Source organism: Brassica napus, chromosome A5, assembly GCF_020379485.1.
Source record: "Brassica napus cultivar Da-Ae chromosome A5, Da-Ae, whole genome shotgun sequence".
Lineage (NCBI taxonomy): Eukaryota > Viridiplantae > Streptophyta > Magnoliopsida > Brassicales > Brassicaceae > Brassica > Brassica napus.
In genome coordinates, this window is record NC_063438.1 from 28,685,083 (window position 1) to 28,817,473 (window position 132,391).

The window sequence follows — 132,391 nt, forward strand, 5'->3', positions numbered from 1 at the left end:
GAGAATAGTTTTTTATCGTGGTTTAGTCTACCAATTTTGGAAAATTATGAAGTTTTACTAAATACATGACAAAAAAAAAAAGATCTCATGAACCAGGAAGAGAGTTATAATATAAATTAATAAAAATGAAGATGGTGTTTAGAAAATTTAAAACAACACTAAAGATCATAGGTTCAGTATATAGAACTTACCGAAAAACCAATATTTTCGTAGGGGTTAACCCATAGATTTTGAGAAAAATTCAAAATATGAAAAATTTTTTTAATGCATATTTTCAACCTTATGTAACATATGATGAAGGTCAAAGAGGTTTGTAACCTTTGTTGTCTCCGTTTCTCTTGAGAATAGCGATTTTATCGTGGTTAGTCCACCAATTTTGGAAGAATTATGAAGTTTTATTAAAGGAAAATTGTTACGCAGCTACACAGACTATGTAGCATCACATGGCCAACCATCCAGAGTAAACAAATGTATTGAAACCTACACGAAGTATATGTCGCACATAACGACATGTGATGATTAGCAAAAAATTATGTGTTTAACATCACAAACCCACTTAACCTCGTCGGAACCTGGTTAATCTCTTCGGAACAGTAAAACCGAACCCGATTTACCCGGTTTTTAAAAAAACCCGACCCACCCTTAATTAACCATAAACCCGACCCAGATTTAACCTAAATCTAGCCCAATTCTGCAATTTAGAAGCCCATTAAAATGAGAAAGAAGAAATCGAATCAAGAACTCAACTTTCCCCGTTCTTCGAATCGTGAGAGAGAGAGAACGAACAAGTGCAAAAGAAGTGGATTTTGTGGCTAAATTCGCAAGAGAAGAGTGAATCGGTGAAGAATCAAGTCGAGATGAGGTATTTCTTTGAATTTAAATGGTTGATTTCTGGGTTTGCAATATGTCGGATTTGAGATTCTAAAGTATCTTTGTTCTTTCTGATGTAGTGTCTCGGTGAAAGTGAAATGCTTTCACTCTGGTCGGTTTAAAGATGAAGGTGGATTGTGTTATGTAGATGGAACCGTCGACGAGTTCGAGTTGGATGCGGATTCTCTTTTCACGAACTTGGTAATGAAGATGTTTGAGAAAAGGATAGTGATTGGGAAGTTGTGGTTCAAGCTACCATTCCATGAGTTGGAAGATAGGAAACCTTTATTTGAAAATGTCGAAGCCAATAAGAAGAGAATGGAATCTTCAGCGCGTTGGTACAAGGAGCTCGACATCTATGTAGAGAGAGATAGGGTTGTTCTAGCTGAAGAAGGTAGCACGAATGTTGGAGTTCAAGAAAGGGTTATGAACGTTGAACCAGAAGAAGAGGGTCTGCATGATAGAGCTGAAAAACAGTGTGAGAAGCTCTGTGAAAAGCTGGCTGAAAAGAATTCTGAGACGGGTTTGATGTTTGATGAAGATGAAGATGAGGCGTTAGACACTTTGTATGATCCTCTTGCAGACGACTCGGATGATGAGAAGTGTTCAGAAGATGCCTTGTCAGAATCTTCAGAATCGAATGATGAGGCGGAAGTTGTTGAAGAGGATATAGTAGACATCGACAATGTGAACTATGAGGAACAGATACCAGACGAAGATGAGGTGTACCCTGCTACAGACGATTCATCTGGTGATGAAGAAGAACAAGCTGAGAGATTAGTGCAAGGGGTTTACCGGATGGAGTGTTCAGCTTGAGACAGCTCTTCAGCAGTGGGTCAGAATTTAAGAAGAATGTCATAAGATACATCCTGAAGACTGGGCGTAATGTGATATTTGATAGATGGGAAAAGACTAAGCTTGGTGCAAAGTGTGGTGAAAAGAATTGTGGATGGAGGATATATTGCTCTGTTGAAGAACCTATCGGCAAATGGATGGTTAAGGTATATGAAGATGAGCATCAATGTCATCCTGTGGGGCGGTGCAAGCTTATCAAGAGCCCTGTTGTTGCTGATTTGTTTCTTGAAGATATAAGGCGAGATCCAGAGATGAGTGCACCGGAGATCAAAGATGAAATGAAAAGGAGATACAACATTATCATCTCGCCTGCTCAGTCACAAGTTGCTAGAAGACTGATTTTCGATAAGTTGCAAGCTGAAACTGATGAACAATTTGCAAGACTTAGAGACTACGAGCATGAAATCAAGAGGACCAACAAAAACACTACTGTGGAGATCAACACAACTCGTAGAGAAGATGGAAGTGAAGCATTTTCACAAATGTACTTATGCTTTGCGGCTCTAAAGACTTCATGGAAGCAACACTGCAGACCAGTTATTGGTTTGGACGGTACGTTTTTGAAGCACTCAATGCAGGGAATGATATTAACTGCTATTGGAAGGGATCCTAATACCAGATATACCCGATAGCGTGGGCTGTAGTTTCTTCTGAAAATAATGATAATTGGGAGTGGTTTATCCACAAAGTCAAGGTCGACTTGGACTTGGGTGAAGGCGATGAGATCACAATAATATCTGATATGCACAGAAGTTTGATCCACGGTGTTGCTACTGAGTTGCCAAAGGCAGAGCATCGGGCTTGTGCAAGACATATCTACGCCAATCTGAAGAAACTGCACAAGTCAGACACACTGAAGCCAATGTTTTGGAGGGTCGCAAGCAGCTACAATGAAGCTGATTTCAAGCAAAATTTAGCTGCATTTAGAGAGTTTGACCCCTTGGCATGTGATGAGCTCCTTAAGAGAGACCACCGGACTTGGTGTAGGGCGTTTTTTAGGATTGGTTGCTGTTGTGCAGACACACACAACAACTTGACAGAGTCCTTTAATAGGACTCTAAAGGTGGCACGGAAGAAACCTTTTGTCCAGATGTTAGAGCTGATAAGGAGAGATGCAATGCAAAGGATTGCCAACCGCTTTGAACTAGCTCGTAAGGAACCTGCAAGGCATACTAAGAAAGCAAGAAAGGAGGTTGAGAAGTCGTGTGATGAAGCTCAACACTGTCGTTCTGTCTCTAGCACTGGTGGGAGGTATGAGGTTGTTGAGGGAACTAATGGATACTCGGTGAAATTGCACAAGAGGACATGTGCGTGTAGAAAGTGGGATCTAACTGGGATTCCATGTCGTCATGCTGTGTGTGCGATCAGGGAGAACACAGGCTTGGTTGAAGACTACATATCTGATTACTACACGACCGAGAAATGGAGAGAGACTTATCGAAGAGATTTGAAGCCGGTCAATGGACCAAAATTTTGGGTTGAGTGTGGAGGAGGACGCATTGTTGGACCACCTTACAAACGTCCTCCAGGAAGACCTAAGGGAAAAGCTAGGATCAAAGGAGTACATGAGTCACCCTCAAAAAAGAGGGTTGGTCGCAAAGGAAGGGTACCACACTGTGGTATTTGCAGTGAGAAAGGTCATAACTCAAGGACATGCCCCACTGAGGTATGATCTTATTTTCTTAAGTGTGTTTTATGCTGATTATGTCTGCGCTTATTGAGTTTTTCTTTGTCTTTCGACAGTCTCCGGAGACCAGGGAAAAACGAAGACGGCTAAGTAAGCAATGTGAAGAAGATGCTGAAGAAGCAGCTGCAAGGAATGGTCAAGATGAAGCAAACGATGAAGCTCAGGAAACAGCTGAAATGGAAGCTGATTTGGCAGCTCAAATGGAAGATCAAGTAGAAGTTGAGTTTATTTCTTCTACTGCACCTCAGCCAAGCCAACCAAGCCAAGGAAACCAAGCACCACAACGAAACCTCAGAAGAAGCAGTCGCTTGGCAGCTTTGCTTTTCGGTTGAAGGGAGGTTTATCCTTTTTTTGAAAAACAATTTACATGTGGTAACATGTTCTCGGGTACCTTATTAGGATTGTTTTACATGTTTTAACATGTCCTCGGAAAGCTTCTTTTTTCATGTTCTATCATGTTAACGATGATGTAATGTTTAAACTTCAACTATGTATTCCATTTTGAACTGGTTTATCTACTTCTAGTTTATGATTATAGTTTGTCATTCTAAGCTTCTTATAAATGTAAAACATCTCAATACTAGCCTAAAATATCATCACATTACACATTCATCATTCATTACATAACCAGTTTTTTTTAGAAACATAAGACTCATTCATCACATAACTAGTCTTTAGAAAGGAAAAGAAACAGAAGACTCAACACTCTTAATCACTAACAATACAACACAGTTTCAGAAACTTATTCTTCCAACCAAGGTTGGGGTTCAAACGTTTCATCTCATCTTCACTTCCATTTGATTTTGCAGCCTCTTTCTTCTCCAATTCCATAGAAAGTTCCAAATTTCTATTTCTCAGTTCATTGATCACTCTTCTTTTCTCTCTAATTTCATCTCTAGCTTCAATCAACGCTCTTTTTGGCCACCCAGTGACTTCTCCTTCATCGAACCATTCAAAGAATTTGCAGTGTTCATTGCCCATTTCCTATACCCAAATACATACAAGATGTACTCACTCCAAAAAAAATAGTAACCAATTGTGAGCAGAAGAATTGTGTACCTTATACAGTTCACAACCAAAAAATTTTCGCCCAGGATTCTTATTTGTCCACGCAGTGAAAATCTTGGCGGGCAACCCACAGTCACACATTCTTCTGCCTCCAATAGATCTGCTCCGCCTAAAACTCGAAGATTCAGCGTTGTAAGTCATCGTCTCACACTCTCGGGTCTTCGTCTTCCTCTTGTAACTCAGTAGCCTCTGTTTCTTTTTTTCTTGTTGAGAGAAGGAGATAAAGGTCTGAGAGACCAGATTTTAGATTTAGGTTAAATCTGGGTCGGGTTTATGGTTAATTAAGGGTGGGTCGGGTTTTTTTAAAAACCGGGTAAATCGGGTTCGGTTTTATTGTTCCGAAGAGATTAACCGGGTTCCGACGAGGTTAAGTGGGTTTGTGATGTTAAACACATAATTTTTTGCTAATCATCACATGTCGTTATGTGCGACATATACTTCGTGTAGGTTTCGATACATTTGTTTACTCTGGATGGTTGGCCATGTGATGCTGCATAGTCTGTGTAGCTGCGTAACAATTTTCCTTTATTAAATTACATGACAAAAAATTAAAACGATGCTCATGAACCATGAAAGAGAGCTTAATATACATTAATAAAAATAAAGAATGTGTTTAGAAAATTTAAAACAACACTAAAGATCATAGGTTTCAGTATATAGAGAATTTACCCAAAAAACTCAATATTTTCGTAAGGGTTAACCCATAGATTTTGAGAAAATTTCAAAATTTTTGAAAATATTTTTTTAATGCATATTTTCATCCTTCTGTAACATATGATGAAGGTCAAAGAGGTTTGTAACTTTTTTTTGTCTCCGTTTCTCTTGAGAATAGTGATTTTATCGTGGTTAGTCTACCAATTTTGGAAGAATTATGAAGTTTTACTAAATTACATGACAAAAAATTAAAACGATGCTCATGAACCATGAAAGAGAGTTTAATATAAATTAATAAAAATGAAGAATGTGTTTAGAAAATTTAAAACAACACTAAAGATCATAGGTTTCAGTATATAGAGAATTTACCGAAAAACTCAATATTTTCGTAGGGGTTAACCCATAGATTTTGAGAAAAATTCAAAAATATGAAAATATTTTTTTAATGCATATTTTCATCCTTATGTAACATATGATGAAGGTCAAAGAGGTTTGTAACCTTGTCTCCGTTTCTCTTGAGAATAGCGATTTTATCGTGGTTAGTCCACTAATTTTGGAAGACAAATATGTATTAAAACAGTATTGTCAGATTTTTTGAACCTCTTTAAACTTCATCATATTTTATTACAACAAACGTTCCAAACTTCTTTAAACTTCATCATATTTTATTACATGATTCAAATATGTATTAAAACAGTATTGTCAAATTTTTTGATTTTTTCTCAAAATCTATGTGTACCACCTACGAAAATAGTGAGTTTTCGGTAAATGCTCTATATATGAAGCCTATAATCATTAATTTTGTTTTAAAATTAAAAACCACATTATACCTTTGTATTAATGTATGATAAACTTCTTTTCATGCTACATGGACAACGTTATAATTTTTTATCCATTAATTTAGCAAAACTACAAATACTCCCTAAATCATTAGACTAACCACTATAAAATTGCTATTCCCTAGAGAAATGGAGACAACAAAGGTTACAAATCTCTTTGAACTTTATCATATTTTATTACATGATTCCAATATGTATTAAAACAATATTTTCAATTTTTTTGATTTTTTTCAAAATCTATGTGTTAACCCCTACGAAAATAGTGAGTTTTCGGTAAATGCTCTAGCCTATAATCATTTTATTCGTTTTAAAATTTATAACCACATTATACATTTGTATTAATGTATGATAAACTTCTTTTCATGGTACATGGACATCGTTCTAATTTTTTATCCATTAAATTAGCAAAACTGCAAATACTCCCTAAATCATTGGACTAACCACTATAAAATTGCTATTCCCTAGAGAAACGGGGACAAAAAAGGTTCCAAACTTCTTTGACCTTCATCATATGTTATTACATGATTCAACTATGCATTAAAACAGTATTGTCAAATTTTTTGAATTTTTCTCAAAATCTATGTGTACCCCCTACGAAAATAGTGAGTATTCGGTAAATGCTCTATATATGAAGCCTATAATCTTTAAATTTTTTTAAAAATTTATGTATTAATTTATGATAAACTCCTTTTCATGTTACATGGACATCGTTCTAATTTTTTATCCATTAATTTAGTAAAACTGCAAATACTCTCTAAATCATTGGACTAACCACTATAAAATTGCTATTCCCTAGAGAAACAGAGACAACAAAGGTTCCAAACCGCTTTGAACTTCATCATATGTTATTACATGATTCAACTATGCATTAAAAAAGTATTGTCAAATTTTTTGAATTTTTCTCAAAATTTATGTGTACCCCCCTACGAAAATAGTGAGTTTTCGGTAAATGCTCTATATATGAAGCCTATAATCATTAAATTCGTTTTAAAATCTATAACCACATTATACATTTTTATTAATTTATGATAAACTCCTTTTCATGGGACATGGACATCGTTCTAATTTTTTATCAATTAATTTAGCAAAACTGAAATACTCCCTAAATCATTGGACTAACCACTATAAAATTGATATTTCCTAGAGAAACGGAGACAACAAAGGTTCAAAACCTCTTTGAACTTCATCATTTTTTATTACATGATTCAAATATGTATTAAAACAGTATTGTCAGATTTTTGAATTTTTCTCAAAATCTATGTGTTAACCCCTAAGAAAATAGTGAGTTTACGGTAAATGCTCTATATATGAAGCCTATAATCTTTAAATTTGTTTTACAATTTAAAACCACATTATACCTTTGTATTAGAGTATGATAAACTTCTTTTCATGGTACATGGACATCGTTCTAATTTTTATCCATTAATTTAGCAAAACTGCAAATACTCCCTAAATCATTGGACTAACCACTATAAAATTGCTATTCCCTAGAGAAACGGAGACAACAAAGGTTCCAAAACTCTTTGAACTTCATCATATTTTATTACATGATTCAAATATGTATTAAAACAGTATTGTCAGATTTTTTGAATTTTTCTCAAAATCTATGTGTACCCCCCTACGAAAATAGTGAGATTACGGTAAATGCTCTATATATGAAGCCTATAATCTTTAAATTTGTTTTAAAATTTAAAACCACATTATACTTCTTTTCATGGTACATGGACATCGTTCTAATTTTTTTTCCATTAATTTAGCAAAACTGCAAATACTCCCTAAATCATTGGAATAACCATTGTAAAATTGCTATTCCCTAGAGAAACGGAGAGAACAAAGGTTCCAAACCTCTTTGAACTTCATCATATATTATTACATGATTCATATATGTATTAAAACAGTATTGTCAATTTTTTTGAATTTTTCTCAAAATCTATGTGTACCCCCCTACGAAAATAGTGAGTTTTCGGTAAATGCTCTATATATGAAGCCTATAATCTTTAAATTTGTTTTAAATTTTAAAACCGCATTATACCTTTGTATTAATGTATGATAAACTTATTTTCATGGTACATGGACATCGTTCTAATTTTTTATCAATTAATTTAGCAAAACTGTAAATACTCCCTAAATCATTGGACTAACCACTATAAAATTGATATTCCCTAGAGAAACGGAGACAACAAAGGTTCCAAACCTCTTTGAACTTCATCATATATTATTACATGATTCAAATATGTATTAAAACAGTATTGTCAAATTTTTTGAATTTTTCTCAAAATCTATGTGTAACCCCCTACGAAAATAGTGAGTTTTCGGTAAATGCTCTATATATGAAGCCTATAATCTTTAAATTTGCTGTAAAATTTAATACCACATTATACCTTTGTATTAATGTATGATAAACTTCTTTTCATGGTACATGGACATCGTTCTAATTTTTTATTCATTAATTTAGCAAAACTGTAAATATTCCCTAAATCATTGGACTAACCACTATAAAATTGCTATTCCGTACAGAAACGAAGACAACAAAGGTTCCAAACCTCTTTGAACTTCATCATATGTTATTACATGATTCAAGTATGTATTAAAACAGTATTGTTTAATTTTTTGAATTTTTCTCAAAATCTATGTGTACCCCCCTACGAAAATAGTGAGTTTTCGGTAAATGCTCTATATATGAAGCCTATAATCTTTAAATTTGTTTTAAAATTTAAAACCACATTATACCTTTGTATTAATGTATGATAAACTTCTTTTCATGGTACATGGACATCGTTCTAATTTTTTATCCATTAATTTAGCAAAACTGTAAATACTCCCTAAATCATTGGACTAACCACTATAAAATTGCTATTCCTTAGAGAAACGGAGACAACAAAGGTTCCAAACCTCTTTGAACTTCATCATATTTTATTACATGATTCAAATATGAATTAAAACAGTATTGTCAAGTTTTTTGAATTTTTCTCAAAATCTATGTGTACCCTCCTACGAAAATAGTGAGTTTTCGGTAAATGCTCTATATATGAAGCCTATAATCTTTTAATTCGTTTTAAAATTTATACCACATTATACATTTGTATTAATTTATGACAAACTTCTTTTCATGGGACATGGACATCGTTCTAATTTTTTTTCAATTAATTTAGCAAAACTGAAATACTCTCTAAATCATTGGACTAACCACTATAAAAATGCTATTCCCTAGAGAAACAGAGACAACAAAGGTTCCAAACCTCTTTGAACTTCATCATATGTTATTACATGATTCAAATATGTATTAAAACAGTATTCTCAAATTTTTTGAATTTTTCTCAAAATCTATGTGTACCCCCCTACGAAAATAGTGAGTTTTCGGTAAATGCTCTATATATGAAGCCTATAATCTTTAAATTTGTTTTAAAATTTAAAACCACATTATACCTTTGTATTAATGTATGATAAACTTCTTTTCATGGTACATGGACATCGTTCTAATTTTTTATCCATTAATTTAGCAAAACTGCAAATACTCCCTAAATCATTGGACTAACCACTATAAAATTGCTATTCCCTAGAGAAACGGAGACAACAAAGGTTCCAAACCTCTTTGAACTTCATCATATGTTATTACATGATTCAAATATGTATTAAAACAGTATTTTCAATTTTTTGATTTTTTCAAAATCTATGTGTACCCCTACGAAAATAGTGAGTTTTCGGTAAATGCTCTATATATGAAGCCTATAATCTTTAAATTTGTTTTAAAATTTAAAACCACATTATACCTTTGTATTAATGTATGATAAACTTCTTTTCATGGTACATGGACATCGTTCTAATTTTTTATCCATTAATTTAGCAAAACTGCAAATACTCCCTAAATCATTGGACTAACCACTATAAAATTGCTATTCCCTAGAGAAACGGAGACAACAAAGGTTCCAAACCTCTTTGAACTTCATCATATGTTATTACATGATTCAACTATGCATTAAAACAGTATTGTCAAATTTTTTGAATTTTTTTCAAAATCTATGTGTACCCCCTACGAAAATAGTGAGTTTTCGGTAAATGCTCTATATATGAAGCCTATAATCTTTTAATTCGTTTTAAAATTTATAACCACATTATACATTTGTATTAATTTATGATAAACTCCTTTTCATGGTACATGGACATCGTTCTAATTTTTTATCAATTAATTTAGCAAAACTGTAAATACTCCCTAAATCATTGGACTAACCACTATAAAATTGCTATTCCTTAGAGAAACGGAGACAACAAAGGTTCCAAACCTCTTTGAACTTCATCATATTTTATTACATGATTCAAATATGTATTAAAACAGTATTGTCAAATTTTTTGAATTTTCTCAAAATCTATGTGTACCCCCCTACGAAAATAGTGAGTTTTCGGTAAATGCTCTATATATGAAGCCTATAATCTTTAAATTTGTTTTAAAATTTAAAACCACATTATACCTTTGTATTAATGTATGATAAACTTCTTTTCATGGTACATGGACATCGTTCTAATTTTTTATCCATTAATTTAGCAAAACTGCAAATACTCCCTAAATCATTGGACTAACCACTATAAAATTGCTATTCCCTAGAGAAACGGAGACAACAAAGGTTCCAAACCTCTTTGAACTTCATCATATGTTATTACATGATTCAAATATGTATTAAAACAGTATTTTCAATTTTTTGATTTTTTTCAAAATCTATGTGTTACCCCCTACGAAAATAGTGAGTTTTCGGTAAATGCTCTATATATGAAGCCTATAATCTTTAAATTTGTTTTAAAATTTAAAACCACATTATACCTTTGTATTAATGTATGATAAACTTCTTTTCATGGTACATGGACATCGTTCTAATTTTTTATCCATTAATTTAGCAAAACTGCAAATACTCCCTAAATCATTGGACTAACCACTATAAAATTGCTATTCCCTAGAGAAACGGAGACAACAAAGGTTCCAAACCTCTTTGAACTTCATCATATGTTATTACATGATTCAACTATGTATTAAAACAGTATTGTCAAATTTTTTGAATTTTTCTCAAAATCTATGTGTACCCCCTACGAAAATAGTGAGTTTTCGGTAAATGCTCTATATATGAAGCCTATAATCTTTTAATTCGTTTTAAAATTTATAACAACATTATACATTTGTATTAATTTATGATAAACTCCTTTTCATGGTACATGGACATCGTTCTAATTTTTTATCAATTAATTTAGCAAAACTGTAAATACTCCCTAAATCATTGGACTAACCACTATAAAATTGCTATTCCTTAGAGAAACGGAGACAACAAAGGTTCCAAACCTCTTTGAACTTCATCATATTTTATTACATGATTCAAATACGTATTAAAACAGTATTGTCAAATTTTTTGATTTTTTCTTAAAATCTATGTATACCCTTACGAAAATAGTGAGTTTTCGGTAAATGCTCTATATATGAAGCCTATAATCTTTAAATTTGTTTTAAAATTTAAAACCACATTATACCTTTGTATTAATGTATGATAAACTTATTTTCATGGTACATGGACATCGTTCTAATTTTTTATCCATTAATTTAGCAAAACTGCAAATACTCCATATATCATTGGACTAACCACTATAAAATTGCTATTTCCTAGAGAAACGGAGACAAAAAAAGTTCCAAACCTCTTTGACCTTCATCATATGCTATTACATGATTCAACTATGCATTAAAACAGTATTGTCGAATTTTTTGAATTTTTCTCAAAATCTATGTGTACCCCCCCAACGAAAATAGTGAGTATTCGGTTAATGCTCTATATATGAAGCCTATAACCTTTAAATTTGTTTTAAAATTTAAAACCACATTATAACTTTGTATTCATGTATGATAAACTTCCTTTCATGGTACATGGACATCGTTCTAATTTTTTATCCATTAATTTTGCAAAACTGGAAATACTCCTTAAATCATTAGACTAACCACTATAAAATTGATATTCCCTAGAGAAACGTAGACAAAAAAGGTTCCAAACCTCTTTGAACTTCATCATATGTTATTACATGATTCAAATATGTATTAAAACAGTATTGTCAAATTTTTTGAATTTTTCTCAAAATCTATGTGTACCCCCCTACGAAAATAGTGAGTTTTCGGTAAATGCTCTATATATGAAGCCTATAATCTTTAAATTTGTTTTAAAATTTAAACCCACATTATACCTTTGTATTAATGTATGATAAACTTCTTTTAATGGTACATGGAATTCGTTCTAATTTTTTATCCATTAATTTAGCAAAACTGCAAATACTCCCTAAATCATTAGACTAACTACTATAAAATTGCTATTCCCTAGAGAAACGGAGACAACAAAGGTTCCAAACCTCTTTGAACTTCATCATATGTTATTACATGATTCAGCTATGCATTAAAACAATGTTGATAAATTTTTCGAACTTTTCTCAAAATCTATGTGTACCCCCCTACGAAAATAGTGAGTTTTCGGTAAATGCTCTATATATGAAGCCTATAATCTTTAAATTTGTTTTAAAATTTAAAACCACATTATACCTTTGTATTAATGTATGATAAACTTCTTTTCATGGTACATGGACATTGTTCTAATTTTTTATCCATTAATTTAGCAAAACTGCAAATACTCTCTAAATCATTGGACTAACCACTATAAAATTGCTATTCCCTAGAGAAACGGAGACAACAAAGGTTACAAACCTCTTTGAACTTCATCATATGTTATTCAACGATTCATATATGTATTAAAACAGTATTCTCAAATTTTTTGAATTTTTCTCAAAATCTATGTGTACCCCACCCCCTACAAAAATAGTGAATTTTTGGTAAATGCTCTATATATGAAGCCTATAATATTTAAATTTGTTTTAATATTTAAATTTGTTTTAATATTTAAAACCACATTATACCTTTGTATTAATGTATGATAAACTTCTTTTCATGGTACATGGACATCGTTCTAATTTTTTATCCATTAATTTAGCAAAACTGCAAATACTCCCTAAATCATTTGACTAACCACTATAAAATTGTTATTCCCTAGAGAAACGGAGACAACAAAGGTTCCAAACCTCTTTGAAATTCATCATATGTTATTACATGATTCAACTATGCATTAAAACAGTATTGTCAAATTTTTTGAATTTTTCTCAAAATCTATGTGTACCCCCCTACGAAAATAGTGAGTTTTCGGTAAATGATCTATATATGAAGCTTATAATCTTTTAATTCGTTTTAAAATTTATAACCACATTATACATTTGTATTAATTTATGATAAACTCCTTTTCATGGTACATGGAAATCGTTCTAATTTTTTATCAATTAATTTAGCAAAACTGCAAATACTCCCTAAATCATTAGACTAACCACTATAAAATTGCTATTACCTAGAGAAACGGAGACAACAAAGGTTCCAAACCTCTTTGAATTTCATCATATTTTATTACATGATTCAAATATGTATTAAACCAGTATTTTCAATTTTTTGAATTTTTCTCAAAATCTATGTGTACCCCCCTACGAAAATAGTGAGTTTTCGGTAAATGCTCTATATATGAAGCCTATAATCTTTTAATTCGTTTTAAAATTTATAACCACATTATACATTTGTATTAATTTTTGATAAACTCCTTTTCATGGTACATGGACATTGTTCTAATTTTTTATCAATTAATTTAGCAAAACTGTAAATACTACTTAAATCATTGGACTAACCACTATAAAATTGTTATTCCTTAGAGAAACGGAGACAACAAAGGTTCCAAACCTCTTTGAACGTCATCATAAATTATTACATGATTCAAATATGTATTAAAACAGTATTGTCAAATTATTTGAATTTTTCTCAAAATCTATGTGTACCCCCCTACGAAAATAGTGAGTTTTCGGTAAATGCTCTATATATGAAGCCTATAATCTTTAAATTTGTTTTAAAATTTAAAACCACATTATACCTTTGTATTAATGTATGATAAACTTCTTTTCATGGTACATGGACATCGTTCTAATTTTTTATCCATTAATTTAGCAAAACTGCAAATATTCCCTAAATCATTAGACTAACCACTATAAAATTGTTATTCTCTAGAGAAACGGAGACAACAAAGGTTTCAAACCTCTTTGAACTTCATCATATTTTATTACGTGATTCAAATATGTATTAAAACAATATTTTCAATTTTTTTGATTTTTTTCAAAATAGTGAGTTTTCGGTAAATGTTCTATATATGAAGCCTATAATCTTTAAATTTGTTTTAAAATTTAAAACTACACTATACATTTGTATTAATGTATGATAAACTTTTTTTCATAGTACATGGACATCGTTCTAATTTTTTATCCATTAATTTAGCAAAACTGCAAATACTCCCTAAATCATTGGACTAACCACTATAAAATTGCTATTCCCTAGAGAAACGGAGACAACAAAGGTTACAAACCTCTTTGAACTTCATCATATGTTATTACATGATTCAACTATGCTTTAAAACAGTGTTGTCAAATTTTTTGAATTTTTCTCAAAATCTATGTGTACCCACCCCCCTACGAAAATAGTGAGTTTTCGGTCAATGCTCTATATATGAAGCTTATAATATTTAAATTTGTTTTTAAATTTAAAACCACATTATACCTTTGTATTAATTTATGATAAACTCCTTTTCATGGTACATGGACATCGTTCTAATTTTTTATCAATTAATTTAGCAAAACTGTAAATACTCCCTAAATCATTGGACTAACCACTATAAAATTGTTATTCCTTAGAGAAACGGAGACAACAAAGGTTCCAAACCTCTTTGAACTTCATCATATTTTATTACATGATTCAAATATGTATTAAAACAGTATTGTCAAAAATTTTGAATTTTTCTCAAAATCTATGTGTACTCCCCCCCCCCCCCCCCCCCCCCCCCCCTCTACGAAAATAGTGAGTTTTCGGTAAATGTTCTATATATGAAGCCTATAATCTTTAAATTTGTTTTAAAATTTAAAACCACATTATACCTTTGTATTAATGTATGATAAACTTCTTTTCATAGTACATGGACATCGTTCTAATTTTTTATCCATTAATTTAGCAAAACTACAAATACTCCCTAAATCATTGGACTAACCACTATAAAATTGTTATTCCCTAGAGAAAGAGAGACAACAAATGTTCTAAACCTCTTTGAATTTCATCATATGTTATTACATGATTCAACTATGCATTAAACTAGTATTGTCAAATTTTTTGAATTTTTCTCAAAATTTATGTGTACCCCTTTACGAAAATAGTGAGTTTTCGGTAAATGTTATATATATGAAGCCTATAATCTTTTAATTTGTTTTAATATTTATAACCACATTATACATTTGTATTAATTTATGATAAACTCTTTTTCATGGGACATGAACATCGTTCTAATTTTTTATCAATTAATTTAGCAAAACTGTAAATACTCCCTAAATCATTGGACTAACCATTATAAAATTGCTATTCCCTAGAAAAACGGAGACAACAAAGGTTCCAAACCTCTTTGAACTTCATCATATGTTGTTAGCGTATTCAACTATGTATTGAAACAGTATTGTCAAAAATATGAATTTTTCTCAAAATCTATGTGTTAACCCCCTATGAAAATAGTGAGTTTTCGGTAAATGCTCTATATATTGAAGTCTATAATCTTTAAATTTGTTTTAAAATTTAAAACCACATTATACATTTGTATTAATGTATGATAAACTCTTTTTCGTAGTACATGGACATCGTTCTAACTTTTTATGAATTAACTTAGCAAAACTGCAAATACTTCCTAAATCATTGGACGTACCACTATAAAATCGATATTCTCTTGAGAAACGGAGACAACAAAGGTTCCAAGCCTCTTTGACCTTCATCATATGTTATTACATGTTTCAAGTATGTATTAAAACTGCATTGCCATATTTTTTTAGTTTTTCTCAAAATCTATATGTTGACCATACGAAAATAGTGAGTTTTCGGTAAACGCTATATATATTGAAGCCTATGATCTTTAGATTTGTTTTAAAATTTAAAAATACATTATACATTTGTATTAATGTATGTTAAACTTCTTTTCATAGTACATGTACATCGTTCTAATATTTTATCAATTAATTTAGCAAAACTACACATACTCTCTAAATTAGTAGACTAACCAATATAAAATCGTTTTTTTCTTGAGAAACGGGGACAACAAAAATTCAAAACTTCTTTGACCTTCATCGTAGTTATTGCAGGATTCAACTACATATATATTAAAACAGTATTGTTATATTTTTTTGATTATTCTCAAAATCTATGCGTTAAATACATTATTGGTCTCAAAGTTACAGAAAACTGCGGTAAAAGCCTTAGCTGGTGATATTGACTGATCTTTAACCTTCCTTTCCCTCTTCATCTTCAATATATATCATACTTCAAAAACGAAATGGAGTCTTGATTCTGGATTTTATGTACACTTTGTGAATCTCTGTTCCTTCTTCTAAGCCATGGCAGGTATGCTTGAGTCCCTGTTTAAGCAATTGAATCCCTCAACTCTTACAGCTGCCTGTTTAATCCCAAACTTCACTCGACCACAACCTCCTCCTTTGACACGAGATGAAGATGAAGATGGAGATGAGAGCGAGGGTGAGATAGGGTTGAGTTTGTCGTCTCCAAATCGCGCATCTTGAGCTAACGGGTTCGATGCTCTGCTCGGGGGAGAGCCGAGGAAAAATGGAGGTGATGAAGCTACTACAGCGGACAATGTCTCATCCTACAGAGAAAAGAGAACCATTAAGTTTAGATTACAAGCTACAAAAGAAGGACACATCCATCACTAATTCTTTTAAGAATATGACTAAAGATCAATCTATATACACAGCTACATAGCTACCAGTTGATTCAATGTGAAAAACAAAACAAGGAGAAGGTTCGTAAAACTCTTATGTACAGGGAAGAACAACAATCATAACTCAGACACAGGATTCTGTTGAAGTCATTCTAATTTATGGATAAACGTCTTGAAGCAACTATAATATAATCTAGCGTTTGGTGTTAATACAAAGAAACACAGACCAATGAAGAATGATACAAAACCAAAGAAAGGAAGACAAGTGACTGCTTGATACAACAGACACAAGGTTGAAGAAAGAGACAAACCTTTCTAAGAATGATGTCCAAAAGATCTGCCCCAGCTTTAGAATCACATACATCCGCTGCTCCTGATTGACTGTTAAACCCCAGAGCAAAGCAAAAAAAAAATCAGTATTTTTTTTTAGACAATACAATCTTTGTGGGCATATAACAACGAAAGAAAGAGTCTCTATAATACCTAAAGTGTAATAATCTAAACGGACGAAGAACGTTACTGGAGAGAATGCCAACGCGACGAGGCTTAGGACAAACAACAGAGGAATAGACAGGAACAACTCCTCCTCCTCTGGATTCGAAGGCGTTCTGCTTAAGGTTACAATGATTCATCTTAAAACCAGGGAAGAACGCCTAACCTGTTGCATCAATCAAAGACACAATCGAAGATCAGGAAAAACATTCGTTGCTTTTTATCATTTCAAAATTTAGAGAGAATTATTGCGTATAAAAAGGATGTTCAGACACAAAGAGAAGCCAGCGAATGCATAATGCATTGACCAGAAGAAACCAATTCCATAGAATAGAAAATATAAAGGTCAAAGAGCACAGACGTATTGACTGGGACTCAAAATTGAAAAAGACTTTGACAAGACCAAAGAAAAAAAAACGAACAAGATAAGAATTTAAAACTTTTAGATCAGCAACAAAACTTTGATCTGTCTGTCATTTACGCCATTAACGGAACTTGATAAAGCAGAGAGAGAGAGAAGTAAACCTTTAAGGATTTGTGACGAAACAGCGGCGATAAGGGTGAGCGCAAAGGAGTGAAATTAACAGAGTTGCTGTTAATGCACTTTATACGATATGATCACGACACTTGCGCAGGGGAACAAACAAAAGGTGTGAATGACGTCGTTTCGAAGATATACATATTGGGCTGCCTCCCAAAAACTAATATGTAAGGCCCATTTGTTAAAAACCTATTAACGGCCCAGTCACAGCATGAGCATAGAAACCCTTAAGATTTAAACCTTTGCTTCCACCAGATTCGTGTCGCCTCTTGAACACCGAAGCTCTGAAACCAAACCGTTAACCTTTGCACCACCTTCTAGGGTTCTTCGTCGTGATTATCTGGTACGCTTCAATGTACTACTCTACTTTTTCGAGTCTAACTGTAATCCATTTAGGGTCTGGTTAGTGTTACAAGTAGAGTGATCTGCTTAAAATACGTTATCTTTTGTAATCAATTGAGAAATGTAGCTCATTGTCACTAGTGAGCTAAGAGCTAGGATTGATCAAAGTGTAGCTTTTGCTTTATAGCTATCAATCAAAGTGTTGATTGGATTAATTTATTCTGTGTTCTGTTATAGAATCTGCAAAGATGTTCTCTGCTCAGAACAAGATCCACAAGGACAAGGGTGTTGCACCAACTGATTTCGAGCAAGAAGTTGCTCAGGTTCTCTCTTCATTCTTAATCTTGTGAATGTGTTTTGTTTGTTTTTAAATTTTTATTGGTTTGGTTATTGATTTTACATATTCACAGGCTTTCTTTGACTTGGAGAACACCAACCAGGAGTTGAAAAGTGACTTGAAAGATCTCTACATTAACCAAGCTGTGTAAGTGTTCATTTCTAGAGGCTGCAATGATCTTAACTTTGGCTGTGTAAGTGTTTATTCTTTTTTTTTCCGTTATGCGCAGTCAGATGGATTGTTCTGGCAACCGCAAGGCTATTGTGATCTACGTTCCCTTCAGATTGAGGAAAGCCTTCCGCAAGATCCATCCTCGTCTTGTCAGAGAGCTCGAGAAGAAGTTCAGTGGCAAAGATGTTATCTTTGTTGCCACCAGGAGAATCATGCGTCCCCCAAAGAAAGGCTCAGCTGTTCAGAGACCACGCAACAGGACTCTCACCTCCGTCCATGAAGCCATGCTTGAGGATGTCGCTTACCCTGCTGAGATTGTTGGAAAGCGTACCAGATACCGTGTTGATGGTACCAAGATCATGAAGGTAAAAAAAAGCTGATACATTTTGCTTTGTCTTTCATTGTCTGTTAAGCTCTTAGTTTAACATGTTTCTATTTTTTTGGCAGGTGTTTTTGGAGCCTAAGGAGAGGAACAACACTGAGTACAAGCTTGAGACAATGGTCGGTGTGTACAGGAAACTTACAGGGAGAGATGTTGTTTTCGAGTATCCAGTCCAAGAACTTTGAAGAGATGAATGTTCGTTTGATTCTTTGTTTTTTTGTCTGCTAGGGAGCTTTTGATTCTGTTTTGTTTCTGTGTACAAGTTACTTCAGTCTTCCTCAAAATCCTATTTAACAAAACATTTATTCAGTTCTTTGAGTATTAAAATTTCAGAATAATTTAGAATCTCACAAACAAATTGAATTTCTGGTCACATAAGTGCATGGACACAGTTTGTATATAATATTACAATAACTGAAGAAGAGCTTCACTGATAAAGTAGCTTGTGTGTAGTTCAACTATGGAGAATCCAAAAACCTACTGTTAATTCCTGCTCTGTACAGCTTCAAGTCAGCTGAAGACTTTAATTGAATCTCAGTATCTGCAGGCACAAACAGAACATCTCCCATGGAAACCTCATCTGCTGAAGCATCCGTAGACATTATTCCTTCGCCTTGGAGCACAAGCAGAAGAGAAGGGCCTGGAACAGAGGGAAACACGGTCGAGGCTCCACAGGGAAGATCACAGAGATCAACCTCAAACTCCTCGAAAGGCGGGAGGTATCTTGTGATGTATGGTCGAATCCTTGATCCCTTTAGGATCTCAGGAAAGCCCTGAAACCCAGAAATGACAACAACTCAGTAAAAGGTCTTGGTGTGTGCGTTGAGTTTGGTTTTTTAAGTTGAAAGGCTTACCAGTTTGTATGAGAGCATGGAACAAAGTGTTTGAATATCCAGAGGCTTGGAAGTGAGGCCAGCTCGTACTACGTTGTCTGAAGTGGCCATGACCTCAATGCACTCACCGAATAAGTAAGCATGTGGCTCGTTTGCACCAAGGTACAAGGCTTCACCAGGATTGAGCTTCACGTAGTTGAAGAAGAATGCAGAGATGACCCCAATGTCATCTGGATACTGCTTCTCAAGCTTCAAAACTAGCCGTTCCTTGTCTGTCAGATGGCGTTCCTGCAATAAATCCCACGGGAAGGATTTAGCCAGTTGTACTTCACAAGATAATTTGTAAGTGAAGGAATCAATAGAAGAAAAAAAAAGACCTGACTCTCCATATGCAGACGGTGTTTCAGTTTGGATACGATTTGCTTTGTTGTGTCGGGACCTGCAGACATTAGCAGGGTGAAGATAGTTCGGACAGCAGATTTGACTTTCTCCTCATCATGTTCACTGATGCAGAAGACTTGGTTTGCCTCTTCACTCCCAACAAGCTCTTCTATCTCCGGAATAGCACGAATCACACTCTTAAGCTCCTGCAATATTTTCACAAGAACAAACTTAAATCCTCCAGTTCTGAAAAATAAGCTATCACTCCTGGAGTTTTGGAAACTGAATAACTAAGATTCATAAAGCTACTCTCCAAAATCAATTTACTTCCTACATTTTGGTAACATGTTCATGTTTTGAGATATATATACAAACAAAAGGATGAAATCCTATACGAAACAAAAGCTTAGACAGTGAAAAGTTCTCAAAAATCACCTAAAGATCTCTTCATCAAATCTAATCTCAAACCTTAGGCTCCTATTTAGAACAGTATACTGTAGAGGAGGAGACGCTACAGTCTTGAGCCATAACTCATCTTCTTCCTTTTTTTGTCAGCCCATAACTCATCAAAACGAGTCTTATCACTAAAATTAGGACAGACCAAATAACATGTGCTATGCTACTGGGAAACTAAGTGGGCCATAGCAAAGCTGTAATGAAAAACAAATATAAATAGTGATAACTGAGCAATGATACCTGTAGAGGTATAAACCCACAAAGAGCCTCGAACTGAGTATAAGCCAATGCCATCTCAGGCTTGTGATTATCATCTTTATATAGATTAGGATGAGCTTTATGCAATTTCTTCGCCAAAACCTTATCCGGATGTGACTGAATCGACAAGGCCCTTCCCACCGACAACACCTAATCACATTTCACAATTCAGCAAACTCATAACAACAGTAGAGATTCAACTCAGTAAACTCAATTTTGCAAAATCCTAAAAAAGCAGAGATCTTTAACAATGTACCTTGAAGAGAAAGGGAAGATCGCAACCCCATTTCTCCAAAACCCTATCTCCAAGAGCCTCAGGGTTTTCAGCAATCCACGATCTAAGCGTCACGCCACCATCAGCATCATCATCCTCCAAGTAACTCGGACCTGACTCGTGAGTCCCCATCCAAAGCTCCGCGTAGGGACGCGTCGAATCGATTGGTTGATCCGAATTCGCCGCGTAGACTCTGTACACGAGTGAATCCGACCCGATTTTGCCCCAAGCGTAATCCTTCACGGAGCATCTCAACCGGCGGAGCCGCCGTCGTCGATCCGCTTCGCAACCGCCATTTGCCTTGACGACAGTAGCGATCTCCATTTTCAAAATTCGTCTCTCGGAGATAAGTTTATTCTCGAGTATAAATAAGCTTAAGCGCCAATGGCCATGGAAGAAGACTCAAAGTTCCTGAATCGTGGATTTTTAAAATTTATAAACAGAGGAGGGTATGATTGCGAATTTTCAAAAGTGTGGGGTCTAAATGGGGAATTAAATAGAAGTGTGGGGGTGAGATGTTTAGCTTGAGAAGGTGGAAAAGTGACAGATGGTTTATAGGAATCACGTGTTTTGCCGACGGATTGAACGTCGTCCGTGGTTTGTGGGCCGGTTGCTAGCTGTCCACGTGGACTGCACGATGACTCCTCACTCTCACGTTTTTGTAATAAACCGACAAATTATGTCTTTATAAATCCATAAAACAGCCAAAATATAATCATCAACCGGGGAAAAAAATCTAGCCGATTCGTTATCTCTCTTCTATTTATTAAAAAGATTCCATTTAAGCCAAGAAATCTTCACTTTAACCCAATATTATTATACATGATGATGTAAAGAAGACATTCACCAGCAAAAACATAAATCAAATCGATTTCAATAGATTCGTATTTTTCAAATCGTATATTCTATGCTTGTAGCTTTAAAGTTAAAAATTGAAGGAGAAGTAAGTGTGTTTGATAACTGAAACGATTTGGTTCTGGACTAGTTTGGGCTTTATAATTTGGGCCACTAGTTATTGCCCATTAGAATATGACGAGTCCCAGGCCTTTTAGTTCGTTCGGACCGCACGTGTGGGCACGATGAGGGTTTACGGACACTATGTAGAAGTACAAGGTTCAATTTATAAATTTAATAAACGTTGGGAAGAATTAAGCTATTTCGATATAATCAAAGTGGGCCAACACATTACAGCGCAACTGAGTGTGAAAGGTTTGGGCATGCATTAGTTCAGTTGACTTGTTCCACTTCAGGACAAGTTTAAGTTCCAAAAAAAACCACTTCGGCGAATCTTCTCTCGTCTTCATCGGCGTGGATCGCCAGTTTATCGGACGGGGAAATCAAAATGGCGGTGGACAGTGCGTATCTGATGCAGTTTGTGGACGAAACCTCGTTTTACAATCGCATTGTTCTGAGTCACCTCTTGCCGTCGAATCTGTGGGATCCATTACCGCATTTTCTCCAGACATGGCTCCGGAACTACCTCGCCGGAACACTACTCTACTTCATCTCAGGCTTTCTCTGGTGCTTTTACATCTATTACCTTAAACTTAACGTTTATCTCCCCAGAGGTGATTTTTAAGCTTCTTGAATTAGTTTCCTATGTTGATCTCGATCTTGAAGTTTAGTTATCGGTTCGATAAGGAATTTTCTTTTTGTGTCTCAAACTGTTAATATTATTAGACTTTAGCATCTGTCATGCTTTCATAATAAGTATGATTTTGATTTTACATGGGTTTGGTTTGGTAGTTCAAGTTCTAAGTTCTAACTCTAAGTCATGAAAACAACCTCGATTAGCTAATGTTTCAGTTTGTCTTTGTCTGAATATCTGGATGAAATTAGAACTCAGTTGTCATAATTACCTTGAAACTGATTAACTATATGTATCAATAGTTCTTTAGTTATGATGATGTCTCTCGGTGATAGACGAGACTCTTTAGCTCTGTGCTTGCGTTATATACGTTTACTCTCTATCTTTGGGCTTGCTATAAGTTCTTGGGTTATACATCACAGTATCTCCAGTTAGTTTGGTAGTTTCAGTGATTGTCTGCTTGAACTTCATTCGATATTAGGAATATGTGTTTTATTTGCTTAATGAATCTTTTTCTGTAGCAGAGTTTCTGTAATAAAATTACCTCACATTACCTCCAATCAAATTCTTGAGCAATTATACTTCACACTACCTCCAATTACATTGGTAGTTGCAGTGGTTGTATCTTGACTTCATCCGATATTAGGAATATGTGTTTGCTTGTTCTATGAAACTTATCCTGGAGAAGAATATAGCAGAGTTTCTGTGCTAAAATTTGTAGTTTTCCCTTTTAATCTTCTTCTAGAACTCTAGTGCTTTGTCTTAGTTTGAAATCTTTTATTTGTCATCAGATGCCATTCCTACAAGAAAGGCTATGCTTTTGCAAATATCTGTGGCAATGAAGGCGATGCCTTGGTACACTCTTCTTCCAACCGTCTCCGAGTACATGATCGAAAGTGGTTGGACCAAATGTTACTCCAGAATAGGCGAAGTCAGCTGGTTCCTCTACTTTGTTTCAATAGCTGTCTACCTTGTTCTAGTCGAGTTTGGTATTTACTGGATGCACAGAGAGCTTCATGACATTAAGCCTCTTTACAAATATCTCCATGCCACCCATCATATCTACAACAAGCAGAACACTCTCTCTCCCTTTGCCGGTAAAGTATATATTTTAATTTCTTAATACTTTAGTCATGCCAAAGATCAGTAGCATCCAGTTTCTTACCAGTTTTTGGTTTTGTTTCAGGGCTTGCGTTTCACCCACTAGACGGGATACTTCAGGCAGTACCGCATGTGGTAGCTCTGTTTATAGTGCCGATTCATTTCACAACTCATCTAGGTCTCTTGTTTATGGAAGCGATATGGACAGCGAACATCCATGACTGCATCCATGGTAACATCTGGCCTGTGATGGGTGCAGGGTACCATACGATACACCACACTACTTACAAGCATAACTATGGTCATTATACTATATGGATGGATTGGATGTTTGGTTCTCTTAGAGATCCTCTCTTACAAGAAGATGTCAACAAAGCAGAGTGAGAATGCTCGTTTGTGTTTTTGTTTGCTTGTTCAAAGTTTCAACCTTGTTAACTTATTGGTCTTCGTCATGTGAGTGTCTCTGACAAACTTTCCAGTTATTTTTGGTTTAGAGACAATGACTGCACATTTGGTGTTTAGTTTACATTCAGAGACAGCTCTTCATTCTTTACACTTGTAAGAAAGTTACTTTTAATCAAAAAACAAGAAAAGCACCAAAAGAGAATAATTAGAAGAAAAAGGAAACATTCAAAAGTTCAAAAAACATAACAGCTGAAGAAAATTACAGGCCTAAACTTGACATAATTGGAACCCAATCAGTGACCTAAACAGTATACATCAATGCATCAAAACGCGTGCTTTCTCTGTTTCATCCGCTATGGAACTATATAGATAGGGGATTACACCTTTGTCACTAACCCACGTTTTCGTCATCAGCATCAAAGCGACGAATCGATCAGCGTCAGGTAAAAACTCCTCCTTTTCTCTGCTTTTTTTTTTTACAGAAGACGAACAGAGTCCGGTAAATTTTGTTCTCCAGTTTCAGTTTTAAAAAATCTTTGGAATAAAGGTTGTTCCTTTGACATGTGTTTTTTGTTTTTGTTGTTGTGTAGACATATATAAGTATTTATATTTGCCAGTGCTGTGCTCCCACTTGTGTAGATTAGATTGTCCCCACAGAGTCACTGTGTATGGCTCCTTCAATTACTGCCAGTTCCTGTCTTCTTTTTTTTCTTCCTCCAGCTAGATCTTCTTTTTTATTTTTCCTCTTCTTCTTCTTCAGCTAACTACTTTCTGGGGCTTTTTTAACTCCTTCTACGATGCCTTTTCCTCGTTTTCTGAATTTTGGGGGGCTTTTTCAGGTTTGTTGTTTCTTGCCAATGATTTTTGGGAAAGGTTTTTAAATTGGTGGGTTTCTCACTTAAAATTGATGCCTTCCTTCAAATGTTAAATGTTTTTCACTCTGTGTGTTTAGGTGAATATCTCGTTATAGATTGTTAGGTTTGCAAGAGTCTCAATTAAACTTTCTAATTTGCAATAGTACTATCAAGTGAGTGAGTGAGTGAGTGAGTGACTCTTAGTTTCCAGATTCGATACTTAATCATGGTTTTGTTTAATCACTTGGCCTCAAGTTATAAATGATTCCTCTCTCTCTCTCTCATCTTTTCTCTTGTGGTTCTGTTTTTAGAGTTGTTTGTAGATAAGTGATATCATTTGGTGGATACTTTAGTTTCCAGCTTGAACATGGGGATTGTTATTGTAGTAAGTGGTCAACGTAGAAGAATTGATTTTTTTTGGCTGATCAGAAGAAAACCAGTTAGTTATGGTGGCAATGACTGACTTAGCAATTTATGCAGGCTGGTTTAGTGATGAGTTAGGTTGATTTTTAGACATTCATCACAGTATTGAGTACCGTTCGTAACTGCATGTGTGTAGCATACCAGTTAACAATATAAACTGACTCTCCAACCAAGTCCTCTTCTAGCATGTAGATATTTTTGTTTCAGTGGAGTTAAAGTGCACATGCTCAGGAAAGTTTAGGAATGTTTCTTGAATATTCGGGGTGTTTTTTTTTTGTCTTTCCCTTGCAAAACTTTTTACCGGGAAGAGTTTGTGATTCCTGGGATGATCTTAGGCTGTCACAAACCGGGGACCCGAGGTTTCAGGAACTGCTGATAATTGGGTCTCACCATCTGACATTCCACTCATAGAACCTTTTAGTAAAGAGGTACCTCTTATTGTATTTGTCTCTTGGTCTTGTCCATGTCAAACGTCCTTGTTGATGAATTTAATTCAAGACAACACTTCTCGTTAGGCAGCTCAGTTGTGGTAGACCGCTTAATTTTATGCTACAAGTAGATTTTCTATTGAATCCATGTTGCTATTTTTACACAACACACGTATCTTTATTGCTTACATTGTTTGTTATCCAAGCATATTATGCTATTAATGTCATATTTTTATGTCTCCGAGCAGCACAAGATGAGGGAAGCACAACTAGGCGCTCACACGGTGAGGTCCCATGGAATGACACTTGCAAGGACTCACATGCATGACTGGATCATACTCGTACTACTCGTTGTCCTCGAATGCATCCTCCTTATCATCCACCCGTTTTATCGCTTTGTCAGTAAAGATATGATGACTGATCTAAGCTTCCCTCTAAAGAGTAACACCGTACCAATCTGGTCTGTCCCGGTAAGTAACCTTCCATGAAACCCAATTTCTGACATTTTTCATAATAAAAACCATTTATTTCTTCTAAAATGTCAGGTCTATGCAATGCTGTTGCCATTGGTGATCTTCATAGCTATCTACTTCCGTAGAAGAGACGTATACGATCTTCACCACGCGGTGCTAGGTCTGTTATACTCTGTTCTGGTGACGGCAGTTCTTACTGATTCGATAAAGAACGCAGTTGGTAGACCACGCCCTGACTTCTTCTGGCGTTGTTTTCCTGATGGCAAAGCTGTAAGTGTTTTTTTTACTATTGTGTGTGTTTTTAGTTCATGTTCTGTCTCTTGAGTTTTGTTTTTTTGTTTTTGCTTCTCAGGTTTACGATAGCCTTGGAGATGTGATATGTCATGGTGATAAAAGTGTCATAAGGGAAGGGCACAAAAGCTTCCCAAGCGGACACACCTCTTGTAAGACAACACAAAGCCTAATGTTTATTATTTATTTTTTTCTTGAGAAATTTTTGACAAAAGATTGTTTGTTTTTTTTGGCTTTTGTTAGGGTCTTTTGCGGGTCTAGGATTCTTGTCGCTGTATTTATCAGGGAAGATTCAAGCGTTTGATGGTAAAGGCCACGTTGCGAAGCTATGCATTGTCATACTCCCTTTGCTAGTTGCAGCTCTTGTCGGTATTTCCCGTGTAGATGACTATTGGCATCACTGGCAAGACGTCTTTGCTGGAGGCTTGCTAGGTTTGCTTGTTTTCACTCTCTACACATACTTGTTTCCCTTTAAACATCATAGAAACTTATACCATCGTCTACAGGTCTCGTGGTGTCTACGTTCTGTTATCTTCAATTCTTTCCACCACCTTATCACACCGAAGGTAAACAAAAAGAATTGAGGATTCAATTTACAGGCTGCTTGTGAATTTATGATGAAATTTTTTGATATGTTTTTGAAGCGTGGGGGCCATATGCTTACTTCCAAGTGTTGGAGGCGGCAAGAGCGCAAGCGCAAGCAGCAGAGAATGGAGTGGCTCAGGGAGGTAACGGTGAAGAGGAAGACGGAGGGTTTATGGGTTTACATTTGGTGGATAATCCGAGTATGAGGAGAGAAGATGAAGATGTAGAAGCTGGTAGAGTGCCTAGAGGCTGAGATGTGAAGAGCCCCTGAAGCTGGTTTGGTCACTGCTTAGGACACTTTCTCTTGTTCTGTTCTGTAGATTCTTTGTTTGGTTTGGTTTGGTTCTAACTGGTTAGACCCCGGTTTATTAAATAATGTTTATTGATTTTCTCTTGCTCTGTTGGGATTAATTAAGCCGTTATATGTTGACTCGGATCCTAATCAAAGTTCAATACTCAAAACGTTCAAAGATATATTTACATCGAAATGATGTTTATTAATACAAAACGTTTCCTACAAAACAAAGAAATAAAATGTAGTTGTTTTTTTAAGAAAAATTAACAAGAAATGTTATTATATTGATAATCTCTAATAAAATATTGCATTATATGTTCTTTTTTTTAGAAACATCCTTGCAATTAGTTTTGTAACGTTTGATTTTCAGAGTTATTGGCATGTCAACACTTCGTGGCAAGTAAACATGAATAAGCCAACTTTCTTAATCAACCCGATTTGTTTGTTTATAAACGGCACGGCATGCATGCGTTACAGAACTTTATTTATGCCTGAAACGATCAGGTTAAGAGTATCTTAATTCTTAACCCAATCACAATCCATGCGTTTTTTTGTTTATTGTAACAATAAATTATTGTGCCTGCATTTAAATAGTAACGTGCATGCATTTGTATATGCCTAATTATTTTTAATTATGATTAACTTTATTATTGATTGTACGAAAGTGATACTAAATGAAACATTTAAACGTGAATGCAAGCGAAAATAAATGATATTTCACGTGATTTGTTTTTATCTTTGCATTAGTTTTCACTTAGTTATAAAATTGCATTGCTTTTATAGTCATCGAGTTAACGGTAAATGCTCTATTTGAAACATCAATAGAGACCTTAATAACTTAAGCACTAATGCATTATAACAGTATTTTTTTAACTTTGAAAAGTGCAAGAAATCTCATATCATTAATGTCGATTTTACTTGATATACATTATTTACAGCGGCAATATTGTACTGATAAACTTCTTATTGAATTACAATTACAAGCAAAAGAAATTGTCGGTTACGGTTAATTAATTATATAAATATATATTTATTTAGACAGCCCATGTTCATAATTTCTTTAATAATAAAAGACTGTTGGCATGTCACACATTGTTGTGTATTATTAAGCAAATAACCAGTGACATAATTTTCATGATTATTAGATAATAATACTTACTAATTAGTTACTATTATATCTAAGGATGCCATGTTTAACACATCTTTTGTCAACTCTCTATATATTTTAATTTTTTTGGTAAAATCAACTCTATATTTATTTATAAGATAGTCTCCTCTCCTCGCATCACACACATGCAAAAGAGAAAGAAAAAGAGTGTAGAGATCTAGAGAGAGATGACTATGACTCTTCCCTTGAATTCGACGAAGACGACGCCAATGAAGCAGAATCCGGTGGTGGCGGTATCTTCTTCGCCGTCTCTTTCCTTGGGTCCGAGTTTTCCTCGCCGTCTTCGAGTTTCATGCGTTGCCACAAGCCCTAGGTATGTTTTTTCAGATCTTTACTTCTTTTCAATGGTTAGTTTGGTGTGGTATATGTTTGACTCATTGGATTTTTTTTTCAAAAAATGGGATGAAAGATCGATGCTTAGTAATTCTATGAATGATATGTATATATATTGTCTACTTGGCTATTAATAATTAAATAAACAAAATTTTGGCATTTCATGTAATACTTAAATTCAAGAGATAGCTATAAATATTAAAACTATACCTCAAAATAAGTTTTTCCATAAACCCTCTTTACATGTATTAGAAATCTTACCGAGAAATAGCATGCATGTAGTTTGGTGAAGTCATTGTATTCCGAGAAATCGCATGCATGCAGTTTGGTAAGTCGGGGTTGAGTTTTTTTATGATTGGATTTGGATATTAAATGCTCGCAAACGAATATATGAGCTGTAATATATAGGACACAAGACCTGATCAAAATATAACAATGTTGTAACGATTTAAAATGTTATAGAAAAACAAGTGAACAAACACACAAGAAGACGTTTCGACCCATCAAAGAGGTACCAAACCAAATAACCCACACAATAACACAAGAGAAGCTTGAGATCTTCAAATCAATGGAGAATTGGGCACAAGAAAACTTACTGTCTTACCTCAAACCCGTCGAAACTTCATGGCAACCACAAGACCTTTTGCCTCAGACCAATGACGAAGACCAATTCTACGAGCAAGTGAAAGAGCTAAGAGATCGAACAAGAGAGATTCCCGACGATTACTTTGTAGTTCTTGTCGGAGATATGATCACCGAAGAAGCATTGCCAACTTATCAAACGACTTTGAATACACTCGACGGTGTCAAGGATGAGACCGGCGGGAGTTTGACGCCGTGGGCGGTTTGGGTTAGAGCGTGGACGGCAGAGGAAAACCGACACGGTGATTTGTTGAATAAGTATCTCTATCTATCTGGTCGTGTTGATATGCAACATGTTGAAAGAACTATTCAATATCTGATCGGATCTGGCATGGTACGTTTTGATCTCATACTATATCTATATGCATGGTCTTTTTTTATCAAAATGAAAATGATTTTCACTTAATTCATATCGAGCTGGTTAAATTTAAATAGTTTCTTTTCTAGTCAGAATCGGTTTCAGTTACAGGCAGTGTTTTGGAAACCAGACAGGTTGGACCGTGACTCGCTCTTTTAACCGGTTGCCGATTGTGCTAAAACTAAATTTTAGTTAAACCGATAAATCTAATAAAAAAACAGTCAAACTTGTTAAAACTGTGACCGGTTCAATGTTATAACCAGATTATCAATTTTTTTAAAGAATTCATAAAATTTTCTTATTGTTTTTTGATATATATTTAAATAATTTAATTTTCATTATATTTTATATTATTTTGAAGTTTTTATTTTATTTTCATATTATTTTTAGATTCTTACAATGATATAAAAAATTATTTATACATATATAAATAGTTACTTAACTTTAAATTAAATTAAATTAAATTTTAAACCCGGTTTGACCGACTATCTATAATGTCGAATCAATGTCGTCCGGTTTATTTCCACACGGTTTAAGTAAGGTTTGGCATTCAAATTCTGCAATAACATAAATTCTGAGCCCAAAATGTAAATTATACTTTTATGTGATCAAAACTTATAATTATACAATTGTTTTTCAGGACTCAAAATTTGAAAACAACCCTTACAATGGCTTCATTTACACGTCTTTCCAAGAGAGAGCGACTTTCATCTCCCACGCCAACACGGCGAAGCTAGCCACTACCTACGGCGACACCACTCTCGCCAAGATCTGCGGCACAATCGCAGCTGACGAGAAGCGGCACGAGACAGCTTACACACGGATCGTCGAGAAGCTCTTCGAGATCGATCCTGATGGGACCGTACAGGCTCTAGCGAGCATGATGAGGAAGCGAATCACGATGCCGGCTCATCTGATGCACGATGGTCGCGACGACAATCTGTTCGACCATTACGGTGCGGTGGCGCAACGAATAGGAGTTTATACGGCGATGGATTACGCCGGGATATTGGAGTTTTTGCTGCGGCGGTGGAAGGTGGAGAGCTTAGGAGTGGGTTTGACCGGCGAAGGAAGGAGAGCACAGGAGTATCTGTGTAGCTTGCCGCAGAGGATCACGAGGTTAGAGGAAAGGGCTAACGATAGAGTGAAACTTGGGTCGAGGCCTTCTGTTGCCTTCAGCTGGATCTACGGGAGAGAAGTCGGATTATAAGAGACAGTTAGCTAGAGAGTGTTGTGTTAGTGAAGTTATGTTAAGAGTGGCATGTTTGTAATAAAATGTAACCATAATAAACGAACTTAATGAAGAAAAATGTTGATATTGACTGTTAATAGAATGTTGCATTAGAGAAGATATGTCATGGAAATGTTTGATGTTGTTCACCTCAGACATAGTGGACAAATATATATAACAACTTAGCAACAAAATTGTAAATATTTCCTTAATAGATCTAGCTATGATCACGATTCTATTAAATTAATGTTCAAGCACACACACATAAAAGCAAGAAGCATCCCTAGTTTTTTTTTTTGTAACACAAACTTCATTAGCTAGAACTTAAATCCCCAAAGGGTACAAAACAGAGTTTTCAGAAAACAGAGCATGTTTTGCCAATACATCGGCCTCACTGTTCCTACTACGAGGAATCCAAATAAAAGAACAGAATTTAAAAGAAACATCACAATGGAGGATATCCGCAACTATTCCATACAGTTCCGGAGGTGCCGACTGCGGCTTGAGCGCTGCTACCAGTTGAGTAGAGTCAGACTCGAAGATAACCTGCTGGATTCCCAACTCTTTACACTTCATAATCGCAGCTCGAAGGGCCAAGCCCTCAGCACTAAGCGGAGATCTGACTGATCTCGATGCGGTTTCAAACTGAACCTTACTACCTGTATGCTTCATAACCCAGCCGAATCCTGCTGTATTCGAATCACCCCTCCACGCCGCATCGACCGCAACTACTGTAGTTCCTTCCGGTAGCCTCAGAGGAAGGGGTATTGCCTTCTTACGTGGTGTCACCTTTTCCTGGGCCAGGAACCATTCTCGGGCCATAACCACCGCCTTGGTAATAGTTTCTTCCGGGGTTGATGTCTTGTTATTGAAAATCAGGTTATTCCTGGCTATCCAGATCGCCCATAAAATCCATGGGACCAATGAGCCAGCTTGTAGGCCGACTGGGGGAAGTGAGACTACTCTACAAAGGTCGGGCCACAACTCTGCCAAATCTACCAATCCTCTAAGGTCAAAGCCTGTGCTAAGCGGAGCCAATTCCCAAACCTTCTTAGCAAAACCGCAATGAAGAAGAAGATGATTCGTAGATTCAATCTCATTGCATCTTTTGCAGTGTTGATCAACGTTAATATGGCGTGCCACCAGTCTCTCTCCTACTGCTAGAGCTCCTTGAAAGATCTTCCATAGGAAGAGCTTAACCTTTGGCGCCACTGGTAGCCTCCACACATCTCTATGCCAGTTACTCAGAGCTGAGTTAGCAAACTGGCCATCATCACATTCTTCCAGGGCGGCGTAGTAACCTGACTTAGTAGTGAAAGCGCCAGATTTTGTCTTCAGCCAAACCAGCTTATCCGGAGCCCCGGTAGAACTCGGTTTAATGAGCTTGATTCTCTTCTCATCAAAGGGGATCCATCGTTGAATAGCTTCGCTGTCCCATTCCCGCGTGTTTGGAATGAAAAGGTCTGACACTAGAAGGGATAAGTTGTCTTCATTTGCTGGTCCCATTGGTCGTTCCTGTTGGGTGAGACTCAGCCATGCATCGTCCCAAACTCTAACTGAAGCACCGTCACCAATCACCCAACCCGCATGCTTAAGCGCCAAATTTCTCCCTACCAGGATCCCATGCCACCCGTGAGAGACCGATGAAGCTTGTTGCACTGTAAGGAAGCTTTCCTCATGACAATATTTGCCAAACAAAACTCTACTGAGCAGGCAAGAGGGGTTATTGATGAGCCGCCAGCTAAGCTTGGCCAGGAAGGCATCATTAAAACATTCAAAGTCTCTCACCCCCAGTCCACCCAGAGATTTAGGTTGTTTCATTTTGTCCCACGACACCCAAGCCATCTTCTTATTCCCATCCGGTCCATCCCACCAAAAGCGGGTGAGGGCCGATTGGATTCTTCTAATCAGTGATGCAGGAAGCTTGAAGCATGTCATGGAGTATGAAGGAATGGGTGAGAGGACACTCTGTAGCATCGTTAACTTTCCAGCGGTAGAGAGTTTCCGATTAGCCCAGCTCTTTGCCTTTTGTTCAATTCTACTAACTATTGAGTTGAAGAGATCTTTCTTTTTGCGCCCAAAGTGCTCGGGGAGGCCGAGATACTTGCCAACTCCTCCCTCACCATGAATTTGCAATATGCCTGCAACCCTTTCTTTCAGCGCATCCGGAGTTAGCTTGGAGTAGGTTACCGAAGATTTTGCTACATTTATGGACTGGCCGGAAGCTGCTTCATATTTTTGCCAAATCTCCTTGAGGGCTAAACTGCTGGTCTCAGTTGCTCGAACGAAAAACATAGTATCGTCCGCAAAAAGTAGATGGTTTACTTGAGGACACCCTCGCGCAACCCGGATTCCTTTTAGACGACCATTTGCTTGGGCTTTGTTACATAGTCCCGAGAGAACTTCACTACACAATATGAAGATGTATGGTGAGAGTGGGTCTCCTTGCCGGATTCCCCTACTCGGTTTAACTCTTCCTCTAGGCGAGCCGTTGATGAGGAAGGCGTATGTAACTGAAGTCACGCAAGCCATGATCAAAGTAACCCATCGGCGATGAAACCCCAATCTCAGCAGAACCTGCTCAATAAAGTTCCACTCTAATCTATCATAGGCTTTGCTCATGTCGGTCTTGACCGCCATTGAGCATCTCTTCTCAGCGTCAGAAGTCTTCAGATAATGCAAAACCTCATGCGTGATTAAGACATTATCTGAGATGGCTCTACCGGCAACAAAAGCGGACTGGTTTTCTGAGACAATAGATGGAAGCAGTGGCTGCAGCCTCTTGGATAGCAGCTTAGAAATAATCTTGTAGTATACATTGCACAGGGCTATCGGTCGATAGTCAGCCACTGATTTCGGAGACTGTATCTTCGGTATCAATCGGATAAAGGTCTCATTTACTCTGTTCGGGAGAGAACCAGTAGCAAAGAACGCTTGTATCTCCTCCACAATTTCCTTTCCAATGGAATCCCAATTGGAATGGAAGAAACTAGCTGAGAACCCATCGGGTCCGGGCGCTTTGTCGGAGTGAATCGAGAAGACTGCATCCTTTATCTCTTGCGCCGTGGGGGGGCTAATCAGTTGCTCATTCTCAGGATCAGAGATAATTGGTTGGAGTGCTTCCTCGACTATTTCTCTGCTGTCTCCGAGGCCAGTAGTGAATAATGTCTGGAAATAATTCACTATAGCTTTGCTGATTTTGTCCTCCGTGTAAACCAACTCTCCTGAAGCATCCTCGAGAACAGAGAAGGCATTGATCCGCTTACGATTTCTGGTAATAGCATGAAAGAAGCCTGAGTTTCTATCTCCCAATCGGAGCCACAGTAAGCGACTTCTCTGTTTCCAATACTCTTCTTCTTTCCTGTAGGCTTCTTGCAGTTCAGAGGTGATTTTCTGGATGAGGTTTGTATCATTTGCCATGTCCGTTTCGGCTGCTTCCAGAGCCTCCTTCATCTTATCGATAGCAAGTCTACTGTTACGTTGTTGCTTCTTACTCCAGTAGGAGATTGCGCTTCGGGTAAGAGCTATACGCTGGGTGACAGACTTATTACGAGCTTCCCTCCACGTGGTTTTGATCAGTTCCTGAACTTCAGGGTTATCTCGCAGTCGTCGATCAAAACGAAAGACGCCCCTTCTCCGCTTCTTCTCAGGTTCGAAAATGGAGGCAATAGGTTTATGATCACTTCCTCCGTATGTAAGATACACGCTTCTGGCTGTAGGGAAGCGCTCTGCCCAATTGGAGTTGGCAGCAGCTCTATCAAGCCTACATCGGACCAAGTAATCACCTCGCTGCCCTCGCCAAGAGAGAGGATCCCCCGAGTACTGCAGATCATATAGGTCTCCTTCTGAGTAAAAGGTTCGAAGATCATTGTAGGAGCTTTCAGGTCTTTGAAGTCCCCCCTCTTTCTCAGTTTCATTTAAAATGTCATTGAAATCTCCTGTAATGAACCAGGGGGCATCTCTAGCATCTGATACTGATATCAAATATGTCCACAACTCGCGGCGCTTAATATAGTCAGTGTCAGCATACACAAACGAGGAGAAGAAGCTCTTGCCCTCATATTCCACTACCGTATCGATCAGGTTAGCATTTGCTTCAATGACTTCCACTTTTACTCTTTCCTTCCAGAGTAAAGCTAAACCTCCCGCACCATGCCCCATTGGGGAAACGATCTCAAAAAAATCAAAGCCTAGCTGCTCAAGTTTCTTCATTACAAACTCATTGGGATTTTTTGTTTCAGAGAGAAAGAGGATATCCGGATCAATATCACGCTTGATATCCTTCAGATGTTGGACCGTCGAGGGATTCCCTAACCCTCGAACGTTCCAACTTACAATTTTCAAGGACCGAGAGTTGACGGATTGTGAAAATCCATCTTCCTCTTGCGGGCTGGTGGAATGAGATTGCAGAGGGGTTGGTTATCTGAGCTTCGCGTTCCTGATCTTTGCGGTTCTTCCCTGCGAGAAGCTTTACCCACTGCCCCCGTACCACCGCTGCCACGGGCTGTACTCAGCTTTCTTCTAGCCAAAGGTGGTTTGGTCTGATGGGTCTTCCTCTTCTTTGAGCAGGAGCCCTGGAGCATTTTTGGACTACTCTGAATTCTTCTTGGCCCTGGTGGTCTACCAGGTTTGCGTTTTAAGATCGGTTCTGCCATCTCAGGTGGAGCAGTCTCTATCGAGGGCCCGAGCCGTTGGAGAGCCGGAACCCGGGGGCTTACAGTAGTTGGTTCCTCTAAAGGGGTCAACTCATGGCTAGCTAACTCCGCCAGGAGCATATTAGTAGCTGCTACCTCCACCTCCCCTTCTTCTTCTGCTAGTCTAAATCTCTCTTGACGCGCCGCTCTTTCGGTAGGATCAACACAATTGGTGTACTTTGTCATGACATCTCTAACTTCTTCCATAGCTCCCTCAAGGGCTTCGTGAGGGATTTGTTGCAGTAACTGAGGTGATCCCTCCTGAAGGGGAACCCCCCTAGCAGGAGTCTCATTTACACTCCTTGAAGAGCTTGATCTTTCCAGTCTTTGAGTTTCTCCCATAGCTTGTTGTTTCCTCTCTGTTCTTGGGCTGGCCTCCCTCTGCTCCTTAGAGTATAAATTTTCTTTATTGGGGGGGGGGGATTTTGGGGAGTTGCCCCTGATTACTTCTCTATACTCCATCTGCCTTTTCTTTGCTGTACCTCTAGAGAGGGGAGTCTCTCCTCTGTCCCTAGGTGCATCATAGCGGGATCTTTTGTAGGCTGGAGGTTCTCTGTGGTAACCACCACTTAGTCTATCTTTCAGGAAATCCCGAGGTCTTTTGTACGTCTGATGCGAAGTAGTGTCATGGGTGACATCTCTTCTTCTCTCGTAGTGTGGCGGGATATTTTGGGATCTAGAGGAGACCCTGTTGTTAGAGGTTTCCCTATCGCTCCCCATATGGTGGTTCACTGAGGATTGAATTGGTGATGGATCTTTTTCCGCAAGTTGGCGTGCTGCTTCCGCTCTCTTCTGAGCTTTGAGTTCCAGACAGTCTCTGAGTTCGTGATCCAGACGACCGCAGACAGTGCAATGTTTCTCTAGTTTTTCATAAACTAGAGTGGCCGTGACCTCTTCTTCCTCCGAGAATTCCACTACAGTTTGTTTGATGAGTGGGAGCCGACCATTGATGTGGACTTTCATTCGGAATACAAGAGACGTAATCTCCGCTGTATCATAGATTCCAATGTTTTCTCCAATGGTACGTATCGTCGCCTCTGTCCACAAATGGACAGGGATTCCTTGGACCTTAATCCAGAATGGTATTAAAGATGGGAAGTCTGGTGATGTAGTTGGCTGCCATCTCTCAAGGATAATCATCCATTTAGCATAGTGGAAAGGTCGCTGCTCCAAAACCGCTAAGAGATCTGACTCCAGAGCAAACTGAAATTGGAAAGACCTTGGCCAAGGTCCGAGCCCACTGGTTTCACCTCTGTCTTCCAATGTTCAGTGAAAAAAGGGATGAGAGACCAGACTTTCTGGACTGAAGGATTGGTGACTTTGCCTATGATGGTGAGAGTATGCTTCTTGAGTAAGGCAGAGTTATCCGACGCCGGAATCTTAACTCTGGCTGTTCGCGGGGCCTGGTAGGGTTCCAATTGTAAACCCTTACCCTTATCTACAGCTGGTAAGCGTCTATGAGCCATGGTTTCAGGTTTGTAGGATACTGTGAGTATTACTATCAGAACTAGTAGCCACCAGTAAGGGAGATAGTAACTGGGGAGAGCTTTCCTAATCTGCAGACAGCTTGAGGATTAGGGTCTTTCCTTCTTCATCAGTTAAGCCCTTCTAGCAGGCATGGGTAGCCGGAGAGGTGGACGGAGACGGTCCCTCCGACCATGTCGGGGGAGTGAACCCGGCGGAAAGGTCTGCACGCTCAAATGGAGAGTTGAAATATCCACTGGATATTTCCAAAAGCAGAAAGAATTTGAAAAAGATTTCTGGTTTGCAGGAAAAAGATACTAAACCCGGAAAGAAACCGCTAGATAAACCGAGATTGCTACAAAGGTCAACTTGCTATGGACCGTTCTTGGTAAGTGTGCCTGGGAGAGAAAGTTTCTCGCACACCATGGTCAAGAAGCATCCCTAGTTGTTTCAATAAAATGAGAAGAAAGATCAATGATATTTTCTCTAGTAAATTAAGCACAATTTTTCTCTATAGATATCGTTTTTGAGATAACCGACTATGCTTAGGTTATTTGTTTTTGCTACAAACTTAATAGTATTAAATGGGTTCCAATACTCGTTTTTGTTTTGTTTTAAGGGTTCCAAACTTCCAGTACTCGCTGTGAAGCCATACAAAACTTGAATCGTGATCGTAAGCTCAATGCTATACAAGAAGTGACATTCGAAAATGAATTATTGATAAATCGTCATTAATTAGATAAAATCAAATATCATGATAATATGACATAACAAAAACACGTGATAGGTTCCCTAAAATATCCTTTAAATGTAACAACTCGTCGGCAGTTCCACCGTACTTGGTTATCTTTACAACCTTCAAAGGACATGACAGAAGGAAAGAATATTCCGACAAGCAGACGTGTGGAGGTTGCTGAGAAGAAAGGCAACACATACTCATGGAATTTTCTCTTCCAGAAGAAGACTACAACAAACTGAAACTGATCATCTAGAAAGTGTCTTTTGATAATAAGCTCTGAAGTCTTGTCAGTAGTTGTGGTTCGTGTTTGTTTGTGCTCAGAAGACATTTTGTTGCCTTGTCAATGCTGGACTGAAGTACTCGATGCTGTAAAAAAGCGAAGTACAAAAGGCTGAAGTATCTTTTTCTTTTAATGAGTTGATGTATTGTGACATCGACACTCCTCTATATTCCAATAACTCTCTCGCCCATCGTATATCAACTCTCTGGACTCTAAAATGTTCCTCTTTGCCACCACGGCTATTCACCCTCTTAAGACATCATATCAAAATCCATCTATTTCACTATCTTTTGAAACATGCAAATTGGATTGTGAACATGTTTCTAAGACAGTATCAGACCACAGTCCTCTGCTGGCTAGATATAAGACTTTTCCCCCGAGCACCACCGAAGGGAAAGACACTTCAAGCTATGAATATACAACATATTTTGAAGTTCAACAAAATTTCGGAGATGTATATAAATAGTCAAAAGTAAATATGCAAAATAACTAAATAATACCCAAAACATCAGAAGTATTTTTAATATATATTGATTCTGCATCTAAATATTCAAACTAAACATGTGTTATGTTAAGTTATACAAAATTCAAATTTATGTATCTATATTATTAAAAGGGAAGCAGTCTTTAAAAATATACTTATAAAATGTTGTTGGACCGTTTCCTTTTTTTATTTTTTGGTATTCCTTATATATTATATGTTATCCCTATTTAATCTCACTTTGTTATCAGTAAAATAAATATTATTAATTGGACTTTGGACGTTTAACTTAAAAAGGATAATTTAACTTTTGTTACAGAAAAAAAAATTTAACCAAATTAACTTTAGACCCATTTTTTTTACAAAATCCCAAATTATGAAGACCATTTTATACATAAATACATATAAATGTAACATTATTTAAATTGTATGTATTTCTAATAATAAAATATCTGTCACAAACTGATTTTTTTTAAAAAAAAAATTGATAATAGTTTGATAGAAAATTAAAAAAGGAAAAAAAAATAATACTTGCTTCACTATTTTGGTAGATTGATAATTAATATATTTATAAATAAACTTAACAATATTTGTTAAAAGAAATTTCTTATACAAGTCAAATATATATTAATATATCAAAAATTTATAAAACAAAAAACAAATTATATTTTTCTCAGTGGGTTAATAACGGTCTTTTGATTTTCAGATACTTTTACTATATTCATTTTATTATATTCTATTCCACTATATATGAGTTACTAGATCTTACGGTTCGACCACAAGTCTGATTCGGATATGAAAACTCAATGAAAATATTGTACCGGACTGAAATAATAATAATAGAACAGCTTTTAAATATTTTAGATATCTAATAATAAATATAAATTCATTTAATATTTGAGTTTACGGTCACCAAAATAATAATAATAGAACATGTTATCAAATTTTGAAAAAATTTAAAAATTTAAAAATTATTTAAACATGTTATCCAAATCCAAACTAAACTCTCAAAGATATGAACTGACGCAAAACTAAAGTTATAAATACTCAGAGTTGGACTTGATGCTTTAATGCACTTTATAAGAAGATTATCATGACACTAAGCAGGGTGAACAACACAAAAGTATGCGTAAATGGTTTTAAAGATGCACATTGGGCTACCTAGGAAAACTAATTTTATAAGGCCCATTGGTTAAAACCTATTAACAGCCCAGTTAGGGTGATAAACATCATCAACCATGAGCACAAAAAGCTATTTAAACTCTTGGTTTGAAACCGCCTCATGAACACGAAGCTCTGTAAGCAAGCTGTAAAGTAAACCTTTCCACCACCAGCGTCAAGCGTTCTTCGTCGTCGTGATTATCTGGTACGCTTCAATGTGTTAACCTTCTGCGAATTTGTGGGACTGGCTTTGCTTTCCCGAGAAAGTATGTTTAGCTTTTAGTGAGAGCTGTAATCCATTTAGGGTGTGATCTGCTTAACATTTTTATGAATTTACCACAGGTGAGACCATATATCTACCCAAATCGAAGATCAAACCCTGATTAGCCGATCATGACGCTGAATTTGAGATCCGTAATTGCCCAGGTAGATCGATAATCTGGCTTTGAGTATTCCTTTATCTGATTTTTTTTTGCTTGATTGGGTCTGGACGCAGGCACATCGAAGTTGGAGATCGGTTGCGCCTCGCTGCAACTTCTCGTCATCTACTCGTGGTAAGATTCTCTGATTTTGATTGGACATAGATGGTTGGTGGTGGTGGGTTTAGATATGTTTGTATTTGGAATGTAGAGTCAAAAAACGGACAAGGAAAAAGAGCTGTGTGTACTATCTTCATAATTCGAGGTCTAGCAATGGGTGTGGGATATGTCATAGGTATTAATGATTATGAACGAGTTTATTCTCTGAAATTGAAATATCCCTCGAGTTACAGCTTCTTTGGTTTCTTTTTTGTTTTTTGTATTAAGGGGAGGTTTATTGGCACGATTGGGTCCAAGAGGTAAAAGCATAATCATTAAACATTATGTGAACGACAGTTGATTGCTAGTATTCATATTTGATCATCTTGTGTGTTTCAGAACCAGAGGAAGTATGATGAAAACATTGAATACTTTGAACGTTCCGAGAAGATGTGGGCTCAGTTTGCGGCGGAAGATCGACTGAGGTCACGAGCTGCTCTAATGTCTGATCGAAAGTACTAAACTATCTCTCCAAGATGTTTGTATAGAATAAGGAATAAACTATCTGTAACTTGCCTCTAGAAGAGGAAATGTTTTTGGTCAGGAATTGAGCCGTCTTTGGGATTATTCCACCTGTGGCTTCTAAAGCAATTGCTGGTCCAAACCAAATAGATTTTTTTTTCAGGACTCGGGCTATGACCCCGACAGTGTTCAATGCTTAGGAACGGGACATTTTTCGGATCGGTTCGGTTCGGATAATGTCGGGTTCAGATCGGGTTTCTATTTTTTTTTATAAAACCTGAAGTGAGACCATATTACAAATAACTCGGGTTTAAAACTCCCAAAAAACGAAAAAGATCCCGAAAACCCGAGTTAAATCCAGGAAAACCCAAAAACTATTAGGTTATTCGTGTAGTTTGGTTTTTTAAAGATATTTTTATTTATAAAGTATATTTTATATATATTAAAATTTAAAATAATTAATATCTTAAAATATTCAAAAAATATTCGGTTATCCATTCGGTCTTCAGTTCAGTCCAGTTCTGTTTTGGTTTTTTGTATTTAGAGATATAGAAAATCGTTCGGGGTTTTTTCTAATTTTTGAACCGGTTTTGGTCTTGGTTTTTTCAGTTCGGCTCGGTTCGGATTTTGGATAGTATGCCCATGAGTAATTTTAGCTTTACCCCTTTCGAGAGAGAAGAAGCAAAACCTAAATTCCTGATCATGCCGCCGAGTAATCTGAGAGCCGTCGTTGCGCAGATGTACCGGGGTGGGTCTCGCAACTTATCCTCATCGCCTCTTGGTAGTACGCATCAAATTTGTTTATGAGTCGGTTTCTGATTTATGAATATATATATATATATATATATAATATGTTTTTCGTTTGTGATCTCAGGAGAGGCTACGAGGGGTTTGAAGAGTAGAGATTCATCTTTGGTGCCAAGGAAGAAGAATCCTTCTGTTCTCCCATGGGTGGTGGCTGGTTATACAGTTAGCTTTGTTCGGAGTAATGCTTCGTATATCTTCTTTTTCATTACTTACAATACATACTTGTGATTGCTTCTTTTTCCATACCTCAGGTAGGATGAATTTACGTCGACGCCAGCGGATGTTGGATAAACAGATAGAATCAAACAATTTGCTACGTGAACAGGTAATTGTTTTTGTCCTTTATCTTTTTCGTTGTTTTGAGAGAAACTATTGGAGTTTGGTTATCTATTTTCTCTGTAGTCTAGATAAGTTTGTAACTTAGGAGTCAAGTTTAGAGCGTAGATACTCCTTCAGTCTCTCTGTTCGAGTTAATATATGTGTGAGATCTTCATTCATATCAAGCTATCAATACACAGAAATTTCCAGAGTCTCTCTGTTTCTCTTTAGAAAAACCACAAACGATACTTGCATATATATTCTTACATCTGTGTGTGTTTTTTTTTCAGGTGATGAAGGCGGATTCACTCTAATTCTATGCGGGGATTCTCTAATGAAATAAGATCTTGTGAGCAGTATGTGTTTTGGATGCTCATGTTGTCAAACCTTTATGTTTTTTTTTTTCTTTTTAATGGGTTTGTATTATTATTACATCAACACTCCTCTATTTTCAACAACTGATTTGTCTTTTCAGTGCCGGACTCTTCTATTTTCAACAACTGATTTGTCTTTTCAGTGCCGGTCATCAATAAACCTTGTTTTTGGTACTTTTTTTCTTTCTCTTCTTCGCCATTATAATCATGCTACAAAACTTGAGAACAAGAACAAGAAAAGCACACAATTGCTTCAGGTTCGACATTACAAGGAAAACGCCATAATAGCATAATAATAGTCTCCCATATATTATAAAAACCAAATTCATACAAAGCACGATAAACACAAACACACTTGCTTGACAAGGAGATTACCTCTACTTCTCAAGACCTTATTCATATTATATTAAGAAGCAAAAACAGAAAAGCTCAAAAGTAGTTTTGGATAATAAAAGTTCTGCTAGATACCCTCGTCCTTCTCGTCCTCGCTGCTGCAACTACTATTGTTGCTGCTCCACTCACACTTCAACGTAGACCTAGGCGACCCACAGTACTTGCCTAGCTTCTCAAACGTCTGATACATCACCGTCCCACTCTCTTCCCCCAAAGACTCAAACGTCCTCTCTCTGCATCCATAATCTTCCAAGTCCACACTGATCTCAGGCTTGTACGCGTTCACCCCAACGCTCGAGTGCACCGCCACAGAGAATTGCTTCGGCTCGAAGCAAGAGAGAACCCTCGTAACAAGCTGGCTCAGGTCCATAGTGTTGAAGTCATAACCCACAGCTTCAAAGCTAGCGTAGCTGAACCCATCCTCAGGGGTCACGTGGATAGTGGAGATCGCATCTCCTTCGATGGAGTTCATAGAGTAGCCACACGGCTCGAACTCAAAGTCGCAGATATGGGACTTAGGGAGGATCTTTCTGATTCCAGAGTTGTCAGTCATTGTTCCCGTCTCGCCGTTCTTGTAGAAGACAGAGGCTTTCTCCCTGTCTAGACCAGTCATGCACATCTCAAGCGTGTAAACATTATTGTTGCTAGAGGACTGGGAAGAGGAGGCAGCGTAGACATGCCATTTCTTAGTCTCGTCATCGTTACCCATCAAGTAGGCGACGCTGTTCAAGCCGAGCTTAGTAAAGTGACCATCGAGAACAGAGACTTCTTCAGAGAAGCTTCTGTGAGGAAAAGGCTGCCCCTCGGGGCAGAGGAAGGAGCCGCGAGTGTACTTAACAGATTTCACACTCAGAGAGAGCTCACCGGCGAGCTTGAGAAGCGGCGGGATGGAGAGGAGGAGCTTGGTGGTGCCGCAAGTCTTGATGATGACTTTGTAAGGGTAGACAAAGAAGCTTGACTCAGAGAGGACGTAAGAGTCCAAATGATCGTTGGAGAGAGAGGAAACGATCTCGCAGGCAGCGGGAGTGAGTATTTGGTCAAGCTGGGACCTGGTCAGAGCACGGAGACCAAGTCCCTTGGTATCTTGGAAGATGCTTGGCTCGAGGAAAGAGACCTCGAGGCGCTTCTCGTAGCCTTCGAAGCCGATTGCGGATAAGGCCATTGTAGGAGGAGAGAACGATTGGTTTGGGGAACCAAGCAGAAACGGAGCTTAGAAGAAAGTAAAATTGTAAACTGGAAAAATAAGGAAAAGCGATAACTAATATTAGGAGACTCGGTGCACGCTACAACTCAGGATGGCCTCTTAGCGCACTGCAAAGAAAGTAAAAAAAATGTTAAGAAACTTTAATGAATGAGGAAGAGTAGTAAAATGATGGGGAAGACGAAGGTTTACGTTGGAGTAGACAGAAGATTTGAATTTCTTGATTCCACCGTTGGGGCGAACGTCTTCAATGCTGTAACCGAGGGGAGCTTCGTAAAATAAGGAACTACTAGACGACGACTTTTTATTACCACCTTTCGATTCCATCATAAGCTCATTCACGCGTTCTGTCATTACAAGACCAAACAAAACCATATGTGTTAGGTAAAGAGTAACCACGCTCAACAGAGAAACTCATCAATGTTATTACAAGACTAAAAACATATGGTTAAATAAAGAGGAGGAACAGAGATTCAATGTTCAAAGTTTGTGTTTTTTTTTAATTTACGGATCTCGAATAAAACATGAGACGTTAAGCATATCGGTTAATCAGATGGCACATGATTGTAAAATGTTTCATCAGATCTACAACTATGATGAACCTCTAAGATTACGGCTAATCATTAAAATGTAAAAATTATGAAATTAGATCAAGCAATAACGAATATCAATATCAATCTCCATCAGAATTATCAATCGCTTATACAAAATCATATGATACTGTATAGATCAATTAAAAACTTACATATATTATATGAGTTAAGATAAAGATCACGAATTGCAAAATCCCTCCTTTCCAGATATCAAACGAAACCCTCAAAAACCTGAAATTCGAAACAATCGTTAAGAAAACAATTCCATCAAAACGAACAATCAGAGCTACGAAAGAGATATTAATTGAATGAAATAGATCTATAGATCAAAAGAGATCAAAAGCTCACCAGATCAAGATGATTCAGGAAACCGAAAGACTTTGAACAATAAAAACTCTTGAGACGATATCGAAGAGATAAAAAGAGAAAAGCCTAATTTGAGAGAAACGCTTGTGAATGATTTGGTAATAATGAGGCAATGAAGAAGCGTTTTCTGAAGAGACAAGGAGGACAGAGATCGTCCTTTATATAACGCCTGTCCTAAAGTTACGCGCCACGTGATTTACGATTTTACCCTTATAACTTAATAAGAAAGGTTTTCGCGTTAAAAATGCGTTAACCTCTCTCCTTGACCCTTTATTTTCAAACGATTTACTAAAATTACTAGTATTCTACCCCTACTTCGTAGGGGAAAATTAAATAATTAACTTATTATGTTAGAATGGTGAGTTTGCTATTCAGATAGCATTTAAACATAAATCACGGGAAGTATTATAAGATGTTATCATCATAACTCTTATTTATCTTTGCCAGAACAAAAATAAAAAAAAATATCAATATGAAAGAAACCAAACAGAATATGATGCTTCTTCATGTTCAAAAAGTCAGTAAAATACAGCATTTATACCTGTAATTCCATTTTTGGTGATAGACTTTCTGGGTAGTATTAGATTTTCTTCTCTTTTCCACATCAGTCAATCACTATTTATTTGCTTTGAAATACAATTCCGTTAAGAATGCAAAGCCTGAAACTAAATAATTTCAAAACTAAACAATACAAATCTTTCTGCTATATTTTTTACTCTGCCTTTTTCGAAAAAAAAATTCATATGAACGTACACACACCACCATTAATACCTGCAAAATCCAAATCTCTCCAAAATCACAGTACCAGTGTCAATCTCTTTCAGACGTCATTTTAAACTCCACCGCCACAATCCCTATCAATCTAAAAACTTGTCTATGCTGAACTTTAAGTATTAATCCAGGCGATGAAGGAACTGATCGAGATCAAAATTGAAATTTAGGAAAGAAGAAAAAAATTGTTGTTTTGCTTCTTTGATAATGGAGAAGATTGAGAAGAACAAAAGAAATAACAGAGCATAAGTTTGCAGACAAAAAATCGTATAAGAAAACAAACAGTTAGAGATCGTGATCAGTTAATTTGGAACGTGGACTGAAATATTCTGAAAATATTGCCGAAAATTAGGGATCAAAATATTTTTTGTTCTTGAATTAATTATTTTCTGGTTTTTCAAAAACATTTTCCATGTGTCAAAATCTGATTCGTTAGGCGACTTGCGCTTTAGTATATAAAGGATTACTTCTAAACCCCTTTTTAATATGTGGAAACGGTAGGTGCTTGACTACTTATTTGTTTTAAGGAAAAAAGTTTCTCAGCTACACCATGTTTAGTATAATATGGTTCAAACCATCCAGAGTTTAGAAATGTGTCGAAACCTACACGATGTATATGATAATACATGCCACATATACGACGTTAATAAAATCATGGTGCCAACATCATAACGAGGTTTAATTGATTTTAGCTTAAATAATTGGGGTCAGAACGTAATTTCTTAAAGTTAAACTCCAATTAACAAAACCCGACCTGATCCGTTCGATAAACCCGACCCACACTTAACCATTTTCCCCAAATCGATTTCATTAGGGTTCTAAACAAGAAAAAATTCGAAATTTCGAAAAGAGAGTGAGAGATTCGTCAGAGACAAAGAGAGATTGCAGAGACATAGAGAGAGATCGATTCAGTTTCGGCGACGAATCCGGATGTGGTAATTGAAGGTCTCACCAGGTGAGAAGATAATGGCGGGCGAAGATTTTGCCTTCTATCAACAGAAAATACCTGGTTACTATCTAGGAATCGGTATCAGAAACGAACAAGTCGGTTCTGTGCATTCGGTTCATTCACCTTATTTCTTCCTTGATGAAAATGTTCTTCCCATTGGATCTGCAGTGTTTGCTGCCTTAGCCGAGATGTATATACAAGACCATCAAAATCAAACCAAGTCTGGACAACGAAGAAGTCTTACGACCCATGGAAACTGAATCGATCTCTCTCTCTGTCTCTGCAATCTCTCTTTGTCTCTGACGAATCTCTCACTCTCTTTTCAAAATTCCCAATTTTTTTTCTTGTTTAGAACCCTAATGAAATCGATTTGGGGGAAATGGTTAAGTGTGGGTCGGGTTTATCGAACGGGTCGGGTCGGGTTTTGTTAATTGGAGTTTAACTTTAAGAAATTACGCTCTGACCCCAATTATTTAAGCTAAAATCAATTAAACCTCGTTATGATGTTGGCACCATATTTTTATTAACGTTGTATATGTGACATGTATTATCATATATTTCGTATAGGTTTCGACACATTTCTAAACTCTGGATGGTTTGCACCATATTATACTAAACATGGTGTAGCTGAGAAACTTTTTTCCTTGTTTTAAATTGCTTTTTTCCTGCTACCACTAGGATAATTATTTAATTCCTTAAACATTCTTTTTGGACATGCACTATATTTTTGGACAAATTATCTTTCGGCCGAGCAAAGATACGTGGACCGTTTGGGCGGATAGCTCGAGGTGAGCTGTCTGTCACGTAACTTGGGCTGACAGAATCAATTTCTATTATTTTTTCCTCTTACCTGCACCGCTAAATGACAAAACGACCCCTCCCGTGACTCACTCATGACTCAGGAGCCCATTTGTCAACAAAAGTACAACATAAAAATATAATTCTGTAAAAAGTAAATTCAATTAACATTTGACTTTTACGTAATTATTCTAGTCAAAAGTTAACCCAATCAACATAATTATGCGACAACTCTAGTCAAACATAATTAAAACTTTTTCTATGATGAGAGTTCTTTCTACAAACACAAGTCACTATCTATAAATGGCTGGACGGATCATATACCTTCTTTACCAAGATATTGCAAGAAAGGAATCAGAGCGTTTCTGATAAGAATTCCCCCCCCACCCTAATTTGACCAATACGATATAAAAAGAATATATTCTAACAAAAAAGATAAAGAATGAGTAAAGAACTGAAACTGTTGACAAGAAAAAAAAAGAAAAAGAAAACTCAAATCCTTGTGTATGGGTACAGGTTATTAGCCAAACTCGGTTTCTTATGGTTGAACCGGTTTGGCAATTGTCTTCTCATAATCCACTTCCAAACGCACATACATGGGATGAATAAATCATTTTTTTGCTACAACTGGTACTTACCTCACACAAGCAAGAATTAACAACATTAGTGTCTCCATTGTTCACTTAGTAGTTAGAAGTAAAGATAAAACTATCCATCAAGCTAATCATGTCCCCAAATCAGCCCATTTATATCCAATGGGCTATTGTGTCTTACTTTTCTATTGGATAGTCCAATAACCGCTAGAGTCGTCATAATATTTTTTTTTTTTCCGTCAAAATTGTTTGGAGCTTTTGCGAGCTCTTATCCTTTCAATTGAAACAGCAGCCAGCTTCAAGACGATAACTTTTTCCAATTCAATCTTCCCACAAGCATCACGTTACGCTTGGTGGGCTTTCGTAAGATTTCGGTTTTTATTTCAAATGTTTCGCCCGATGAACAACGCATGATTCAGCTTCCCAGGAACGAGATTCAATGGCTACTACTTTCAATGTTCTCTGTACACATACATGGGATGATCGGTTTCATCTTAAAGTAGCTAATCCTCCGGATAGATTCAGCAGAACAGAGTACTCGAGGATTAGTGCGCTTAACCTTAGTGTCGCTCGGACAAAGAATCTGTCGTTTAGTTGTCGGAGACTTGGTCGGTTTTCTTGTAATAGCGAGGTTAAACGTCTGGTGGTGAATGGTGAAAATGGTACGAGTAAAGGAACGAGAAGAAGAAGATTTTCTCTTAGGCTTCGACCTAGGCTACGTTTACTGAGCATGAGACTTGGCAGATTCGATCTCAGAGCGTCACTGGAAGACTTCAGATTGTTTTTGAGAAAGAACATCAAAAGAGTGATCTTATCTACTGGCGTGGCGGTTATCTTCGGACTCTGTTATCTGTTCTTGAGGCTAACAGCTGTTCCCTCTCCATCCATCGTTCCTTACTCAGACTTCGTAACGAATCTTCGAGGTGGTTCTGTCTCAAAGGTTTTGCTCGAAGAAGGTTCTCGTCGAATCTATTACAACACTGCTGAGGAGAACGTTGAGGTTGTTGAAGATGTTGACACTGAAGTAGCAGTTACGGGAGACGTTCGGCCAAAGATTCGAGCTTTGGCTCCTGTGTGGAAGTACGTGACGAGGAAAGTAGATCATGATGAGAAGTTTCTTCTTGGTTTGATGAGGGAGAAAGGGATTACTTATAGCTCAGCTCCTCAATCTGCGTTGAAGTCAATGAGAACCGTTTTGTTAACTATCATCACTCTATGGATTCCTTTAACTCCTCTTATGTGGCTTCTCTATCGGCAGCTCTCAGCATCCAGCAGCCCTGCGAAGAAACGACGGTCTAAAAATCCCACAGTTGGATTCGATGACGTGGAGGGAGTTGATTCTGCTAAAGACGAGCTCGTTGAGGTAATAATAAGATTCAGTTAATTCAACTTTCTAGGCTTAGTTTATGATGTTCTGTCTTGATTTTGTAGATAGTGTCATGTCTTCAAGGAAGTATAAACTACAAGAAGCTAGGAGCGAGACTACCTAGAGGCGTGCTTTTAGTCGGTCCACCAGGGACTGGTAAGACCTTGTTGGCTCGAGCCGTAGCCGGAGAGGCTGGAGTTCCCTTCTTCTCTGTTTCCGCTAGCGAGTTTGTTGAAATGTTTGTCGGAAGAGGCGCTGCGAGGATCAGAGATCTCTTCAGTGCAGCCAGGAAGAACTCGCCTTCCATTATATTCATCGACGAGCTCGATGCGGTTGGTGGGAAACGCGGTAGAAGTTTCAACGATGAACGTGACCAGACCCTAAACCAAGTAATGAATCAAACCTTTACAAACATTTTAATTAACTAGTTGCCATTTGCTGAGATGGTTTTTTCCCTTTTTGTAGTTGCTTACTGAGATGGATGGATTCGAGTCAGACATAAAAGTCATTGTAATCGCAGCAACCAACCGACCAGAAGCGTTAGACCCTGCTCTTTGTCGGCCAGGAAGATTCTCTAGAAAAGTTGTGGTTGCAGAACCGGACCAAGAAGGACGTAGGAAAATCTTGGCCGTACATTTGAGAGACGTTCCTCTAGAAGAAGATGCGTTTCTCATTTGTGATCTGGTTGCGTCTCTGACTCCCGGATTCGTAGGTGCTGATCTCGCCAATATCGTCAATGAAGCTGCATTGCTCGCTGCTCGTAGAGGTTAGCCTTTTGGTTCGTATAATATTGTTGCTTCCCGGGTGTGTTAAAAGAGATGATTGTTTTTTCAGGCGGGGAAGCTGTGGCAAGGGAGGATATAATGGAAGCTATAGAGAGGGCGAAGTATGGGATCAATGATAAGGAAGTGAAGACGAGGACGTTGGGAAATGAGCTCAGCAAGCTGTTCCCATGGATGCCTTCTTTGGCTGGGAGGAACGGACCTGATCAAGACGGTTTACAAGGACCCTTAGGTTATCGATCTCTTAGCTAAACCAAACCGGTTAGAGAGCAAATCCACTGATAAGAAGTCTCTTTGTATCTGAATTTTGTTGAAATGTACGTTTTTGTATGCGTTCCTATCTCTGTTTAGTGTTTACAAAGCGTTTTTGATTAAACAAGTCAAATACAAACCTATTATTTAACATAATGCTGTTAATACGTCGTCGTTTCGAGAACGTATTGTAAACATTTACATGACGTCGTCGTTTTCGAAGATTCCCCTATAAAAAGAGAAATGGACTAAACAAAAACCCAGAAAGGTCGTCGAGTCGAATCGAATCACTCCGGCGAGAATAACGATCGAATCGATGGCGGAAGGCGGCGATGATCCACAGCGATTGAAGAAGATTGCGGCGGCAGCTTACGAGTACGATAACGATTCTCGATGGGTGGATTACTGGTCTAATATCCTAATCCCTCCTCACATGGCTAGTCGCCCCGAGGTCGTCGAGCACTACAAGCGTAAATTCTACCAACGCTACGTGGTCCGTACTCTCTTTTACACTTTGAATTTGCGTTTACGGTCTTTGTAGTGTGAGTTCGAGTTTGATTAGTGTGAGCTACTTATTTTGGGAGAGGTTTTGTGAACTTTGAATCTTAGGGTTTAACGTGTGTTGCAGTTACTCGATTTAAAATTTAGATGTTCAATATTTTGAATGTATTTTTCTCGACTTGTTTGCTGAATATGGAGTGCTTTATACTGCTATGGTATTTTTTTTTTGTAGGATCCTGATCTTGTTGTGGAGCCTATGGCTAGTTCATCTTCTTCGTCGCAATCTGCAAGACCATCTGCATCTACCAATGCAAATGAACAAGCTCGTTCACGGAACTCTGGTGGACTTTTTTTTTTATTTTCTGATATAGTCAACTTTCAGTTTATGCTAATATGAGATGAGTTTACTGACTACACTCTTGTGTATCAGGATCTGTTCCGAGAACCACTGGGCCATCTGCTACTTCAGGTGTGAGTTCAGGGCGGTGGGATCAGCAGACTATTCAGTTTTCTGTCAATGCTTGGGTAATATTCTGTTTTCCCTATTGCAGTTTCTTGTTCTTGGTGCAACTGTGCAAGTGAAAATATTTTAATTTATCAGCATCACTCCTTATGCAGTGAACTCCAGACTTTTGTGTACCTTCTTCTTAAATCACAAGTGTACATTTTTATTAGACTTAGTTTTTATAAAAGGTTTAGCTTTTTATTAGGGCTCTGAGTTTTGGGATTACTTTTCCTTTCTGCTGTTGAATCCTTTACGTGGACATTTTATTAGATGTTGTGTAGTGTTCTGTCTTTTTGTTCTCATGTCTTGATGTGCTTGTTATACTCAGATATGAACTAATCAAGACTAAAGCATTTTTTCTGGTATACTTCACCTGGATATTTTTTCCGCGTCTTAGTCGTTTTCATCTTTCGCAGGTTTTCGTTATAGCTGTGCTGGCAGTGTTACCTCTAGTGCCAAAGAACCTCTCTAATAGGGCTTATCGTCTATCTTTCATGGGAACTGCATGCTCATCTCTTTATTCCTTGTACTCTCTTTATGGGGTAAACCATCTTACTACTCTCTAGGGACCAGTCATTCATTATCTTCTCTTTGTAAGCTTGACTTTTGTTATCTGCAGAGGCCAAGTGCATGGAATATGCAAGGGCTGCAAGTTTATTTCCAATCAATTATGGGAGCAAAGGATTTCATCTATTTCATATACTGCCTCACATTTGTCACTTCACATCTCTGTCTCAAGTGTAAGAGTTGATTGAGTTTTTTTTAAGGCTGCTTTTCTTCAAGCTATAGACATTTTAATGATTAGTCTTCTTATCGATTTGTTGCAGTTGCTCTGATTCCCATCTTGTGTCGAGCCCTTGAACAATTAGCCAAATTCTTGAGGCGTAACTTCGCTCGCTCCACCATATACAGGTAGCTTGCTTCCTACTGATCAGCAGGTTTGATTGTAGAACTCGGTTTCATTTGTGAATTCTTACTGATGCTTACCTCTTGCTCTGTGTCCTGTTTTTGTAATGATTATCAGAAAGTACTTGGAAGATCCTTGCGTGTGGGTGGAGTCAAACACAACTACTCTTAACATCCTCTCATCGCAGGCTGAGATAGCTATCGGCTTCCTTCTGATTATCTCTCTGCTCTCGTAAATTCCTTGGAACCCTTTGGAATAAATTGAGTTCATATTTGCAGATCTGGTTCGAACTGCATTTACTCGTTTTCACTCATCTGACCAAGGCTATCATTTTATTTACTGCAGATGGCAACGCAACATTATACAGACATTCATGTACTGGCAGGTACGTCTATTCAAATGTTTTTCTTGCTTTCCTTTTGGTTGGAGTCATCATATATCTCTATTGGCTCAACATCTCCAAGTAGAATTCATTGTTAAAACTTGATCAACGGACATATGAACATAAGCTTATAGCTACCCTTTTCATCATTATCTCCATGAGTTTGTTTTTTTTTGTTGGCAGCTATCGAAGCTAATGTATATGAGTGTTTTTTTTGTTGGCAGCTATTGAAGCTGATGTATCAAGCACCAGTAACAGCAGGATACCACCAGAGCACGTGGAGCAGAATCGGGAGGACGGTGAATCCCATTATCCAACGGTACGCTCCCTTCTTGAATACTCCGGTCACTGCCGTCCAGAGATGGTGGTTCAGGTGAAAAACCAACCGAAAAATGCAGAGGTGAAACCCCTTAAAACAAAAGAAGAAAAAGTTTCAGCTTTATTTTTCATTTCAACTTTCTGCGTAAAGTAGATTCTTCTCTTTTTGGGTTATGAAATATTATTGTTGCTAATGATTTTTTACTCTCTTCTGGTTGTTAATTTAGATATATGTGACTTAATTCCCTTTTGCATAGGTGATCATTTTAAGATTTATAATTTTCCTACAAATCATATATGGCTGTATAAAAAATCGGGTTTATAGTGTAAGCAAATTTGTAGATATCATTTTAAGGATAATAAAAGATATTGGAAAATATAGTATATGTGCTCATAATTGATTGGTTGTTTGTAAATTAGTCTTCTGTTCGTAAAAGGGAAAATCTAAAATATTGTATGTGAAGAGGAGAAAAAAGAATCCAATAATAGGGAACAAAAGAGATGTCATCATTGATTTGGATTTTTCTCATGGTTGGTGCTCGTGCCACCGCTAAGTTTACCCATCACGTTCTAAGATGTGGATCTCGCGGTTCCATGTGGCGTCCATACACAACTATGCCAAACTTACAAGTGTTGAGACATCAAACACACAAAATGATTACCCATTACGTTTACGTTAGCAGCTACCATTATTCTTATCGCAATTATTGTATCACAAGTTGCTTAATATCAGCTCCAAAGTATGGCTAATAAGATTAACAAATCCATAGCAAAATTAACAATGATATCTCTCACCAGAAAAAAATACAAAACAATTCACTAGGAAGTGATTAGAGTATTCCAATTAAAAATAGTCAATTAGGAAGATACGACGCCGTTTACAGGTATTGTATCTTTCCTCCTCGGTGACGAGGGAGCGCACATGCTTAAATAGCTTTTTCAAAAGTTTGAAATAATAAAGAAAAAACAGAACCTGGTCAATAATAAAAGGAAGCCAAGAAGGGGAGAGACAAACGAAGAGGAGAAACCAAACACGAGATCCAATATTTTTTCACGGCGGACATGCAATCATCTTCGGAGATTCACCATCATGAAAGATGCCGTCCAGTGTTTCCAACGGAGAATATTGGCCCAGCGGATTCCGACAAAGGAAAGGTTCGCCGTAGAGTGTTGAGGAAGTCATCGGCGCCTCAAATTTGCAGGCAGCAGTCGTTCGGTCGAGACATAGGCCATGCAGCGGCGGAAACGTATTTGATAACTCGTCTTAGCTTCGACCTTCTTGGTTATCTCGGGTACGTATTTCAATTTTCCCTCCCCAACTCTCATGGATATACATATAAGGTGGCGTCAGAGTACCTTGTGCGGCAGGGTATCGTTGACTTGTTCTTGTGATTGTAACTTGCTCGACAGGGAAATAAAATAAAATTCTGGAAGAGATTACAATTAGTCCCTGAATTTTTTAAAATTTATTAATGAGTTTTATGGTAATCTTGAGATGTAAGAAAGGTTCTGTTTTAATGGTTGAAAGTTTGATTCAGGGTAGGTTATCGGTGGATCACAAGATTACTTGCTCTTGCTTGTTATGCAATCCTCCTTATGCCTGGTTTTCTTCAAGGTGATCTTATCCTCTTTGCTGATGAATATTTATTATCAAGAAGCTGTTTATTCATTGTACACTAATAAACAAGCTTGTTTTGTTGGCTTCTGCAGTTGCATATCATTATTTTTTCTCACCCCAAGTTAGGAGGAGTATTGTATATGGTGATCAACCTAGGAATAGGTAACTGAGCCTGTGTAACCAGCATAATCTAGGCCTGCTACTCCCTTCACTTTCATATCACAAATGATTGATATGATCTCGATTGTTTTTGGCAGGCTGGATTTGTACATACCACCACCAACAAGTGCCGGCCTTAAGCCTGTTGTAGTTTTCGTGACTGGTGGAGCTTGGATTATCGGGTAATCCCACTCTCAATCATCTCTACTTAAATACGTTTTAGTATGTAATAATGCATACATTTTCTTCTTGGTTAACTTTAATAGAACAGTAGGTTCCCTGAAGCTACATCTTTTTTCTTTTAAAGATAATGTCTAAATTGGTAGTTTCATACTTGCATATCCTTTAGGTACAAAGCTTGGGGCTCTCTCTTGGGACTGCAGCTAGCAGAAAGGGATATCATTGTTGCATGTCTAGATTACAGGTAAGCAAATTAAATAATCCCTTAGCCGTTCTAATATAACTTTATCAACACATAAACCAAACATCTTTTGTCCAGAAACTTTCCTCAAGGAACAATTAGTGACATGGTAAGAGATGTTTCTCAAGGAATATCATTTGTATGCAATAACATCTCTGCATTTGGAGGCGATCCTAATAGGTACTTGTTGGTTATATTGGCTTCTCCATGTATTTCACAAGCTCTGGTGATTAAACCATGTCTGCTTGTTTGTGTAGAATATATTTGATGGGGCAATCAGCTGGTGCACATATCTCATCTTGTGCTCTCATTGAACAAGCCATTAAAGAATCAAGAGGAGAAAGAATCTCATGGAGTGCTTCTCAGATTAAAGCTTACTTCGGTTTATCTGGCGGGTAAAATATTACTTGACTAATTAACGTTACTCAGTTACCATGAAGCTTAGATTTGTTAACCATTTGCAAAACTTGGGACAGGTACAATCTCTTCAATATGGTCGAACACTTCCATAACAGAGGCCTGTATCGTTCTATTTTCCTTAGGTAATCCTGCTTAGGCACCATATGGTTAAATTATAAGTAAGACATTACTTATGGTTGTTCATTTGTTGATCAACTTTGCAGCATAATGGAGGGAGAAGAGTCATTTGCACAATACTCTCCTGGAATCAGATTGAAAGAGCCGAGAGTAAGAAAAGCTGCATCTCTCTTGACTCATATTGTGCTCTTTCATGGATCTGAAGATTACTCCATCCCATGTGAAGCAAGGTTAGATTACCCGTCTACGAATCTGGACAATATGCTAGTACTTCCTACTTAAAGTAGACAAATGTTTTTTTTTTTTGCGTTTTGTAGCAAAACTTTTGCAAAAGCTCTTCAAGGTGTTGAAGTTAAAACAGACCTAATTATCTACAATGGTAAAACTCACACAGATCTATTTCTTCAGGTAAGCAAAATACCACATAGTTCAGTGTACTTGTAAAACAAACATGTATATAACAACAAAGTAATGGGATTACCACTTCTTTTTTTTGCATTGCAAAGGATCCTTTGAGAGGAGGTAAAGACGAGCTGTTTGATCATATAGTCTCCATGATACACGCCAATGACAGTGACGGTTTGAGTAAAGATGCGGTTGCACCACCGAGAAGACGGCTTGTGCCTGAGATTTTGCTTAAACTGGCTGGTAAGGTCAGCCCTTTCTGAACATGAAGACTAATGTTCGATATGTTTGTTGTAACTTCTTGTTCTGTTTTGCCTTCTTCTTCTTCAATTTGTTTATTTATTTTACTAAAAGTATATGTAAAAAAACTTGCACATGTAAATATGATTTGAATTATAGCCTCTCTTTTTCTAAGCTACATCTTTTAACTCTGGACAACAAAACAATATGGATCCAAAAGAGTCGAAACTGAAGCAAGTTTACTACTCAGATGATCAGAATATCATATATTCAACCATGTACAGATTAATTCACACTGCCTTCTTCCTTTGCTTGCTTCTGCTCTGCAATATGGTGGCGAACTCTTAAAGATTTACTTCTCATATCCTCTATCATCATCTCCGTCTTATCCACAATCTGTTTTCGCAAGTGTACTTTCATGTATTCAAACCAGTCTCCAAGTGTCATCTTCTCTAAATCTACCTTCTCTACATTCTTGTCATTCCTTGATCCCTGCTCAGCCTTTCCTTCTTCCTCACACCCACCATCTGATGTCTCAATTACAGCTTCATTGCTCTTACAGTCTCCTTCCTCTTCAACTTCATCTTGTAAGTTCTCTGCCTCTCCATCTTCTCCTAATGTGCTCTTCCTTGACTCAATCTCAACCTGCTCTAACATCTTAGATGCCTCATCTACCTTATCACATGTTTCAATGCGACCTTTCTCATCTTCTTCAACATCCTCATTTCTAGATTCCATCTCTTCTACAACGCTCTTCTGCTCCGTTTTCTTCTTCTTTGCACGGCTTTTCTTCGCTTGGTTCAGAACCATCTCCAACTCCAGAAAAGAATCCCCACCAATCGCTTCCTTCTTGCTCCTCGTAGCCCTTGAAGGTCTTCTCTTCTCCTCTATAACAGTATCCTCACACTTTACATTCTCTTCCAACCCCAAACATTCGTTTCTCATCTGCCTACTGCTCCTTGTACCTCTCTTCATCTCTGAGATCTCCACTCCAATTCGAGTATCCTCAATCTCCAACTTGATTGGATTCAAATCAAAACTCTTAGCCTTAGAGTTGCCCTTCTTCTCCACTGGAACAGCTTCCTCCTCCTCCTTCATAACCGCTACTTTCTTTTCGTTCTTCCGAGGCCTACCAACCCTGCGAAGGCGCCTGTTATTCCTCCTCGGCCTCGGGGGAAGCTTATGCTCCTCCTCCTCCACCTGAGCATCAGTCTCAAAGTTCACTACAATGGAAGTACACTCACCTAGCTTGATCACGTCTCCGTGGCGGAGAATGACAGGAGTATCTGAATCGAGAGGTTCCGAGTTCAGTATTGTGCCGTTGGAGGATCCAAGGTCGTGGACTATCCAGTTCTCGGAATCGGATACGATTCGGAGGTGTTTCGTGGAGACTCCGGCGTCTTTAACGACGATTTCGTTGCCGCGAACGATTCGGCCGATACGGATAGTGGATCCGGGCTTGTACTCTAGAGATTCGCCGTCTCTTGGTCCCTGGACGAACGCGAGCTTCAACAATGGCGGAACCATCTTCTCTGTGAAGATTCAAACTGAATTTCAAAATTCGAATTTGTCAACGCTCGAGCGGATACGAAATGATAAAAATATCAAAACCACTCTCCAGCCCAGTGGGCTTCTTTCGTAGTAGCCCAATAGGCTTTACCGTTACCCGGGAAACTCGCGAATTTTTAGTTATGCATAGGACGACGTGTCACCTTATATGACGAAAAAAATAGACGGCCTTTTGTTAAATAGGCCACACAGTATTTCAAAAATTGAGAAAAGTCCAATTAAACCGAAGGTAACAATTAGAACCAAAATACTTGAAAAACTTTTGAAGTTATACAAATCATAACGTAATCCACAGTAATTTCACACATTGAGGAAACAACACATTCAGTGTGAAAAATATTATTGAAGGAGAGAAACAGAGAGTGAAACATCAATCATCACATGTTGGATTTGGATTGTCTTGCGATCTTGAACCACTCGGTGTGGAAAGAGCCTTCAACATCAGTCCTCTCATAAGTATGAGCACCAAAGTAATCTCTCTGAGCTTGCACAAGGTTCGCCGGCAGCCTCTCTCTCCTGTAAGAATCAAAGTACGCCAGACTCGCAGACATACCGGGAGTGCTAATCCCCGAGTTGATACTCAAGCAGACCACTCTCCTCCAAGCCGACTGCCTCTCGATGATCTCTTTCGCAAACTCGGGATCCACCAAGAGGTTAGCCAGCTCCGCGTTCCTGTCGTAAGCTTGCTTGATCCTGTCTAAAAAGATCGCTCTGATGATGCACCCTCCTTTCCAGATCCTCGCCAGCTCGCCTAGCTTAAGGCCCCACCCTTTCTCCATGCTCTTGGCGCGGATTAGGTTCATCCCTTGCGCGTAGCTGCAGATTTTCGACGCGTAGAGAGCCTTCCTCACGTCGTCGATGAGCTGCTTCTTGTCAACGGTTTGGTCGGTTAATACATCGCCAAAACCACCTTCTTTAAAGACCTTAGCGGCTTGCACACGCTCATCCTTTAGCCCGCTGAGGAACCTCGCGTCGAGAGAGGATTCAATGGTGGGAGAAGGAACAGAGAGCTCAGCTGCTTGCTGCACCGTCCATTTCCCGGTACCTTTCATTCCCGTTTTGTCCAAAACCTTTATGTAAAAATAGATTAGTCGGTTTAGTATGCTGAACCGACCGGTTTAATATTCTGTTATTGGTTTAATAGTTTGTTAACACTAGTTATCATTGTAATCAATACCTTGTCAACCAAATGCCCATCTCCCTTATCGTCCTTGATCCCGAAGATATCCGCTGTGATCTCCACCAAGAAACTCTCGAGCTCGCCTTTGTTCCACTCGGTGAATACACTATGAAGCTCCTCGTTCGTTAACTTACCAACGGATTTCAAGACATCATAAGCTTCTGCGATAAGCTGCATGTCACCGTACTCGATCCCGTTGTGAACCATTTTGACAAAGTTCCCAGAGCCGCCTTTGCCAATGTAAGTCACGCATGGACCACTGTCTCTAACCTGAGCCGCAACCTTGAGGAGAATGTCTTCGATGTTCTTGTACGCTTCAAAGGACCCTCCAGGCATCAGAGATGGGCCGTTACGAGCACCTTCTTCGCCGCCTGAGACTCCCATTCCTAGGTAGAGGAAGCCGTTCTCAGACACAGCTTTTTCTCTCCTCTCGGTGTTCTCGTACCACTCGTTGCCACCGTCGACGATGCAGTCACCTTTTTCGAGGTAAGCTGAGAGGGTCTTGATGGTCTGGTCGACGGGGGAACCGGCTTTAACGAGCATGATTATGACACGTGGTTTTTGAATGGAGTTGACGAAGGACTCAGGGTCGTGGAAGCCGTAGACGGGGAGGTTTCCTTCTTTCTTGGCTCGTTCGACGGTTTCGTCGACTTTGGAGGTTGTTCTGTTGTAGACTGAGATTGGGAAGCCTTTGGAAGCAATGTTGAGAGCTAGGTTCTGTCCCATCACGGCTAGTCCAGCTAAACCTATTCTTGTTGGTTGAACAGCCATTGTATCTATCCCACTTCTTCTTCTCTCTTGCTGTTATAAAAGAAACTCACAGATCTCAAATCTAGAACAAAGAAGACACGTTAATAGATAATTAAACCAATCGATTCAACCAGGGATCAAAAATATCTAACAGATAATGGATACATGCAATTACAAAATCAATCAACACGAAGAAGATTATTACAGATCCAGAATAAAAAATTACGACTAAGTTCGAATAACAGATTACTATATATAACCAACATATGATCTACAAAAATATTACAATGAGAAGATAAAGGGAGAGTGATCGGAGAAACAAACCTGTTTTATCCCGAAATTGATTTGAGTTTTTACTGGAAAGATCTAAAACACGTAAGAATTTCGGGGAGGCTGGTGATTTGTAAGGGAGATATATAGCAAATGAACGGGTCTGATTCGGACCAATTAGAAATTGAAGTATTGTCAAAGTTGGCCACTCTGCGTTAGGTGAGGAGAGGTGGGTTGGTGGTGGTCGTAGATCTTCTCTTCTATTGGATCGTAATGTATAAATCAAAAATATTTATTCTTTTCATACCTTGTTTATTTATATTTTTTTGTTAATTTGATCATTTCACATACCAATTTTCCACTAATTCTCTAAAGTAATTAAATCATCATGATTATTGAAAAAGTAACATCATATAATGTATTTTTTCTTAATTTGATCATTTTACATTACTTTTTTTTTTTTAAAACCGAAAAATCCAAAGTTTGATTTATTTGTTAACATTTCGTAAATACATCTTAAATTATATTATTTATGTGAAAGTCCCCTTAGTCAAGTGGTTTGACTAAATGTTCATTAATGCTTCTACACCATAAGGTCTGGATTTCGAATCCACGTGATAATAAAGTCGATTCATGACTACATTCTCTTCAATGAGTAAAACTAAGAATATTATGTAATTTGACAAAGACTTTACAAGATAAGGCTTGAAGTTTTGACATGATTCATATAATATAAATGAATATATACAACATGAATATTCATATCATATCATAGTTACTAACTAAAATATTAGTTGGGTCACTAATTAAAAATCAATTTCGATCTGTTTGTCATCTTTAAAAACCGAGTAAACCAAATCAGATCGATCACCTATGGAGTGATGTTGCTACTAACACCTTTAGCATGTTTAGTTTTTGGAGATTGTAGTAGTGGACGTATAGGACCATTGAAACATACCAAAAAAAATTGTGTAAGTGATTAAATGACATCTACGTAGAATTATTTTAACTCCCTCTTCAAAACTTAGAAACATACTAAACCTATTTTGCAAACAAGAAGATTTGTGATTTGTCATAGTGAAGACATGTTTTAAATTTGTGTGAGATTTATTTTAACACTCAATTCAATTTTGTTTAAGCATGGTTTATGATTGTATTTCCATCCTACATAATTTTAACACTCTATTCAAATATGGAGTGAGTGATTGTTATATTTAATAGGATCAATGAATCTATTAAAAATCTTAAAGCAATAAATACCAGAGGAACTGATCATTACATTTTTTTGTGAGCCCAATAATAATAGATTTTTTTTACAACTTAGCTATTAAAAACAAATGTAGTTTGTTTTGAATTGCTTCAATTCTGAAAATCATAATGACAATATTTGAAAACTCCAATTATTTAACATACTTTCTCATTTTCTATATAAAATAATTAGGAGGTATGATAAAGTAAACATTAAAGAGGTGGAAGACAAAAAGCTCTTAAGGAACACACAAAATATTTATACATTTGTTACTAATGGTACTACATTTGTGCATTATGTAAGAAGTGAACTACATTAAAAATTTTGGAAAATGAAAAAAGATTCATTAATTATACACATTTGTCAACAATTTGAAACTCCACATATATAAATTCCAATTTACAATGATACTATTATTTTGATCAGCTTCAAATGGCAATAAAGAACATATATTAAATTTTTTAGTGTATTTAACATTTTTCAAAGAAACAATGTACTCTTTAGAAATCGGGTCCAGCTGCATATCCTTGAGATTCATCTCCATGCGAAGCATCTCTGCAATTCTCCAATCCATCGCTATGAGGCAAAAAAATTGTATGAGTTTTGTGTACTCATCTCCTCTAGCTTTCACCCCAAACAAATATCTATCTTGAAAAAGCTTCAAGATCTTATTCAACTGCTCAGTCTTGAAATAGCCTTGGATGAGTGCTTGATGTGTCGGATAATAAAGCTTCTCATGCTTCTGTTTAGCTTCTGCGAGAATCTCTTGAGCTTGGTTCATAAGCTCTCGAGTAGCCTAACTGCTAATGACCATGGTGTATGTGTACACATCTTGTACACTGTGCTCTTCGTTTGCTTCAAAACCTCGCTGGCTCCATCAGGATCCCCATTTCTTGAATACACATACACAACCACATTAAAGACCTCATTTTCAGGAGAAGATCCTCTCGAAATCATTTCCTGAAGCAATACTTTGCTCTCTTCAGCCTTTTTCTTTCTGGCGAGAGCTTTGACGAAACAAAAGATAAACCGAGGAGGAATGATCAGCCCCTTATCCTTAGCTAAAGAGAAAAACCATAAAGTTAACTCCACTTCACCACTCTCAAGCATCCTCTCTATCGCCCTTTCAATAACCTCACTCTGTCAAGTAGGTGAAGCTTCTCCCACCTTGAAATTGATTCCACAGTTCCATCAAACTGAAGTTGGTAGAAAGGGTCTGGCGCTGGTTCTGCAGAGAAGAACCTCTTCGGGGAGAATCTGGATCCAACATCACCGGCACACAAACAAAACATGCTCCTCAAACCTCATAAACAAAATGTGATTCTAAAATCTCCTGTTCTGTTTTGCTCTTCAATCCATGATTACATTCTCATCAATGGGTAAACTAAGAATATAATGTAACTTGACAAAGACTTGCAAGATAAGGCTTTATAGTTACGTCATAATTCAGATCATATAAATGAATATTTACAACATGAACATTATCGCTATTGAGTTACTACTAACTGAAATTTAATTGGGTCACTAATTAAAATTGAATTTCAATCGGTTTGTCATCTTTAAAAACAAAGTAAACCAAATCGATCACCTATGGAGTGATGTTGCTACATGTATTGACGATCATAACTAGTTTCATTATATTAATTTGCTCTATAAATTTTTATCCAAAATAACCAAAACAAATCTATGAAAATAGTTTTAAGACCTTCTTTTTTTGAAAAAGGGCTAAATCTATGAAAATAATTATAGATGAGAAATAAGAAAAAATCACAGCAGATAGACAATTATAAAATGGGTAGAAACTCCTTAGTAATATACTAACACCTTGACATGTTCTAGTTTTTTTGGAGATGGTAATAGTGGTCATATATGACCATTTGTTGAGACATACAAAAAAAATCATGGAAGTGATTAAATGACATCTACGTAGAATTATTTCAACTATATCTTTAGAACTTGAAACATACTAAACCTATTTTGGAAACAATGAGATTTGTGATTTGTCATAGTAAAGACATGCTTTAAATTTATGTGGGATTTATTTTAACACTGATCAATTCAATTTTTATAAGCATGGTTTATGATTGGATTTCTATCCTATTCAATTTTGTCACTTAATTCAAATATGAAGTGAGTGGTTGTTATATTTAAGAGGATCAATGAATTTATTAAAGATCTTAAAGCAATAAATACCAGAGGAACTTACCATTACATTTTGGAAAGACTCGGAACTAATATATTTTCATTTTTAACAACTTCGCCATTAAAAACAAATCGAGTTTGTTTTGAATTCAATTCTGAAAATCGTAATGCCAATATTTGAAAACTCTAATTGCTTAACATACTTTCTCACTTTCTATATAAAATAACTGCGAGGTATGAGAAATTAAACATTAAAGTGATGGAAGAAAATATAAAGCTCTTAAGGAAACACAAAATTTTATATGGTAGTATACTTGTGCACTATGTACGAGGTGAACTACATTAAACATTTTGAAAATGAAAAGATTCATTAATTATACATATTTGGCAACAAATTCAAACTCCTTATACATATGAATTCCAATTTACAACGATACTATTATTTTCATCAGTTCACAATAGCAATAAAGAACAAATATTAAATTTTTACTGGATTTAACATTTTTCAGAGAAACAATGTACCTTCAGAATCACGAAATTAACAACTCTCGGATTCGACGCATGATCATGAATTTTCTGGGTAAGGTTTGCTCCTTCTCCTTCCTTGGTTTCGAAAGTCGAAAGTTTGGTTTCGAAAGTTGAAAGCTTCGTTTTGAAAGTCAAAAAGATAATAATTATATGGGCCTAAGTTGTAAACTGTTGACCCACTAGTCCGAGTTTTGTAAAATTTATCTGTTTGGTTTGGACTTAAAACTAATAAATCTCCCCACATTCATATTTGGCCCAATCTTTTGTTCGTTTTCTGATTTCTTATGCTATTTTTATGATTATCAAATTACTCCATCATCTCAATTTCTAATATATGGTGTTACGGGAAGATAGCGGTTCTCTTGGTGGGGCCTCTTGTCCAGGGCGGAGTCACCTTGACTGGATTGAAGCTGTGGAGCACACAGTGGCTCAGACCTGTGTGACGACGGAGACTCAGCGTTGAGGATAGTGGATCGGTTTGGAAGCTGATCTTCCATGGAGCTTTGGGTATGTTAGAAATAAAAGAATGAAGAATGTCTACAAACAAAAAAAAAGACAGGAGCCAATAGATGTTGAGAAAAAGAAGAAGATAGGAGCCAATAGACATGCGACACATACAATGTCCATATTAAGGTATGAGAGTTTTTTCTGCAACTTGTGAAGTAGAAAATGATGATAGCTACTTTAGTATTATTACTGTAGAAGCCAAATGTTAATCCCACTCTACGCGCCTCACCACTTAGACAACTTTATAATACTATTTCATTGGAATATATATACCAAAGTACCCATAACTACATTACACACATAAAGCATTTTGTAAAATCAAAATTTTGTTTGCAGTACGTAGTAGAGTTATGCTATATCGATGTTTCAAAATTTTCTATGAAGTTAGGCAATGTATGTAAACATAAAAGAGTGGAAACACAATATCTAATTATTATCTACGTAATAGACATGAATTATAAACTTCATTTCTCTTGATTAGCAGCAACTCATTACAAACAATGGCGTCTCTGTGACACGCGGGTAGAAAAGAGAGTGTGAGATTTTTTTTCACTTTTTTGTGAAAGAGGGAGGACAGAGAAAGAGTAAAGAAGTAGAGAGAGAGACACACCAGATACATCACCAAACCCTAATGTTCTCTCACCCTCACAAATATCTTATCTTTATAGCTTTTATAGATTTACAGAAGCTTCCTTCAGATTCACAATCTCATCAAACACACACAAACCATTTCAAAATGATCTAAAGAAGAAACAAGAACCCTTCTATACAATCAAATCATAACCAAACCAGAAAGCAAAAGTTTCCTCTTTTACTTTCTTCTTCTTGTTCTTGAGGAAACTAGGGTTTGATTTTATTCTCCAAAAGAAAACATCTTTCATCCAAAAAGAGCAAAACCCAACTCGTGTTTGTGTGTGTGTGTGTCTGAATATAGATAAACATTTACATATCCTAATAAGGTTACATATCAAAATGGGAAGGGGAAGAGTGGAGCTAAAGAGGATTGAGAACAAGATTAACAGACAAGTCACGTTTGCTAAGCGCAGGAACGGTTTGCTGAAAAAAGCTTATGAGCTTTCTGTTCTCTGCGATGCTGAGGTTTCTCTCATCGTCTTCTCCAACCGTGGCAAGCTCTACGAGTTCTGCAGCACCTCCAAGTACTTAATTATATACTCTCTTCTCTCTATCTTTCTATAAATGTGAAAATATTTTGATAGATCTGTGCTTATAATCTTCCATATTTTTAATCTTGTGTTGAAGTTTATCTTTCTAGATTATGTTGTGCTTTTGGTTCTTGATTACTTTTGACAAACTTGATTTTCAGTTTTTATATTTGATCTATAAGGTTTTGGTTAGTTCAGTTTTGAATGATTGAATTTTGAGATCTGATCTCTTCTCATGTCAATTTTTTGAGTAGATTCGAGATCTATAGGTTACAGAAGTGTCTTAATGATATGCTAATAATATATATCATTGTCTCTGCACAGATAAATATATGTTCCGTTAGAGATTATTAAAGTAGTTAAAGATTCACAGGTTTCAATAAAAATATAAAGATCCAACGTAGAATAATCTGTGGATCCATGCATTAACCAGTCTTACTTAACTTCATGCAGATATTTAAGCACCAAAGGAATTTAATTACATCTCTTTTCAATTATGCCAAAAGATCTTCTTCTTAACAATATTTAAAATATTTGCTAGTTTCTTATTTCAGCCACTAAATTAATAATTAATTAATAGTTTGTTCTTTATGCTTTGATCTTTCAGCATGCTCAAGACACTGGACAGGTACCAGAAGTGTAGCTACGGCTCAGTTGAAGTCAACAACAAACCGGCCAAAGAACTCGAGGTTTAAATCTCTACCATCACTTAATTAACTAATTTTATTTGATATAATAACTAACACTAAAGCTAGAGAGCTAGAGAGCTAGAGAACTTCAGAACTAAAGATTCTCAGACTGGAATAAAAATATATTTTTTAGTTAGAGAGTCCAACATTAACGTCTCTTTGCTTGGCATTTTTTCAGAATAGCTACAGAGAGTATTTAAAACTGAAAGGTAGATATGAAAATCTGCAACTTCAGCAGAGGTATGTATATGTATGCTCACATATAAACAACTTATCTATACATGTTATGTGTTTGAATTGATGAAAGTGTGTGTTTTGCTTCAGAAATCTACTTGGAGAGGATCTTGGACCTTTGAACTCAAAGGAGCTAGAGCAGCTTGAGCGTCAACTAGACGGCTCTCTGAAGCAAGTTCGCTGCATCAAGGTGATTTCATTACCCCATTGTATATATACAGAACATACTTTAATTGGTTTTGTTGCGTGAGAAAAATGTCTGAAAATGCTTGTTTCGTGTATATAGACACAGTATATGCTTGACCAGCTCACTGACCTCCAAGGCAAAGAGCATATGTTGCTTGAAGCCAATAGAGCTTTGTCAATTAAGGTAGGATGCTTGTCTCTCTAGTTTCTGATAGAATCTCAAGACATTTTATATAATCCACATTTATATGCGAGTTTGAATGTTACAAGTCTTTAACTACGTTATGTTGTACATTTTTTAGCTGGAAGACATGATCGGCATGAGGAGTCACCATGTAGGAGGGGCATGGGAAGGTGGTGATCAGCAAAATGTTGCCTATGGACATCATCAGACTCAACCTCAGGGACTATTCCAGTCTCTTGAATGTGATCCCACGTTGCAAATTGGGTAAAACCAAACAACTCTTACCTTTTTACACATTAACTTTTAGGTGGTAAACCATTAACCGTTTGATTAAAGCCTAACACTGTAGATTTGGTTTTAAAAACGCTTTGTTTGGTGTTAAGTTTCAGCTCTTGATAATGTCTAAGGAAGGAAAATCAATCCTGTAAAAACTTTTTTAAAATTTAAAGGCCTTGAGTTTCATATTCTGTAAAAATTAAAAAAGTGTTTCTATTGTAGATTGTTAAACTATGTTTTTGTGGTGATGAGAACAGGTATAACCATCCAGTGTGTTCAGAGCAAATGGCTGTAACAACCCAGGGTCCGAGCCAACCAGGAAACGGCTACATCCCTGGCTGGATGCTGTGAGTGATGCCTCTGATTTGATGATGAGAATAAGACGAATCTTTAAGCATTCAAGTGGATAGTTCTTGATGATGAAAATGAGATGGATTAAATTAGTATGGAATGTAATGAATTGTGTTTATGTATGCTGCATAAGACTTTTTTTATTTGTAGACATAAGTGGCTATACATAGCTGTGATAGCCATGAACATCTCTCTTCTGTTGCAGGAGATGTATGTGCCTTTTGAAACCTTGCTTATGTATAAACGGATTGTAACGTATGAAATGTTAACATTAGCCATGTCTTATCTGGTTAACCACTTTATCCCGTCTGTATAAAACAAAACGCGATTATATGCTAACAGGAACGACATAGACAGCTTGCAAAAGAGGCCAATAAACTCTCAAATTACAATGAGATTTCAACACTTGACAATGCCACAGAGATCCAGCTTTTATTTCCAAGTCTTAAGTGTACATAGTAGATCATTACAGTATCTGGATCTTGCTCAGACAGCACAGATAATAAAGTACTATGTCCTGAAAAGTAAAATGATACAGAGAGTTTTGCTGAAGAATGGACTTTATAGTTTACTACATATTTTCAATTGTTTAAATGATACATGATAAATAGCTTATAATCACTTCAAACAGTACTAAACTGTTCTAGAGTTTTGGGTTTGTGCTTTTTCAATATACTTCTTCCCCATCAGGATAGTCTTTATCAAGAAACTGCTCCCTGAAACACAACAATTCACATTGTAATTAGCTTTGAATGACTTGGATTCTTCCCAAGTTAAACCAAGTGTACTATATATGTAACAGAGAAGTTTGGTCCAAAAACACTATTACCTGAGTCTCTCACAGAGGCGGGCTAAAGCTTCGGAACCCATCCTGAATGCAACATCTTGAATCTCTGAAGCATTCGAGAGGTTCACACTATCTGCTAACTGAAACTCACATAGCTCCTTCAACGAGAACGCATCGGTTAAAACAGCTGAGTGACCACCTCCTGCTGCTAGCTTCCTCACTTGTCCCACACACCTGAAAACAACACAGTTTCCCCTTAATCTAACCGAAATTACCACAATGTCTGCATGACAAACAAACTTGTTTGAGCTAATACCAGTCCACAGGAGATGGGTACCAAGCATATGATGATTTCTCATTAGCTGCTTGGCCATAGCTATTGTATCCCCAACCACAGATCCGTCCCTCTCTCATATAAACCAGAGTGTGTGAATGTCCACAAGCAACAAGCCTGACATCGGTCGGGATGACTAGAACCGGGACGTTCCGCAGAAGCATTTCGCTTCCATTAGAGACAGAAAACAAGAAACCAGACTGAGGACCAAGGCCTAGCTGTCCCGCTTGGCCACCACCCCAAGCATAAAGCGCTCCTTCCAGAGATAAACCACAAGTGTGCACACCTCCACAAGCGACTTCTTTCATGGACACACCATCGAGACCAGCGACTCGCCTTGGTATCAACTCCTTGTCACCGGATTGAAGAGAAACATGGCCGAGTTGGCCCATGCTTCCTAGTCCCCAAGTGTAACTGCAACGAGAGAGATAAGTGAGTAAGATTAGCTGAAAGATAATTAATCAAAAGGGAGGGAGACTTGCATTTGCTTCCTCAAGCATTCCCCATCGGGTAGGATGGTGATGAGATAGATATCTCCTTTTCCAGAACCCTTGCAGAGAATTGGTATGTGAATAACCACAAAGTTTTCAAAGAGAAAAGGTCTTTTAGAAAACTTACACCTCGCCCGTTTCTGATACAGCAGCAGTATGGTATTCTCCACATGAGACTTGCGTTATCTTCACGAGCTCAGGTGCTTCGTCAAGGAACTTCGCATAAGCAGTTATCACACGAGGTGCTTGTAGTCCTTCACATGTGACTCCTCTACCAAGCTGCCCTTGTTCATTATAGCCTTATTTTCACAAAACACAAAAAATTAAAATCATAAATACCATAATTATACCACAAACAAGTTTATAACAATGTCTCAAAGCTTTCTTTACCCCAAGCTTGAAGAAGGCCATCTTCTGATAAGGCCACAACATGAGCTGTCCCACATGAAACTTGGCGAATTGCCTAAAACATGTTTATACACCAATGCTTATTAATCCTTGATTCTCCACAAGGAGAGAGAGTTGAGAGTACATACCGTGTTAGCAGGGAATGCCCCTGAGAATAACCGTGGCAGATTTGATCCCTATCATTCGAAGTTTTGAGAAATCAATAAGAGAATGGCACAACTTTAGTTTCAGACACATTAAATGAGAATAAACCTTTTGTTATATTACCTGGTTTTGTCCCCAAACCCAGAGTCTACTCTTTGAAAGAGTACCGTCATTGTCACGAGGCTCCGCAATAGCAGCAGTGCAGAAAGCTCCACAAGACACGAACTTCACAAACTCTGACTGCAACTGCTTCACTTTCTTTGGATGTTTCCTCCCAACCTCGGTTCCATCCCCAAGCTGACCATACTCATTGGCCCCTGAAACCATTAGACATCAAAATGTAAGAACCACCATGACTTGAGCAAAGTACACATTGCCTAAGATTCAACCACAAGATCCAAAGACTACAGAAAGGAAATAAATTTGTATCAAATAAAAACCCCAAGGTGCGTTTATGTGAAAATGAGAGACAGACCCCAAGTGAAGAGAGATCCGTCTGATGCAACAGCGGCTGTATGTTCCCGGCCACAGGAGATATCAAGCCACCGTGAATTGGCACCAGCAGGGCAGCCAAAAAGCTCAGGAGGAAGCTGTTTTGGGATACGCAAAAGACTCTCTTGCCCTTTCCTACCGGTTTGCCCGCTTTGATTGTATCCCCAGACGTAAATGGCGCTCTTCGTTGGGATACTCACAGGAGCAGCAACTTCGCCAATTATCTCTCCAATATCCATTTTTGAGACAAGACTCCTGTAACAAAATTGCATAAATTATTCCAAAAAGTCTCGAAATTTATGCGGTTTAATATGCATTAATAAACGAACTAAACTCTGATTATACAGAAATGAGCAGAAGCGATCACGAATCAAGCAAGTTTACGAAGACCCATCTTAGAGCTAATCATGAATTTTAAAAAGAAACGAACTTTCTCCAGTAACACGCAAAGGAGAACTTGATTCACAACAATTCAAAGGAAACTAATTTAAAAAAAAAAGAAAAATTAATAGAAGAGAGCATACCTCTAAGATGAAATGTTGAAACTTTGACAAAGAATCGAAGTTTCTGGACGTTTTTGTGTGTTCGGTTTGGGGGATGATGCCTAATGTGTGTAATAAAACGGAGGGAAGGAGAGAACCAATGAGGTTCGTTCGTTCATTGTCTCCGAGACATCGGGTTAAGGTTCTGAGAATTGTTTTCTTTATTAGCACCGTGAGTCCTTCATTTTACGAAATATTAACACAAGAGTCCCTAAACTTTCAATTGTTCTTCTTTTCCCCCAATTCACAAGACTGTATATCAGTAATTACGAAATATTAACACAAGAGTCCCTAAATATTAACATTGCTTCTTGTTTTGCATTTTTTTTGTGGCCATGTTTCATGGAGTTAGCATAAAGCTTAAAATGTTGCAGAGGTACATTTTCACCCTTCCTGCTTCATATATTTAACATTGTAAAATGACAATATTCACAAAAACCAACAAGCCAAATTTACACAACATCCCCTCTGCATTGCCTTGCCATCTTCTCCAGTTTCAGTTCAGATACAGAGGACACACAGATAGATGATCGATGATTGATGTTCACGGTGTTTCATTGAATTCCATCACCTGCACACAAGGACATTGGAAAACAAAATGGGACCTCTTTATAAGGAGACTTCTCTGTATGACTGTATCTATCACACATATTCCTCAGACAGATAAAACCAGAAGCAACCATGAAAGGAGCATAAGCTTCTAATCTCACCGACCATGCAATTTCAAAAGCATATATGTTCTGAGAGAGAGAGAGAGGTTACCTTGCCGCAGACAGGACAGTTTTCACTTCTCTCCATCCATTCATAAATGCAACCAAGGTGGAAATGGTGAGAGCATTTTGTTACAATCTTTGGGTTCTCTGATGTATATTCTGCCAAAGCCAAACAAGACATGATAAATGTTGAAGCCCGAAGCAACAAAGAAAGGAAAAACAACGAAACAAAAATAACCTTCAAGACAAGTTGGACATGCATCTTCATCTTCAGACAAAGGAAAATCCCATATGTTTCCAGACGCTGACTTTGATTTCATAATCCTAAGACTGGATTTACTAGAGTACTCTTCTTTGGGATCTTTCTCAGAGATAACCGATTTGTTGTTTGCCCATTTGCATCCGAAAGATTCGGAATCAGCATCGCTATCACTTCTCAGAGGCTCAGCTTCCTCGTGGGAGTGACTTGAACCCTTCTCACGCCTCGAGACGAGTGAACGGAAGTGCCTAGGATCAGCATCGTAAGGCAGAGGCCTTGGAGTAGAACGGAAGGCTTCAGAGAGAAAGTTATCGTGTGAAGAAGAGGAAGTTATCGATGGAGTGGTAGCTTGAACGGAAGATGGCAGAGCGCGTATTTCTCCTCTTCCGAACACCGAGCTATACTGCAAGTATTCAATATGGGATAAACTCGTGAGAGTAAACATATGAAAGCTATGAGCTGATAAAAAAGCAATGCGAGTGAGAACGTACCAGGTTAAGGAAGTTACGAGCAAGGCATCTTATGCAGGGACAGTTCCTATATACGGAGCTATTTGGATTCATGTACTCATCAATGTCTTGGACTCGAAAGCAAGACGAAACACATCCCATCTTCTCCTCCTCCTCCTCTCTATTTTCCTTACCCTCAAAAACAAAGATTGAAAGCTTCTATCTAAAGAAGTCTCGTTCACCAAACCATACGGTAAACAGTCTGCTTCATATCTCCAAGTTGCCTGCAATGATAAAATGGGGTTTGATTCCTTAATGATGTGATCAAGCACATTTAACTAAACCCATCTCAGTAAAACTTTAGTTTAGTTTGGATCTGAACTTCAAACAACTCACAGAACTAACTTTAAAGTGTAATGCAAAGCACATAAACTGATAAAACCCTATTTTAGGTAAATCTCCAAAAGCGAAAAGATAAAAACTTTGCTATAATAGAGAAACAGACAAAGCCCAATTGAGATAAGATACATAGAGAAGATGAAAACCCCAATATTGATTGCACTGAGCAAAGCAAACAGAGTGAATCACCGACAAAAATCAGCGAAATTTGATCAGAGAATTGATATCAGAAACGATCGGAGTCGAATTATCACAACCCATTTCCACTAATTATTGAAATGATCGCAAAATTGTGAAGAAAGAGCAAACCTTTTTGATCGAGGATTGAGCTGGACGGAGAGAAGAAGCAAATCACCCCCAAATCCAATTCAACCTTTTGATCGGGGCTCAGCGTAAAGAGAGAGCGATGAAAACAGATAACCGACGAAAGAGAGAGAGAGAGAACCAATAAGAAAGATTTAAAAATTTAAATATTAATTAAATACTGAGACTCATTAATTAATTTTTTTATTTCGCAATTTCCCAGGAAATTCAAAAAGTGGGAGACACTGGAGATGATGGGCGATGATGAATGATGCTTGTTGTTGTGAAAGTGGGTGAGAGAGCTTTGTTGAATGCCTATGGAAGCTTCAATAATAAAACAAAAAATACGACTCCATTAATTAAATAACACTGTGTTTAAATTAATGATAATCAAAGGACTTAATAAACTATATAAATATGATTAGATTATGTGTTAAAGTTCCAAGGTATTTGACCTTTTCGGGTTTAGACATTTTGGTTTCCAAAGCCTTTTTAGCTTCATATAAGGATCAAACAGGCCTCATATGAGCCCAGATACGTCGGCTTCGTTACACATGCCCAATTAAAAAGTTTATTATACTGGAAATTACTAATTAGAAATTAGTCATAATTTATAAAGTTTTATTTCCCAAAAACGAATAATAACTATACTTATCGACCGAATTAGATTTTAACTAAAGTATTAATCAATAATAATATTTTTCCTGTAAATAATAAGAAATGATTACGAAGAAGGAGCATCGTCTTCTCTACATAGTCCTCTCACACCGCCTTTGATTCTTAACTTATAAACCCTTTCTTCCTTCCCCTTTTGTGTAATCTCTCTAGAAACCTTTTTTCCTCATCGTCTCTCACTTTCCTTATTTCGCCTCGCCAGAGATGGCAGATGACTTGGCGAATCTCTGCCGATTTCTCTTCGACGAGACCGGCCTCACCTCGTCGACGTCGTCGTCAGATCTCTTTTCTCAACGCATACGCTCCGATGATTCGATCAAACGCGGCCTCCGTTACTTCTATATACTCCTCCGCTCCGGAATCGCTCCGATCGGCGCAGATGGTGACTCCTCCTCCGTCAAGCTGCGGTTCGAGACCTGGTCAGATTCGCAGCTTCAAGCTCTCGTTTCGATATCTCAGGCGATCCTTCTACTGTCGCGATCTCTATTAGGTAACTGAATAGCTTTGAATCGAATCGAGATTTACTTGCCGATTTGTTGATTATAACTGTTTTTTGTGTGTGTGTGTCTCAGTGGACCAAGTGGAACCGATAGTTCTGGGTGTTATCCAGGAGGTGATGGAGTTCTCTCTCAGCTTCTTGGAGAAGTCCAACTTTACTCAAAATGATCTGAAAATGGAGGTTTGTTTGTTTATTTTGTTTATATAATTGTGTTACCACTTACCAGGATTATTTACTTCAACTTGTGATATAGATTCGTCGTTAAAGGCTTAAAGCTTGATAGTTTCAGTATTGCACCGTAGGAATAAGTCACACAAACTCACTAGCATGTCTTCGTTTAACTTTTCTCATGAGGGGTATAGTGCGTTAAGTAATCTAAATCTCTCCAAATACTTGTTTTTGAATCAGATTAATATGGAAATGCTTTTGGAGATTGCTTCTTTTGATGGAAGTGAGAAGCAATATGATATATTGTCACCTGTCTCTCCTGCGGAAGCTGCAGAACTGTGGCCAACGTTTTCTCCCGAGAATGATAATTTGGAATTACATAGCCTTGTGAAATGTACTTTTCAAGGTAATGCTTGTTGATACCCATCCACTCAGTAATGTATTGTTATCTTGCTTCAGATTGATCTGATGATCTTAATACCTTTTGACCTATCAATCAGGGGGCAGGTGCTCAAATGAAGAGAAGCCAGTTGACCGGCTTCTTATTTCGCTGATGTCTGAATGCATTGAATCTGATGTCCAGACTCATTCAGTAGTCAAGCCCTCTTTTCAGCAAGACTACGGCAACCTGAATCCCCTGACTCGACACCTGGCTGTTGTTCACCTTGGCTGTGTTTGTCGTCTGATTATGGTCTGCAAAGAGCTTGTTCAACTGCCAAGTGTGTTAGATGAGAAGACCATTGATCATGCTTTCCTTGATAAGTTGTCCTTCTGCTTAAGAATTCTGAAGCTGCTTGGAAGACTTTCCAAAGATGTTCAAAGTATAGAAAACGACGGGACCTTGTTACAAGCGGTAGCTACATTCACAGATGCTTTGCCTAAGCTGTTTAGGGTTTTCTCCGACTTCACTACTCACACTTCTACAGAGGGTAATATTGAGGGTCTTTCTCTAGCGCTGGTGGAAGGATTTCTTAATCTTGTCCAGCTCATCTTTGGCAAGAGTAGTCTATTTCAAAATGTCCAGGCATGTGTATCAGCTTCTATTGTGAACAATCTAGATGCCTCAGTGTGGAGATATGATGTGTCCTCTTGTAATTTGATGCCTCCGATTGCTTACTTCCCTCGGTCTGTCATGTACACATTGAGACTCGTTCAAGATCTGAATAGACAAACATACCATATCCAAGATCTGAGGGTTTTAGAGTCAGAAGTCGACTGTGAAAATGCCAATTCCTCTGCTGATTCTGTTTATTTCCATCTGCGCCAGGAAAAGATCCCGTTGCTCAAAGGCTTCACGGTCGAGGATATAATGAGAGTGATATTTCCTTCCTCAAGTCAGTGGGTGGACAACTTGTTTCATCTTGTTTATTTCCTTCACCTTGAAGGGGTAAAATTACGACCAAAAGTGGAGAGAACATATTCTAGTTTGAGATCCAACAGTTTTGCTGAAGTTGAAAGCCAAATTTCTCATGATGATGAAGCCCTGTTTGGAAACTTGTTCTCTGAGGATCGCCGCTCTCTGTGTTCCATAGAACCAAACGATCATCCACCCGCTGCTGTCAACAGCAATTTACCACTGCAAGCTGTAAAGGAACTGTTGAACTTTCTTAGAGTGTGCATTTTCTGTAAAGAATGGGTTCCTAGGATATACGAAGATGGATGCAAAAAGCTTGATACATGTCACCTTGATATCCTGCTCAATATACTAGGCAGCAGTTTTGAAGACAAGGCCTCTGATGGTGGTGGTTGCATGCTCCAAGATGAAGGAAAACCTGGACATGTTGCCTTTGAGCTGTTACTCAATTTCTTAAGAGGTCGTGCTCTGTCTGATTCTCTTGAGTCCTACCTTTTTCAGAAAATCCTTGCTGTTGAAAATGGTGAGTTCGAGTATAACGATAAGACTCTGGCACTTTTGGCTCACACTCTCCTTTGTAGGCCGGGAGTGGCTGGGGCACAGTTGAGAGCCAAAGCTTATGGTGGTTTCGTTAGTTTTATTGCCGACAGAGCAAGAGTAATATGTGCTGAAGGTTCGAGTGTCAAGGAGTTGAACTCGTGTCTTCCCTCTGCTTTCCATATTGAGATTCTTCTTATGGCTTTCCATTTATCAGATGAAGCAGAAAAGGCCAATTTCTCAAATCTTATTGCCTCGTGTCTGCATAAAGTTGATACCCCGTCCGGAATATGTGATGGTCCTCAGTTGTCCTCTTGGGCGATGCTGATATCTAGGTTGTTAGTGCTGTTGCACCATATGTTGTTGCATCCAAACACTTGTCCAACATCATTAATGCTAGATCTGAGGTCTAAACTGAGGGAAGTTCGTAGCTCTGGCAGTAATTTACATGTAACCGTTGATCATCTGTCTTCTTGGGCGTCTCTTGTAGCAAGGGGATTAACTGATTCATGGGCTGAAGAGGAGTCAGTCAACCATCTGATGAGTCAAATGATCGACTTTTCCCCACATCCTCCTACATTTCAGATTGATGTGTCTGCTGCCAAGACCCTAAACTTGGATTACAGAGATCTGTCTGCAAGTTTGTCCAGAATATTGGGGTTGTGGAAGGGGAAAAAGGCTGGAAAAGTGGAAGACCTGATAGTGGAAAGATACATTTTCATACTTTCTTGGGATATTGCTCGTGTTAACTGTGCATTGGATAGTCAGCCTTCGTTGCATATGAATTACCAGAATGTGGACATATGTAGCACTGTGGATATGATCTACACCAGTCATTTGCTTGTAGGCGACTCCAACATCGTTGGTAAGAATATGAAGTTCAGAGACATTCTGATTGGTGTTTTAAATCAGCTCCATGCTGCACCTGAGAAGGCGGTTGAGGACTTGGGTTGGGATTTTATTCGTGAAGGATCTTGGCTCTCTCTTCTGTTATATTTCATCAATGGTGGCGTCTGGGGTTATTGCAAGAAAAATTCATGTTCAGAAATCGATCCTTTCTGGAGGGAGTGCACATCTATCGACGCCAAATATATTGCTACTGCCGAAGGCGTACTCTCCTGCTTGATGGAAACTGATGACTTTACAGAATTGCTGAAAATGCTTTCATCGTTGGCTAGCAAATATCTACAAGTGTATAGGAAAGCTTTCCTTGCAACTTTCAGTACTTGGACTCACCATGGCCACAGTTCGCCGTCTCTGCTACTTCTCAAGCATACTCTATTTGGTAAAAGTCTCCAAGCTGAATACGCGAAGATTGGTGACAATTCCCTTCATCTTCAATGCATTTCGTATCTGTCGAAACTGGATGCTCTGGGTGATGGAAGAGGTTCGGGTGTTTTATGGAAAGTGTTTTGGGAATTTATGGTACATGGTTTCCCCACTAGTCTTCAAACTTCCAGTGCGATTCTTCTGTCAAGTATTCTAAGCATAAGGTGCATTGTGCTGACAATAGATGGTTTGCTCAAGCTGCGCAAGTCAAAGGAAATTTTTGGGGCAGATTCTCATGTACTTCAACAGATACTTAACTCGATCATGGCTATTAAGTTTGATCAGGTATTCCAAAGCTTTCATGAGAAATGTGAGGATATCAATCAAAATATATGTGCCATGTTAGAGATTCCAGATTTTACGGAGTTGTTCCTGATGAAAGACATGGAGGGGTTCGTAAGAGATATCAACGCTGAGAAGATAGATAAAAGCAATGTGCTTGATGGGGTGATCACCCAGATTGTAGATGTTATGGACAGCCTAAGCAAGGATTCTTCGAAATCTGATATATTCAAATTTTATCTTGGTGTGGATTCAGTCTCTGAGCATACCATGGAATTCTATCGGTTGCAACGCGGAGATCTGTCTGTTTTTATCGACTCACTGGACTACTGTTCTTCGGAACTGGTAAACGTAAAAGTACTCAACTTCCTTGTTGATCTTTTGTCTGTGGCTATATCCCCCGATGTCAGGAGAAGAATACAGCAAAAATTTATTGACATGGATTTAACAACTCTGTCTGGGTGGCTGGAGCGAACACTGTTGGGTTCCGTCGTTGAGGAAAATGATGGTAAAAAGACTGCAAAAGGAAATTCTCTTCCTCTCAGAGAGGCAGCAATGAATTTTGTGAATTGTCTTGTGTCATCTGCTAACGACGTACAGACCACAGAATTACAGAATCATTTATTCGAGGCCATCCTGATCTCCCTTGAGACAGCATTTATCTCATTTGATAGCCACATGGCTATGTCATATTTTCATTTTGTTCTTCAACTTGCAAAGGAAGACAGCCTGATGAAAATGGTCTTAAAGAGAACCATAATGCTAATGGAGAAGCTTGCTGCCGATGAGAAGTTGCTTCCTGGTTTAAAGTTTCTTTTTGGTGTGATAGGCAGCTTGTTGAGTAACCGTTCTCCAAGCCCCGGAACGAGTTCTTGTGGAAAGTCCTTGGCGACCAATAAAAATACTGCAACTGGTCCTTTGGTCCCAAAACTTGCAGGAACAGCAAAAAAATCTGAAACATTGGCTCTCCCCCTGGATCAGGAAGGAAGCTCAATTTCACTTGAATGTGATGTCACTTCTGTTGATGAAGATGAAGATGATGGAACATCTGATGGTGAAGTGGCCAGCTTAGACAAGGAAGATGAAGAAGATGCCAACAGTGAGAGGTACCTTGCCTCAAAAGTCTGCACTTTCACTTCCAGTGGCAGTAATTTCATGGAGCAACACTGGTATTTTTGTTACACCTGCGACCTTACTGTGTCCAAAGGTTGCTGTTCTGTTTGCGCAAAAGTTTGCCACCGGGGTCACCGTGTTGTCTATTCACGATCAAGTCGGTTTTTCTGTGACTGCGGAGCCGGAGGTGTAAGGGGAAGCAGCTGCCAGTGTTTGAAGCCGCGGAAATTCAGTGGCATTGGTAGCGCTCCAGCTCTTGGTACAAATAATTTGCAGTCCTTTTTACCCTTGTCTGAGGATGTAGAACAGCTTGCAGAAAGCGATTCCGATGTGGACGAAGATAGTTTCGAGGAGGAAAATCACGTCGTGTTATCTATCCCTAAGGAAACTCAATATAAGATGTCACTGCTACTAGAAGAGCTCGGCATAGAGGACAGAGTGCTGGAGCTTTTCTCTTCTTTGCTTCCGTCTATCACTAGCAAAAGAGACTCTGGTCTTCCGAGAGATAAGCAAGTCAGTCTCGGGAAAGACAAGGTTCTTTCATTTGATACAGATGTTTTGCAGTTGAAGAAAGCATATAAAAGTGGATCACTTGACTTGAAAATAAAGGCTGACTATGCTAACTCGAAGGACCTTAAATCTCTTTTAACCAGTGGCTCCCTTGCCAAGTCTCTTCTGAGTGTTAGTATGCGGGGTCGCCTCGCAGTTGGAGAAGGTGATAAAGTTGCTATATTTGATGTTGGGCAGCTAATAGGACAAGCCACACCTGCAACGATAAATGCAGACAAGGCCAATGTTAAACCACTTTCCAGGAATATTGTTCGTTTTGAGATTGTGCATCTTTCTTTCAACTCAGTTGTGGAGAATTATCTTGCTGTCGCAGGCCTTGAAGACTGCCAGATACTTACTTTAAATCATCGAGGTGAAGTCATCGACAGGCTTGCTGTTGAGCTTGCCTTGCATGGTGCATACATCAGGCGTATAGACTGGGTTCCTGGTTCACAGGTTCAGTTAACGGTCGTTACAAACAAATTCGTGAAGATTTATGATTTATCCCAGGATATCATCAGTCCAACACAGTACTTCACCTTACCAGATGACATGATTGTGGATGCTACCCTCTTTGTTGCTCATCGTGGGAGGATTTTTCTTCTTGTTCTTTCAGAGCAGGGAAATTTGTACAGGTTTGAACTATCTCTGGGGGGAAATGCAGGCGCAACACCACTTAAGGAAACTGTTCAGATTTTAGGAAAGGATGTTGCCGGAAAGGGTTCATCTGTCTATTTCTCTCCGACATATCGACTGCTTTTTATATCCTATCATGATGGAAGTTCCTTTGTGGGTCGGCTCAGCTCAGACGCAACATCCGTAACTGAAACATCTGCAATGTTTGAGGAGGACTCAGATGGTAAACAGAGTGTGGCTGGACTGCATCGTTGGAAGGAGTTGTTGGGTGGCAGTGGATTATTTATTTGCTTCTCCACCGTGAAATCAAATGCTGCCTTGGCTGTGTCCCTAAGGGGTGATGGGGTATGTGCACAGAATCTACGTCATCCGACAGGATCTTCGTCCCCTATGGTCGGAATAACTGCATACAAACCTCTGTCAAAAGACAATGTTCACTGTCTTGTTCTGCATGATGATGGCAGCCTTCAGATTTATTCCCTTGTTCGGAATGGAGTTGATCCTGACTCCAATTTCTCAGCTGAAAAGGTTAAAAGGTTGGGTTCTAAGATTCTTAACAACAAAACCTTCGCTGGTGAAAAACCGGAGTTTCCCCTAGATTTCTTTGAGAAGGCATTTTGCATTACAGCAGATGTGAGACTCGGTAGTGATGCTATCAGAAATGGTGATTCCGAGGGAGCGAAACAAAGCTTGGCATCTGACGATGGTTTTATTGAGAGCCCCAGTCCCATGGGATTTAAGGTATGGTTGGCTTTCCCAAGTTATTTTTTTTGTATGATAAGTTAATCTGTGTATTATGTTTAGTCATTACTCTTACGAGTATTTTGACCGGATCCCTTAAGGCATCTTAGTTAGTTAATTTTCTTCTCTTTTTCAGATATCAGTCTCCAATCCAAACCCTGACATTGTTATGGTTGGCATCCGGGTGCATGTGGGTACTACATCAGCAAGCTCTATACCTTCAGAAGTGACCATTTTTCAGAGATCGATTAAGATGGATGAGGGCATGAGGTGCTGGTATGACATTCCATTTACAGTGGCTGAGTCACTTCTAGCTGATGAAGATATTGTAATCTCTGTGGGGCCGACTACTAGTGGGACTGCATTGCCCAGAATAGACTCACTTGAAGTATATGGTCGTGCTAAAGATGAATTTGGCTGGAAAGAGAAAATGGATGCTGTGATAGATATGGAAGCTCGTGTGCTTGGTCATGGTCTGCTTCTTCCAGGCTCTAGTAAAAAGAGAGCGTTGACACGGTCTGCTTCTATTGAGGAGCAAGTTATCGCAGATGGTCTCAAACTCCTATCAATCTATTATTCAGTTTGTAGGCCACGGCAAGAAGTGGAGCTTACTGAACTTAAATGCAAACAGCTACTGGAGACAATTTTCGAAAGTGATAGGGAAATTCTGTTACAAACTGCAGCTTGCCGTGTTTTGCAGTCTATCTTTCCAAAAAAGGAGATATACTATCAGGTAATGCTTCTACCAAATTCGGCTTTGCATGTTCAGTTGTGCAGATAAGCTTTAAATATGTCTATTGTCTTTGACATTGATTTATCTGTTGGTATAGGTCAAAGACACCATGCGACTTCTTGGAGTGGTCAAGGTCACCTCTATTCTTTCTTCAAGGTTGGGCATTTCTGGTACTGGAGGGTCGATTGTTGAAGAGTTCAGTGCTCAGATGCGGGCGGTGTCTAAAATAGCTTTGACCCGTAAATCCAATTTCTCCGTCTTTCTGGAGATGAATGGTATATGCTTTTCTGTTACTATTTACTGTCTATCTATTTGCATGGTTCAAACACAATTTTGTTTCGTTTATCCTTTGTATAAGGTGATAGGAGCGACGTTTATCTTAAAATTGTCATCTCCATTTCGCTTTGTTTAAATGAAATATTTTTGTTTTGTAGGTTCTGAAGTAGTGGATAATCTGATGCAAGTGCTATGGGGAATTTTAGATACGGAGCCACTTGATACACCAACTATGAACAATATCGTGATGTCCTCCGTTGAACTAATCTATAGCTATGCTGAGTGTTTGGCATCTCAAGGAAAGGATACCGGGGTTCATTCTGTAGCTCCTGCTGTTCAGTTACTGAAAGCACTTATATTATCTCCTAATGAGTCTGTGCAAACATCCAGCAGGTGTGTTCTTTATGTTTATTGTATTCTGTTTCTTAGATATGAAGCAGTCTGCTAACTAATTTTTTTTACAGCTTAGCCATATCATCAAGGTTACTTCAGGTTCCTTTCCCAAAGCAAACGATGTTGACAACAGATGAATTGGTAGACAATGTTACAACTCCTCCGGTACCTAGCAGAACAGCCGGTGGAAATACACATGTCGTGATTGAAGAGGACTCTATAACTTCATCTGTTCAATACTGCTGTGATGGCTGCTCCACTGTCCCTATACTGAGAAGGAGGTGGCATTGCACCGTGTGTCCAGATTTTGATTTATGTGAGGCATGCCATGAAGTGTTAGATGCAGATCGTCTGCCACCACCACATACTCGAGATCATCCCATGACAGCAATTCCAATTGATGTGGAATCACTTGGTGCTGATACCAATGAAATTCAGTTCTCCGCAGATGAAGGTATTGCTGATTTGTTGCCAGCGATAACCAGTAGTGTCCCACAAGCGTCAGCTCCTTCAATCCATGTCTTGGAACCTGGTGAATCTGCTGAGTTTTCTGCCCCAGTGACCGATCCCGTTTCTATCTCAGCTTCTATGCGGGCTGTTAATTCGTTAATTCTCTCTGAGTTTCTTCAAGAGTTGAGTGGATGGATGGATACATCATCCGGTGTTCAAGCTATACCTATCATGCAATTGTTCTACAGATTATCATCTGCCATTGGTGGAGCCTTCATGGATAGCTCAAAGCCCGAAGAAATAAGCTTGGAAAAGTTAGTTAAATGGCTTTTGGCTGAAATCAACCTAAGCAAGCCGTTTGATGCGTCAACTCGCTCTTCCTTTGGGGAAATTGTGATTCTTGTGTTTATGTTTTTCACCTTGATGCTTCGGAGTTGGCACCAACCTGGCAGTGATGGTAGTACGTCCAGGGCAGGTGGAAGCACAGATGTACATGATCGGAGGAGTGTCCAGAGCTCCACTGTAGTTACTTCTCAGTCTTCATTAGATGTTCAAGTGAGAGATGACTTTACGTCTCAGCTACTTCGAGCTTGTAGTTGCCTCAGGAGCCAAGAGTTTGTTAATTATCTAATGAACATTCTTCAGCAGCTAGTGCATGTTTTTAAGTCCCGTACTGCCAATGTTGAAGCACGTGGATCAAGCTCTGGTTGTGGGGCCATGCTTACAGTCAGAAGAGATTTACCTGCGGGTAACTATTCCCCCTTCTTTTCGGATTCATATGCAAAAGCCCATCGAGCAGATTTATTTGTGGACTATCACAGGCTGCTACTTGAGAATGTGTTTCGCTTAGTTTATACCTTGGTTAGACCTGAAAAGCAAGAGAAAATGGGGGAAAAGGAAAAGGTTTACAGGAATGCTTCTTCTAAAGATTTAAAGTTGGACGGTTTCCAGGATGCTCTGTGCAGCTATATCAATAACCCTCATACGGCTTTTGTTAGGAGATACGCTAGAAGGCTGTTTTTGCATCTTTGTGGAAGCAAAACTCAGTACTACAGTGTCCGAGATTCATGGCAGTTTTCCAATGAAGTGAAGAACCTATACAAGCATGTTGAAAAGTCTGGAGGTTTTGAAAACAATGTTTCGTATGAAAGGAGTGTAAAGATTGTGAAGTCGCTTTCTACAATTGCTGAAGTTGCTTTAGCGCGCCCTCGGAACTGGCAAAAATACTGTCTCAGGCATGGAGATTTTCTGTCTTTCTTACTGAATGGCGTATTCCATTTTGCGGAAGAGTCTGTTATCCAGACACTTAAACTCCTCAATTTAGCCTTTTATCAAGGAAAAGATGTGAGCGGCTCAGTGCAGAAAGCTGAAGCAAGTGATGTATTGACAGGCTCAAACCGATCCGGACCCCAGTCCGTGGATTCAAAAAAGAAGAAAAAAGGTGAAGATGCGCATGATTCTGGTTTGGACAAATCATACGTGGATATGGAAGGGGTGGTAGATATCTTCAGTGCCAAGGGGGGAGATCTCTTGAAGCAGTTTATTGATTTCTTTCTGCTGGAATGGAATTCAAGTTCTGTTCGCACTGAAGCAAAATCTGTTATCTATGGCTTGTGGCATCATGGAAGACAATCGTTCAAAGAAAGTCTGTTAGCAGCTCTTTTGCAGAAGGTTAGAGACTTGCCAGTGTATGGTCAGAATATTGTTGAGTACACAGAACTTGTCTGCTTGTTGCTCGGCAAGGCTCCAGAAAGCAACTCAAAGCAAGCAATAAACGAGCTTGTGGATCGTTGCCTGAACCCTGAAGTGATAAGGTGCATTTTTGAGACGCTGCATTCTCAGAACGAACTCATTGCCAATCATCCAAACTCCCGTATATACAACACTCTGAGCAATCTTGTGGAATTTGACGGTTATTATCTTGAGAGCGAACCCTGCGTTGCCTGCAGTTCTCCCGACGTGCCATATAGCAAAATGAAGCTTGAAAGTTTGAAATCTGAGACAAAGTTTACCGATAACCGCATCATTGTGAAATGTACTGGGAGTTATACGATACAGTCTGTGACCATGAATGTTCATGATGCACGGAAGTCAAAGTCGGTGAAGGTCCTAAACCTGTATTACAACAATCGCCCGGTCTCGGATTTGTCAGAGCTTAAAAACAACTGGTCACTGTGGAAGCGTGCCAAGAGTTGCCATTTGTCCTTTAACCAAACTGAACTGAAGGTGGAGTTCCCCATTCCCATTACGGCTTGTAACTTCATGATCGAGTTGGATTCCTTCTATGAGAATCTTCAGGCGTTATCTCTTGAACCATTGCAATGCCCTCGATGCAGTCGACCGGTTACTGATAAGCATGGTATCTGCAGCAACTGTCATGAGAATGCTTATCAGTGCAGGCAATGCCGCAACATCAACTACGAAAATTTGGATTCTTTCCTGTGCAACGAGTGTGGTTATAGCAAGTATGGGAGGTTTGAGTTCAACTTCATGGCAAAACCGAGCTTCATATTTGATAATATGGAAAATGACGAAGATATGAAGAGGGGATTGGCTGCTATAGAGTCCGAGTCTGAAAACGCTCACAGGAGATATCAGCAACTCTTAGGCTTCAAGAAGCCGCTTCTGAAGATTGTATCAAGCATTGGTGAAACTGAAATGGATTCACAGCACAAGGACACTGTCCAGCAAATGATGGCATCTTTGCCTGGTCCCTCATGCAACAAGATAAACCGCAAAGTCGCACTTTTGGGTGTACTGTATGGTGAGAAGTGCAAAGCTGCTTTTGATTCTGTCAGCAAAAGTGTACAAACACTGCAGGGACTTCGAAGAGTTCTGATGAATTACCTCCATCAGAAAAATTCGAACTTTTCATCTGGTGCTTCAAGATGTGTGGTTTCAAAGACCCCAAACAATTGTTACGGTTGTGCCACTACATTTGTCACTCAATGTCTCGAGATTCTTCAAATGCTGTCGAAGCATCCAAGATCTAGGAAACAACTTGTTGCAGCTGGTATCTTGTCCGAGTTGTTTGAAAACAATATTCACCAAGGTCCGAAAACAGCCCGTGCTCAAGCTAGGGCAGCTCTAGGAACTTTCTCGGAAGGTGATCTGAATGCAGTGAGTGAGTTAAATAATCTGGTACAGAAGAAAATAATGTACTGCCTTGAACACCATCGTTCCATGGACATTGCGCTCGCCACTCGTGAGGAGATGTTGTTGCTTTCAGAAGTATGCTCTCTCACTGATGAATTCTGGGAGTCAAGACTGCGCCTTGTTTTTCAGCTATTATTTTCTTCCATTAAATTGGGTGCTAAACATCCTGCTATATCAGAGCACATAATTCTTCCTTGCCTAAAGATCATTTCTGTGGCGTGTACACCTCCAAAACCAGATACAACAGAGAAAGAAACAATGATAGGAAAAACTGCTCCCACAGTGCAAGAAAAGGATGAGAAAGCTCCCGGCATCTCAAAGTCTTCGTCAGAAACCGAAGATAATAACTCGGATGTATCTCAGAAGACGCTAGATATTCAGCTTGTGAGTTATTTGGAATGGGAGAAGGGGGCATCATATCTCGACTTTGTGAGGAGGCAATACAAAGCCTCTCAGTCAATTAGAGGTGCTAGCCAAAAGTCTAGAACCCACAGATCAGATTTCTTGGCACTTAAATATGCACTTAGGTGGAAGCGACGCACTAGCAGGGCATCTAAAGGTGGTTTACAGGCATTTGAGCTCGGGTCTTGGGTCACAGAGCTAATTCTTAGTGCATGTTCTCAATCTATTAGATCAGAGATGTGCACGCTGGTTAGTTTACTCTCTGCCCAAAGCTCACCTAGGCGCTACAGGCTGATCAATTTGCTGATAGGGTTGCTTCCTGCTACGCTTGCAGCTGGTGAAAGCAGCGCAGAATACTTTGATCTGCTCTTTAAAATGATCGAGACCCAAGATTCACTTCTATTTTTAACCGTTCGGGGTTGTCTGACAACTATCTGTAAATTGATCTCCCAAGAGGTAGGAAACATTGAATCTCTAGAAAGAAGCCTTCAGATAGACATTTCACAGGGATTTACCCTCCATAAGCTCTTAGAACTCCTTGGAAAGTTCTTAGAGGTTCCAAATATTCGATCCAGGTAATTTTCTCATCCTTAAATCTATTGATCTTACATCCACTTCTTCATACATGTCTAATGTTACGAGTGTGGCAGATTCATGAGAGATAATTTGCTGTCACATGTTCTGGAGGCCCTCATTGTCATCCGTGGCTTGATAGTGCAAAAGACGAAGCTTATAAATGACTGTAACGGACTCCTGAAAGATCTTCTTGACGGTCTTCTGCTTGAAAGCAGTGAAAATAAACGACAATTCATCCGTGCATGTGTTTCTGGACTACAAACCCATGCGGTAGAGAAGAAAGGACGTACCTGTTTGGTAAGAAGAAATATATTCTGACCACTATCATTTTCGAAATTTATGATTCTTTGTGGAGATGTTCACTACTTTACAACATGGGGATCTTATATTCTTCTTTTAAGACTTCTGGATGAGAGTATTTTTATATACACGTAGTCTGACTTAGGAGTATGTTGCACAGCCTACGTAGCTATGGTTTCAAATTTCGTTTCCTAGAAACGATCTTCGCATTCATCACTTGGAGTTATCGAAGTTTTATTTCATGATTAACGTATATCTATGACCAGTCATCTGACATTTCAATGGTATCTGCAGTTTATTCTTGAGCAGCTTTGTAATTTGATCTGCCCATCGAAACCCGAGGCTGTGTATATGCTGATCTTGAACAAGTCACACACGCAAGAGGAGTTTATCCGGGGTTCAATGACGAAAAGTCCATATTCAAGTGCTGATATTGGCCCACTGATGCGGGATGTTAAAAACAAGATTTGTCAGCAGTTGGACCTGTTAGGTCTATTGGAAGATGACTATGGCATGGAGTTGCTTGTAGCAGGAAACATTATTTCACTAGACCTGAGCGTAGCACAAGTTTATGAGCTGGTTTGGAAGAAATCAAATCAGTCTTCTACTTCCCTGACCAACTCGGCACTTTTAGCTTCAAATGCAGCTCCCAGCAGGGATTGTCCTCCCATGACTGTGACATACAGACTTCAGGTTCGTGACTTTTGGGTTTGGGTTTTGCTCGCCTTTACTTACTGTTTAGGCCCCGGAAAAATCTAGTGATTCCGTGATTTTGTTTAATTTGAAAGCGCTGAAAAAGTCATTGCTCTGATTGTTTGGGTAAATATTGACAGGGGCTAGATGGTGAAGCTACTGAACCTATGATCAAGGAATTGGAAGAAGATAGAGAAGAATCACAAGATCCAGAGATTGAGTTTGCAATAGCAGGTGCAGTTCGGGAATATGGTGGTCTGGAAATTTTACTTGATATGATCAAGGTAAGATTCTTATATCATAAAAGGAAATGACATTTGTCCTCTCATTGTAATCACACTCTGGGTAGACCTTATTGTCTTAGTGCAGTTTTGGATACAGGGTAGAGGTGCTCAAAACAAGAATATTTTATACGAAAAAAGTGGCTTTTTCGAAGATACATGTAGTATAATCCGAAGAAACTGGTTGAGTTCTCTAATTTAATTTACATTGCTGACTTTGCAGAGTTTACGAGATGACTTCAAATCCAACGAAGAAGAGATGGTTGCAGTTCTTGATCTCCTAAACCACTGCTGCAAGATTAGAGAGAACAGGCGAGCTTTGCTCAGGCTAGGAGCTTTAAGCTTACTTCTTGAAACAGCTAGGAGGGCATTTTCTGTGGATGCTATGGAGCCAGCTGAAGGCATACTCTTAATTGTCGAGAGTTTGACTCTTGAAGCAAACGAAAGTGACAGCATCAGCGCTGCACAAAGTTCTTTGACTGCCAGTAACGAGGAAACTGGAACTTGGGAACAGGCCAAGAAAATAGTGCTTATGTTCTTAGAAAGGCTAAGCCATCCTTCGGGGCTTAAGAAGTCAAACAAACAGCAAAGAAACACGGAGATGGTTGCTAGAATCTTGCCTTACTTAACATACGGTGAGCCAGCAGCGATGGAAGCACTCATAGAGCACTTCAACCCTTATCTGCAAAACTGGGCCGAATTTGATCAACTTGAGCAACGTCATGAAGAGAATCCCAAAGACGAGAGCGTTACTCAGGAAGCAGTGAAGCAGAGATTTACTGTTGAGAATTTTGTTAGAGTGTCAGAATCTCTGAAGACAAGTTCATGTGGAGAGAGGTTAAAGGACATTGTTTTGGAGAAAGGCATCATAGCTGCTGCTGTCAAACACATCAAAGAAATATTCTCTGTCACAAAACAGGCTGGATACAAATCTAACCCAGAATGGCTTGCGGCTCTTAAACTCCCTTCGGTGCCTCTTATTTTGTCAATGCTAAGAGGATTGTCGATGGGGCATTTGCCAACCCAGACCTGCATAGACGAGGGAGGAATTCTACCCTTACTTCATGCCTTAGAAGGAGTCGCTGGAGAAAACGAGATTGGTGCAAGAGCTGAGAATTTGCTAGACACTCTCGCTGATAAAGAAGGAAAAGGAGATGGATTTCTTGGAGAGAAAGTTTGTGCATTACGAGATGCTACCAAAAATGAGATGAGACGCCGTGCACTAAAAAAGAGACAGGAGCTCCTAAAGGTAAATTTCTCTCGCAAAGATTGTAGTGGTCTTGTGACAATGTTAACCTAGTCTCTCACTTGTAAACAGGGCCTTGGAATGCATCAAGAGGTATCTTCTGATGGTGGTGAAAGGATTGTGGTTTCTCAACCAATTCTCGAAGGTTTTGAGGATGTAGAGGAAGAAGGTGATGGATTAGCTTGCATGGTGTGCAGAGAAGGCTACAAACTTAGACCTACTGATTTATTAGGAGTATACTCTTACAGCAAACGGGTGAATCTTGGTGTTGGCACTTCCGGAAGTGCACGTGGTGAATGCGTTTATACTACCGTCAGCTACTTCAACATCATTCATTTCCAGTGTCATCAAGAGGCAAAAAGAGCCGATGCTGCCCTTAAAAACCCGAAGAAAGAATGGGAAGGAGCTATGTTACGTAACAATGAATCTCTTTGCAACTCTCTCTTTCCTGTCAAAGGTCCCTTGGTTCCTTTAGCTCAGTACCTACGCTACGTTGACCAGTACTGGGATAATCTCAATGCTCTTGGTCGAGCCGACGGAAGCAGACTCCGCCTATTGACATATGACATAGTTCTGGTAAGTTTAACTCGATTTTAAAACAATTATTTTTGCTCTTCACTGTCTGATATGCTAACCATTTGTTTCCTCGCTTAGATGTTGGCTCGGTTTGCAACGGGAGCTTCTTTTAGCGCGGATTGCAGAGGTGGAGGAAGAGATAGCAATTCACGTTTCTTGCCTTTCATGTTTCAAATGGCCCGTCATCTTCTCGACCAAGGAGGTCCCTCGCAACGCACCAACATGGCTAAATGCGTTTCATCATACATATCATCATCGACATCTACAGCAACAGTGCCGTCATCGGACTCACGGCCTATAACTCCTGGATCTCAGCTATCATCAACTGGAGCCGAGGAAACCGTTCAGTTCATGATGGTAAACTCGCTTCTCTCGGAATCGTATGAATCATGGCTCCAACACCGTCGTGTCTTTCTCCAGCGCGGGATTTACCATACCTTCATGCAACACGCTCACGGTCGGGCAGCCTCTCGTGCTGCGGAATCATCCAGTTCAGGAGGCAAAAGCCAAGACGCAGCAGAAACCTTAACCGGCGATGAACTTCTCTCTATCGTCAAGCCAATGCTGGTCTACACCGGTATGATAGAACAGCTTCAACAATTCTTTAAACCAAAGAAACCAGCCAACGTCGAACCAAACAAGAAAGAAGGTACGTCAAGTGGGGTAGAGCTGGAGCCGTGGGAGATTGTAATGAAAGAGAAGTTGCTGAATGTGAAAGATATGGTTGGTTTCTCAAAAGAACTGATCTCGTGGCTTGACGACATCAACTCTGCAACTGATCTACAAGAAGCTTTTGATATCGTCGGCGTTCTAGCTGATGTTTTGTCCGGAGGAGTTACTCACTGCGATGAGTTTGTGAGATCAGCGATCGTTGCTGGAAATGGGAAAGTCTGAAAAAAGTTTGGTTTAGTCGAGAACGACGAAGAGAGCTCTAATATGTGTTTATCTGTTTGGTTGTGTGTGTGTCTCTTGTTTCTGATACTGTGTGATTGAGTTGTTGTGTACTTTAGAGAAAGTTCGTCCTTGTAAAACATCGAGACACTTGTTTTCTTTTGCTATTAATGCAGAACACACGTATTGCGCTTGTTGCTTAACCTCGCAGACATAAGAAGAAGCAAAAATTGGTTACCACTCACTAGACTTTGGTTTAGTTAAGATTGTAGTGTTTAATTCGGTCGGAGCAATATATCTTATTCGTGAGATTCCGACTCTGAAACCCAATCTAAATACTTGTGTCAACTTTGGGCTCAGTTAAAATCTATTTAATTTCTTGTATCTGCATGTAGAATGTGGGCTATTGCTACAGAATTCAGCTGGATTAAATAGGCCCAAAATTAACAATTTTATGAATACTTATGGGTTGTGTTTCTTTTGATGTTGTATACTTATGGTTGCACAATAAGTCATTAACAATCAATAATTGTATATCGTTATACGTCATATAATGAATGATAATAGAGAAAATGTGGTTGTGTATATGTGTGTGGACCGTGACGTTTCTATAATTGTAGCATGAGAAGATAGTAAAATACAAACGAAGCAAGCAACTCTCCTGGTCACGGGCATTTGTCCTTTAACTCTATTTTGATGACTTTTCTCAATTTTCATATTAACTATGCTAAGGTCTAATTTATATATCTATTATTTTTTCCACAGTAGAAAGTCTGGTGAAACGTATATTATAAAACATAGCTCACGTGAAGTAAAACTATTTGGAGTTTGCTGAATTTTATCCATAATCCATATATATGCCATGAATGGAACTTGGAAGGATTCGGGTAAGATGTATCTAGTTGTAATTAGAATGAAAACTGATAGCTTATAGTGACAATGTAGGTAATATTTTGTGGAACCTACGTTTTTGAGATTTGAAAACATTCAGAATTAATTAACTAAGAATATCAAAAGACAATCATAAATATGAGCAAAAATATAAGCAAACTATATACTATGGTTTAAGTAACTTGGTGGTCGTCACTCATGAGAATAACGAATCAATATACAACAATTTATAGATTCTTAAGATTATCAAGAATAAATGAACAAATATTATTTTATCGTCTGCGTACATGTAGTTAAGTTAGGCATTAGAAAAAAAAAGAGATAGGCATTAGAATACTTCAATCGTTTCATTAAGAAAAGACTTGTTGATCGATGTGGTTAATTTATGAAGAAAAAAAATTATTACTTAATATCTTAATAAATACTCCTACTACTAAAATACAAATCATGGATTTGGTGATTAGAATATAATTAACTAATTGATTTGAAGGTTGACTCTTTTCGACCAATACACTTACGTATCAGTGTATCGACCATGCAACGTACACGTAAAGTTGAATTCAGGTCATGAATGCCCTTAGTCAAAAAAAAAAAAAGAAGGTTGAATTCAGGTCGCCCGCATGGTTTGCACTTGAAAATGACACTAGACTGGTTATTAAACATCTTTAAATCATATTTTCCATCAATCTATTGTAAATTAATATTATGATTGCAACTGCAGCTCTTAAACTCCATTTATTTGTTTTGGCATATATTCATGGATAATACAACTGTTATAATGCTAACTACAATACAAAACTTTGAATTCTTTGTTCAGAAGTAAACAAAATATTTTTAGAAGGGAAATAAATATTAAGATGACACCCATGTTTATACTCCATTTGTTTCATAATAAGTGTCATTTTAATTTTTTTTTTTTGTTATATAAAAATATCAATTTACAATTCTAATGCAAATTATACTTAATTTCAACTGAAAATTAACTGTAAATTGTATTGATTTTATAAATAATTTTATTTATCTCAAATATTATTAGTCAGAAAAGTGTAATTAATAACAATTTACATATATTTCAGTAACTTTTTTAATTTGTGCGAAAAATATCATAGTGACTCTTATTCATAAACGCAAGGAGTATTATTTATTCGTATCATATAAAACATGAACGTATAAGACAAAGATTAAGTCAGTGAAGTATCTTATCGTTGATATATATAGATAATTTACTTACCATAATCTGTACAATTAGTTGGCTAAAAAGGAAACGAATGCAACTTGAAGATTTTTGTTTCCTTCATAGATTATACCATGAAGAAGCTATATGATATTTAACAATGGCTTCAACTGTTAACACAGAACGGTCACAAACAAACAAAAAGACTACCGACAAAATAAAAGATATCAAAAAACAAATTATCTTTTGCCACATTCTTGTCTCAATCTTCCTCTTCTTTCCTCCCAATCTCTTTAACTAGCTTCGGTTCAGTTTCCGGTGATCACCAACCGGATCTGGTCCAAGAAAGAATCTCGTCGACAATATCAACAAGCATTCTCTCTCAACCAACTCTGTCTCCTCCTTTTGATTGCTGCTTTACTTACTTTTAGCTCCAACGATGGCCATTGCATTAGTTTCCTTGTAATTTGGAGAGTTTTCTCATAGAACTTGAGATCTGTTTTTGGTTGGTGAGATTGTTAATGCGTTGAGAATTGTCGGTTCATAAACTCAGAGATTATGAGAATGCGGTCGTGTTAATCCGGAAATTGTGGTTGACTTGAGTGAGAGAGATTCTTGATTTTTTTCGAGGAGTAATAACAATAAATGTTTCCCCTGGTTTTGCGTGGTGATGATTACACTTACCTTGACTTAATGATCTGATTAGTCTTCTTATAGAGACTTAAAGCGTGGAATCTATTTGATGAACCCCCCCCCCCTGTGAGGAGATTTAGAAATGTGTAAAGCGGAGAAGTGTCTATACCACAGGAAGCTCTTAGAGATGAAGGTTAAGTATCTAGGAGAAACCAAGATTGACAAGTTCAAGATCTCCTTGGTTTTCAGGTCTCGTATGAGCCTATGGATGATTCGGGTTATGACCATACTGTTGATATGGAGTTGTTTTGTTCATTTGGTTGCTTTGGGTGGGATGTGGGGACCAAGGTTGCTGAAAGGCTGGCCTTGTTGGCTCAGCCGCCATGAGTTCCCAATGGCTGCACAAGAAATGGCTTCTCTTCCAATGAAAATAGCCCTCCCTCCTAAAAGTAAGCATGTTTTCTTTCTGGTTACTTATACCAATGTTTATACCTTTGTGTACTCTTTGTTTTCACTCAGGGATATATCATAACAATGGCTATCTTATGGTTTCTTGCAATGGAGGACTCAACCAAATGCGAGCTGCGGTAAACATCAGAACTAATCTGTTTGCTTTGTCAAAGGATCCTTATCAAAAATGTATTTACATTTCTTAATAGATATGACTTTTGAACTCTGCTTTCTTTTTTTCAGATATGTGATATGGTCACTATTGCAAGGTACATGAATGTCACACTTATTGTCCCAGAGCTTGACAAGGCCTCTTTCTGGAATGATCCTAGGTTATCATTTCCATCCATTTCACTCAGAGTTTCTTTCTGAATTACTTATTTTCCATAATTGATAACCTCAAGTTATTGATCGGATTCTCATGTTGACAGTGAATTCAAAGACATATTTGATGTGGACCACTTCATAACTTCTTTGAGAGATGAGGTTCGTATACTCAAAGAGGTTCCTCCAAGGCTTAGGAGAAGGGTCGAACTCGGTGTGTACCACACCATGCCTCCTGTTAGCTGGTCTAACATGTCCTACTACCAAGACCAGGTTCTTTTCTCGGTCACATGTCCTATGAACTTTATATGATTAGTCTTCTACAATGTTCAAAAAATCATTAGGCGGTAGTTAGGCGTCTTAGAGAGAATTACGGTCCAACGTGTTTGATTTTGACCGATTTTTTAAAAATTAAAACAAATGTTTCGTTCAAACCCGATTTGACCGGTTTTTAGAACACTTGTCTTCTATATACCCAAGTGGTTTCTTTCTCATAGCTTCTTGTACTTGATCCTTTGGAGACAGATTCTTCCCTTGGTGAAGAAGCACAAGGTCTTACAACTGAACAAAACAGATACTCGGCTTGCCAATAACGAACTTCCTGTCGAGGTTCAGAAGCTGAGATGTAGAGTAAATTTCAACGCTCTTAGGTTCACTCCAAAGATTGAGGAACTAGGTAGAAGAGTAGTCAAGATTCTGAGGGAGAAAGGTCCCTTTCTGGTTCTCCATCTCAGATACGAAATGGACATGTTGGCATTCTCTGGTTGCTCTCACGGTTGCAACCGCTACGAAGAGGAAGAACTCACAAGAATGAGGTTAGACAACATTTCTTCTTGTATTAAAAGTTCTTTATGATATTGATGTTTATCATTCATTTTTCATTGCATAGATATGCTTATCCATGGTGGAAAGAGAAAATAATAAACTCAGAGTTGAAGAGGAAAGAAGGTCTTTGCCCATTGACTCCTGAAGAAACAGCTCTGACACTATCGGCCTTAGGCATTGACCGTAATGTTCAAATTTACATAGCTGCCGGAGAGATATACGGTGGTAAAAGGAGGTTAAAGGCTTTAACAGACGTCTTTCCAAATGTGGTTAGTATAAAAAATGCCTGAAAGATTCACTCAATAGTGTCAGTAACTGATGATGATCTTCTTTGATATTGAAAACCAGGTCAGGAAAGAAACTCTGCTCGATTCGTCTGATTTGAGTTTTTGTAAGAACCGTTCTTCTCAAATGGCTGCTCTTGATTACCTGATCTCTCTAGAAAGTGATATATTCGTTCCTACTTATTATGGGAACATGGCCAAAGTCGTGGAAGGTCACCGCAGGTGAATCATTATCAATTTATCACTGTTGTAATCTAAAGAAAATATAATGTTTCTTTTATCAATGACTAATATATGCACTTAATTCCTCATCCTCAGGTTCTTGGGGTTCAAGAAAACGATTGAGCTAAAGAGGAAGTTCTTGGTTGATCTAATAGATGAATACTATGAAGGACTGTTGAGCTGGGAAGTGTTTTCGACCAGGGTGAAGGCCTCTCACGGTACAAGAATGGGAGGTCCCAAGAAGCGGCTTGTGATTCCGAGTAAACCTAAAGAAGAAGACTACTTCTATGCTAATCCATATGAATGTCTTCAGCTATTACGTGAGAGTAGTGGCAATTCACCAGAAGAAACAATGTGATCTGATCCACACCATTGTCGATGGAGATCATGGAGCCGGAGATCTTTGGATTGTATATCAATCTGGAAGATGGGGTTTAAAAGGGGACCAATCACCCCCCCCAGTGAGACGTTATTTGAGGTTCTTTGGTCTACAGCGACTTTCTGAAGAGCTATCAATGTTTTGAGGGAAGTGTAAGAAAATAAATGCTTTACCCACAAGATAGAAGTCATCTTTTTTTTTTTTTTTGTAACACAACTTTCATTAAACCTAAACTCCAAAAGTCAGGGGAGCCATTACAGAGGATTCATTCCAGAGAGCCTGCTTTGCCAGAGCATCAGCATCTCTATTCTTACAACGTTTGATCCAGCCAAAAGAAATAGATGTAAAGGCCTCTGATAAACAGAGTATATCAGCAACAATGCCATACAGTTCCGCCGTCGGGGGTCCTTTGTTGAGCGTTTTAACCAGCTTGAGGGAGTCTGACTCGCAGCATACATGAAGGATTCCCTTTTCAATGCAGCATATTAGAGCTTCTCGCAAGGCCAGTGCCTCAGCTATCAGTGGGGAATTCACAAAATGGCAATGAGCTAGGAACGAGCTTCTATTCCCATCCCTATCCATCACCCAGCCTAGTCCCGCTAGTTGTAGATCCTGGCGCCAAGCGGCATCAGATTGGATTCGGGTTGAGTTGTCGCTTCGGTTGAGAGTAGAGTGACTTGTTGGAGCGGGAGTTCCTTTGTTTTGGTCCCCTTGTGATGACCTCTGTCCTGTCAGCCATTCTCGAGCCGCTACTGTAGCCTTGGTGATGATTGCCTCCGGGGTTGTGTCCTTGTTGTTAAAGACATAATCATTCCTTGCCAGCCAAATAAACCAGAGTATCCAAGGGGCCAGTTGGCCTGATGTTATGCCTGTAGGTGGAAGGCAAGTCTCTTTGCAAAGCGTAGGCCAAGCACCAGCTAAATCTACCATTCCTCTAGTGTCAATGCAGTTTGAGAATGGGGCTAGCTTCCAAACCTTTTGTGCTATCCCGCAGTGAAGGAACAGATGATTGGTAGATTCTGGGGTGTTACATCTCTTACAGTTGAGAGCGCTAGTTATGTTGCGTATTGCCAAGCTTTCTCCTACAGGTAGGGCTCCACGGAAAATTTTCCATAGAAACAACTTGATCTTCGGGGCTGTATGCAGTTTCCAGACGCCAGAGTTCCAGTCAACCGTCACTGCAGGACGTTCCTCCTCCGGGTATGTTGATCTTTCTAGTGCCTTTCGGTATCCTGACTTGGTCGTGTACTCTCCTGATTCCGTGCCCAACCAGATGAGTTTGTCTGGGGCGCCGGTTCTGCTCGGTTTTATGCTTAGGATTCTGCTTTCTTCGTGCGGTACCAAGCTTCTTATAGCCTCTCTGTTCCAGTCGGACCCATCGGGTAAGAGAAGGCAGTCTACTGTGAGGTCCAATTGATTTGCCGGCGCTGGTCCCATGGGTCTAGCTTGCTCTGTGTAGCTTAGCCATGCATCACTCCAGATTTTTATTGACTTGCCATTGCCCACGGCCCATCCCGAGTTGTTGCAGATAAGGTCTCTGCCAATTAAAAGGCCCCGCCAGCCGTGGGACTCTACTGATTTGTGTGTGGCCTGCAGGAAAGAGGTTTCTGGGCAATATTTTCCCATCAGAACCCGACTCAAGAGGCATGAGGGGTTGTGGATTAATCTCCAGCTGAGCTTTGCTAAGAAAGCATCATTGAAGCTCTGGAAGTCCTTAAAGTTCAAGCCTCCGTTGACCTTTGGTTGGGTCATTTTATCCCAAGAGACCCAAGCCATTTTCCTATTTCCATCCTTATCCCCCCACCAAAAGCGTGTCAGCGCAGATTGAATCCGTTGGCATAGTGAGACGGGTAGCTTAAAACAGGTCATGGAGTAAGAAGGGATAGGGGTCAGCACACTGTGGAGCATGACCATCTTCCCGGCTGGTGAAAGATGCCTGTTCGACCATCCGCTCGCTTTGACTTGTATTCTGTCTACTATCGAGGAGAATAGATCCTTCTTCTTCCTTCCAAAATGTTCGGGTAGACCAAGATATTTTCCTAAACCCCCCACCTTTTGGATATTCAATATCGCTTTCATCTTTGTCTTCAGGGCGACAGGGGTCTTGCGGGAGAAGGTAACCGACGACTTTTCTGTATTTATGGACTGTCCGGATGCAGCTTCATATCGGTTCAGGATGGTTTTTAGTGCTGATGCGCTCTCCTCATTTGCTCTCGTGAAGAACATCGTATCGTCCGCGAAGAGGAGGTGGTTTACTTGTGGGCTTCCCCGAGCCACTCGAACCCCTGTCATTTCTCCACTTTCTTGTGCTCGGTTACACAACCCCGAGAGAACTTCCCCACATAAAATGAAGATATATGGTGAAAGGGGGTCTCCTTGGCGGATTCCCCTACTCGGTTTAACTCTTCCTCTAGGCGAGCCGTTAATGAGAAAGGCGTAGGTAACGGATGAGACACACTCCATAATCCACTTTACCCATGTCGGATGGAATCCCAATCTTTCAAGGACAAGTTGGATAAACTCCCATTCGAGCCTGTCATAAGCTTTGCTCATGTCCGTTTTAACGGCCATTGAGCAAATCTTCTCGGCTTTGGAGGTTTGGAGGTAGTGGAGAACTTCATGGGTGATCAACACATTGTCGGATATTGCTCTCCCGGGAACAAAGGCGGATTGAGTTTCTGAGATGATAGAGGAGAGGAGAGGTTGAAGTCGCTTTGTCAAGATCTTGGATATGATCTTGTAGTAGACATTGCACAAAGCTATCGGCCTATACCCCGCCACTGTTTGAGGGCTGTGAACTTTCGGGATTAAGCGAACAAAAGTTTCATTGATCTTCGCTGGGAGCTTTGCAGAGACAAAGAAGTCTTGTATCTCGTCTACAATATCTCGCCCAATCGTGTCCCAATTGGAGTGGAAAAAACCAGCCGAGAAGCCGTCCGGTCCCGGTGCTTTATCTGCGTGGATCGAAAATACTGCTGCTCTGATTTCTTCCGCATTCGGGATCTGTATCAATCTCTCATTTTCTTCGTCTGATACTTTTGGTTCTAGCGCCATATTCACGACTTCTTCTCGTTCTCCTTCTGAGCTTGTGAACAGATTATTGAAATACTGGACAATTACGCGCGCAATTTGATCTTCCTTGTACACTGGATTCCCAGCCATATCTTCAATAACCGTGAGGTCATTTGCTCGTTTCCTGTTTTTTGTTGTGGCGTGAAAGAAACCAGAGTTACGGTCTCCTAGCTGCAGCCACAACAGCCTACTCCTCTGTCTCCAATATGCCTCCTCTGCATTGTAGGCCGCTTTCAGCTCTTTGGAGATCTTGTTGATGAGTTCCGTATCATTTATAGGGCTTGTTTGTGCTTCTTCCAGTTCCTCCCGCTTGCTTTCGATCACCAGGCGGCTGTTGTTTTGCTTGGTTTTGTTCCATCTTGATATTGCTCCTCGCACCAAGCTAATCCTATCAGCCACTGGTTTTGCTCCCGCTTGTCGCCAAGTTTCACGTATCAGTTCTGTTACTTCGGGGTTATCCTTCAACCGCCTGTCATATCTAAAAATTCCCCGGCGCTTCTTCTTATACGGATCAAAAACGGAGATAAGTGGCTTATGATCCGATCCTTCGTATGCTAGATAGGTACATCTCGCTGTGGGGAATCTCTCTGCCCAGCTGGAGTTTGCCGCTGCTCGATCCAGTCTGCAGCGGACTAGGTCATCTCCTCTTTGCCCTCTCCAAGACAGTGGATCACCGGTGTGCTGCAAATCATACAAGTCACCTTCAGCAAAGAACGTTCGCAAGTCTGCAAAGGAGCCCTCCGGTCTTTCATTACCGCCCGTCTTTTCGTCATTGCTGAGGAGGTCGTTAAAGTCCCCGGTGATGAACCAGGGGGCGTCTCTTTCAACCGCTAGTATGACTAAATACTCCCATAGTTGCTTGCGTTGGCGCTTGTCTGTGTCACCATATACGAAGGATGCAAAGAACTTATTTCCTTCAACTTCTATCTCTGTATCAATCAGATTTGCATTGGCTTCTAAAACTTCAAGTTTTATTTCCTATTTCCAAAACAATGCCAAACCCCCGGCTCCATGGCCCGTCGGGGGTACCAAGTCGTAGTATTCATAGCCTAGATGCTTGAGTTTATCTAATACAAACGCATTGGGGTTTTTTGTTTCCATGAGAAAAATAATGTCCGGGTAGATGCTCTTCCTGATCTCCCCTAGTCGTTGAACTGTCCAAGGATTCCCCAAACCTTGGCAGTTCCAGCTCGCTATTTTTAAGGACCGAGAGTTGACGGAGTTTGAAAATCCGTCTTCTTCTTCTTCCTTATCGCCGGGACCATGTTGCAGATGGGCTGGTCATCTGAGTTTTGGGCCGATCCCCTTCTGTCATTGCTATCTCGCGAGTTTGCAGGTGTATTCCTTGCCCCTTTGTTTCCCTTGACTGTTGTAGTTGCTTGTGGAAGTCTCCTACGGCACATAGGTGGTTTTAATTGTTGAACTTTCCTCTTCCTCGAACTTGAACCAGTTAAAAGTTTCGGGCTTGTTTGGGTTCTCTTTTTAGTTCCTGGCGGTCTTCCCGGTTTGCGCCGTTGCTCCGGTTGGTCGTTTTGGTTCACCTCTGATTCGTGTGGGGGAGAAGGTCCCAATCTCAGCAGGGCGGGAATCCTCTTTGGGCTTTCTGGCGTGGTCTGAGGCGTTACTTGCAGCGCAAGTTTTGATCTCACCATCTGCGCAGCAGTTTCCTCTATTTCTCCTAGTACTTCTGCTTGACGGTATCGTTCTCTGCGCGCTGCACTTTCCGTTGGATCGGCTACGGCGGTGTATTGGTTCATGACTCCACGCAGTTCTTCTATTGCCTCCTCCATTGCCTCCTTTGGGAGTTCCTCATGAGGTATCTGTAGGGGAGTCCCCCTAGCAGAGTCTCGATGAGCTCCCTTTGATGCACTAGACTCCTCTCTGTCTATCCGAGAGTGTCCTTGTGGGGTTGTAAAACTTGGTTCTCTTATGTTCTGTTCCCTGCGCCATCCTGTTTTAGCCTGGGGGGATCGCTGCTGTTCCCTTTGATTGGTGTGGAAAGCTGAGCTGTTCGAGGATCTTCCGATATCCCCTTGTTTTCCTTCTGGTCTTCGTCTCCATTGGAGGTTCCTATCATCCGCTCTTCTTGTATTTGTGTCTCTATGGGACCTTGATTCCAAGTTTTTGTGGCCTCCATATTGTCTTTCACGCGCTAGATATGTCCTGGTTCTGTCGTATGGGCTTGGTCGCTCTGAGTCTCCCCGTCTGTGTGAGATTGATTTTCCATAGAAGGATTGTCTTTGGTCATTTTGGCCTATCGATAGCTCAGGTTGTTTGTTGCTCTTCCTACCCTCCTCTGGTGGCTCAGCTTGTTCCCTCTTTTCTGCTTTAGCCTTTAGACACTCTCTAGCTTCATGGTCAAGTCGTTTGCAGTAAGTGCAATGTTTATCCAGTCCTTCATACACTAAGGTTGCGATTACCTCATCCCCATTTGGGAACTCGACCACAGAGTTCATAATAAGGGGAAGCCTCCCATTAACTTGGACTCGCATTCTGGCAGTGAGTGATGTTATTTCAGCCTCTTCATAGATTCCTAGATCTTCTCCAATGCATTTTATAGTCGGTTCTGTCCAGAGGTGAACCGGGAGTCCCTGGACTTTGATCCAAAACGGGATGAGTGAAGGAAAATCCGGAGCCGTGGTGGGGTTCCATCGTTCCACAATCACCATCCACTTTGCGTATCGGTACGGTCGTTTTTCTAGTATCGAGAGGAGGTCTTCTTCCTTTTCAAATTGAAATTGGAACATTCCTTGGCCTAGATCTGATCCAACAGGGCGTGTCTCAGTTGCCCATTTCTCCGTGAAGAAAGGTAGCAGTGACCAGACCTTCTGGACTGATGCATTCGTGACTCTACCTATTAAGGTCAGTGAGTGTTTTTGGAGGAGATATGAGTTCGCGGGTTCCGGTACTCTAACCCGAGCTTTCCGCGGTGCTTGGTAAGGTTCAGAGATGGCCCCTTTTCCCTTCTCAGCTGCGGTGAGTCTTCTGACGTCCATGGTGAGGTTGTGTTGTTCCCTATTAGGTAGATTCCTTCGGAAAGTAGCCACTACGAAAGAGAGCTTATGTAGATGTCTCTACGTCGGAGGAGAGATTGATGTTGGGTCGAGAGGCTGAGAAAAAACGTAGAGTCCTTCGTTTTTCCTTAGGCGTCGTCTGTTTGGTTTCTTAGTGAGTTGTCGGAGAGCCTAGGTTCAGATTGGTCTTTGCTTCGTTGGGGTTAGGTTGTTGGTGCTTCCTTGCTTGCTTGTCGTCGTTCGTCATGGCGGTCCCGCCGACCCGGGTCGGGGGTGTGAACCCGGCGTTTTGGCCTTCACGCGGTGGTGGTGCGGTGGAGAGACCGGTGGATACTTCTCTAACGGGAAAGGATTTGAAAAGATTCTCTGATATTCCGCAGAAAGGTGATCGAAAGAGGAAAGGACCGCTGGTTAAAGCGGGGAATCTGTAGAAGTCAACTTTCTATGGACCTTTCTCGACAAACGTGTCTGGGAGCGAATTTTTCTTATATAATTTCAATAAACAATGTGATCTGATCCACACCATTGTCGATGGAGATCATGGAGCCGGAGATCTTTGGATTGTATATCAATCTGGAAGATGGGGTTTAAAAGGGGACCAATCACCCCCCCAGTGAGACGTTATTTGAGGTTCTTTGGTCTACAGCGACTTTCTGAAGAGCTATCAATGTTTTGAGGGAAGTATAAGAAAATAAATGCTTTACCCACAAGATAGAAGTCATCTCATTATGCATTTTACAAACAAATGTTACAGTTTCTATTCTAATATATGAGCCTTTTTTTAGCAACAAATGTTACAGTTTCTATTCTAGTATCATATGTAGAAGTCCTCTCATTATGCATTTTACAATCAAATGTTACAGTTTCTATTCTAATACATGAGCCTTCTAATATATGAGCCTAAACTCAGAGAATACATAGTTTGAAGCAAAAAAAAAAAAAAGGTAACAAAACATTAATTAAAAAAACATATATTTATATATATATATATAGGCCTGGTTAACGTTGTCTTCTCACATAATGAACTTCTAATTAAGTTTCTTAAACTACTTAAATGACCATCAATTATGGATTGGGCTCCTTTTCCTTCCTTTCATACGTGAAGAATAATCGCCTCTCATTAGATTATCGATCTCTTTTGCTGAATCTGTTGACGGTAAACCTTTTGTTGATCTTTTCTTTGTTCCAGACTCGATAGGTTTTGAACTTTTTAACTGCCAGAAAACATATATGATTATATATAAGGAAACATGCTTATATGAATCTTCCTCACTCATATTTGTATTTTTCACGACTATATTTTCACAATTAACAATAAGATACTGTAGCTATTGATTAATGTGTACCTTTCGTCCCATCAAGAGAGGTTCACTTCGGCTCACCATAAGACCATAATCTTCATATTTGGATCCACCTACATCTATGTTTCCACCTGTAAGTTCTCAAAGACTACAACATCAGCATCACATGGTTATGTACTCATATGTTTAGGTATACTGAGAAGACAAACACATGCATGATGTATTGTAGATATCAACGCGCGCACACACACACACACATAAATAGATGCTTACCATCGTCATAAGAAACAACGCACAAATATATATACAGAACACACATTATATAATACCTAGCTACATACATCATCTTCATCATAAGAAGGGACGCCACAAACACACTTAACATCTATATATACCAAGGGACCTAAAGATATATGTAGACACACATGAGGATCTTCTAATAAGAAGAGAAAAAAAACAGAGGAGAAAACTAAGAGTTTGTCATGTCCAGACCTTGAAGCGCATGATGAAGATTCATCATCATCATGAGGACGAGAAACCCTACAACGAGTGTGATTAACTTTGCGTTTGTGTTCTTCATGTCGTATGCCTTTGACGATATTAAGGAAGCTATTAGTATTTTAGTTGATGTGAGTGAAGCTCATTTATAAGAGTCATCTGTCTATACTATGTATAAAAAAATTTAAAACCGGAAAAGTGAAAGCTAGGGTTTTCCGACAATTCCATAGGCAAGACAAAAAGGCACACTCCTCATCGGTAATTGTTAATGCTAGTGTGAAATAAAATAAAATGTTCCAGCAGTAACATTTGAACGATTTATAGGTGAAACCATTTTTTTAATTATCAAAGTAAATAACTCAACAATTTTATTGCCATCTCTATCCAAATAAGCTGGTTTCACGATACTTTGGTAATTGAGTCTTGCGATTGCCTCACAGCTCTAGCACCAAACGATCATACAGTTCAGATTATATTATTTCATTCAGATAGGATACTAGCTATAATATACTCAACTTGTTGTGTACTTGCGTATCAACCTTTTCTTATGAAAATAACTTTTTATAGGAATGAAATATTGTAAATTTACGTAGATCAAACATCCCTATTTCCGAATGGGAAAATAGAAAATAAAGAACTTAAAATAGTATTTCAAGAAAGTCGGTACCGACATGGAGTATATAAACTGAAAGGACAAAAATATTCTTGAAGAAATCAAGGAGACATGGCATGGAGAAGTTTTCATGAAGTAACAAGGTAGTTTAAGTTAATACTCTCTCCATTTAGTTTAGACTAAAAGCACTAATATTAAGAAAGTTGATACTTTAAGAAAAATAATATTTAATTAATTAGTTCAACCAATTATAAAAAATTGATATTATTTGATTGCTTATACTATCCAGTAAAAGTTATCTAGATATTTAGAAACTACTTACATTTTGAAACAAAAGAATTTTCCTTAAACTATTTAAATAAGAAACTGAGAGAATAAGAAACATTTGCTTATTGCTTGGGGTTTCTGAATGAAGTATCCCCTTTTATAATTCCCAAAGATCTTTTTTAACCATGGATTTGCTAAAAATGCTTTTGTGTACTATACTTAGCTAAATTTGAGCCAAAAAGTCTACTATATAAGTTTTTATGTTTACGAAGAATTTGATACTATGTTCTTTTTGAGACACGAGGGCGGGTCCTCCGATTCAATCCTTGTGGCTTTGTCGTATGTCGTATGTGCCGATGCCACTTTATAAGAAAAACATGTTAAATTTTTTGGGTTTTACTTGAAAAATTGGTGTAAAAGATTCATAAATATTTTAGAAAAAGAATTACTAGATGAGAAATTCAATATCCGGGCTTATGGTACCTAGTGGGGCATTCAAATACTTATGAGGCCCATTATTATTAGCACTTTGCTAAACCTATGGAGAGACATTGCTCCTCAGCAACAGCTCAATTCAACTAATATCAAACATAATTTAAGCCTTGGTTTGGTAGCAATTCCATATTCAAACTTTCTTGTCAACAAATCAGGAAGCAGACTGTAACACCAAAGACTTATGGAGTACTATATGATTTTATTATTGAAACAAAGACAAAAAGCTCAGAGGATAGATTGTCTCGGATCTTAAATAGAGCTACACCATCATCACTATTTTAAATAAACTCCGGCGAATTAACTGAAGAATCGCCGGAAAATGAGATTAAACAAAACAGAGAAGGAAGGGAGGAAGATAGATGATGATAGGTTTGAGCTAAAAACCCAAAACTGCGGTGTGCTCAAGCTTTAGTGGCCGGGTTAAGCTCATCCCAAGCTTCAATCCAAGTGACCATAGCATCAGCAAGCTTGTCAAAGTAAGGATCAATGGGGCTAAGCTTCTCCTTCACCAACTTGGACAGCTCCAAGTAGCATTGTTGAACCGTCACAGCTTCTTTCGAGAGCTTTGCGCTCTGGAAGAAAGGGATGATGTCCTCCTGCCAGAAGATTCCTTTGTACTCTTTCTTCAGGTTCACAAACGGGTTGCTTGCCTTGCTGTGGTAGATGTAGGGAAGACCCGTCTTCACTCCCAATCCCAAATGGTCACAGATCACCTGCAAAAATACAGACCCATAAGAAACCGCTTAAACTATGTAGGAGAGTAGGGAAGTAATAAGTACCTTGACACACCAACCAGCCCACATATCGTCGTAACGACCAATAGGCTGACCATCACCCATGAGACCAAAGTACATAGCAGGGCCAATGAGATCACGGTCAAAGGCCAAGTTCATGCCACACATTGGGAAAAGTGTTCCCTTTGGGATGGTCATGACTGCATCCACATACCTTCACAGTAATGCCATGTAAGCATTGTTAGGTAATTAAAAAATCGAAAAAATGTAGAAAAAGAAAAAATGTTAAAAGTAGTAGTACCGTGTGTTCCTTTCCTTAGGCTTGACGAGTTGAGTTGGGGCGTCGTAATCAGGGATGTTGAGCCAGAGACCGTGGGACACAGCAGTGGAAACGCCCTCACGGAGACTGAAAGGGTATCCACGGACGAAGTCAGCACCTTCACGATAGGGATCGTACAATGTGTTGAAGAAAAACGGAGAGGATGGGCAGAGAAGGTTCTTGATGTGTTGCTCAAGTGCGTTCACTGCTTTTCCAGATGGATCCTTTGCAACCTATATAACACATGACAACAAACACAATAATATGTAATTAAAAAATAAAATTAAAAGATTATTCAAATGCAGCTAAAGCTAGAAGAAGAAAAAAAAAACATGAGGAACAACACGTCACACGTGATCAAACCAACACATTATGACAGCAACATCAATGCTACACTCATGTCGTAACTGAAAAAAAATCAATTCTTGGACACAAGCCCCACGATTCCTTAAAGTGTTTAGGACAACGACATGCAAGATTCTTATGAACTTAAACTGTTACGACATTAGAATCACCAAAACATAAGAGATCATGATCACTGAGTTAGACTATACAATTCCAGTTCAGAAAAAAAAATAGATCGAGAACAATCAAAGCATATGAATGTATAGATCTATGTCAAAATTCAAAATTTTGAGATCTGTTAAATGTACCGACACTGAAACCAGATCTCGCATAGACACAACACAATCCTTAAGACATAACCTGAGAGCAGATCTACAGATTCAGACAAAACAGAACGACCAAAAAAAAAGGAGTATTTTTTTTTTGACAGCACCAAAAGAAAAAAGGAGAAAACTTTGAGAATTGTGGGAAACTTACGAAACAATCGTCGTCAATAGTGAAGATGTACTTCTTCTTAGACACCATGTAACCGAAGCAGCGACAAGCAGAGTCCTTGAAGGAAATGCAGGAAGCTTTGGGACCGAGGATACGGTTGATGTCGTTCCTGTTGTAGAGCTCGTAATCGAACCCTTCGGGAACAGCAATGGTCTTGGAAGGATCTCCGTCCTGGACGATGATCAGATGGTAAGGCTGGAGAAATGGCCTCCACATCTCGAGGAAGTCGAGGTTGCGGATCGTCGGGATCACGATGTCGAGTTCATCTTTCAACAAGGCCGTGTGGTTCAGCGGGATTCCAACGGTATTCGCCGGTTCAACCATGATTGAGAATTGGACAAGGAGAAGAAGAGAGAGGCGTTGTTTGAAACTGAGATGAACTTGAAGAAGAGCGTCGTTGTTAAGTTTTATAACAGATCCGGCACGTGCGATGTATTTGCGTGACGTGTGTGAAGGTTAACACGTGGTCGATAAAGACTCGTTCTAACAGGTCAAAAGAATTTTACCCTTGTTTTGGTGAGGAACTGAAGACTTTTCTATTTTGTCTCTTAATTGTCCGTATTCTATGGGGAATTAATTTGTCTTTATTCGTTTATAAATTCGCATTATAAAAGTAATTGATTTCCAAAAATAGAATCTTATTATTTATCAGTTGTTGAATCAATTTGTATAAACTTACACATACATTTCTTAATTTTATTAATTTTTTATTAGAGCTGTAGTTTGAAGTTCGAGTCAATTGATTTACCTTTCACCGGTAATACTTGTAGAAACTCAGATATTTTTACTAGAAATCACAAAGATTCAAATAAATTTTGTTTATAAAATTTAGTGATTAACAAATACATCTCTTGGCAAAACAAAGAATTTACAACACGATGAGATAATCATTACAATATTATTTAAAAATTGTTAGATATGAAGCAATACTGTTATATTGTTCTCATTACGATAATAACATATTAAGTTAAACTAGTGGTATCTTAATTAAGTGTTTGTGGTTAAAAAATTTGTACTTATTTTAGAAGTTTAACGTGGTTACTACGTTAGTAGGTTTGGCTAACGCTATAAAGGAGATATTCTACCTAACAATTTAATTGGTTTCGGTTTATATTTTTCCTACTTGATTTCGTAAATGTATTTAGTGGCATGTGTGCGTTTTTAACAAACAAACAAACAAACAAGAAAAGTGGTGTGTGCGATTGCGAATTAAAAGATGGTAGATAGAAAACCTAACAATAGTTAATACATTTTGACCGGAGTGTAACATCAATAAAGGTGTTCATTAGGATGCAAATTAATTAACGTAGATCGTCAACGTTATTCTACTTTACTTAACGAAGGAACATTCCCATGTGGGAAAGTTATACAAATTATCTTCTGATCTTGACATTCCTTTCAGTGTTTTAGACGAAATTGAAATATTTCAAGCATGACCATAATAAAATACACACGGATAATAACTGCTCACTAATTCAGTATATTATACGTTGGATGTTATAAAATTCCATAGCTTTTAACGGACAACATTAGTATTATCAATTTTTAGCAAAAAAAAAAAAAAAACATTAGTATTATCAACAACCATCATTGATCTTTTGCTTACATCTCAATAAACATTAAATGAATGGAGTAACGTCGTGGGTCGCTCGTCGATGCACGATGCATATGGTCATTACATGCATCGTGAAAAATCCGAAAGAGTTCCTCTTTTTTTTTTTTTCTCTTATCCATAAACATTACATGAGCATGAACGTGTGATGATTACACAAATACAAAATGTTTGAAACATCCAAACTGGAAAAAACAAAAGGAAACAAGTCATCTAGACAAATCCATATAACTAAGCATATCAGTCTTCCTTTTACATATTGGAAAAATGATAAAGTCAAAAGACTCAAAACCAAACAAATTAAAACTTTTAATAGTTTTGGGAAGTTTATAGAAAACATGCATAAACCGAATAGAGAGAAAATAAAACAAATATCTCAAATGTTATTGATATACATGGGCTTTACATTAGTAGATTAGCCCATCACGAAATTCATGCCATAATCGGCATTCAAAAGGGCCCAATGGACTTGAAACTAAATTTTAACAAAAATAAATAAAAAGGTCAGCGAAAAACCCTAATTGTTTCTTCTTCTTCTTCCCTTGGCTCGCCGTCTCACCGATCGAATCATTTTCTCTGTTTGTTCGTTTACTCGCGCGCTTCGAAGCTCTGATTTTGACAGAGAAAAAGAAGTAAGAGATGGGCTCACGACAGGGACCACCGAAGCATCAGAACAAATTCGCATGGGTACCCAACGCCGGCGTGAAGATCAACGAAACCGTAAACAATTTCTCTCTGCTCGTTCTAACGAAATCCATTGAATACTTTTAAGCCAAACAATTGAGTCAAATTGTCTGAAATTTATGAATTTTTTTAGGAAGTGGGCGGGAGGTTCCGACCGCTGTCGGAGATAACCGGAGTTTGCCATCGCTGTCGGGAGCAGATCGCTTGGAAGCGAAAATACGGCAAATACAAAAAGCTAACCGAACCCGCCAAATGGTATGATCTTGTTCCCTGAATTTGATTGTTTCTCTGTCGAGAAAATTCGAAAGATTCAATTTTTATTTTTATTTGGTGTAGTCAGAAGTGTTTAAAGCGTAATGTTCGTCAAGCATATCACAAGTTATGCACTGGTTAGTCTTCTGTTTCTCTCTCTCACAAGCATATTACCTTCCCATGACATTAGTTAGGTATCTCGGTTTTGTAGTGAAAGTGATGTGTTTTAGTGAAATTCTGATAACAGGTTGTGCCAAAGAGCAGAAAGTGTGTGCAAAGTGTTACTCTTCTTCTGAGCAAATCATGGGAAGGTAATTTTGATTGCTGAATAAAGTCTTTCTTTTGCTTCTGCTAGATACTGGTTTCTTTATATTGTGAGCTTGGTAGCTAAGTTTTATAAGGTAATTGTTTGTTTCTCAGGGATATATATGAAGTAGAAGCTGAACAGAAGCTGCTCGATGAGGTTTGTCTATTTAGTATTTAGTACAACTCTCATTTCCTTCTTATTGGAGCTTAAAAGAAGCTTTACAGGGTTTCGATATTAAAACTTGGTTAATGTGTTGCAGACTATCAAGAATGCTAGGGAAAGAGATCGAAGGACACTTTTGCGTGCTGTAAGCTTCACTCTTTTAACTATCTATATAATATTTCCAAACAAGTAGGATGATATCTTTACTCTGAAGTTTGTGTGAGGCCTTAAAGTTGTGTGTTTTTGCGTTACACAGATGAACAAAGATAGCAACCCAAAGAAGTCAGATGAAGAAGCAACGAGGAGCGATAGCAGCAAGGTTGGTGATGTGTTTCCATCAACATCCCTTGAAGAATATGCAAACAAGTCTGGAAGAGTTAGCGGGATTGTTGGTCATGGCCATGTCGTTGACGATGAAGAAGATGATGATGATGTTGCTAGTGAACCTGAACTAGATGAGGACCACAGTGGTGATGATGATGACGAACTGCAAAAGTAATCGTAGTTTCGGTTGTAGTAGTTCTGTCAATTTTGATAGGCTTGTGAGATTTTGCAAAACTCGTTATGCTTTTAATGTTTTGATAAAGTTTTACTTTGTTACCTGCATATGCTATGGCTATAATGTATTGGGCTGAACTTAAAACAGGCCTCATTGATTTTCCTTATCTGCCCTGTTTGACAGCAACGTGTATGACACTGTCTGGAGATTCTCAAAAGTCTTTGGATTCACTGAACAATAGTAATAAATGTGAATCAGAATGTTTGAAATTAGAAAAGAATTGCAGGCTAAGTTGCATAAATACGTGTGCATTAAGGCACATTATTACACTTGGCATAGCACATCTCCCGCTAAAGCAACTTTCTTTTTGGCTTTTCATTAATCTCTCTACAAAAAGCTGGACTTCTCCATTCTCAATGAACACTTATGAGCCTTTATAATTAAAAGAAGATTAATTACAAAGACTTCGAAGTTAATTGGTCATTACTTGTTTCTGATTAAAATCTATAATCTTTTTTCATGGTTGTTAATCAATTTGACTTATCTCCTAAGCTTTTCTTTTTGCCTTATATTACACCGAGATTCTTCATCCCTGTGTTGTCACTTGTCACTTGTCACTTGTCAGAAGTTAAGGCTAAAGAAGACGAAGAGTTTCCCTCTCTCTCTTTCTGTTGAGAAAAAAATGGGGTTCTTGTGTTCTTCTACTTCTTCTTCAATCGTCTTCAAGCTCGGAGTTTCTTTAGTCTTTCTAGTTTCTTTCTCTAGTTACACTCCTGCAGGTAAGCCGTAAAGATTCCATTTTTATCCAAGTTTTATCGCTGTTGTACTGTTGAGTATACAGTTTACTTTCTAGAGTTTTCTTCAAATCTCTGAGTCTGAGTGCAACTTTCGTTCTGAGGTCCTTATTAATTGACATTGCAAGAAACTTGTGTTTCTAGATGCATATAGAAAGAGAGCTGTTGAATAGTTTTCTTCATTAAGTCTTCATATTAATGACATTTCATCTCTAATGATCTGTTATAGAAAATAGAAAGATAAACTTTGAAGCATTAAAAAAAAAATCAGTTATTGCTTGGTCATGATGTTGCTTTTGGGGGGTTTTTCAGATGCTTATGATCCTTTGGACCCAAGTGGGAACATCACTATCAAATGGGACATCATTACCTGGACCGGAGATGGCTATGTGGTATGTATATACACACACATTATCATCAACATATCTTGAATCTTGATTGTGTTATTTGTTCCACGGTGCAGGCGACTGTAACCATGTATAACTTCCAGCAATACCGACACATTCAAGCTCCAGGCTGGACTCTAGGATGGTCATGGGCAAAGAGAGAGGTTATATGGGGAATGAACGGAGGACAAACAACAGAACAAGGAGACTGCTCAAAATTCAAAGGAACCATTCCTCATTGCTGCAAGAAAACACCTTCCGTTGTTGATCTCTTGCCCGGAACTCCTTACAATCAGCAGGTTGCCAACTGCTGCAGAGGCGGTGTGATAAACTCCTGGGCTCAAGATCCAGCAACCGCTGTTTCCTCTTTCCAGCTGACCGTTGGACAAGCCGGAACCACTAATAAGACGGTCAGGGTGCCGAAGAACTTCACTCTAAAGGCTCCTGGACCTGGCTACACTTGTGGCCCTGGGAAGATTGTCAAACCTAGTAGATTCGTTGGTACTGACAAGCGTAGAGTCACACAAGCAATGAGTAAGTTAATACTGTTCTTGAAATGTAACTAAAGTCAAATTGAAACTGAGATTTTGTTTTTTATATCTGATGTGACAGTGACTTGGAATGTAACTTGCACATACTCGCAGTTCTTAGCTCAGAGGACACCTACTTGCTGTGTCTCTCTTTCATCGTTCTATAACAGCACAATAGTTCCTTGTCCTACATGCTCTTGTGGATGCCGAAACACTTCTCAGCCAGGGAACTGTGTAGAGTAAGTTCTTCTCATAGCTCACATTACCTGATTAAACCCTGTTAGCTTTTTCTTTTAATCTTTTGGTGTATACGTCTTTGATTCAACCACAGCTCAAAAGGTCCAAGGATAGCATCTGTTGTGGTTCCAAATACAGGGAAGAGCTTGTATGTACCGCCTCTGGTCCAATGTACAAACCATATGTGTCCAGTGAGAATCCACTGGCATGTCAAGGTTAACTACAAAGCGTACTGGAGAGTTAAAGTCACCATCACAAATTTCAACTACAACATGAACTATTCTCAGTGGAACCTGGTCGTGCAGCATCCGAATTTCGATAACCTCACTCAGACTTTCAGCTTCAACTACAAGCCCTTGATTCCTTATGCTTCCATAAGTAAGTACCATCTAGAACCTGCAGAGTTCTTGTTTCCTTAGAAAGTTAACAGTCCTGATTTTTGTTTTTGGTTTGTGTAGATGATACTGGGATACTGTGGGGAGTGAAGTTCTACAATGATCTGTTGATGCAAGCTGGACCATATGGGAATGTACAATCTGAGTTACTTTTCCAGAAAGAAGCATCAGCTTTCACACTTGAGAAAGGTTGGGCGTTCCCTAGAAGAATCTATTTCAATGGAGATAACTGTGTGATGCCACCTCCTGATTCTTACCCTTGGCTCCCCAATACCGCCTCATACAAGCTTATCGGTTCTCTGTTTGCAAGAATAGCAGGATCAATCTCCTTGTTACTGACTGCCTTCTTACATGGCATCTTGTAAGAATCATTTTAGTGTAGACTTTATTGCAGTGATCTGAGGAAAACTCATCAGAGAGTATTATTAGCTTAGCATCTCGTCTGAAACACCTGTAATCAACTATTGTCTTTCATTGCATGTCCACACTAGATCCAGTTGAAAAAGTATTCTCAGTCTTGATTATCAAAACAAGATATGTTATTAAGCGAGACATAATGTATAGCAAAACTCTCCTCCACATTGTTTCAGGGACAAAAAAAAATATTCAAAGACTAAAAAAAATCTCTGCAACCAAATGCCAAGAGAGGAACAAAAGCTTTTAAGACTACAACGTCGGGTTTGAGAGCTTTCTGCCAATGAAAAAGGGTTTAATATTTGATAGCTTTTCAACGAACACTAAGGCCTTGAATTGCTGCAGTAGATGATGATGACTGAGAGCCTTCCTCGGTTACCTTGTTCGATTCAATTGTACTTATGACGTTTCCAATGTTATCCTAACACAACACGAAAACAAAAAAAAAATCAGATTAAGGAGATGTGTTGCATGGAAAATGAAGTGAAGTTTTGTACTTACCCGCCAAGTTGCGAGCTTAGTTCGAAGTGACTGCCATTGCTTTGATCCGAATTCACGCTCGGAACAGCGGCTGAAAGATATAAATAATACCATCAAATTATCAACTTGCATACGTATACATATCTATCAGTAAGAAAGTTTCAATCGAAAGGACTTGCCTGACAATAACAACTTGGTTCATCTGATCCATCTTACAATCGATCAGTTTTGCAGTTATTGCCTTCACAATCCATAGTTCAACCTCCTCTTCCTTTACCTGAAAACACACAGAGAAAAGTAAGCAAACTAATAGTCACATTTTTTTCATGTTTTCTGAGTTTTTACCTGTAGAGTGTCTTTAATTGAGGTGTAAGGTATTTTGCCAGACTCATCTGACGCTAAGTCCACTAGTGACAACAATCTCATCTTCGTTACACAATCTTCATCGACAAGTCCTAAGAAACAGGCAGATATAGAAATTAAGGATTCCTCCGGGGATCATATTAGAAGAAAAAAATACATAAAACGGATAATACAAGTTAGTACCATAGCTTTGCAGACATTCTGAATTTGCAGCTTTGAATTCACTGTAAGCATTCAGCCTCTGGGTAAGAAAGATCTTTAGTAGCTGGTAAACCGGGGCATACTTAGTATCCTTCTCTAATTGTGCTACGGCCGGCAAGTCCAATAAATCACACTGCATTTACATTATTATATAAGAGCTATGTCACAACAAGAAAGACGACTCTTACACATCTCAGTCAAATCAAGCTTTTACGAATTATGGTACCTGGAAGATGCTGGAGGCCTTGACAAATTCAATAACTGCACGTACAGCCTCCTCCTTAGCTTCACCCAGGACTTGAGCATCATCATTGGAGAAAGTCGCTAGATACTTCGTCAGGAAGTTAAGGGATTCTTTCACCAAGCTGGAACATTGATAGACAAAATCTTGAGGTTATACTGTTATAACTAAGAGGAAACTAGGGAGAGAATGACTGATGAGCAGGGTTATGTTGCAGTACCTTTTGTTCTCTCTCAGAACTTTAGCAATGGCAAGGAAGAGTTCCCTCTGATCTTTACTGTCAACGTTCCACTCTTTCAAGAAGTTATCGATCTTCTTAAACGAAGGAACAACGTACTCAGTAACCTTCCCTTCAACAGCCAGCGTAAGAGACTTCATGTACACTTGGAAACGAGCATACGGGTGGTCCAGAAGGTTATAAAGATTGAAGAGGCTATACAAAGACAAATAAACCAACAAATCAGAAGTATGTAACTATAAAAAAAACATTAAACAAATAAGCTGGAAAGGATCATACATCTTCAAACGAAGAGAAGCTTTGTCATTCGGCTGTTGAACAACCTTAGAAGAGATAGCGTTCACCATTTCAAGGACATCTTCAGGGCTATTCGCGTTCTTAACAAGGCTGCAAATGATGGTGTAGGTACACTCAAGATCTGAATCAAACATACAAACAACATCAACCTACTGATAATGCAAAAAAAAAAGGATGTGCATTGTGTAATATAATAGAAAAACAAACCTTTCTCAGACATTTTGGAAGAAACCAATTCAGCTGAAGTAACCATCAACGAAGCCAACTCCAACCACTTTCCTGCTACTATCGACTCCTCAGCCTCTCTACATAGCCTGCTAATCTCTGGCTCCGCAGCCTAATCAAACAAAACAAGTTTCCAAAATTCAAACCACAACTTAGAAAATTTGACTAATTGAATTTGTAATATGCATCAGAATCATGAAAAATTACACAAACTATTCAAATTGCACCAATGCAAAGTTAAATCAAACTGATTCTATCATTCATGCTTCACCAATCAGATCATCGAGACGAAAAATATTAGAGATTGTACCTCGGGACCAGCATCAGCCCAGGCGAGCTGGGAAGTAAACTGGACGACGGCGAGAAAAGGATCTTCTTCGGAAGTGGGAACAATCGTCGTCATAGCTTCTTAGCTCTCTCTCTTCTCTCGGCGGCGCTGATGAACAATAATCAAAAACTACAAACTTCTTTCAGCAGCCGAGCAGAGAGAGAGAGAGAGAGAGAGAAGAAAGAAGCCCTAATCCACATTTTTATCTTTCCCGGTTAAGTTAAACCGAACCGGGATCGGGTTCACTTAATTAACGGTTTAAGCATCGGACGGCTGGTTAGCAAGTAAGTAAAAATCGAACGGTTAAGATTGAGCTTTGCTTTCTTTACACCGCGTATAAAAACCATTGACTTCCTCAGACTATTATCATTTGGAATTAGGGTTTTAGAGCTGCCGTGTTCCGCCGGATCATCACCGTTGCCACCTCAAGCAAAGATGGTACTTATATAACTCCTTCACTCTTTTCTCCTCCATATTTCATATCTCTTTTACTTTGCCTGATTAATTTTTACGATTAACTGTTGTAGCCGTCGCACAAGACGTTCATAATCAAGAAGAAGCTTGGGAAGAAGATGAGGCAAAACAGGCCTATCCCTGGCTGGATCCGTCTCCGTACCGATAACAAGATCAGGTTTTGATTTTTCTATGTTTTCCTTCGAGAAAAAAATGTTGGAGTGTTTGATACTGAAGTTCGTTCGTTGTTTATTCTTCACGCAGGTACAACGCTAAGCGTAGGCATTGGCGCCGTACCAAGCTCGGGTTCTAGATCATCCGAGCTCGCTGCCATGACTCTGATTCGTTCGATTTTTGCTATTTTATTTTCGGAATTGTGGTTAAAGTTTTAGTTTTTATCTTGTGGATGTTAAATCTTAAAAGACTTGCGTATTGCATGAATAATATATTATGAGTATCTAAAGTTACACCCTTTCTATTACGTTTTGTTATTGATTTGACTCTGCTTCTAGTTTATGATGAATACATATTATTCGATAAATGAAAATGCTCTGATTCAATCCCTTTGCTGAGGCTTGGGCATTGTCGTCTCTTTTGATATTCGAGCATTTGTTTGTTTATATCTGAGGAAAAAAGAACATTGTTTTGAGATCTATATACAAGCGCACAGATAAAATCTAACATTCCACTCCATAGCAATATGATTTAGCGGCACGTTTGATGGCCTCTCTTGTTCCCATTATCATCCAACACATTTTTGGTTTTTATCAGCTTTGAAATAAATAAAAATTCAGTTCTTTTGAATCTCAAAATGTTTTAGAAAATCTTCTCTATAAAGGAGTAATCACGGAAACGAGTATGTAAGAAGGCACGTCAAAAGGATTGGTCTTTACCTCTTTGTAGTTCATAGAATCTCTCTTCTCTCTTCTCTTACGATTGGTCGCAAATCAAGGAAGACAAGAAACAGATGTGAAAGTGGATTATTCACGGAGAGAAAAAACTGGAAAAAGACAGTTATCCATAATGGGCTTTTCTTCTTGAATTACTTATGGGCTTTTTGTTTATCTGACTTTGAAAGTTTGGTAATGGACTATGTTTTCATTTGATCAAAACTCACTTATTAGGTGTCCAGAAAGTGGCTGTCTGCTATTGGTCCTTTTTATAAATCTTTTTTTTCAGAAAAAAAAAATTAAGCACCCTAATGGATTACTAGGGTTAATGATGCTCTAAGGCCAAACATTTTATTTTTCTTTTGCTCTTTAATTTGAAAGCCAATGTTAAAAAAAAAATTTAGATAACATTGATTAGAAACACGACAGTTTTCTAGCTTGAACCAGAACAAATATTAAACGCCCGGAACAACTGTTAGGGTTTGATATGCACTAGTTTCTAGCAGTAGGGTTTGATGTGCACTAGTTTGTTAAAATAAAAACTCACTTATTAGCAGTAGGGTTTGGTATGCACTAATTTGTTAAAATAAGTAGAAACAATAAAACACTACAGCAGTGAAAGAAAAAAGGCAAGAGTTACAATTGCTTTGGAAATTCTGACAGAAAAGAACCTAATCCATTATGTGAACCCATGACTTCGAGGATGATCATCATGATAAAATATGTACGAACATCCCATCATTAACCTACGGATGAGATTCCCTAGTTGACTTCTTTAAAGATTTTAAGTGATGTTGAAAGATGGCAATGACGACGTGTGAAAATCAAATCGTACTCTGCCTTTGAATATCTTTCTTTTACTTTTCATTTGGCGCCCATTATATTCTTGCTTTTTTTTCTTGCTTTTTTAGAGTACAAGAATCTTGTATATGACCGACCTTAAATTATTTGAAAGTAAATGATCTCATGGGCAGGATGGTTCTATTAATAAGGGAAACTATGATTCCTATAACTCTTAGAGCTGTAGCATATCGTTTCCTTGTTGGTTCCGAAGTATGTACTATATATGTTCAATGTGTAGTGAACGAAACAATAAAATAGTCTTTATTTTGTAACAGTTAACTATTTAACATGAGTCGCACGTACCAAGTGATATCCAAGGGACCAAACATTATAGATGTTAGATAATCAGGAAATGAGCTCATTTTGAATATTAAGATAGAAATAACGAGAAAGTAAAGATTGCATCAGACAAAGCATAATGATTCTTATCTTATATGGGTTCCATACTTTATCTTTTGCAATTGTACGCCCATTTTGTAAAGTAACTCTGCATTAATTTTTTTATGGTTTACGGTATTATTATGGCTCCATTTCTTCTGCCCATGTGTTAAACAAAATGTATTTTCTGCAAAGAATCTAACAAACTAATTTCCAAGGTACATGTACTTGTGAGCTTATAATTACTTTATGGGGTCTTAGATTTGTGAAAGTAAATGCCCATATGAATATATGATTACCACAACTCAAGAAACATTTTAAAGCTAGCATATCCAACAAATGAATAACTCGATATGGGTAAAAGTGCAAATGAAATGACCATGTGCATATGAAAGAAGCTATAAAACAAATTATTCTAAAAGAGTTATCACAGTTTAATCATTAAAATTACTTCTATATATTTCACCTAAACACTAAACATAACACTTGGAATCATGTAGCTAAACAAGAGCTACCGCGTGTTCTGTTTGAACTTTACGTTCTTATGAGCTAACGGATGCTTCTTTTGGTAGAGAATACTATATGATACAACATGTCATACTTTGTAATGTTAATCAATAATCAATACCAACGTCTTAAAATTAACCGATCGATAAACGATGACAGAAATCACTTTTTGTTTTTGGATTTCCCTAAAATTAGATCTGTCGTCTCATGTGACATTGAATTATAGTAATAGATAACTATAAGCATGAATGAATTTAAGAAAGGAATCCTTGCTTAATTAACAATCTAGACGTTTAGAGATGTATCGATTCAAAGACATATTTCATCGTTTCTTACAAATAATATACTAGCTTTTGCTTCACTAATTAATACTAAAAATCACGGAAGTAATAATATTAATTATCGATGACCATAAGCCAGATGATTAATTATAGTACATAGTCAAATATGATGGCTTAAATATATAGTCAGAATAAAACCAGTACTATATATTAAATTCACGTAGAATTGTTATTCGTTAGATTTTTTATTAACATTTTCCAATAACTTCCAAGCAGGAATTATATAGCCATACGAAGATGTGTATGTAATGTTGGCATCCAAAATCAAGGAGAGAAACCCCACAGAAATTAATGGTGAAGTTAAACAAATGTTGAATGGTGGAAGATAAGTGGGATCATGTGCCAATAGTTGAACTGGATGAATAGACATTGAAACTTAACGTAAAAGAATACATACTGGTCTTTTTAATTGATTTCAAAATTGCTATTTCTAAAATATTGTTGAAAATGTATTTTGGTTAGATGGTTCCCCATCAACCCCAACACCAAGTCTCACTTGCCCAATTGCTTCATGTGACTTTGTTCCCCTTTTATCTTTTTCTTTTTTGTTCCCTTCCTCCTTTTTTCACTTGTCTATTATTTTCCATTTATTATAGATATTCCATCTTATCGGGCAGAGTATGTTTGGTGCAATTAATTGTTTTCAAAAAAAAATGTTTGGTGCATTTAATTTCTTTATTTAGGAAAAAATATATGTTTGACTGATAGTTCATTTTGTAAAAATGTCACGTTCGAATCTCATCAGCTGCACGAAAGTATTTAACAACGGACTCTTATCTTAAAGAAAAACCATTTTAAGAAACAATTTCCATATAAATCATATATATATATATATATATGTATATGTATATGTTACTTGATTATCTAATTTATTCTTTTAATTTGATTGACAATTCAACTTCAACATCCTCACATCACAACACTGTCGATTTTTTCGTTCACTCTGTTAATTGTTTTGATTCAGTTATGAACCATTTATATATACACAAACACTATTTAAATCCATGCACCATTCTTCATCACATTTTTCGTAGAATCGATTGTTAATTATAATAACTACACGTACAGGGCATGCATGATATATATAACGTAGATACTTGCTATATATAGTTTGTGACTGGCTTAGAGAAATATCAACTAGTAAAAGCAAATTTTTTTCCAAAAATAGTGACTCTTCTTTATCTTCGTAACACATTCTCTCGCTCCTAAAACACTGAAAAGTTAATCTTCGCTAGTGCGAACAACTTTTAGTAACAATCAACCATACTGATCACTGCATAAAGTGTTGTTACGATAATATACCATTCACATGAAGCTTCAAAAGTCGTTAATCATAAATTGTTACCAAGGCAATAAATTATTAAAAATAATGAAAAATCATTTATACGGAAAGATTGAAAAGTATAAGAGAAAACATTAAAGATGACGCGCTTGATATTGTAATAGTATATTCCTTGGTACTTACTAAGGTCAAATCAAATTAATTTGTTTTCATGCGAGTTAAAGAAAAACATTTTTGTACGAAGAAAAATTATATAGATAATACCCCACCTTCTTCACAGCTCATTGTGGAACAAAGCACGTGATATGTCCACAAGCTTTTTGTGCTTAGTACAGACTCAGGACATAACCCTCAAATCAACGAAGACAAGAAGTATAAGACGACGACTTTATAATATAATAACCCTCTACTTCTTTTACATGCTAGATTCCTTAATTTTGAATTTAATAACTCACATGCAATAAAAGTTATTACATCATCTTTTAAGCAATCAATTTAATAACTCACATGCAAATCAACCGACCATTTTTTATAACCAGATAAAAATGAATTAGAATTTTCAGAAGTTGTTTTTATAAAAAAATTACATCGAAAGTTTATAATCCTCCCGATCTTTAGAAAGAGAGAAATAATCTTCTACTTAGCAAAAAAAAAAAAAAGAGAAATAATCTTCTGTCAATACTTGTCGCTTGTCCACAAAACGTAAATCATTGGTATTCCATATAAATTAGTTACTTTCACTTTCTATAACTAAATAGTCTCCTTTCTTGTAAGACCCATCAATCTCAGTTCATGCATGCTAAAAAAAAAATTCTCAGTCCATGCAAGCTTTCTTCCAGTCACCAATCCACTTTCTCTCATAATCATTTATTTTGATTTCATGCTGCCATTAAAATACTAATAATATTTTCTTATTCTTTTAGATAAATATATTATTATTTTTTTGTTCAAAAATATATTATTTATTTATTTTCAAAAATTATGTGTGTTTCTGACAAACTCCACATGCTCATGTAAAGGGCCACCAAGACTTCTAAAGACCCAACTCCATTATTTTGTCCACATGGATGTGAAGGAAAACTTAGCTAATTATAACATGAGATCAAAATCAATACTATTAAAACAGAAACATGTCCCATTGATAATAGTTGAGTCCAATTAAAAAAAATATACATCATCTACATAAAACTGCTTATATCACTTTATCAATACTATTAAATTTTCACGGCAGTTCTAGCAATTCTAAAATCCTACTTTTCAGGAAAATTTGATTGCCACTTTTTAAATAAAACGTAAACAACAATAACAAAGCAGTTCCATAACCACTAATGTCCTATTTTTAAGGACTACAAACATATAAAACTTCTATTTTTCAATTAAAAAATCTATTCTACTAAACTCAATTAAGAATTTTACGTAACCACCTTACACAACCAATTAAACTCCTATTATAAAGGCAACAAATTTTATAAATGACAACAAATTTCGTGAAATATATATACAACTCCTATATCTAACTCATTATCCTGAAATATATGTACTCCTGTGACCCCAAAATTTAAAATCAACAAAACTTCCATATCTAACCAAAATCCAAATTGTCACTATTTATTTAAAAATTTTATTTTTCTAGATAGTTTTTTTATAAGAAAATTAAATTATTTAATCCATCTATTCTATTAAATTAGGAACATGATCAGTTGATATTATTATGGAAGTATTATTTATAAAAATATATTCTACGGGTTTTAGTTTAACGGGTTTTAAATAGGTTATTCGATTAAAAATATTTGTTAAATGTTTAGTGAAGACCTTATTAACCCATTTACATATATATATTTAACAAAATATATTAAAAATTATCTTTCAAATATTTTTCAAAACTTTTGTTCGGTTTTCTGTGCGTGTTGGATTTGATATTGGTTTTCGGATATCTCTTAAGAACCATTCAAGTATATATGCCAAATCTAATAGATTATGAAACTTTGATTTTTGGGTCGATTCCGAGTCAGATTTTTTGGATACGAATATTTTTCTTGACTAATTATGTTAGGTAACTACTAAGAAAATATAATATGTTGCAAATTTTAAAAATAAAGTTTAAAAATAATTTTTGAAATACATATGACATATAATTATGCAATTTGACATATTTAATATAGTTACCAAAAATTATATTAAATTAAATTAATACTAAAAACAAATATGATTACAAAAATAACACAAATACAAAAATTAAATTTCTCAAAAAAAAAATAAACAAAAAATAAAAGGGCGGGTCAGAATCCAAATTGTCACTATTTATTTAAATCCAAACGCAGCTTTTGCGGTTGGTAGCGGTTGTCGGTGGTTTGCAACAATCACTCAAATCGCTATAAACCGCTTCAAACCGCTACGAATCTCATAAATTCAAAAGCTGGCTCCAGCTAACGTTTGCGGTTGCGGACGGTTGCGGGAGGGTAAATTTTTTTTTTTTATTACAATATATATACAAAAGTAAAATTATTTAATAAAAAATTTAAAATTGAGATTATGAAAATATTAACATATATCTATTATATTTTAATTAATATTATAAAATTTTATAATAAAAAAAATTTCAATAAATTTTCAAAAATTAAAATTATAACTTTCTAAATATAAATTTTATATTTATTATAATTTTATGATTTTTGATATTTTTATAATTATATTAAATGTAAATATTGTTAATTTATTATTTGACTGTTACCATATTTGGTAGTTAACCAGTCATAAGTCACCCGCAAACGCACCAATTTTTAACCGCAGTACCAATCGTACAAATCTCTTAAAACCGCTAGAAACCGCAACCGTCCGCATCCACAAACTCCCACAACCGCAACCGCAACCGCTGCGTTTGAACCAATTAAGCCAATTAAGACGTTGTCGCGATTTTTAACAATTCACGTGGCCCTGGATCAAAATTTACAAAATTCATATTTAACGTCATGGCAAATTATTATGTATAATTATAACATTATTATAATTATACATGAAATAAAAAAAATGAAAACCATATAATTTTAACGATAGCACATGTAGAGTATCCAACATCACAAATTCAATCAAATTATCAAAACCTCTTACTAATAGTAATTAAAAATTTAACACATATGATTACAGAAAAATACAAATATCATTACAAAGAAAAATATGAGACAGAAAATTAATATTTTACAATAAAATAAAACAAAAAATATACCCGCCCTTTTAAGGGCGGGTCAAAATCTAGTTTAAAGTTAAAATACCCCCTCTATCAATTTTTATGTTATAACCAAATTGTTTCTTAATTATGCTTTTAATTATACATAACATAACAGTGAATTATCAACTGCTAATCGATAAAAGAAACTCAAATGACTGCTGAGATAACTTTCAAAAATATGATTTTTATAGTATTGGATTATTATTATTATTAGCAGTAGTAAATTATTCATCAATTTACTATTTTACACCAACAAATTAAGATAAACGAAATCAATAAGCATTTAACTTTGGTATAATAAGTTAGTCTTGTGCTCTCATGTGCAGAACTTTCATCGTAAAGAGGGGAACCAGATTCCTAATTATTTGCCAAGCAGAATTTTTCAGAGCTCTGACATAATTGAAAGAATATATGATAAATACAAAATTTGTTACATGTATATAACCTTACATGTTAACACATGTACATTCTTACATTATATATGCTTCAAAGCTTTCCGGCGACAGTTGTATCTTTTGCCTTTAAAGAAACAAACCTCTTTATCAAAGAACTAAAACAAAAACCTTTTTTTCCACTTCTCTTCTTTCTTCTTCAAGGTAGCCTCCAAAGCAAAACACCAAAGAGCCTAATCTGTTGTCTGGTCATAACTTCACAAGAAGCTCCTTAATGCTGGCTTCTTCCTGTCCATTTCTTCGTTTCTTCTCCATCTGAAACACACACAAAAAGAAACGCTAAATCCAGAACAGAGGAAGAAGACGAAGAAATTGGTAACTGCAACAACAGAGTTTATGAAAGTTCGTTTACTTAGTTATTTCTTTTGAGATAAGGAGTTAAGAAGAGGAAGAAGATATGTCTGCAAAACTTCAGTATAACTTGTCAGATGAGAACCCAAATCTGAATAAACAGTTTGGATGCATGTATGGGATCTTTCAAGTGTTTCACCGGCAACAATATCCGGCGAGACCAGTCTCAAGCGATGTGGAAAAGTCTCTGCCTCCAGGTAACTTAAATTCTCTCTCTTTCTAAATCTCAGTCTAGTGTTTAGGACCACAAAGAATAAACAGAGTAGTTTCACTACAACCAAAAACTACGAGTTAAGAAGTGGCTCATTTTGCAGGAGAAAAAGAAGGAGATTGTCGGTGAAATTAATATGGAAAGTGAAGAAACGGTAAGAATCTAAACCAATTTGTTCATTCATCTCTAAGAAATGAGAATTCTGAAAAAGAAAGACTAATAAAAAAACAGAAATTGCAGGGAAAGAGTACCAAGAAGAAGAAGAAGTCTGCAGTGAAAGAAAAGCATAGAGTATCTTCCGAATCCTCTTCACGGCCTTCCTTTTCGTCTTCTCCACGCTCCTCGAGCTTCTCGTCTACAGAAGTCAGTACCACGGCTTCTCAATTCGACCAGCCTGGAGAGAAGCAGATCAGAGAACAGCCCAATGCTAGGCCTATGATGCCATTTGATCTGAAGGAGCTTGTGAAAGGCTCTATTAATAGAGAAATGAGAACCAGAAGTGAAGAAACAGCAGCCTTCACTCAGCAGCAGCAGCCCAATTCAGCTAGAACTAGTTCAAATGAGTGGAATGAAGGTAGTGGAAGGGCTTTGAAGTTTAAGGAAAGCCATAGGCTGTCTTACGACGAGAGGGAGATGAGAGACAACGGATACAAGACGGACTCGAAGTTGAAAGAGACACCTAGGTTGTCTTTGGATAGTAGATCAAGTCCTCCAGTGAGTCACAGGAGATCGAGTTCGAGTGTTGTTGCCAAACTGATGGGGCTTGAAGTCATTGCGGACAATTTTGAAACCGAGCAGAGAAAAGAGAACCTGTTTTGCGACTCCCCAAGGCCACAACCAACAGCTCTACAGAGATCTAGAAGCGTTGGTTCCATCAAGAAGATACTACCTGCTTCTTCTAAGTTTCCAATGGAACCAGCTCCGTGGAAGCAAATGAAAGCAGGAGACGCTGCACCGACGGTTTATGGAGAGATTCAGAAGAGGCTTACGCAGCTGGAGTTCAACAAGGCGGGAAAAGATCTCAGAGCTCTTAAGCAAATACTTGAGGCTATGGAAAAGACGCAGAGAACTCACCAGCCAGTTCCAGCTGCAACAAGTCCAGCTATGAACTCTAAATCTACATCGATCGTGGTAATGAAACCAGCGACTCCAGTTTCCACTTCCTCGCTGCAACAGAAGGCCGCCTTGCCAAATGTCAATGTTGGCAACACCAGAAAACCTCAAAAGTCACCTCGGGGAAGCAGAACATTGATTCGACCAAGAGCACTAGCCCAAAACCAATAAGGTCGAGGCAAACTTTGGTGGCTAAGTCAGGTAAGAGCCAACAGCAAAGCGTTAGCCCAAGAATGCAGCCCAAAAAGCTCGGGTTTGAGAGGCAGTCGCGACCAACTACTCCAAAATCAGAGCCAGGCAAGATCCAAAGGCAGCTAGGTAGTAGACAGCAAAGAGAGTCAGTCTCACCGAGAAGAAAACAAGGGATAAAACCTCGTAGTAGTCTTCAGCAACCTGATGACCGATTAAGCGATGCGAGCAGTGACTTGAGAAGTTTAAGATCTGGTAGCAACATAAGCTTGGGATCGAATGGTGACATCGAGGTTACAAGCAAACACCGGGTGGAGAGAAACTGTGACTTCGCAGAGGTATGAAACAGATCTATTTCTCCCTTCTCAGTTAGTTCATTAGCTGAGTCTCTTCTTTTTACTAATGCAGAATCCAGACTTTGGAACCAAACAAGACAGGCCATCTCTTAAACCTCTGAAAGTTACTGTTGAACAACCGAGCCCTGTTTCAGTTCTTGATGCAGGCTTCGACGAAGAGGATTCACCGTCCCCTGTGAGGAAGATATCCCTTAGTTTCAAAGGTAAGGCACTTGCAAGGATTCACAAGGTTTTGGTTTGAGTGAAGTCTCATCTTTTATTGTTTCTCTTGCCAGAGGACGTTGCTCTACGTTCTGAAGAATCTATGTGGATAAATAAGCCTAACGGCGTCTGCAGATCCATACTATTGCCTGAGAATAAGGGTCCAACGCAGACAGACTCTGATCTCCTCGAATGCTTCCCTGATGAAGATGCAAACTTCAAAAGCGGCGACCACAAGTACATCTCGGAGATACTGTTGGCATCAGGGCTTCTGAAAGATCTTGAATACAGCAAGATAAGCATCCAGCTGAACCAAGCACGTCTCCCTATCAACCCTGGACTGTTCTTCTTCCTGGAACAGAACAAGGCCAGCAATATGACTCCAATATATAATACCAAACACCGAGGCAGGGAATTCAGACAACAGCAAACAAATCTGACTGAGAAAATCAGGAGAAAACTCATCTTCGATACCGTTAATGAAATTCTAGCTCAGAGGTTCAAAGGTTCTGCAAATCCAGTTACAACAATGGAGAAAAAATTAGAAGCGGAGGGACTTCTGCAGACACTGTGTTCGGAGATTGATAGGTTACAAGAGAACAAATCAAAGTGTATCTTGGAGGATGACGAGGAAGATATCATATGGGAGGAACTGCAATGTCAAGGCATGAATTTGAAGGAGTTTGAAGGTGAGAATCCAGGGATAGTGTTAGATATTGAGAGGATGATTTTCAGAGACTTGGTTAGTGAAGTTTGCTTCTGTTAATTTAATGGGTATCACTTAGAATTGTACATGGTTTCTGGGTTTTCAGCCTTGTTTCTTCTCTTCCTACTTGATTGTGTAACAAGCATATATATACAGGTCTAATTAATAAAGTAAAAAATGCTAAGAGCATAGTTGGTCAATCAGAACAATTTTCATTAGGAAATGGAGTTAAAGGCTAAGCAATCTTTTATTTCTCCATCATATCAAATTAGTACAAATTCTTACCCTAAAAGGTAATGTATCCAACTGCAAACGATCACTAAACTCAACAGGCAAAGCTATTCTGTCTACATGTACTAAATTGACGATGATACCTATTTAACATCTGAGACGACAGTTCCCAAATCAATCCTTTCGGTTCCTAACTTTTTCTCCCTCTTGTCTCCACCTTCTTGAAACCACCCCTGTTCCTGGACGCTCCTCTTTATCGCCAAACACGAAGGTCTCTTCAGAGTTCCAACCTTGAAACGTAACAAAGTTTGTTGAGGTCTTGCACCATCTTTCTTCTCTCCATCCTCGGATTCAGCAAACCCGTTCTCCTTGTTGATATCATCTGACGGAGTAGATGCCTCAAGAACTGGGATGCGATGGTTGTTGCTCATATTCTTATCAGGGACGTGGTTGATGCTAAGCTCCACAGGGCCGAACACAGGTGACACTTCCTTCTCCACGAATCGAAGAGGTGCGGTAAGAAATGGATTACCTTCCACTTCTTCTTCTCCTTCTGTTGATTTTCTAACATCATTTGGAGACTTGAGTACTTCTAACCCACCACCATTGAAAGAATGTTGTATACTCGGTAACGATGGCCCATTTTCTTTACTCCCAACTTCTACTTCGATTGCGCCTGCATTAGCTTCCTCTGATATATGACACGATTTGGTTCCGGGAAATGCAGGAAGCCAAACCGGGATGTGTTCATCTGGAGGTTCTACTCCAACCTCATAGAAACTAGGAGCAACTCTTTTCTCTTTACTAATTGGGAAACGAGGGAGAGCATAAACAAACGGCATCTCCTCCGCTTCTCCTGTATAACGAATAACATCCTTGACTACACTGGAACCAGCAAGACAACGATCAGTGTCCGAAACACCACCAAACCCACACCAGACCCCAAATCCTCTAACGCCTGAACAACATCCAGAGAATTACCCTCTACTCTACCTGCCACGTTAGCATACAGCTTAGCAGTCTTCCCAACGCTCTGAACATACTGAACCGCTACACCGGTTAGCTTATCAAGAGCAGATTCTTGAAAAGAGCTAAACCTAAGGCCCTCGCGTGTTGTCTGTGATTCCTGATAGACATTAACCTCAACACTCTCGCAAATCTGAGCCACAGCCATTCTTGCAATGGCGTAGGCGAAATCACTGCCTTGAAAAGCTTTCTCTTGCCCTGTGATTCTCTGCTCTGAGTTCTTCCACCTTCTCCAACTCCATTGCTCATATTCAAACTCTTTTACAGCTTCACCCAATGGAACCATTTTTGGGACGATAAACCAAGGCAACACGCATCCCTCTCGGAAACACACAAACCGAAAGTTCGTTACTTTGGCACCTAACAAACGATAAAAGAAGATTCCTTTAGTGAAAATTGAATCCAATTTTCTGCGAAACCCTAGAAACTTAATCGGGTCCAATTGAGCTCAACAAGCCAAACTACGAGAAGAGTAAACCAATCCGATTAAAGGAAGTAGAATTCTTACCGGAGAAGAAACTTTCTCCATCGTAAACGTCCAAATTCACCGGCGAAGAGGAACCGACTAACTTCGGCAGCTACCGGCGGCGAGCCCAGTGAGGGAAAACTCTAGTGAAGAAGTGAAATTGAGAGAGGAACGCGCAGAATTTAAGGATTCGAACGCGATTTAGAATAAGTTCGAAGTGTAAAACGCTCTTCACGATCCAGAGAGAAGTAGAGGGAGTGTAGGAGGAGATTTGAGATTTCGTCAACTTATAGACCAACCGGGTTTTATAGACGCAAGCTTTTTTTTTTCTCTTGAGGAAGTTAAATTACTAACCGAATTATTTTAATGGTTACAGCGATGATGTAATAACTATTGTGGTTCTATAGTGTTATGTATACAATTATTGCCAGAAAGGCAGAAACGATAATATACTTGCCACATACAATCCATAATTACAATTTCCTATAGTTTACTTGGGCTTTCTAGCTCTCGAACAAAACCTCAATACAATGGGCCCTTATAGAGTAGCCCAATAACTAATGTAAAAGAAAAATGAATAACTTATAGGGTGGCCCTTAAAACTGCTTTCATTCTTGCTAGTTTTTTCTTGTCAACTATTCTTGCTAGTTTCCGAGTGAAAGTTAAAATGTTTTAGACTTCACTATGATGATAACAATCTCTACTTCTACACAGCATATATAAAATATATTTTATACTCGTTTTAGAAATTTTCACACGTATATCTGTGTACTATAGACGCTGCATGATGGCTAGAGCGACATGGAAGCTTTTTGCAGAAAGTATGATTGAGATATGACAGTGTCACAGAGCATTGGATCGGTAGCCTTTTTACTCTATTCAAATATCAAAGATTGTACACATATTTACATGCTTTTGTCTGCAAACTTTTTTGTTACCCCTAGTTAATTATTTCCTCTTACTCCTTCGTCTTACCTGGCCCTTTAAATATAAATAAACTTTAATTAACAGAAGAATAATCTAATGTTTACAAGCTTTTTTCTGTTGTGTCATACGTACATAGTATCTTTACTTTAGCCTATTGTTCCACAAACAAAAAGACTTTAGCCTATTAAGTGCATTTGGGTTATAGCATACAAATCCGACGAGAGCATTGACTGAGCGTGATCTCAACTTCTTAACGCAATTATTAACTAACAACACCGTCAGTCTAAATGTGGCCTACTATGCTAACTAATGGGACACTTAATTGTGTGCTCAAATCCGTTCACAAAGAATTTCTGTTTGATCCCCTGAGTCAAGCATTTTATCACATAACACACTATAATAATGTTCGATTACATTGTGCATCAAATAGGAAACATAATCTCATATGCGATACATTCTTTACCAGCTGAGTCAATAGACTATAGAAAATATTACAAACATTCACATTATTGTGCAGTCTCTCCATGAATCTAAATTTATTTAGCTTGTTAGTTTCAAAAAATGTATTACATTCCATATACTTATAGAGTTATACAACAAATAAAAACTAAATAAATTAATATTTAATGTTTTATGTTTTGTGTGTACTCAGATCCTATGAAGAAGATACACGTAGATGAGAAATTTCTAAACACAGGTATGCATATTAGTAAATCAAATAATCAATTATCTGTTGATTTAATATGTTATCTGTTGAAAAAAAACGTTGAGTCGTATATAGAAATATATTAGGAAAAAGGTACACCATTAACTACCATATTATTTTTGTTTGTGTCTCTTCACTTGTGAGCACATCAAACAGTAATTGTTTCCATAATCTAATTTCACATCGGATTCTTACTCCTTCAGTTTTTCTACTTCCGGTCGAACTGGACCGACGGCATCGGGTTACTATAACCATGCAACAAGGAGTAGAGGGTCGAAATGTTTTGGGAAGATGAAGAACTACCCATTAATGGCATTTGAAAGTGGCTTACCATTTGCCTTGGATCTGTTGTCTCCATAGTCCTCGAACCAGCTGATGATGATGAGGGAAACAAAGATTGTATAGTAGTTGTTGTTGATGATGTCGTCACTGGACATACCAAGAGCTGTGATTGAATTGGGACAATACTATGAAATTGATGTTGATGATGGGGATAATCTGCCTGAAACCTCGTATGTTGTTGTTGATGCTGTTCCATGTTTTGATAGGTTCCATAAGACCCAATATGATTATTGTTGGTTTCTTCACGGCTAGTAGTAGTATTGGACTCTTCTACACATCCATTAATTTTAAAACCGAGTTGGGTCGGATCTTGACCCGGTGGTTGACTAAGATTCAAGAACGCCTGGTGATGGTTGAAAAGACTGAAAGTTTCCGGCGAGACGGGCAAGGGAGGAAGCTCATCGATCTCATCTTTGGCTGCATTGAGCAACCAGTCAACGGCTTTGCTAGGCTGGTCAAGGCCGAGACGTTCTTGAAGATCATAAAGCTGGATAGCCGTGGGGACTGATAATCTCACGCGTCTGTCACGTAGACCACGCAACGTACACACTTTGCTGTGACGGTCTTTGCCTCCAAAGGCACGTGAAACCCTAACAATCCTTGGATCCTTCGATTTCATCCACGACGACGAAGAAGAAGGAATCGAAGTTGGTGGCTTCTTAATAACGGGTTTACCACTGGTGGCTACGGCTACGACGACAGCTTCTTCTGAATCTTCTTCTACTTCTCCGTTACGTCTTGTCCTAGTCCCGCCTGAAACATCGTCGTTTGCATCTCTCCAAGGTCCGGTATTCATAATACTAGTACTGTTGAGATCTTTAAAAACAATTTAATTTAAAATTTCTAAGAAAATCATATTATCCGTTAGGGTTT

The 132,391-nt window shown here is 38.1% G+C and overlaps 27 protein-coding genes, 1 long non-coding RNA gene and 2 pseudogenes across 39 annotated transcripts in view; 17 read left to right on the plus strand and 13 right to left on the minus strand.

The window, feature by feature from the left end:
* Positions 1–723: 723 nt before the first annotated feature.
* On the plus strand, positions 724–4,978 carry LOC106415284. The gene is made up of 5 exons (XM_022706157.2): positions 724–862; positions 951–1,673; positions 1,772–2,261; positions 2,345–3,391; positions 3,469–4,978. The coding sequence occupies exons 1-5, from the start codon at positions 858–860 to the stop codon at positions 3,742–3,744; spliced, it is 2,541 nt and encodes an 846-aa protein (XP_022561878.2). The 5' UTR covers positions 724–857; the 3' UTR covers positions 3,745–4,978.
* LOC125608714 lies at positions 4,121–4,621 on the minus strand. Its single transcript, XM_048779175.1, has 2 exons — positions 4,472–4,621; positions 4,121–4,396 (listed from the first exon to the last, which is right to left on the minus strand). Exons 1-2 carry the CDS (start codon positions 4,619–4,621, stop codon positions 4,121–4,123), a joined length of 426 nt encoding a protein of 141 aa, XP_048635132.1.
* Positions 4,979–16,197: 11,219 nt separating the features above from the next.
* Positions 16,198–17,945, minus strand: LOC106364200. Of its 2 annotated transcripts, XM_013803825.3 has the most exons (4): positions 17,847–17,945; positions 17,313–17,487; positions 17,141–17,210; positions 16,198–16,754 (listed from the first exon to the last, which is right to left on the minus strand). In XM_013803825.3, the coding sequence occupies exons 2-4, from the start codon at positions 17,459–17,461 to the stop codon at positions 16,482–16,484; spliced, it is 492 nt and encodes a 163-aa protein (XP_013659279.2). In that variant the 5' UTR covers positions 17,462–17,487; positions 17,847–17,945; the 3' UTR covers positions 16,198–16,481. The 2 variants fall into 2 exon arrangements, with proteins under 2 accessions (XP_013659279.2, XP_048636236.1); XM_048780279.1 differs by lacking the exon at positions 17,847–17,945 and having other exon boundaries at positions 17,313–17,748.
* Positions 17,946–18,081: 136 nt separating this feature from the next.
* LOC106366406 (40S ribosomal protein S7-like) lies at positions 18,082–19,403 on the plus strand. Its single transcript, XM_013806008.3, has 5 exons — positions 18,082–18,205; positions 18,442–18,527; positions 18,615–18,688; positions 18,771–19,077; positions 19,160–19,403. Exons 2-5 carry the CDS (start codon positions 18,453–18,455, stop codon positions 19,277–19,279), a joined length of 576 nt encoding a protein of 191 aa, XP_013661462.2. The 5' UTR covers positions 18,082–18,205; positions 18,442–18,452; the 3' UTR covers positions 19,280–19,403.
* On the minus strand, positions 19,379–21,750 carry LOC125609180 (mannose-6-phosphate isomerase 1-like). Its single transcript, XM_048780270.1, has 5 exons — positions 21,279–21,750; positions 21,005–21,172; positions 20,305–20,514; positions 19,949–20,215; positions 19,379–19,867 (listed from the first exon to the last, which is right to left on the minus strand). Exons 1-5 carry the CDS (start codon positions 21,618–21,620, stop codon positions 19,553–19,555), a joined length of 1,302 nt encoding a protein of 433 aa, XP_048636227.1. The 5' UTR covers positions 21,621–21,750; the 3' UTR covers positions 19,379–19,552.
* A 749-nt stretch (positions 21,751–22,499) lies between these two features.
* On the plus strand, positions 22,500–24,534 carry LOC125609181 (delta(7)-sterol-C5(6)-desaturase 1). Its single transcript, XM_048780278.1, has 3 exons — positions 22,500–22,864; positions 23,676–23,981; positions 24,071–24,534. Exons 1-3 carry the CDS (start codon positions 22,639–22,641, stop codon positions 24,367–24,369), a joined length of 831 nt encoding a protein of 276 aa, XP_048636235.1. The 5' UTR covers positions 22,500–22,638; the 3' UTR covers positions 24,370–24,534.
* Positions 24,535–24,695: 161 nt separating this feature from the next.
* Positions 24,696–27,835, plus strand: LOC125574889 (putative lipid phosphate phosphatase 3, chloroplastic). Of its 6 annotated transcripts, none has more exons than XM_048780276.1 (8): positions 24,708–24,833; positions 26,003–26,095; positions 26,344–26,565; positions 26,641–26,838; positions 26,921–27,011; positions 27,103–27,291; positions 27,366–27,425; positions 27,504–27,835. In XM_048780276.1, the coding sequence occupies exons 3-8, from the start codon at positions 26,350–26,352 to the stop codon at positions 27,695–27,697; spliced, it is 948 nt and encodes a 315-aa protein (XP_048636233.1). In that variant the 5' UTR covers positions 24,708–24,833; positions 26,003–26,095; positions 26,344–26,349; the 3' UTR covers positions 27,698–27,835. The 6 variants fall into 6 exon arrangements, with proteins under 6 accessions (XP_048636234.1, XP_048636233.1, XP_048636229.1 ...); XM_048780272.1 differs by lacking the exon at positions 24,708–24,833 and adding an exon at positions 25,029–25,229 and having other exon boundaries at positions 26,341–26,565; XM_048780273.1 differs by lacking the exon at positions 24,708–24,833 and adding an exon at positions 25,030–25,229.
* An 879-nt stretch (positions 27,836–28,714) lies between these two features.
* LOC106379047 (stearoyl-[acyl-carrier-protein] 9-desaturase 2, chloroplastic) lies at positions 28,715–31,569 on the plus strand. Its single transcript, XM_048780271.1, has 3 exons — positions 28,715–29,220; positions 29,703–30,216; positions 30,881–31,569. The coding sequence occupies exons 1-3, from the start codon at positions 29,075–29,077 to the stop codon at positions 31,448–31,450; spliced, it is 1,230 nt and encodes a 409-aa protein (XP_048636228.1). The 5' UTR covers positions 28,715–29,074; the 3' UTR covers positions 31,451–31,569.
* An 8,851-nt stretch (positions 31,570–40,420) lies between these two features.
* Positions 40,421–41,492, plus strand: LOC125609183. The gene is made up of 6 exons (XM_048780283.1): positions 40,421–40,495; positions 40,633–40,716; positions 40,787–40,844; positions 40,921–41,004; positions 41,097–41,128; positions 41,208–41,492. The coding sequence occupies exons 2-6, from the start codon at positions 40,684–40,686 to the stop codon at positions 41,328–41,330; spliced, it is 330 nt and encodes a 109-aa protein (XP_048636240.1). The 5' UTR covers positions 40,421–40,495; positions 40,633–40,683; the 3' UTR covers positions 41,331–41,492.
* A 388-nt stretch (positions 41,493–41,880) lies between these two features.
* LOC125609182 lies at positions 41,881–43,229 on the plus strand. Of its 3 annotated transcripts, none has more exons than XM_048780281.1 (4): positions 41,881–42,111; positions 42,205–42,315; positions 42,389–42,462; positions 42,746–43,229. In XM_048780281.1, exons 1-4 carry the CDS (start codon positions 41,967–41,969, stop codon positions 42,767–42,769), a joined length of 354 nt encoding a protein of 117 aa, XP_048636238.1. In that variant the 5' UTR covers positions 41,881–41,966; the 3' UTR covers positions 42,770–43,229. The 3 variants fall into 3 exon arrangements, with proteins under 3 accessions (XP_048636238.1, XP_048636239.1, XP_048636237.1); XM_048780282.1 differs by having other exon boundaries at positions 41,925–42,078; XM_048780280.1 differs by having other exon boundaries at positions 41,946–42,114.
* LOC106382860 (S-adenosylmethionine decarboxylase proenzyme 3) lies at positions 43,115–45,569 on the minus strand. The gene is made up of 4 exons (XM_013822941.3): positions 45,365–45,569; positions 45,169–45,247; positions 44,616–44,770; positions 43,115–44,533 (listed from the first exon to the last, which is right to left on the minus strand). Exon 4 carries the CDS (start codon positions 44,382–44,384, stop codon positions 43,290–43,292), a length of 1,095 nt encoding a protein of 364 aa, XP_013678395.2. The 5' UTR covers positions 44,385–44,533; positions 44,616–44,770; positions 45,169–45,247; positions 45,365–45,569; the 3' UTR covers positions 43,115–43,289.
* A 3,120-nt stretch (positions 45,570–48,689) lies between these two features.
* LOC106382863 (probable inactive ATP-dependent zinc metalloprotease FTSHI 3, chloroplastic) lies at positions 48,690–51,012 on the plus strand. Its single transcript, XM_013822943.3, has 4 exons — positions 48,690–49,856; positions 49,925–50,248; positions 50,325–50,625; positions 50,694–51,012. The coding sequence occupies exons 1-4, from the start codon at positions 48,933–48,935 to the stop codon at positions 50,891–50,893; spliced, it is 1,749 nt and encodes a 582-aa protein (XP_013678397.2). The 5' UTR covers positions 48,690–48,932; the 3' UTR covers positions 50,894–51,012.
* Positions 51,013–51,128: 116 nt separating this feature from the next.
* LOC106382864 lies at positions 51,129–53,797 on the plus strand. Its single transcript, XM_013822944.3, has 9 exons — positions 51,129–51,386; positions 51,627–51,735; positions 51,825–51,919; positions 52,316–52,441; positions 52,519–52,639; positions 52,727–52,811; positions 52,924–53,037; positions 53,152–53,191; positions 53,413–53,797. Exons 1-9 carry the CDS (start codon positions 51,210–51,212, stop codon positions 53,563–53,565), a joined length of 1,020 nt encoding a protein of 339 aa, XP_013678398.1. The 5' UTR covers positions 51,129–51,209; the 3' UTR covers positions 53,566–53,797.
* A 488-nt stretch (positions 53,798–54,285) lies between these two features.
* LOC106382866 (probable isoprenylcysteine alpha-carbonyl methylesterase ICMEL2) lies at positions 54,286–57,060 on the plus strand. Its single transcript, XM_013822946.3, has 11 exons — positions 54,286–54,798; positions 55,045–55,121; positions 55,217–55,286; positions 55,382–55,465; positions 55,633–55,707; positions 55,783–55,884; positions 55,962–56,099; positions 56,181–56,246; positions 56,328–56,471; positions 56,559–56,649; positions 56,748–57,060. The coding sequence occupies exons 1-11, from the start codon at positions 54,569–54,571 to the stop codon at positions 56,907–56,909; spliced, it is 1,239 nt and encodes a 412-aa protein (XP_013678400.1). The 5' UTR covers positions 54,286–54,568; the 3' UTR covers positions 56,910–57,060.
* Positions 57,061–57,108: 48 nt separating this feature from the next.
* Positions 57,109–58,595, minus strand: LOC106382865 (FHA domain-containing protein At4g14490). The gene has a single exon (XM_013822945.3). The coding sequence runs from the start codon at positions 58,411–58,413 to the stop codon at positions 57,172–57,174; it is 1,242 nt and encodes a 413-aa protein (XP_013678399.2). The 5' UTR covers positions 58,414–58,595; the 3' UTR covers positions 57,109–57,171.
* A 78-nt stretch (positions 58,596–58,673) lies between these two features.
* LOC106382867 (6-phosphogluconate dehydrogenase, decarboxylating 2) lies at positions 58,674–60,947 on the minus strand. 2 transcript variants are annotated; one of them, XM_048780284.1, is made up of 3 exons: positions 60,710–60,947; positions 59,633–60,436; positions 58,674–59,525 (listed from the first exon to the last, which is right to left on the minus strand). In XM_048780284.1, exons 2-3 carry the CDS (start codon positions 60,404–60,406, stop codon positions 58,833–58,835), a joined length of 1,467 nt encoding a protein of 488 aa, XP_048636241.1. In that variant the 5' UTR covers positions 60,407–60,436; positions 60,710–60,947; the 3' UTR covers positions 58,674–58,832. The 2 variants fall into 2 exon arrangements, with proteins under 2 accessions (XP_048636241.1, XP_048636242.1); XM_048780285.1 differs by having other exon boundaries at positions 59,633–60,467; positions 60,710–60,938.
* A 4,746-nt stretch (positions 60,948–65,693) lies between these two features.
* LOC106380166 (developmental protein SEPALLATA 2-like) lies at positions 65,694–68,461 on the plus strand. The gene is made up of 7 exons (XM_013819974.3): positions 65,694–66,238; positions 66,852–66,933; positions 67,112–67,173; positions 67,258–67,357; positions 67,454–67,537; positions 67,656–67,801; positions 68,071–68,461. The coding sequence occupies exons 1-7, from the start codon at positions 66,054–66,056 to the stop codon at positions 68,162–68,164; spliced, it is 753 nt and encodes a 250-aa protein (XP_013675428.2). The 5' UTR covers positions 65,694–66,053; the 3' UTR covers positions 68,165–68,461.
* Positions 68,462–68,577: 116 nt separating this feature from the next.
* Positions 68,578–71,525, minus strand: LOC106382856 (RCC1 and BTB domain-containing protein 1-like). 2 transcript variants are annotated; one of them, XM_013822931.3, is made up of 9 exons: positions 71,345–71,525; positions 70,804–71,075; positions 70,452–70,645; positions 70,313–70,360; positions 70,167–70,239; positions 69,904–70,075; positions 69,268–69,699; positions 68,994–69,185; positions 68,578–68,880 (listed from the first exon to the last, which is right to left on the minus strand). In XM_013822931.3, the coding sequence occupies exons 2-9, from the start codon at positions 71,057–71,059 to the stop codon at positions 68,832–68,834; spliced, it is 1,416 nt and encodes a 471-aa protein (XP_013678385.2). In that variant the 5' UTR covers positions 71,060–71,075; positions 71,345–71,525; the 3' UTR covers positions 68,578–68,831. The 2 variants fall into 2 exon arrangements, with proteins under 2 accessions (XP_013678385.2, XP_013678386.2); XM_013822932.3 differs by lacking the exon at positions 71,345–71,525 and adding an exon at positions 71,155–71,342.
* Positions 71,526–71,658: 133 nt separating this feature from the next.
* Positions 71,659–73,831, minus strand: LOC106382857 (E3 ubiquitin-protein ligase At3g02290-like). Its single transcript, XM_048780288.1, has 5 exons — positions 73,492–73,831; positions 72,826–73,067; positions 72,314–72,737; positions 72,125–72,234; positions 71,659–71,933 (listed from the first exon to the last, which is right to left on the minus strand). Exons 2-5 carry the CDS (start codon positions 72,943–72,945, stop codon positions 71,907–71,909), a joined length of 681 nt encoding a protein of 226 aa, XP_048636245.1. The 5' UTR covers positions 72,946–73,067; positions 73,492–73,831; the 3' UTR covers positions 71,659–71,906.
* A 385-nt stretch (positions 73,832–74,216) lies between these two features.
* LOC106382869 (auxin transport protein BIG) lies at positions 74,217–91,538 on the plus strand. Its single transcript, XM_013822949.3, has 14 exons — positions 74,217–74,650; positions 74,733–74,839; positions 75,068–75,233; positions 75,328–81,368; positions 81,505–82,101; positions 82,199–82,376; positions 82,536–82,770; positions 82,842–87,353; positions 87,429–87,651; positions 87,949–88,347; positions 88,488–88,631; positions 88,852–89,877; positions 89,947–90,450; positions 90,529–91,538. Exons 1-14 carry the CDS (start codon positions 74,365–74,367, stop codon positions 91,342–91,344), a joined length of 15,234 nt encoding a protein of 5,077 aa, XP_013678403.2. The 5' UTR covers positions 74,217–74,364; the 3' UTR covers positions 91,345–91,538.
* A 2,037-nt stretch (positions 91,539–93,575) lies between these two features.
* Positions 93,576–96,796, plus strand: LOC106382870 (rhamnogalacturonan I rhamnosyltransferase 1). Its single transcript, XM_013822950.3, has 8 exons — positions 93,576–94,488; positions 94,559–94,626; positions 94,733–94,821; positions 94,921–95,086; positions 95,339–95,628; positions 95,703–95,907; positions 95,987–96,144; positions 96,241–96,796. The coding sequence occupies exons 1-8, from the start codon at positions 94,182–94,184 to the stop codon at positions 96,500–96,502; spliced, it is 1,545 nt and encodes a 514-aa protein (XP_013678404.2). The 5' UTR covers positions 93,576–94,181; the 3' UTR covers positions 96,503–96,796.
* A 9,166-nt stretch (positions 96,797–105,962) lies between these two features.
* LOC125609185 (UDP-arabinopyranose mutase 1) lies at positions 105,963–108,064 on the minus strand. The gene is made up of 4 exons (XM_048780287.1): positions 107,659–108,064; positions 106,819–107,069; positions 106,563–106,731; positions 105,963–106,496 (listed from the first exon to the last, which is right to left on the minus strand). The coding sequence occupies exons 1-4, from the start codon at positions 107,998–108,000 to the stop codon at positions 106,185–106,187; spliced, it is 1,074 nt and encodes a 357-aa protein (XP_048636244.1). The 5' UTR covers positions 108,001–108,064; the 3' UTR covers positions 105,963–106,184.
* Positions 108,065–109,755: 1,691 nt separating this feature from the next.
* Positions 109,756–111,358, plus strand: LOC125575337 (uncharacterized protein C9orf85 homolog). Its single transcript, XM_048780290.1, has 7 exons — positions 109,756–110,008; positions 110,106–110,227; positions 110,309–110,361; positions 110,472–110,535; positions 110,645–110,687; positions 110,791–110,838; positions 110,950–111,358. The coding sequence occupies exons 1-7, from the start codon at positions 109,928–109,930 to the stop codon at positions 111,190–111,192; spliced, it is 654 nt and encodes a 217-aa protein (XP_048636247.1). The 5' UTR covers positions 109,756–109,927; the 3' UTR covers positions 111,193–111,358.
* A 225-nt stretch (positions 111,359–111,583) lies between these two features.
* LOC106382872 (COBRA-like protein 1) lies at positions 111,584–114,263 on the plus strand. Its single transcript, XM_013822953.3, has 6 exons — positions 111,584–111,971; positions 112,299–112,378; positions 112,450–112,906; positions 112,985–113,141; positions 113,234–113,517; positions 113,598–114,263. Exons 1-6 carry the CDS (start codon positions 111,875–111,877, stop codon positions 113,897–113,899), a joined length of 1,377 nt encoding a protein of 458 aa, XP_013678407.2. The 5' UTR covers positions 111,584–111,874; the 3' UTR covers positions 113,900–114,263.
* Positions 114,032–116,525, minus strand: LOC125609184 (eukaryotic translation initiation factor 3 subunit M-like). Its single transcript, XM_048780286.1, has 10 exons — positions 116,304–116,525; positions 115,976–116,105; positions 115,751–115,889; positions 115,454–115,666; positions 115,219–115,357; positions 114,975–115,125; positions 114,774–114,883; positions 114,608–114,705; positions 114,450–114,519; positions 114,032–114,369 (listed from the first exon to the last, which is right to left on the minus strand). Exons 1-10 carry the CDS (start codon positions 116,394–116,396, stop codon positions 114,262–114,264), a joined length of 1,251 nt encoding a protein of 416 aa, XP_048636243.1. The 5' UTR covers positions 116,397–116,525; the 3' UTR covers positions 114,032–114,261.
* Positions 116,526–116,659: 134 nt separating this feature from the next.
* On the plus strand, positions 116,660–117,255 carry LOC106380167 (60S ribosomal protein L39-2). Its single transcript, XM_013819976.3, has 3 exons — positions 116,660–116,759; positions 116,849–116,952; positions 117,039–117,255. Exons 1-3 carry the CDS (start codon positions 116,757–116,759, stop codon positions 117,085–117,087), a joined length of 156 nt encoding a protein of 51 aa, XP_013675430.1. The 5' UTR covers positions 116,660–116,756; the 3' UTR covers positions 117,088–117,255.
* Positions 117,256–124,619: 7,364 nt separating this feature from the next.
* LOC125609187 lies at positions 124,620–125,728 on the minus strand. Its single transcript, XR_007339611.1, has 2 exons — positions 125,507–125,728; positions 124,620–124,948 (listed from the first exon to the last, which is right to left on the minus strand). It is a non-coding gene; the product is annotated as an uncharacterized LOC125609187 (long non-coding RNA).
* LOC125575204 lies at positions 124,944–128,020 on the plus strand (annotated as a pseudogene).
* Positions 128,021–128,053: 33 nt separating this feature from the next.
* On the minus strand, positions 128,054–129,716 carry LOC125609186 (annotated as a pseudogene).
* Positions 129,717–130,989: 1,273 nt separating this feature from the next.
* Positions 130,990–132,391, minus strand: part of LOC125609188 (transcription factor TCP13-like) — a 1,813-nt gene continuing 411 nt past the window's right edge. Inside the window, exon 2 of one of the 2 annotated variants that reach the window (XM_048780291.1) lies at positions 130,990–132,324. In XM_048780291.1, coding sequence (XP_048636248.1) covers positions 131,385–132,324 — 940 coding nt within the window. In that variant the 3' untranslated portion in view covers positions 130,990–131,384. Of the gene's footprint in view, positions 132,335–132,391 lie in introns of both variants that reach the window. The other variant, XM_048780292.1, reaches the window with a different exon arrangement.

Excerpts from the sequence above, each read along its gene's own strand:
- LOC106415284 (XM_022706157.2), top strand. Across the intron at positions 1,674-1,771 it reads CAAGGGGTTTACCGGATGGA|ATGGGAAAAGACTAAGCTTG; the intron begins GTGTTCAGCTTG and ends GATATTTGATAG. Across the intron at positions 2,262-2,344 it reads GGAAGCAACACTGCAGACCA|ATATACCCGATAGCGTGGGC; the intron begins GTTATTGGTTTG and ends TCCTAATACCAG.
- LOC125608714 (XM_048779175.1), bottom strand. The coding sequence starts at position 4,621 with ATGACTTACAACGCTGAATCTTCGAGTTTTAGGCGGAGCAGATCTATT. Across the intron at positions 4,397-4,471 it reads TTGGTTGTGAACTGTATAAG|GAAATGGGCAATGAACACTG; the intron begins GTACACAATTCT and ends ATTTGGGTATAG.
- LOC106364200 (XM_013803825.3), bottom strand. The coding sequence starts at position 17,461 with ATGAATCATTGTAACCTTAAGCAGAACGCCTTCGAATCCAGAGGAGGA. Across the intron at positions 17,211-17,312 it reads TTTAGATTATTACACTTTAG|TCAATCAGGAGCAGCGGATG; the intron begins GTATTATAGAGA and ends GGGGTTTAACAG. Across the intron at positions 16,755-17,140 it reads TGGACATCATTCTTAGAAAG|GATGAGACATTGTCCGCTGT; the intron begins GTTTGTCTCTTT and ends TTTTCTCTGTAG.
- LOC106366406 (XM_013806008.3), top strand. The coding sequence starts at position 18,453 with ATGTTCTCTGCTCAGAACAAGATCCACAAGGACAAGGGTGTTGCACCA. Across the intron at positions 18,528-18,614 it reads TCGAGCAAGAAGTTGCTCAG|GCTTTCTTTGACTTGGAGAA; the intron begins GTTCTCTCTTCA and ends ACATATTCACAG. Across the intron at positions 19,078-19,159 it reads ATGGTACCAAGATCATGAAG|GTGTTTTTGGAGCCTAAGGA; the intron begins GTAAAAAAAAGC and ends TTTTTTTGGCAG.
- LOC125609180 (XM_048780270.1), bottom strand. The coding sequence starts at position 21,620 with ATGGAGATCGCTACTGTCGTCAAGGCAAATGGCGGTTGCGAAGCGGAT. Across the intron at positions 20,216-20,304 it reads GTCTGCATATGGAGAGTCAG|GAACGCCATCTGACAGACAA; the intron begins GTCTTTTTTTTT and ends GATTTATTGCAG. Across the intron at positions 19,868-19,948 it reads CCATGCTCTCATACAAACTG|GGCTTTCCTGAGATCCTAAA; the intron begins GTAAGCCTTTCA and ends TCTGGGTTTCAG.
- LOC125609181 (XM_048780278.1), top strand. The coding sequence starts at position 22,639 with ATGGCGGTGGACAGTGCGTATCTGATGCAGTTTGTGGACGAAACCTCG. Across the intron at positions 22,865-23,675 it reads TAACGTTTATCTCCCCAGAG|ATGCCATTCCTACAAGAAAG; the intron begins GTGATTTTTAAG and ends ATTTGTCATCAG. Across the intron at positions 23,982-24,070 it reads CACTCTCTCTCCCTTTGCCG|GGCTTGCGTTTCACCCACTA; the intron begins GTAAAGTATATA and ends GTTTTGTTTCAG.
- LOC125574889 (XM_048780272.1), top strand. The coding sequence starts at position 25,188 with ATGCCTTTTCCTCGTTTTCTGAATTTTGGGGGGCTTTTTCAG. Across the intron at positions 27,012-27,102 it reads CCCAAGCGGACACACCTCTT|GGTCTTTTGCGGGTCTAGGA; the intron begins GTAAGACAACAC and ends GGCTTTTGTTAG. Across the intron at positions 27,426-27,503 it reads ACCACCTTATCACACCGAAG|CGTGGGGGCCATATGCTTAC; the intron begins GTAAACAAAAAG and ends ATGTTTTTGAAG.
- LOC106379047 (XM_048780271.1), top strand. The coding sequence starts at position 29,075 with ATGACTATGACTCTTCCCTTGAATTCGACGAAGACGACGCCAATGAAG. Across the intron at positions 29,221-29,702 it reads TGCGTTGCCACAAGCCCTAG|AAAAACAAGTGAACAAACAC; the intron begins GTATGTTTTTTC and ends AAAATGTTATAG. Across the intron at positions 30,217-30,880 it reads ATCTGATCGGATCTGGCATG|GACTCAAAATTTGAAAACAA; the intron begins GTACGTTTTGAT and ends ATTGTTTTTCAG.
- LOC125609183 (XM_048780283.1), top strand. The coding sequence starts at position 40,684 with ATGACGCTGAATTTGAGATCCGTAATTGCCCAG. Across the intron at positions 40,717-40,786 it reads TGAGATCCGTAATTGCCCAG|GCACATCGAAGTTGGAGATC; the intron begins GTAGATCGATAA and ends GTCTGGACGCAG. Across the intron at positions 41,129-41,207 it reads GGCACGATTGGGTCCAAGAG|AACCAGAGGAAGTATGATGA; the intron begins GTAAAAGCATAA and ends TGTGTGTTTCAG.
- LOC125609182 (XM_048780280.1), top strand. The coding sequence starts at position 41,967 with ATGCCCATGAGTAATTTTAGCTTTACCCCTTTCGAGAGAGAAGAAGCA. Across the intron at positions 42,316-42,388 it reads TACAGTTAGCTTTGTTCGGA|GTAGGATGAATTTACGTCGA; the intron begins GTAATGCTTCGT and ends TCCATACCTCAG. Across the intron at positions 42,463-42,745 it reads ACAATTTGCTACGTGAACAG|GTGATGAAGGCGGATTCACT; the intron begins GTAATTGTTTTT and ends TTTTTTTTTCAG.
- LOC106382860 (XM_013822941.3), bottom strand. The coding sequence starts at position 44,384 with ATGGCCTTATCCGCAATCGGCTTCGAAGGCTACGAGAAGCGCCTCGAG.
- LOC106382863 (XM_013822943.3), top strand. The coding sequence starts at position 48,933 with ATGGCTACTACTTTCAATGTTCTCTGTACACATACATGGGATGATCGG. Across the intron at positions 49,857-49,924 it reads CTAAAGACGAGCTCGTTGAG|ATAGTGTCATGTCTTCAAGG; the intron begins GTAATAATAAGA and ends TTGATTTTGTAG. Across the intron at positions 50,249-50,324 it reads GTGACCAGACCCTAAACCAA|TTGCTTACTGAGATGGATGG; the intron begins GTAATGAATCAA and ends CCCTTTTTGTAG.
- LOC106382864 (XM_013822944.3), top strand. The coding sequence starts at position 51,210 with ATGGCGGAAGGCGGCGATGATCCACAGCGATTGAAGAAGATTGCGGCG. Across the intron at positions 51,387-51,626 it reads AATTCTACCAACGCTACGTG|GATCCTGATCTTGTTGTGGA; the intron begins GTCCGTACTCTC and ends TTTTTTTTGTAG. Across the intron at positions 51,920-52,315 it reads AGTTTTCTGTCAATGCTTGG|GTTTTCGTTATAGCTGTGCT; the intron begins GTAATATTCTGT and ends CATCTTTCGCAG.
- LOC106382866 (XM_013822946.3), top strand. The coding sequence starts at position 54,569 with ATGCAATCATCTTCGGAGATTCACCATCATGAAAGATGCCGTCCAGTG. Across the intron at positions 55,466-55,632 it reads GGTGGAGCTTGGATTATCGG|GTACAAAGCTTGGGGCTCTC; the intron begins GTAATCCCACTC and ends CATATCCTTTAG. Across the intron at positions 55,885-55,961 it reads TTTGGAGGCGATCCTAATAG|AATATATTTGATGGGGCAAT; the intron begins GTACTTGTTGGT and ends TTGTTTGTGTAG.
- LOC106382865 (XM_013822945.3), bottom strand. The coding sequence starts at position 58,413 with ATGGTTCCGCCATTGTTGAAGCTCGCGTTCGTCCAGGGACCAAGAGAC.
- LOC106382867 (XM_048780284.1), bottom strand. The coding sequence starts at position 60,406 with ATGGCTGTTCAACCAACAAGAATAGGTTTAGCTGGACTAGCCGTGATG. Across the intron at positions 59,526-59,632 it reads ATGGGCATTTGGTTGACAAG|GTTTTGGACAAAACGGGAAT; the intron begins GTATTGATTACA and ends TTTTACATAAAG.
- LOC106380166 (XM_013819974.3), top strand. The coding sequence starts at position 66,054 with ATGGGAAGGGGAAGAGTGGAGCTAAAGAGGATTGAGAACAAGATTAAC. Across the intron at positions 66,239-66,851 it reads GAGTTCTGCAGCACCTCCAA|CATGCTCAAGACACTGGACA; the intron begins GTACTTAATTAT and ends TTGATCTTTCAG. Across the intron at positions 67,174-67,257 it reads AATCTGCAACTTCAGCAGAG|AAATCTACTTGGAGAGGATC; the intron begins GTATGTATATGT and ends GTTTTGCTTCAG.
- LOC106382856 (XM_013822931.3), bottom strand. The coding sequence starts at position 71,059 with ATGGATATTGGAGAGATAATTGGCGAAGTTGCTGCTCCTGTGAGTATC. Across the intron at positions 69,700-69,903 it reads GTATCAGAAACGGGCGAGGT|TTACACTTGGGGACTAGGAA; the intron begins GTAAGTTTTCTA and ends CTCTCGTTGCAG. Across the intron at positions 69,186-69,267 it reads TACCCATCTCCTGTGGACTG|GTGTGTGGGACAAGTGAGGA; the intron begins GTATTAGCTCAA and ends TGTTGTTTTCAG.
- LOC106382857 (XM_048780288.1), bottom strand. The coding sequence starts at position 72,945 with ATGGGATGTGTTTCGTCTTGCTTTCGAGTCCAAGACATTGATGAGTAC. Across the intron at positions 72,738-72,825 it reads CTCGTAACTTCCTTAACCTG|TATAGCTCGGTGTTCGGAAG; the intron begins GTACGTTCTCAC and ends GAATACTTGCAG. Across the intron at positions 71,934-72,124 it reads ACTGTCCTGTCTGCGGCAAG|GTGATGGAATTCAATGAAAC; the intron begins GTAACCTCTCTC and ends CCTTGTGTGCAG.
- LOC106382869 (XM_013822949.3), top strand. The coding sequence starts at position 74,365 with ATGGCAGATGACTTGGCGAATCTCTGCCGATTTCTCTTCGACGAGACC. Across the intron at positions 81,369-81,504 it reads CCAGTCCCATGGGATTTAAG|ATATCAGTCTCCAATCCAAA; the intron begins GTATGGTTGGCT and ends TCTCTTTTTCAG. Across the intron at positions 82,377-82,535 it reads CGTCTTTCTGGAGATGAATG|GTTCTGAAGTAGTGGATAAT; the intron begins GTATATGCTTTT and ends TTTGTTTTGTAG.
- LOC106382870 (XM_013822950.3), top strand. The coding sequence starts at position 94,182 with ATGTGTAAAGCGGAGAAGTGTCTATACCACAGGAAGCTCTTAGAGATG. Across the intron at positions 94,627-94,732 it reads TCAACCAAATGCGAGCTGCG|ATATGTGATATGGTCACTAT; the intron begins GTAAACATCAGA and ends TCTTTTTTTCAG. Across the intron at positions 95,087-95,338 it reads TGTCCTACTACCAAGACCAG|ATTCTTCCCTTGGTGAAGAA; the intron begins GTTCTTTTCTCG and ends CTTTGGAGACAG.
- LOC125609185 (XM_048780287.1), bottom strand. The coding sequence starts at position 108,000 with ATGGTTGAACCGGCGAATACCGTTGGAATCCCGCTGAACCACACGGCC. Across the intron at positions 106,732-106,818 it reads CCTAAGGAAAGGAACACACG|GTATGTGGATGCAGTCATGA; the intron begins GTACTACTACTT and ends ATTACTGTGAAG. Across the intron at positions 106,497-106,562 it reads GGGCTGGTTGGTGTGTCAAG|GTGATCTGTGACCATTTGGG; the intron begins GTACTTATTACT and ends GTATTTTTGCAG.
- LOC125575337 (XM_048780290.1), top strand. The coding sequence starts at position 109,928 with ATGGGCTCACGACAGGGACCACCGAAGCATCAGAACAAATTCGCATGG. Across the intron at positions 110,688-110,790 it reads AACAGAAGCTGCTCGATGAG|ACTATCAAGAATGCTAGGGA; the intron begins GTTTGTCTATTT and ends AATGTGTTGCAG. Across the intron at positions 110,839-110,949 it reads GAAGGACACTTTTGCGTGCT|ATGAACAAAGATAGCAACCC; the intron begins GTAAGCTTCACT and ends TGCGTTACACAG.
- LOC106382872 (XM_013822953.3), top strand. The coding sequence starts at position 111,875 with ATGGGGTTCTTGTGTTCTTCTACTTCTTCTTCAATCGTCTTCAAGCTC. Across the intron at positions 112,379-112,449 it reads GGACCGGAGATGGCTATGTG|GCGACTGTAACCATGTATAA; the intron begins GTATGTATATAC and ends TCCACGGTGCAG. Across the intron at positions 113,142-113,233 it reads CAGCCAGGGAACTGTGTAGA|CTCAAAAGGTCCAAGGATAG; the intron begins GTAAGTTCTTCT and ends ATTCAACCACAG.
- LOC125609184 (XM_048780286.1), bottom strand. The coding sequence starts at position 116,396 with ATGACGACGATTGTTCCCACTTCCGAAGAAGATCCTTTTCTCGCCGTC. Across the intron at positions 115,126-115,218 it reads AGGCCTCCAGCATCTTCCAG|TGTGATTTATTGGACTTGCC; the intron begins GTACCATAATTC and ends ATGTAAATGCAG. Across the intron at positions 114,370-114,449 it reads CTAAGCTCGCAACTTGGCGG|GATAACATTGGAAACGTCAT; the intron begins GTAAGTACAAAA and ends GTGTTGTGTTAG.
- LOC106380167 (XM_013819976.3), top strand. Across the intron at positions 116,953-117,038 it reads CGTACCGATAACAAGATCAG|GTACAACGCTAAGCGTAGGC; the intron begins GTTTTGATTTTT and ends TTCTTCACGCAG.